Source organism: Mustela nivalis (assembly GCF_964662115.1).
Source record: "Mustela nivalis genome assembly, chromosome: 6".
Taxonomy (NCBI): Eukaryota; Metazoa; Chordata; class Mammalia; order Carnivora; family Mustelidae; genus Mustela; species Mustela nivalis.
The window spans coordinates 76,678,033-76,822,211 of NC_139025.1; the positions used below are offsets into that span (position 1 = coordinate 76,678,033).

The following is a 144,179-nucleotide window of genomic DNA, read 5'->3' on the forward strand; positions in this document are numbered from 1 at the left end:
GATTATCAAGTGTCATCAACCAGCTGAAAAGCTTACAAATTTCAGACACTTTATGTAACAATCTAGTGAACCAAAAAAAGAATCACATTATTGGTTTATCCTAAGGACTCTACCCACATCACTCTGTGGCCCTGAAAGCCTGTTTTGGCTGGGGAAAATAAACACACACACACACACACACACACACACACACACACAAATATATGTCAGAGACCCACAGATGCTTTCTAAAACAGGACTCTGTAGATGTGCATTTGTGCTCGGAACTCTACAAAATTTTCAATAATGAGCACCCACAAAAGCAAAGTTAGAATATCTGCATTCAGGTGGCACCAAAAAGAACACAGATTTCAAGAGAAGCATCGGGACAAAATCATGGCACTGAGCAGGCCATGTGCCTTTCAGAGAGCCATGCGGGGCTCAGCAGGCAAGGGCGCAGACAGCACGCAGCCTTTAAGAGTGGGGGTGGCAGGATCAGTCTGCCTCTGTCCTCGGGGAACATCCCTAGGTCTTCAGCCATCTGTGAGCACCCAGGTCTGTCCCCTGGAAGGACCACGGACTTGGGCTGAAATATCCCCCGGTCCCCCCAGCCCTGGTTGTGTGCCCTTCCTCTGGCATCTGAGCCCCGCAGAAACACATTTCCTGCCGACTGTGCCTGCCGTGTGTCTGTGTCGCCCTTCCTCCCTGGGTTTGCATCTGTTGAGTCTTGACACCCTCAGCAACTCCAGGTCTCTGCTCAGTGACAAATCAAAATGAAAAGACTTCTCCATCTGTGCTTCTCCTCCAAACTCCCATCTCCCCCATCTGTACATTCTTCAGAAGCAAATCAGCACATTCACTGGCAACTCAATGAACTTCTTACATCCATTTATACTTTGAAAAAAAGAGCTCAGGGCGTGTGGGTGGCTCAGTCAGTTGAGTGTCTGCCTTTGGCTCGGGTCATGATCTCGGGGTCCTGGGATGGAGCCCTCTGTTGTGCTTCCTGCTCAGTGGGGACTTTGCTTCTCCCGCTGTCCTCCCTCTACCCCTGCTTGAGTTCTCTCTCTCTCAAATAAATAAAATCTAAAAAAAAAAAAAAAAAAAATGAGGCCTGCATGCCCTCTGCCCCATTATCTTTGGGGGTTGTTTTGTTTTGTAATTCAACACGGTCTCAGGTATCAAGAGCAAAACCAGTCAGTGAAAATTCTAGGTCAGCTAACTTGGGCTGTGAGGACACTGGATTAGCAGGGGCTGTCCAATAACGAACAGGGACATTGACAACAGAGGCATGAATCAGATAGCCTTGAAAGAGGGGGTACCCCAAGGCCCTCCCAACTCCGAATTGTGTGGGGCCACAGACCAGACCCACCTCCTGCTCTTTCCTTAGAGGGAAATTTTTTGTTGTGAGAGGGAAGACTCTCCTACAATACATTCCTCAAAATAGCATCTCAGAGTTCCCGAGAATTCTGGTAGGGGCGCAGGGGGAAAGAAGGCGTGGTAGCAGGGGAGAGGGAAGAGGCCATGAGTTCTAAAGGGAATTTGAGATTTTTGTTTCATTCTGGCAACTTTTTTTTTTTTTCCAATAACATCAATGTAAGTACCTTCTGAATCTTGTGGGGAGGAGACTTCATAGCTGTAGGATGCCATCAAGCCTCAGGGTCTGAGGCCAACCCATCCTGGCCATCCTAAAGAAACTCAGAGGTACAAGAGAAGCCATCACTAGTGATCACAAGCACTGTTCCCTCCAAGGAAGGGAACAGAGGAAAAACCTTACAGAGAGAAGTTGCCTGTACCCACTCACACTCTGTCTCAATGCCAGCTTTACTAGAGTGCAGAATCCCAGGCGTGAAGACTGTGTGTGGTTCTGGGATCCCAGGAGCTAATTCTTTGGCTGAATTTAAGAAGGCACCTTGGGACCCAGGCTCTGGTGTCATCAGATTCCTCTGCACCCAGAAGAAGAAAGAACCAGCCAGAGTAAGCCATCTCTCATTCCCCATCCCCAACAGCCCCTCAGTGTGCTACTAACCTGTTATTTCCCTTCCTTGTCCTTCTTTTGCAGTGCGAGGCAGGGCTCTGCAGAGTAGGGGTCTCAGCCACCCACCCAGGCAGCCAGAGCTTGGGCAGCCGGGCCCCCCAGGCCGTGGTATAAAGTTCCTCCTTGCCGACTGCCAAAGCCCTTCTGGACCAGTTCCTAGGACAAGAGAGTCTGGGGTTTGGCTCCCAAGGAGGGGCTGGATGGAAGCCAGAGCTTGGCACAGAGCGAAGGCTGGAGGCTAGCCGGGGAGCAGCAATTCGTTATATTGTGGAAGGAGAAAAGCACTCTTCCAGGCTCTGTCACTTGGGAAGGAAGAGCCCATGGGCTGGTTCCCTCTGTGTGACTGGGCTCCTTCCACCTCCCAGAGCTGCGTTTCCCTAGGGGTCTTACTCCTTCAATGGTAGGATGGGGCAGCCCCTGCTTTGTAGTACAATAACAGTGACAACTTGATTTTAGAACTGGATGGTGGGTTTGGTTTGGGGGAGACAGGTATTTGGAGGTTTAGTTTTTTGTGGCTTTCATATGCAATGCAAAACGTAGGACATGGGACAAGCCATGAGCCAGAAGGTTTAGTCTCAGCTCACCTGCTACCTGGTGACCTTGCACTTCACCTCCCTCAGGCCGTGAAAACAGAGCTGCCCTAGATCACTAAGAACCCTTCTCCTTCCGTAGTTCTGTGTTCTGAGCATCGTGGGAGAGAAGTTCTGGGCATTTTTTTTTTCCCTGTGTGGTTCTTAAAAGGGAAACTATTCATTCGTTAAATGAAGCAATAGTTTCCAAATAGACTGAGAAATGACTCCTTGATGATCCCCTTCAGGACTTTTGATACAAGTTTATGATTTTAGAGGGGAAAAAGCTTTAAGCTAGGAAATGCAAGGTAAAATTAGGACTCGAGGGGCACCTGGGTGGCATGGTCAGTTAGGTGTCTGACTCTTGGTTTTGGCTCAGGTCTTGATCTCAGGGTCCTGGATCCGGCCCATGCCAGGTTCTGCATTCAGCATGGAGTCCGCTTGAGGTTCTCTCTCTTCCTCTCCCTCTGCTCCTCCCGCTTGTACTCTCTCTCTCATAAATAAATAAAATCTTTTTTTTTTTTTTTTTTTTTTTTTTAATTAGGACTCCATAAGGACCAGAGAAGGGAACAATGTGAGCCAAGGTAGAAAGCCAGTCAGTCCACTGCTTAGCTGGGGCCGCCTGGGATTCAATGTCAGGACCAACCATCTACTGAGACATACATTTCAAACTGAGAAGTGTCAGCCTCAGTAATGTATCTCTGTAGAGATAACAGCATAAACAGCACAGTTGTAAATAAGTCATTACTGATGTGAGTCAAATATCATGGGAAATGATCAGAATTATTTTTAAGTGTATTAATAGACCATTCCCCCAACAAACAAGATTTTTATGGAGTTCTCGGATCTTTTTTTTCCCTTGAATGGTAAAACTCTGATTTCCCTCTATGGGGTAAACATATTACGTCACTGAACTAACTATTTGTACATACAAATGGCATGCTTTGAAACACCCTCAACATGTGTCTGTAGAGAGTGTACTTCATGCACCCTGGTGTAATGAACTTTTCTTTAGATACCTTTATTGAGATATAATTCGTAAAACACACTATTCACCCATTTAAAGTGCACAATTCAGTGCACAGATGTGTGCAACCACAAGTACACAATTTCAGAACACTTTCACCCCCTCAGCAGGACGCCTGGTCCTCTAGCTACTGCCTTCCTCCCCCACTCGGGCCTCACCAGCAATACAGAAGTTGCTCTTCCCCTGCCCAATAGCACAATAATAAACTTCTCAATATCAGAAGTCTAAGTTGAGCCTCAAGCAGCATCTGTGCTGTTCCGTGAGAACAACCTCATGGCATCCTGATGGGCAGCCTCTGTGGGGAGCTGGATCCAGCTAAGTGTGAGGATGGCAGGCTGACCAGACACCTGCAGTTGGCAGCTCCCTCATCCTTTTGTTGCTCCAGCACTGGACCCCAAGTCGATGGCCATGCTGGGGGTGCCAGAGAAGGAGCTCGGGTCTCATGTGGGGCAGGGGGCCTCAATGTGTGGACCGTGAACCACCTGCATCAAGATTCCCAAGGACAGGAAATGGTTCCTTTGAAAATGCACAGTCCACTCCCAAACTACCTGAGCCAAATCTCTGCATTATGTACAAACTCCATGGTAATATTTAGACAGAGTTTGCAGAGGCCAGTAGAGATGGCTTGACTTGCCATCCATTGCATCTCTATGCTTAGTTTTTCCCTCCAGCCTCTTCCAGCTTTGAGTCTGAGTCCCTCACATTCTCCCATTGTGTCCACGAGGCCCCCCTAGACTCTCGCTGTTCTCTTGTACGCTGTCAGCTGGGGCTATCAGAAGTCCTGTCATCACAGACTGCAAGGGCCTGAAGGACAGCTGTCTTCACCGCGTTGGACACCACCCACTCTCTCCAATGCTGAGAGTTGCGGAACTGTGGGGAAGGTGGCAGGAGGCCCCCCATGCTATCCTGCCCATGCTGTGAGTTTCACATTTGCCATATTTTTTTTTCCTATTTCTTGTCTCTCAATTAATGAATTGCCTTCTAAAGTGGCTCTCTGAAAATTTTTTTCTAAGGAAAATGACCTGGGATGGTGATCTGGAAATGTAATTTGGTCCAGTTGCTCCAAGAATAAAAGTCCTTCGGGGGCACATTAAAGATGGCATCCTCTGCTAGGCCCTTCTCAGGCCCTTTTCTTTCCAAGGCTCCCCCTGGAAACGCCAGTGAGGGGCAGGATTCTTTGGAACCTGGAGGGCTAGGAAGCAGAAAGACCTGCCTTTCTGATCTTAAAGTCCACGTGGGCTCAGACCAGCCATCCCCAGGACTCCCAAACAAAAAGGAAGAAGGGAGCTAGGGCACACACAGACACAGAAAGAGGCTCCCAGGAACACAGAGGTTTGGTCCCACATGATTGCAAATTGAACAGGGCTACTAAATCCTTTTGGTGGTCCCTATCCAAGTTCTCCTACAGCAAAGGGGAGCTGGCTTTCTGCCAGAGGAAGAAAGCTGGAGTCTGCCTTTCAGAAAGATACCTTAATAGCCAATGGAGCAAAAAAGGAATGAGGGAGCTCCAGCCATGTCAGGGGTGAGTGCTCACAAGCCTCCCCAAAGATCCAAGTACCCCTCACTCTGGGTCCACTAGCACAGGACAGGACTAAGGTGCTGGTGTACCACCCCACCAGGCCAGGGTGGAGTAAGGCCCTACAGAAGTGAGGGCTTGACCCAGACCCCTTGCCTCTGACGTGACAATGGCAACTCATTTCTGGAGAGACCAACCAAGTGATGGTTCAGATTATGAAGCCATACCCTGATGATTCCCCAAATTCAATCAATGAAACTGATTTCATTGAAATCAATGAGCTGCTTCCCTCCATTCTACATAGATGGAGGCCCCTTTGCTCATCATTTGTCTGGGGCAGGGAATTTTGAGTTTCCATCTTGCTTCTCCACACAGTGGCAGCCATATTCACTCTGTTCTCCCATTTTTTTTTACTGTAGTAAAATATACAGAACATGAAATTTTCCATCTTTACCAGTTTTGAGTGTACAGCTCAGTGGTATTCAGTCTGTTCACATTGTTGCAGAACCATCACCACCATCCATCTCCAGAACACTTTTCATCTTGTAAAACTGAAACTCTGTACCCATTAAATAATAGCTCCCCATTCCCCCTCCCCCTGGCCCTTGCAAACCACCATTCTTTCTGTCTCTATGATGTTGACTACTCTGAGTACTTCCTATAAGTGGAATCATACAGTACTTGACTATTTGTGGCTTCTTTCACTTAGCATAGTGTTCTCAAGATTCACCCCTGTTGTAGCATGTATAAGAATGTTCTTCCCTTTTAATGCTGAAGAAGATTCCATTGTGTTTGTACCACATCATCCTTATCTAGTCATCCATCCATGTGCACTTGGGTGGTTTCTACAAGTCTGCTAATGTGAATAATGCTGCTATGGACATGGGTATACAAGTGCCTCTTTGAGACGTGCTTTCAATGATTCCCAATGTGGAATTGCTGGATCATATGGCAATTCTGTTTTTAATGTTTTCCATAGCAGCTGTACCTTTTACATTCCCACCAACAGCGCACAAGTGTTCCAATTTCTTCACATCCTTACCCACATTTGTTATTTTCTGGGTTGGTTTATTCTGGGGGGGGGGCAGTTATTTTTATAGTAGCCATTTGAATGGGCGTGAGATGGTATCTCATGGTGGTTTTGACTTGCATTTCCTTACTGATTAGTAAAGTTGAGTATCTTTCATGTTCTTATTGGCCATTTTGTATATCTTTGAAGAAATGTCTGTTCAAGTCCTTTGCCCATTTTTGAATTAGGTTTATTTTGTTTTTAGAAATTCTCTATATATTCTGGATATTAATTTCTTACCAGATATATGATTTTCAAATATTTTCTTCCATTCTGTAGGTTGCCTTTTTACCCTGCTGATAGTGTCTTCTGATAGACAATTTTTTTTGTAATTTTCATGAAGTCCAATTGTTTATATCTTCTTTTGTTACCTGTGCCTTTGGTGTCATACACAAGATATCATTGCCAGATCCAATATCATGAAGTTTTTGCCCCATGTTTCTTCAAAGAATTTTATAGTTTCAGGTCTTACATTTAGGTCTTTGAGCCATTTGGAAATAATTTTATTAGCACTTTATTGTAGTTTTCATTGTATGGTCTTTCACTTCCTTGTTAATTCCTATGTTTGATGCTACTGTAAATGGAATTTTTTTCATAATTTCCTTTCCAGATTGTTCATTGATGGCATATAGAAATGCAACTGACTTTTGTCTGTTGACTTTGTATCCTGCTTCTTTGCTGAATTCATATATAAGTTCTAAGAGGGTTCTTTTTGGTGTGTGTGTGGAATTTTTAGGGTAGCTGCTATTGTACTAAGAGCTGAAATTGACCAACATTAACCAAACCTTCCTCTGGAAGTTACAAGATGGTCTTATGCAATAGATTCCAGGGTTCTAAAATAGTTAGATCAGATAGATTATTCCACTACAATTGTTGTATAGCAGGTGAGATCAAAATTCCAAGAAAAGGAGGTCTCATGCTCTATGTATATGTATACCCATGTGTGGGACACAAGCACCTACTTTTTAAATTCCCAAAACCACAGAAAAAAATTTTCTCTTTCATTTTTTAAAGTCAAATCCAGTTGACAAATTTCCCCAAACCTTCTAAGTTAACCACAAACAACAGGAATGCTTGAAAGATTCTTGGTAGATGTTAAGCTTTCCAAGAACGTGAACAAGAAAAACCAGTCCATGAGCATGCATGTGTGATGCCTCCAAGCCTACCGCAGGTCCTCTGATCACCACTAGTGGAAGGAAGAAGTGGCGGCATTTCACTTCCCACCTCAGCTCTCACTGCCTCTCACCCTGAGTGATAGTGATCTCATCTGCAGACTAATTCATGCCAGGATGATGTGAGGGTTGACTGCAGCCCCTTTACCCAGGACAGAACTGCAGCTTGACTGGGCTGCTGAAACAAGGCCTTTGTAGGAATTGGGTTCCTCCTGACTCTCCTCCCTTACATTGTAAATGCCAGGAAGAAAGGACCCACAGGGGAGTGGGTGACCCTTACAGTTGTGGCTGGCCAATTCCTCACTTGCCTGAGAGTTCCCAGAGGAAATGCAAACAAATCAGACCACACTTGGCTGCTGGCCAATGAATCTTTGAACTTCTTCAATAAAAAGTCTTTAAAACTTTGGTTCTGACCCAAATCTTTTGCTGCAGGATAAAAACCACTAGGTCTCAAGTCTCTGTGTTTAGGGAAAGTGTGTCTGTGGCATTTGAATAAGGGTGTTTATCTCAGAGATGGTTCCTTGAGTTCCACCAAGTTCTATAAAAAGCTCACTGTGCCTCACTTGCAGTGTTCAAATTTTCCTGAATATTTGGTGTTTCCCTCCACCCCTCACCTGTTGGCTGTATCATCTTGTGACTGTCCCTAACTCTGTCCTCCTCCTTGTAAGCCCCCTGTTGTGCTTTATAAAAAGCCCCAGAGGTTGCTGACTTTCCACTGAAACCAAGGCAAGAGAAAAACTCTCCAGCAGGAGGTGTTTGAAAGATATTTGTTGGGGCACCTTGGTGGTTCAGTTGGTTATGTGTCGGACTCTTGGTTTCGGTTCATGTCATGATCTCAGGGTTGTGAGATCGAACCCCACATCGGGCTCTGTGCTCAGCAGGGAGTCTGCTTGAGATTCTCTTTCTCCCTCAGTCCCTCCCTCCACTCATACACACACACACTGTCTAAAATAAATAAATAAATAAATCTTTAAAAAATAAATAGATGCATCACCACTTCCTCATATCAGGGAGATCATATATGTTTATAAAAAATAAAAAGTATTAAAAAAAAAATAAAATAAAATAAATAAATAAATAGATGCTTCTGTCACTGGTATTCACTATCCGAAGTGGTCCTAGAACCTCCAGTGTCACAAAAAAATAAATAAACTTAAAGACTTGGTGAGCTACAAGATGCCGTGTGTTTCTTTTAGGCTAAATTGAACATCAGATTTTTTTTTTTTCCATTCCCTCTTTTTGCTGCTTACTTCCACAGCAGGTAATACAGCAGGTACCTGCCCTCCAAGGCCAAATCTCCTGCCCTTATAAACACAAATCTCAGGAGGAGAGAGGACCAAGTTTTCCAGGTCTAGGCATTCCTTAGTCCTGTGTGTCCTCCAAATCAATACCTTTACTGCCTCCACTTCCATACCTACCTGGAAATAATACTGAGTCCACTTGGAGCCTCTGAGAGGAAGTCTGGAGGAAGTGAGCTGCCAGCAAACCACCAGGCAGAGGTTTCTTACCCTATTCTAGCACCAATCCTCCCCACAACATGGATAGTCAAACAGCAGCCACACCCTCCCCGTGTGTCCCGAGTATGATGCTTGAAACTCAATCTGAAACCTGCCTGCGCCAAACCCACAGCACATCTGGGAATCGAAGGCATCAATAAAGTTTCCCAGAGAATCCGAAGTAGGTGGAAAAGAACAGGAGAGGATTCCAGACTCAAGGAAAGAAAGATCACAGATCATACCCTAGGCATATTTTTTAAGAAAACTGGAGTGAGCAATAATTGTTACCCATTTCCATAACTGTGCCTTTAATTAACACCTTTACAGAGTCAGGCCCAAACTGTTCACTTTTACCTGAATGACTTTTAGTGACAATCGATGGGAACCAACTCCATTTCAGAATTAATTTTCTTTTATGGCACATTTCCAGATGTGTCACAGGACATGAAGTGTTATAAAATAGTATTCTCTATTATCCTTAGAGTATCAGTATAAATTTATATGTACACAAATGTACTGGGTCAAGTACTTTAGGACAGCACCAAATCAATTTATAATGATGTACCTCACTAACTACAGAAAAAGAGGTTCGAGGTAGGCCTGCTGCTTGCTTCCCTATTAGGCATCCTTTCTTTTTGCATTGGCGGCAACACATGTCATCTCCTCCCCCACCGAACAGATTTATTTTAGCCACCCATAGAACAATTTCATACTCTACCATAATATTTATGGATTAAATGTGATACTTGACCTCATTTTGCTCAATTTTCATGTTTTTCTTGCCATTACATTTATATATTTACATGAAAATTTCTAAAATTGGCCAGAACTCTGATGGAGCAGGCAAATTATGAGAGCAGATGAAATAACATATTCATAGATTATTTATGATGTTGTAACTTTCTAAAGTGCTGTGAAGTCACCTCCTTCTAAAGTGTTGTGAAGATAATATTGCTAGTGCTGGTATTTATGGAAAGTTATAAATGAACATGTTGGATGCCTGTTTTGGTAATGGCAGTTTTCAGGGCTTTGGAAGAGTCCTTCACTGTAGTCACTTTGTTTGACATCATTCTTTCCTCTAGGGAATTTCTTCATAGCTGTTTAAGAGGAGGCTGACCCTGAAGGGGGGTTGCCAGGGCTGCTTATAAGTGGGTGCAGTCACTGTCCCTTGCCTGGGTAAAGAGTGGTTTCTTAGAGTGTTGTGTATCCCATCTTGGGCTGCCTTGACTCTCACACATGCTGATGGGAATGTAAAATAGTGTGACCACTGTGGGAAACAGTGTGGTAGTTCCCTTTAAACTCCAACATGGATACCATATGACCCAGCAATTCCATTCTTTGATATACACCCAGGAGAACTGAAAACATATACTCATAAAAGTCTGCACACTGATGTTCATAGTAGCATAACAGCCAAAGTGTGGGGCACCTAGTGGCTCAGTCAGTTAAGCCTCCAACTCCTGATTTTGGCTCAAGTCATGATCTCAGGGTCATGAGATTGAGCCCTGAGATAGGCTCTGTGTTGGGCATGGAGCCTACTTAAGATTCTCTCTCACCTTCTCCCTCTGCCCATCACCATCCCCTACTCATGCCCGCTCTCTCAAAAAAAATCAAAATCAAAATCAAATGAAACATAATTGCCAAAAAGTGGAAACAATCCAAATGTCCACCAACTGAAGAGGATAAACAAAATGTGGCACACCCATACAAAGGAATACTATCTGGCCAGGAAAAGAACTAAGTATTGTTAAATGCTATGAACAAACCTTGAATACATTATGCTAAGTGAAAGAAGCCAGAGACACAAAGGCCACGTATAGTATGATGCCATTTTTAAAAAATGTCCAGAAGTGGTAAATCCATAGACGGAGAAAGAACATTAGTGGATTCCAGAAGCTGGGGAGAGGGGAAATTGGGGTTAACTCCTAATAGACACAGGGTTTCCTTTTGGGTTGATGGAAATTATATAGTGATAATAACTGTACAATATAGTTAATATACAAAAAAATACTGACTTGTACACTTTAAAATGAAGGGTTTTATGTTATGTGAATTATATCTCAATTTAAAAAGGCCAACATCAAAGGAATATATTACAGTCTTCACAGAATAATATCAACAATGTCAAACTTAGTAACTGCAAAATGCAACTCTGAAGAGGACTGCAGAAAATTTTAAGAAAATTAGTCAGATATATCTTCTAATGCATTCTTCAGAAAAACACCTCTGTTTTTTGGACAGAATAGATGCTGAGGTTTTGAGGACAAAAATAGCTAAGAAATGTGACTATGTTACAAGTAAAATAACTCTATCTTTTAAATGATTATATATAAAGACATTAATTTTTGTTTTAATGCAAATAGTTATGCTTTCCAAAAATTTGTTAGAAACAGCTTTTTATTTATCTATTTTATTAATCACTAATAAGCCAATTTGTTGATCAATGAAGATTTCAAAAATTTTTGTAATTTTAAATTCTATATAAAGCTCTCATTCACTTTCAAAAATAACTTAGTTTCCACTATAAATTCCATAGTGGAATTTATAGAAAGAAATAATCAAAAGTAATAAGTAAGGGGCGCCTGGGTGGCTCAGTGGGCTAAAGCCTCTGCCTTTGGCCCAGGTCATGATCCCAGGGTCCTGGGATCGAGCCCCGCATCAGGCTCTCTGCTCAGCAGGGAGCCTGCTTCCTCCTCTCTCTCATTGCCTCTCTGCCTACTTGTAATCTCTGTCTGTCAAATAAATAAAATCTTAAAAAAAAAAAAAAGAGAGAGTAATAAGTAATAGTTCCTTTGTAGCCTGAGGAACCAAGACACTTCACACCCTTACTGGGGAGAAGGTCCCTTCCAAACAGCTTGTGGGGCTCCTGCAGACATCTGTGTCTCCACGCTTGCCGCACTCTGCCATCCAGATAGTTCCTCCAAATGAAGAACTCCCGAAGGGCAAGAACCCAATCTCATTCCCCAGGACTTAGCATCATGACTGACCTTTGAAAGGTGCTCAACTGATGAAAGAAAAGAAATCAGGGAAAGAGGAAAAATGATCACTTTTTGTCAGTTCTGTGCTCTGTTCCTGCACCCAGTCCCCTCTGTGTTCTAGCATGGGGTCTGGGGAAAACTGGGGGAAGCCTGGCATCAGGACTGGGCTTGCCCCATCTCCTCTCTGGGCTTCTGGGACTGGCAGCCACACTTTTCTGGACTTTTCCATAACGCCTCAAACTGAGCTTCAGTCAGCTGGCTCATCCTCATGCCCCAGACTCACACCCCCTGAGCTCTGGCCCTGCAGACGTGGGCTTGCTCCCAGCACTGTAGTCAGGAACGGGAGGTCTGATGATTCTCCACTACATCCTGCTGGGAGTGACCCAGGCACACTTGCTGAGAAACTATGCTCAGAGGTACCACCTCAAAAGTTGATGTGCTGGGGGGTACCTGGTGCTTCAGTTGGACTGTTGATTTGAGCTCAAGTCATAATTTCAGGGTCATGAGATCAAACCCCAAGTGGGGCTCCGGATTGGGCATGGAGCCTACTTACAATTCTCTCTCTCCCTCTGCTCCTCCTCACTGCTGGGAAGCACATGCCCTTTCTCTCTAACAACAACAACAAAAAATTTGATGTGGCTGAAATAATTCATTAATTTAAAAAAGATCTTTAACATATATAGATAAAATGGTCAAGAATTTCAAACATGGGCGCCTGGGTGGCTCAGTGGGTTAAGCCGCTGCCTCCGGCTCAGGTCATGATCTCAGGGTCCTGGGATCGAGGCCCGCATCGGGCTCTCTGCTCAGCAGGGAGCCTGCTTCCTCCTCTCTCTCTCCGCCTGCCTCTCTGCCTACTTGTAATCTCTGTCTGTCAAATAAAAAAATAATAATAATAATAATTTCAAACATGTTTATTTCACTAAATAATTATACATATACCTCCGCGTGTATCTGTATATGCATGCTGGATTAATTTGCTTATCGCTCATCTTTGGTGATGATTGTTTTCCAGTACAAAACAATAAAAATGGTGAATCATCGATCATCAATGGTTAACTTGTTGAAAATAGTTTCCCCCGGCTTTATAATTACCTGCTTCAATTAAATAATCATACATTATTTAAATATTTAAATAATCACAGCATTATTTAATTTCCTGACCCAACTGTCAAACTAAAATAAAAACAAATTACTGTAATTTCTCTGTTTTCTTTAGACTAGCTGGACTTTCAGCATTCACAGTGGCTTCAAATCTTTAAATAACCACGAAAAGAAAAAATATGTCTCTCTCTAGTCAGAAAAGAAAATCCCCCATCAGTTTGCTCACAGAAGTTATGGCACCCTCTAATTGGCAGAACTCCCAAAGGGCCAGCTGCCTCTCACCAAAGCCACAAGGTGGGGAAGAAGAAAAGAAAAAAAAAAAAGAAAGAAGAAAATGGGCAGAGGACTTCAAGGACGAATATAAAATCCGTATAGTCCTAATTCTTCTGCTAGGTGTCTGTGTGACCTCGGGCAAATCACTTTAGCTCCCTGAGCTTCAGTTTCTTCACCAACAGGAAAATACAGCAGTTGGGCAGATTAAGCACATAACAGTGTTTGGAACAGTTTCTGACCCAGTGGCACTCAATAAATGTTACCTTGTTGTGACGGCAAATTACTTTTCCTTGGAGGCCTTTTAGATTTGATTAGGAGTAGAGAGTCACTGTGGACAGGAGGTATTATGTCAGATGAAGCTGGAAGGCGGAGAGCTCCTTGCAGTCTACTAGTTGGGAAGCCCCTAATTAGAAAGAGGTTGCTATAAACTAATTACATACTACTTAAGACAGGACAAATAAGCTTCATTTTGAGTTGCAACTTAGATTACCAACTACTTAAGAGGTGGATGACTGAAGGGCTATGGTAGGAAGGATTCTGAAGCTGAGGCTTGAGTCCAGAAGCAGGGGGGATGTGATAGATGGCAGCGTCTGTCCTGAGCTTAGACATGTGATAGCAGGTGCCACTCTTGATCTTCTGTGCACAAAGGACCCACCTGCAATGACTTTGACAAAAGAACTTCAATAGAAACTCAGACAAAGAATAGTACTTCTTTTTTTTTTTAAGATTTTATTTATTTGACAGAGAGAGATCACAAGTAGATGGAGAGGCAGGCAGAGAGAGAGAGAGAGAGAGAGAGAAAAGCAGGCTCCCCGCTGAGCAGAGAGCCCGATGCGGGACCACGACCAGAGCCGAAGGCAGTGGCTTAACCCACTGAGCCACCCAGGCGCCCCAAATAATAGTACTTCTTAAACCAAGAAATAATTTAGTAGAGAATCACTTCATTAAAAATACACACACACACACACACACACACACACACACACACACACCTAACAAAGAAAAATGCCAGTACTAAGAAGATACATGGCATTACAGGGACAGCTCCTGAGAGATACCCTGCTTTACTGACTTAGGCCCTTGAAATCCAAGGAAGAGGCTGGGAAAGGTAACTCTGTTGGAGAGCCCACGAGCTGACATTTTCATTAATAAGTTCAATGTTCATGGAAGGAAACTTTAAGAAACAACAAACCTCAAAAAAAAAAAAAAAAAAGAAAGAAAAGAAACAACAACCCTCTTCCCCTGCCCTCCCTCCCCAAAATACCCTTCTATTATGCACAGAGAAATTAGCAGTTCAGAGTCCACAGTATTCTCCCACAAAGAACACTCCCAATAACCACTCCCAGTGCTGGGGAGAGCTGGGTTCAGGCTGTCCTACCACAGCACTCTTAGCCTGGGGCTGCTCCAGGCAGAGGCTAAGGCTTGTGCCCTTCTGGCCTGTCTGGCATTGTCGGTGGACACAAGTCTTCAGAGGCTTCACACTGATGGGAAGATTTCAGGAGTCCTCTTCTACTCCATTCTGCTTTCTTAACCAATGCTTAACTGCCATAATAAGGGAGCTCTTCCTTTCAATGCTAATTGCATCCCCCAATTGTAGGTACAATATCTTTTTTTAAAAAAAGATTTTATTTAGGGGCACCTGGGTGGTGCAATCATTAAGCATCTGCCTTCGGCTCAGGTCATGATCCCAGGGTCCTGGGATGGAGCCCTGCATCAGGCTCCCTGCTCGGTGGGAAGCTTCCCTCTCCCACTGCTTATGCTCCCTCTCCCAGTGTCTCTGTCAAATAAAGAAATAAAATCTTAAAAAAAAAAAAAGAACTTCTTTATTTATTTGGGGGTGGTGTGGCAGACGGGAAGAGAGGAACAAACAGACTGCACTGAGTATGGAGCCCGACACAGGGCTCTCTCTTATGACCCTGAGATCATAGCCTGAGCCAAAACCAAGAGTCAGGCGCTCAATTGACTGAGCCACCCAAGCACCCCAGTACATTATTTTTAATAACCTGGCCAAATCTAAAACATACAGAGTGTTCCAGTTCTATGTCCACACAGAGTAAAATATGCCTCTTCCTTTCAAATTCTATACTGAATTTGATCAAGTGACTCAGGAATGCCCAATATAGGAATGTGTCCTTCATGAAATTAAAACCTAATTAGGGAACTACCTCTTCCGACCATGAGTAAAAAGGACTAGATTTACCCTCCTGCCTTCAACAACTGGGAAACTGTAGAGATTACATGAAACCCTGATCTTCAGACACTGGAAAACACCCAGTGCATCACTCTTGATTTCTCTGAAAGAAGGGAAACAAAACCAAAAATGATTATCCCAGCTAACTGCCTGGAAGCAGCTTCAGGATCAGGGCACAGGATTGGGAAGGAAAAGTCCAAAGAGATCAGGGAGGCCAGGATGGCTAGAATTTGGGATGTAATAGTTTTGTTTCCACCAGCCAAAGTGCCCCCATGAGATAGAGGTAGTATCTTCAGAAAGGTGTTATCTTAATAGTGTTAACCCTAAAGACTGCTCTGGACTCAGCCTAAGAAAACTTAAAGGCAGGTGCTGGAAGGATCAAATTGATTCCAAGCAACTTAACTGCACCAGAACAAAACTTCAATTCTCTCTGAATTGCCTTTAAAGTTTAAGAATGGATTTAATATCAAGATTAGAGCAAGGAAGGGAAAAAATAATCACTGATTGTTTTTTTCTAGATTTGACCTCTATAGGGCTGTAAATCAGAATCTTGGTTGAAACTTAGATCCAAGATGGCACTAATAGAAATACAATGCAATCACTTACGGAGTTTAAGCTTTCTACTACCACATTAAAAATAAAAAGAAACCTGTGAAATTAATTTTGATAACATACTTTTAGTCTAATATATTTAAAATACTATTTCAATATCCTTAATATAAAAATTATTTTACTTTTGCACTACATCTTTGAAATCCAATGTTTATACTTCAAACACATCTCAATTCTGACTGGCCACATTTCAAGAACTGCCAGATGATGACGTACAAAGGGCAAGGCCTGAAAAGGGTACTGAGCACGGGAACTTTTGCCCCTGTGAAACCCTCTAATCACTTAGGTCTTTCTGATAACCAATGCCATCCAGTGGCTCTGTCAAAGCCACTCTAAGTCAGTCCATTAGCATAAAATCAGGTCTGCTCAAAAAAGGCTCCTTGTGAAGCCTGTGTAGATGAAGATTGGCCCAATATTTGGGTCCAAATCATTTCATTTTCCCATAGCTCATAATAACTCTTCTACTTAACTCGAGCCACTATTAGTCAACTAAAATGAAAAAATAAATTCTTAACCTTGATCTATCAGGTCTTATACCTTGGTTATCAGTGCAGACCAGCTTGCCCCACTCATTGGTTTTGCCCTCATTAAATTATATAGTAGCAATTCAGACCAACCCCCTCCCCCTAAGAATATATCACACCTCGCCTCTGTTCCTTTCTGCTTTTCACACGATGTAAGGGATGGAGACGTGCAATCAAACAGATTTCCAAGTACTTTTCCTTCACTGAAATACCAAAAAATCTCTGGGCTCTAGTCTGCCCATTTGGCACATGTCCTGCCAGACTGCATCAGGGAAGAACTTCTTAAGGTCAGCTGTTTAGTGGCCTCAACATTATGTTCTGAAGAATGAAAAGTACTCATCCACTTAGGAAAACAGTTTAAAATAACTAAAGAAAATTGATTCCTTTCTTGGAAAGAAGCCCACAATCTAGCTGCAAAAGAACTCACTATATTTTGAGCATTACCGATGCTCCAGGAAATTCATGGCTATTTGACATCATTCATATTTTCCCCCTGCCCAGGTCTGTCTTCCCTGAATCCAGGCCACGATCTTTAAGTTCTCAGGGTTCTCTAGAACCATCTTTTGGGTACCTTCCTATCTTGGATCCAGGCATCCACCATAAAGTTTCCCAGGTGATGCATAGGATAACACATTTCCTTTTAAGTAATTCTGTTTCCTGTTTCCTGCTGCTTATTCAGAAGACCTGTACTTCCTAACTTTCCTGATGCTGTTGGCCTTGTTAATGTATGGTTGCCCCCCCCACACCATTATCACAGTGGTCACTCTTCTAAAAAACAGGCAATGCTAACTTAGCTGGTAAATCTCCCTTATCATATTCATTAGCTACCTATCTTAAGCTTCACTCATCAAATGCCTACTGTTTTCTGTCCTAGAACAAGTTCTTTTAGATCAGTACAGCTTCATGGACATCTGCTATAACGCAGAAACGTCCTCCTCCAAGTCATAGTATCTGTAATCACACTGTATTTGCAGAGAGATTTCTTAAATGGCATGGCGCCTTCTCATAGGACTTAGCTTTCAGGTCGGTAAAGGTCCCATGAAGCACTCATGCTTCCTCTCTCCCACCTGGTAGAAATTGGCACAAGCTAGTTTCACCAGACCCCTTTCTGCTGACCTGTATCTATAAACTAGGTCAGATCACTTTGCTTTATTTTTCGGAGAGCCATGGGATTGCTAAAATCAATCCCTGGATATTACCTGGTCTCAGATTACTTATTTTGAGGGGACAAGTCATTCATTTAGTAAGCTGAGCCCCTAACACTGAGTGCCTATTATGTATCAGGCAAAAGGAACATAAAACATTTACATGGTCCTTAATCATAAAAAGTTCATAGTCTCATTATGCACACAAATAAACAAGTAGCTTTCATACAATCATGAATCCTGGCCCATTTGGCAACAGCCCGCCCTCCCTTCACGAGGCCCTTCAACTACTACAGCAGGTGTGGTGCATTTTACCTTCTGTGCCCCAAAGATGGGGCTGCAAATCTCAGAATTTGTCTGCTATCCATTATAGCCAATGGTAGGCACAAACCGGTGAGATTTAATGCCATTTTTTATCTAGCTTTGTGTTTTAGGATACACATGCAGAAATGGCCAGGAGACTCAGAGTCTTCGGTCACTAAGTCACCAACTGAATTACTGTGTTTCTTGCATCTTCTGGTGGCTTTAGGGAGAAGGAATAATAGAACACTGCTTTGAATGCTCTGGTCAGGCTACAGAGGATATGGACATGCACCTGAGGATCAATCCACACTCTAACCTGTCTGAAGCCCACAAAGTTCTCTTTGAACACCACACAGAAACAGCAGTATCTTTACTTTTAACCACTTAGACCACATTCTTCGAGACCATTATGAGTAAATTACTCTTTTCATCCTATTCCAGTTGTGCCTGTTCTGTTTCACCAACCCCATCAAATCACTGAGTAGGATTTACTGGTTACTCAGCTGTTTAGACAATAAAAAACACACAGACCAAAGAACAGTATAGATTATTTTGTATTTATTACACGTTTAACTGAATTTTTTTGCAATTACAGAATTCAACTCCAAAACAAGGTAATTAATGCCTGCTAGGCTGTCATTCTCACTTGCATTTTTCCTCTCCTAAAATTTTACACAGCAAAACACCTTAAAGACATGTGAATAGGTTCAGTGCACTTTCAGTGGCTTACAATTATGAGACAAAGAACACATTTATCCATAAAAAAGACAAAGAGCTCAATATTGTACAATATTACGGACATGAAATAAAAGAGAAGAAAAAATACAATACTGCATTTTCAGCACAACTGTTTTGGTAGAGGCTAGCCGGTCACTGCCTAAAACGCTGCAGCTCCGCAGGGCACATGCTGCGCTCGGCAAGCTTGGCACATGAGCGCGTGAGGACTGCGCTGCTTCCATCTGTGGTATCTTCAGAAGGACCCTCACTCGGGGCCCACGTTCCCCTGAGCCTAATCTGCTCACCCCCACAGGGACTACTCTGGTGGGAGCCTGTCTGCCCTGCATTCACCTCCAGGTTCATGCTTGCCATCACCGGCCTTCTCACACAGCTGACAGTCCCCACCAGAGCTCTTACTCCAAATGTTGCCCCCTCACATGACTAAACTGCGACTGTACGGTAAAGAGATTGTCTACCCACAAAACTCATTCTCCCTACTTTAGAGTCACAGCTCCTGCAATGCAAAAAAGGTTGGTGATGCCTGATTTAGAATTTAAAACATTGAATTAATCTAGGCAAAATATATACTGCTCTGAAGTTCTTTACAATTTACTCTTTTGTTGTTGTTGTTGTTGCTGTTTTTAAAACCATAAAAATATAAACATTGTAAACATTCTACTAATCACTTCAGCGGAAACTCTGACACCCTATTTTCCATTTAGTGAGTTCAGAAAGAACAAAAGTGGCACGAAGTTCCCCGTGGCAGGTCCAAACAACGTCCCCACCCTAACCTACATGTGTCCCACCATTAGACAGCTCTGCTGGCCAAGCCATGTCTTTCACAACTGCCGCTGCCATCCCTGAACAATCTTGCAGCCAAACAGCACTATAGTTCATTGTAATCTCTCCCAGGTGGTTGTCCATCTGCTTGCTGGACACCTTACACCCACTGCTCCATACTCAACCCAGCCTTCATGATCACACAAACACACAGAAGTAAGGACACAAAAAAATTAGAGCACCTCCTTTGCCATACACTACTCTCCTCTACAAAGTGAGAGGATACATCTTATTTCTTTGTCAGAGTAAGAGCAGAATTAGGGGGGTGTTGGTGACAGAGGTAGAAATAAAGAAGCTGTAAGTTTAGCCCCCAGTGTCCACTACACCCAGAGAGAGCTCATACCCTTCACTACAACACTGCTGGGAACCTGAAGATGAATCTGATATTCTACTCAGAAGGAGAAACCTAGACAGGAAATTCCAGTCATTTATCATTGCTCTTGCAGCAAGGTGTTCACTACATGTTTTTAAAAGCATAAAATCAACAAAGTGCTACCTTTTTTAAAACAAATAACTTTAACATTAATTTTTTAAAATAGCACTTGAGTTTGTAGGGAGGAAAACACTAGACATAAAAAACTATTGAAATCTATCAGCTCTGGGGAATCCCCTTAGTATCTGTATCAGTTATGATTACTGAGATAATTTAAACCGAACTCCACACCTGTGTGACAAACAATACCAACTAACTAGAGAATTAACTGCAAGGACTTAAAATTATATTACCAGAATAGTGTCCATGGTGAAGTGTCAGAAAAAGTGAAATAATAAATATTTTCCACAGCACCATAAGATTTTATAAAATACTTACTATTTCAGTTTTTAACTTTAATGTACAATCTCAAGATTGTGGTCCATCATTCATAGTAGGCTTAACCTCTTTTACTGATAAGAGTTCTGAGAGATGCCATAAAGGCACAACTAACAACAAAAAAATGATATATTTTACTGAAGAACCTGTCTGGTATACTTAAGCAGTCACTGCTTTAGGTTCTATCCACTGAGTACTAGTAAAGCCAGTAAAGATGACTTTCCCATTTGTACTCACAAAATTCAGCTTGTCAAAAGGACCTAAATGGACCTAAATGGACACTAAGATATTCACCATTACTAAAATGTCCTTTTATATCTGTTTGTTTTAGTACTGTGTGCTCTTATAGGTTGTGCTTCCACATGACAATATTTTGTAAATGGCTATGGGTTTTTAAAATAAGAATACAGTGATTCACTTTGAATTTTAAAAATAAATGCAAGTGGGAAAATAAACAAATTTTGTAGCCAAATTAGCTGCAAGTATGTGTAATGAGTTATCTACAATAAAAACTGTATCACAGATTGAATCCCCCCAATATCCAGCATGCTCATGGATCTCCTGAACTGTCAGTGTGTGCTGTGCCAACTTAGTTCAGTACTGATTTAAGCAAAACATAATTGAAAGTAATGACCTGCCTATCAAAAAGCTTACTGCATTCCAAAGCCAAATATGAATTAGGTTTGGGATTATCAATGCCATGTCTGTCTCCCCTCCATTAGTGCAGAAAACTGAGACTTGGCTTTACTACAAATCAGCTAGCACTAGAGGAAATTTGCTATAAAATTATTTATAACAAAATAAATATTTTCATCCCTCTACACTAAGTGACATATAAATCATTAGCAATTTATAACATTAGTTTAGGTCACTTTTTTGGGACCCAAACGTACTGTACAATCCTGAGTAAAAGGTTAAGGATACAGTTCCTTGGGGATCTTTCTTGATCAGGATTCATTAGCGTATAATAAGCCCCATTTTCATTAGAAGTACCAAGAGTTCTTCTTACTTTGGTAAGTACGTTTATCTGTGTAAACCATTTATTCTGATGGAGTAAAATAGAAGCAGAGCTTCTGCTAGGATCCCTCCATCACCTTCTGACACTGATACAGTAAATAGTCAGGAAGAGGAGAGCAGGAGGATCTAAACCACAGGGCTAATACGTCACCATGAACTCGAAAATGCAGCAAGCAGGGGATGGATGGGAGCAGCTGACAGGCCAAAAGCCCTTCATTGCCTACAACAAAACAAAAATTAAAAATTCTTTAAGACAAAGGGACTTAAGTAGACATTTCTCCAAAGAAGGTATATAAATGGCCTACAGGCATGTGAAAAGACATTCAACATCACTGAACAGTACAGAAATGCATTCCTACTCATATATATGTATGAATATATATATATATATATATATATATATATATATATATATCATACACACACAAACTCATATGTATGTATAACAACGGCTGGTGAGGATGTGGAGAAATTGGAACCTCTATGTACTGCTGATGGTAATGTAAATGGTACAGATGCTGTGGAAAATGATATGGCAGTTTCTTTAAAAACTAAATATAAAATTATATAACCAAAAGAACTGAAAGCAGAGACTTGAACACAGATTATCTGCACACTCACATTCACAGCAGCATTATATCTAATAGCCAAAAGGGGGAAGCAACCCAAGTGTCCATCAACAGATGAAGGGATAAACAAAATGTGGTACATTCATATGTGAATAGTAAATAGTGTTCAGGCTTAAAAAGGAAAGAAGTTTTGACACATGCTACATGAATGAACCTTGAAGACAGGTTAATGAAATAAGCCAGTCACAAAAGGACAAATATTGCATGATTCTGCTTATATGAGATACCTTGAATAGTTGAATTCATAGAGACAGAAATAAGAATGGTGGTTGCCAGGAGGTAGAGAGGGTGGGGAATGAGTTAGTGTTTAAAAGGCACAGAGTTTTAGCTAAAAGAGGAAGAAGTTCTGGAAGTGATGGTGGCCATGGTTGTACAACAACATGAATGTACTTAATGCCAAAGAACTGTACACTTAAAATTGATTAAAATGGAAACTTTCATCATGTGTAATTTACCACACACAAAAAATTACTTAATAATGTCTGAACAACACACTCATTTGAAAGGTACTCATAACAGGAAATACAGCTCTAGAAAATCGGATACTCATAGAAGCTGATTTGTGTTCTGACTGTGAGCAAGCCCCTATAAACGTAAGATTGCCTTTTTGTAACTCTACGAACCTATAATCTCAACAACATGAAGTCTTAGTTTCTGTTGCAGGGTCTTTAGGGCAGAAGGCAGAGCAGCTTGAGATTCTGTCACTTTAACATTTTGCTTCACATCATTTGCGAAGGATAACCAGAGTTTGCCGAAGTTTTCAGTTGAAATTTTCAATGGCCTGAAAATAATTTTTAAAATTAGATTTATGTCCAGAAGAATGAAATAATTCTAAACAAACAAATACATATCAAATAACTCATGGGAATAGAACACAATCTTTATAAACCGGGGTCCTGCAAAATTTATGTTTTAAATTAACTAGGACTAGAATGTTTATCATCCTCCAAACTGATGAAAATACTGAAAAAAGATGTTATTAAATGTAGATGTCTTTTCAATAAATCACTCAGCTCTAAGTATGAGTAATTTCAGTAAAATTTTACCAAGTAATTTCATGAATCATTTAAACATAAAACTTTCATGTATACTTTGGATTTGGGGATAGTAAGACACTATCAACGTCGTGTACAAGAGGATGAATACAAGGATCTGGCACCTTATGTAAATTAGACCAAGGAAAGAATTTTAATAAATGTATTTTTGGAAATGGTTCATGAGGGGCGCATCGGTGGCTCAGTGGTTCAAGCCTCTGCCTTAGGCTCAGGTCACCATCCCAGAGTCCTGGGATCAAGCCTGCATCAGGCTCTCTGCTCAGCAGGGAGCCTGCTTCCTCCTCTCTCTCTGCCTGCTTCTCTGCCTACCTGTGATCTCTGTCTGTCAAATAAATAAATAAAATCTTTAAAAAAAAAAAAAAACAATTCATGAGACTGAAGATCAAATAGTGAACACTGGGTCACTGGGGGTAGAATTTTAAGGAACTTTCAAATTCTACTTATATTTTTCTATAGCATTTCAATTTTTATAATAATCGCACACTTATTTTATAATTAGGAAAAATATTTTTTAAAGATACATAGGATTTTATTAATACACACTGAAGAACTGTTTATTGTATATATTATACTTTTTCAGGTCACTAATGCTCACCATGGGATACACCTTTAGTCAGAGAATGTAAGTTTTTAGAAGGCTGGATTCTATCTTATACAGCACCATAAGCAGAAATATATCCTTTGAAAGAGTGACAGACATGTTTTTACTAAAGATTTTAAAGGGGGGACGCCTGGGTGGCTAGTTGGTTAAGCAGCTGTCTTCAGCTCAGGTCATGATCCCAGCGTCCTGGGATCGAGTCCCACATTGAGCTCCTTGCTCCGCAGGGAGCCTGCTTCTCCCTCTGACTCTGCCTTCCACTCTGTCTGCCTGTGCTCGCTCTCGCTCACTCTCTCTCTGACAAATAAATAAATAAAATCTTTAAGAAAAAGAAAAAAAGATTTTAAAGGGTAGGTAAAAATTATAGCAGTGTAACACAAATGAATGGGTAAAGGTTAAAAAAATTTTATAGATAATCATTGGCATTCTGCAATCTTGGTTCAGGCAACTTCAATTTAAAAAATGCTTGAATACAGTAAAATATAGGGACTGGGTGGCTCAGTTGGTTATGCAGCTGCCTTTGGCTCAGGTCATAATCCTGGGGTCCTGGAATCGAGTCCCACATCAGGCTCCTTCCTTGGTGAAGAGCCTGCTTCTCCCTCCCTCTGCCTATTGCTCCCTCTACTTGTGTGCTTTCTCTCTCTCTCTCTCTCTCTCTGACAAATAAATAAAAATCTTTAAGGAAAAAAAAAACAGTAAAATATATCCATAAAACCAAATGAAAGCAGAAGAATGAAGAAGTTATCTTCAATTATTCTGGTAATACTGCATAGTGTCTAGTATAATGCTAAATAATGACAGTATCTCTAACCTTGAGTAATTTTCTTATAGATCTCTAAAGCTTAGTAAACAGATTTTATGAAATAATTATTCAAATCAATGAAATATAAATGAGAGAAACTTTAAAAGCTTTTTTTTAAAAAAAGCAAGGCAGAATCTCTGAAGTTATTTCAGCTTAAACATTACTTTAATGTTACTTTCTCTCAGAGGTTTTCCAAGATTACTAATCAACCCCAGCCTAAATCAGGTCCCATATTATAATTGTTCTTCGTACCATTTACTTTCTCTTCACAGCACATTTCAAAAGTAGATATGCATTCATGTGATTGTTTAATGTCTCTTCCCCAGACTGAACACTCCCTAAAGGTAGGGACTGTATATTTATTATACTCCCTAGCACCTAGTACAGTGTTTCTGCCCAGAGAGAAGGCCTAATAAATATTTGCTGAATGAATGAATAACTTGAATTAACTTTCCAGAAGATATTTACCTAATGAAATCTAATAGTGATAAGTTTACAGAAAATTCAAGCTGAACAGACGGGGTATCCATCATCTGATAGTTTATAAAACCAGAAAGATTCCCTTCTGTAAAAGGTTCCTCCATCTGCACGCTATATTGAAAGGTTTTGATGCTTCCTGCTTCTGTTGGGGGCAAGCAACATCCAGGTTGCTCGGTGATCTGTAAATAAAAATAATAAAAGTACTGAAGAAGGGATCAATACAAACTATTATATGAATACCAATTTTCTACTTTACTGAAGTGATACAAAAACATACTACTGTAAGATGCTGAAAATAAACCACATCATGAAAATGACTGACTTCACTTTGAGAAAAATTCATTAGCACAGATAATTAAGAAATAGTATATAGGTAAAAGATATGTAACAAATTGCAGTGAAAATCTCCGTAAAATATAGCAACAACAATATAAAAATTATTAAACTTGTCTCTTTCGGTTCTCAATCCTGGCTAGCACTAGATGTTTAAAGCTAGGAGAGTTGGCACACCTGGAAGGTTCCGTCAATTAAGTGTCTGCCTTCAGCTTGGGTCATGATCCCAGGGTCGGGCTCCCTGCTCAGCAAGGAGTCTACTTCTTTCTCTCTCTCTCTCTCTGCCCATCCCCCTGCTCCTGCTCCCTTTCTCTCTCTCCTCTCAGATAAATAAAATCTTTAAAAAATTAAATTTATTTTTTAAAATCCCAGGGGAGTTAAAAATGTGTATACACACACACACACACACACACACACAGGTGTCTTATCTTCTCAATCTACACACTTACTCAAGCTATGGGGATAGAACTCAAGCAACTGGATTGGATTTTGTTTTGTTTTGTTTTAATTTCCTTAATTTTTTATTCATGGTACCATTATCACAATTTACAGGGCAATATACCTGATATAATGAAAAGAGTAAGACAAAGACAAAGCTGCAACAGATCAAAGACCTTAGGAATGTACATCTAATTGATACCACATTGCATTAACTGCATTAATTGCACTTTTTGCAAACTGTGGCTATGATAGTCCTGAACAAGATTTTCCTATTTAAGTTTAGTGACTTTTCTGACTTTAGATCATCATTCCTTCTGTGGCAAATTTTTACAGTTCTTCTAATGCTTTTGGGACAACAGTCCCAAAGTAACCTGTAGCTTTCCTGACAACTCCTTGCTCCTCTCCTGGCTAAGAACTATAGCCCTTTTCTTCTTCTGTTTTTTTAGAACCTTTTGCTACCAAATCCACCACTTCTGCCACCAGATCCATAACCATCACCACAGGAGTCCCCAAGCTTCTTCCAACAAAATGCCCTCCTTCATGGGTCCATAATTTGATTGCTGTTGTCCACTATAACTTCCAAAATCATTATAGTTTCCACCACCACCATAGTTACCACCTCCAAAATTTCCTCCTTCATTGTGACCATCATATCCTCCATCATCATGACCATTTCTGCCTCTTTGGTGTCCACATCCTGGTCCACCAACACCTTAGCCTCCTCTACTACTATAACCAGGACAACCACCACAGTTGCCACCATCACCTCCTCTATAACTGCCTCTGCTGCCACCACCTCAATCACCATAACCTCCTCTTCCACCAAAGTTTCTACCATGGCCAAAGTTAGCACCACCTTCAAAGTTTCCTCCATGACCCATGAAGTTGTCAGATCCACCTCCATGACGTCTTTGTGATCCAAATGACTGCACTTCTTGTTTAGAAAGGGCCTTTTTCACTTCACAATTATGCCCATTATGGTGTGATATTTCTGAACAATTTTATCAACTGTATCATGATCATCAAAAGTTAAAAAAGCAAATCCTCTTTTTTCTCCTCTGTCTTCCATAACTTCTATGATTTCAATCTTGCCATACTTTTCAAAGTACTCTCCCAAATTATATTCTTCTGTATCTTCTTTAATACCACCAACAAAAATTTTCTTCACTATTAGATGGGTACCAGGCTTTACAGAATCCTCTCTAGAAAAAGCTCTCTTGGTTCTACTACACACCCATCGACCTTATGTAGTCAGGAACACATTGCTGCATCTACCTCTTCAACATGAGATTAAGTCACAAAACCAAAACCCCTAGAAAGTTTTTGTTTGGGGGGGGTCTCTCATCACCACACAATCTGTATGTCCCATTTTTCAAAATGTTCTGTTAAATTAACATTAGTTAGTTTCTAAGCTCAAACCACCAAAAAACAGTTTTCTCAACTGCTCTGGTTCCTTTGGATCATGGCCCCCTCTTCCCAGTGGCAGCAGCAACAGCCGGACTGGGGCTTGGGGATGACTGGGCAACAATTTTACCTCCATTTTGAGGCTGGATTCTCTCTCATTTTTTTTTTTAAGTTCCACTGGTGAACTTAGTGCCCATCTAGAGTCAGGAACTTCTGCCCTTGTCAGTGGTTCAGGCAATAACCCATTCAACACATTTTAGCCCACAGAAGAAACGGAGTGCAACTTGTGGAGTAACTAACTCATCTACTGGTCAAATCTCATTATAACTCCACCAAGGACACCCATACAATAACATAATTAAACATATTTCCAGAAATCACAATGCCAATCTCTTAAAGCTTGGGAAGAAATGCAATTGGTGCCCAAGCACTCAGTATAGAATAATAAATCAATGAAAGAAAAAGGTAGCAGACAATATACATATTTATCCGTCAATAGTCTTACTCTTTGATGTTCTGCTTTGTTAATCTAAGAACTTTGTCTCACTATTTATAACAAGAATGAATGAGACATTTAAAGAGTGTAAAAAAATTGGGACGCCTGGGTAGCTCAGTTGGTTAAGCAGCTGCCTTCGGCTCAGGTCATGATCCCAGCGTCCTGGGATCGAGTCCCACATCGGGCTCCTTGCTCAGCAGGAAGCCTGCTTCTCCCTCTGCCTCTGCCTGCCACTCTGTCTGCCTGTGCTCACTCTCTCTCCCTCTGATAAATAAATAAAATCTTTGAAAAAAATAAAAAATAAAAAAATAAAGAGTGTAAAAAATCACAAAATACACACTGAAAATAATAACACAGTAACACATACCATGTGTCAGTTACCACTATAAGCATTTTACAGATATTAATTCATTTTCTCCTCTCAGTAACAGGCAGACACTATTAATATCTTCATTTTAAATGTGAGGAAACTCAAAGTTACATAACCTGACCATGTAACACAACTAATAAGTAGCAGAAGCAAGATTCAGAGCTAAGCATTTTGAGTCAATAGCCTACCTTTTTAACTACTGTGCTCTATTGATACTTGCTTATCTTTATGGCCTTCCCCAATACAGGCGGAAAATCTTTATGTTTCCTTGTGTCTTTTGAATAATTTATCCCTACTCAAAATAATAAAGAAAAAAACCTGTCACACCTTTGGGGTTTTATACTAAAGAGAAAAGGATATGGAAGAAATTTATAAACCATCAGAAGATTAAACATTAGAAACACTAAGTAAGCATTGTCCATTTAAGGCAGAAATAAGGAACCATTCATTGTCTTACCTTGAAATTTTCTGCTGGAGCAATTTCTAAGTTAGCACTTTTCAATTCCAAACCACTCTTATTAGAAACTGACCAGACCATGATTAAACAATCATCTTTCCAAATTTTGTAAGAAGACACTGATATGGTTTCATTATGACAGACCTCCACAAGATCTGAATGCACGTGTTCAGAAGTTTCTTCCAGCAAAGAAGCAGCTAAAGAGGTTTCATTAGCAACTGAGGGTGCAGTGGACTGAGAAGGGTGAAAACTTTCCATATTATTATCAGTGAACAAAGAGGGTGAAGAAGAGAGCTTGCAATTGGAGAGTTTCTCAACTGAGGGCAGTTCTGTGAGTGACTCAGAATCCAAAAGCTCAGAGTTGAGAGAAAATTTACTTAATTCTTTGTCTCCTCTATCCTGCAAAGTATCCAAATAATAATCATCTTCGTAAGTTGCTTCTGACGAAGAACCAAAGTAAGAACAGGTCATATGAGCACTGGTTGTTTCTCCACTTTTGGATTCCTTGACTTTTGATTTCCTTCTGAATTTGTGAGATATGGTATCTGCTTTTCCTAGCTGTAAAAATAAAACATAATAATTCCACCAGTGATGAATTTTAAACATTCTTCTGTAATTTCAAATGAGCATCACTTTACTAACTTAAGATTCTATCTGTAACGCATAGATTAACAAAAGAATCAGAGATGAATAAAATGTTAAGCCCTAAAATTCTGACAGCTACCTCATTTTGAACTATTAGCTAAGTCTTATTTCTCATAAAAACATAAAATTAAAAAAAGAAAGTCAAAAAGTCATTTGTGAACAATTCTGAAAATTTGCTCAGTTTTGGAATGCTAGAGTAGAGAACTGCAAAAATTAAAAACAGTGAGGGGCACCTGGGTGGCTCAGTTCGTTGGGCATCTGACTCTTGATTTTGGCTCAGGTCATAATCTCAGGGTCATGGGATTGAGCACCACATTCACTTTGTGCTGAGCACAGAGTCTGCTTGAGATTCTCTCCCACTCTCAGTATCCCTCAACTACTTGCATGCACTCTCTCTAAAAAAATAAAAATAGGGCACCTGGGTGGCTCGGTCAATTAAGGCTTCAGGTCATGATCCCAGGGTCCTGAGATCAAGCCCCACATCAGTCTCCCTGCTTAGTGGGGAGCCTGTTTCTCCCTCTCCCTTACCTACCACTACCCCACTTGTGCTCTCTCTGTCAAATAAATAAATATAATCTTTTAAAAAGATAAGAAAAGTAAAAATAAAAAGCAATAACATTTAAAAAAATAAAATAAAAACAGTGAGATACCTAGCCATTTTTTGGGTTTCCAGAGTTGTTCTGTAGAAGAGAAGATACCTTAAAATATAGGAATGACTCAAACTCTGGTTTGGCAGTCTATAATAACCATGATTTCATGGCCCCACAAGTCAATAAACAGAAAAGAAAAACTGATTTTATCTTAAGAACTAACTGGCAGTAGCTGACACACACAGCAGGCAAGAACTCTATCAGTGACTAGTGATGCTTCTCCAGACTCAGAAAATGGGAATGGCAAATCTGCCTTCCTTGAACCAAGACTCCTGGGAAATGGTCTGCAAATCTACATTAAGAGTGGAGTGATGGGGGTGCCTTGGTGGCTCAGTGGGTTGAAGCGTCCGCCTTCGGCTCAGGTCATGTTCCCAGGGTCCTGGGATTGAGCCCTGCCACGGGCTCTCTGCTCAGCAGGTAGCCTGCCTCCCCGCCTCTCTCCGCCTGTCTCTATGCCTACTTGTGACCTCTGCCTGTCAAATAAATAAATAAAATCTTAAAAAAAAAAAAAAAAAAAGAGTGGAGTGATGGCTCACAGTTCACTCTTACCCTCCAAAGTCCTATCTAGAATCAGTGTAGCAGACTGGCACTACTCTAAATCCACATCTCCAGCCTTCTTGTGGCCGTGGGGCCATCATTCACAAGATTCTAGTTAACCAGAATTCTAGTTCCTCTTCCATACCCTCTCACCCACTCAAGTCCCAATACTTCTTCCAACTCTCAGCAGATAAGTTTGTCTCTTATCTTTTGATTCGGAAGTCATCAAACAAGAACTAAAATTTTATTCACACAAAAATGAAAAGGAGTGGGTGGGTAAAGGACTTCCACTTTCAAGTAGCTGTGGGACTTGAATTAGAATGTTCAGTGTTGCTCCTCAAGTCACTAATGCTCTGAGTGTTTTCATTTGTTTTTTGTTTTCTCTTTTCCATGTTTCATTTCAGGTAGTTTCAAATACTTTGTCTTCAAGATTTTCTTCTTCTGTACTGTCTGATCTGCTGCTATCAGAAGCTCCAAAAGCCATAAGACACTAGAGTGACATATTTGTTAAAATGTTTAAAGAAAAGGAACAGTCAACCTCGACTTCAGAGAAAATAACTTTCAAAAATGAAGGTAAAAAAGAACAGAAAACCAAGAAACAGACTCTTAACTATTGAGAACAATCTGAGGGTTACCAGAAGGAAGGGGCATGGGGGGTTGAGTTAAATAGATAATGGGGATTAAGGAGGGCACTTGTAGTCATGAGCACCAAATGTTCTATTAAATCACTAAATTCTACACCTGAAACTAATATTACACTGCAGGTCAACTTACTAGAATTTAAATAAAAACTTAAAAAACTAAAAATGAAAATAAAGTGAAGGCAAAGATGGCGGGGGGCGGGAGTCTTGATCCTTACAGAGAACAGAGAATTACATAAAAAATTAACCCAAAAAGGATCTAGTATACCTTAAATGAAAAAACATCCTAATTATATTTCTAATATTGAGCTCACACCAAAAAAAAAAAAAAAAAAAGGCTGGATCATTTGTCACACTGAATGTTCTCTTGAGAAAGACTTTAACTGAAAGCTTTGCACTTTGTTGAGAGCTTCAACAGTAGCCATGGGATTCACAGATGAGGGCTCCATAAGCCTAGGTGCACTGTGACCACTGAGAACCTCCCCAATGGTGCCAGGGGATGCACAGGTACCCTTACCACAGTCAGCGAGAACACCGTAAAGACCCAAAATAAGTCACCTTGTGGCTGAAATCCAAATGCTGAGACAGCATTCAATACATTACTTATTAATACATCTAGATTGAATTTTTTTTTCCTTAGTAGGGAATATCAAGTCTATAGTTGATCAAGTCTATCAACTAGAAAAGAAAGAGAAAACAGGCAAAGAGTATAGGGATAGATGGAAAATTCCACCAAGAGAGAAGGAAGATGAAAGAACTGGAATGATGTAAAACTCAAGAAAATGTGGCTCTAACCACAATTCTGTACCAGGTAGGTCCATCAGTCCACCAAACGGAAAATTACATGGAATTCTGAGATGCTCAAAAATAGCACCTGCCCTTCACTCTGATATTTCATTCTTTTACTATGATAATAATATATCAGCATAAAAAGTTTTTTGATCATAATGCCTGAGTATAATTTTCATTTTGTGTAATTCCTTTCAGTCTCAATACACTTTTATCTTCTTAGCAGTTATAAACAAAGTATAAATAAAACTTTATATTCTGCCTTTTTGCTTAATATATTACATGTACTTGTTATTTTACAATACAGTATTTATCATTTTTAATGGCTAAGTAATATTCTGAGCTATTATAATTTATGAATCCATTCTCCTACTATTAGACATCTAAGCTGATTTCTATTTTTTGCTATTAAAAATGCCATTTTGAGAAGTACTTTTTCCACAGACATATCAATATTATTGAACTACTGTTATTGCCAATACTTTCATCAAGCCCCCTTCCCACTGAGAACTGTGAAGTTCCCACTGAGAACTCCCACAGGAGTAATACCTGTGGTCATATGGGTAACTTTGTTTGGACCCCGACCCTTGCCCCAGCTGACTGGACTACAGAAAATACCTGACTCAAGCTAAACTAATTAGAATTTCTCTTTCAGGAATATAAAAAGTATGTCATTGGTGGCTCTGGAGCTGGGAAAGCCATTTCCCACCATGTGTATGAGAGCCAAGAGCTTTTGCTGAGCCAGTTGTTTTGTATAAAACAAAAAGTTTAGTTTCAGATTCCCAGAGGAATATAATGGACTACTTACCAAATTGATTGTACTTTCTGATCCTAGCCCAACAAATAATGAAGATGCCAGCAGCTGCTTTTCTTTCTCCTCCTTAGATTGGGTATGGACTTGACACTGATCCTTTTTTGTTATATTTTGGTCTACATTCTCCATTATTATACTCTCTTGAGGAACAGGCGGAGCTTCAGTTTCATCCTCAGTTTTGCCTTCCTTCTTGGGAAGATAACCCTCTTTACCCCACAATTTCTTTATACCTTCCAGCTTCAAGCTATTTGTCCTAAGAAGAGTAAGAATGAAATCAAAACAACTTAAATAACTTTGAAGAGTTACTTTCTCAAGGCATTTTTTAAAACACATCATTGCCATGGTCTTTTAAAAACAGCTTTCACAGGTCCCCGGGGTGGCTCAGTCGGTTAGGCAACGACTCTTGATTTCAGCTCAAGTCATAGTCTGGGGGTTGTGAGATTAAGCCTTGCATCAAGCTCTGCATTGGGGATGGAGCCTGCTTGGGATTCTCTCCCTCTGCCTCTGCCCCCACCCCCTGCTCACACTCTCTCTCTCACTCCTCTCTCTCTGTCAAATAAATAAATACATAAATAGATAAACACATACATACATACATAATACATACAGCTTTCATATTCTATATGTCAGGAAGTAAAATCTAGATTTTATTTTAGTTTCAGCCAATGTCCCCTCACCCCCCAGCTAAAAGATTGAAGGCAAAAGAACTCTAGACTTAGTTAAAAATTTTAGATCACTTAATTTTCAATTTACAGCTTGAATAAGTTATCCAAAAACAGAACTACTATAAATTAGTTCCTTTCTTCCACTGACTTTTCAAAAATACCTCTAATGCTGATGAGTTAAAGATCAGAAATGACTTTTAAGTTTCTTAGCTATAATCACCCAATGAAGGAATAGACATTATATAATAAAATCCTGTTGCAAGCAAAATTAAAAAATCATTCAAACCCATTCTTAACCCATCCAACAAGTTTTCTTAATGTGAACACTAGCTACATTTTTAACTATTATAAATGTACTTTTATTAAAATAAAATGAGATCTGAGCTATAAAAGAAAAAATTAAGAGTTTTGGCATGAAATTTATGTTTCTTTATGCTTGAGTTGAAGAATTATAAGTAGTGATTAGAATTTGGACTCACCTACTGTTGTGTCAAAAGTTACAGCTGTGAATAATCCCAAGTGCAGACTGAAACAGCCAAAGATTACCTTTATTGTTTACATATAAGAACTATGTGTTCATTGCACTTGGCTCATTTAAGCATCCCTGTCACAGTCCAAAACAGCATTGTAAAATTTGTACCACAAGATAGATCATAAAATGAGTCTAACAGAAAAACTCAGAAATATCTGTACTGGTTATTAGTCCTTTCCAGTTTGTTGGAATCATGATCAATTTGGTTTTCTATACTATGCCAGAAACAAAGACAGGTGGTTATACCTCATACTGAGTCAAGAACTAATGCTATTAAATAAAAATTAGCTGAAAGACAATCTGAATGTTAATAAAGAATGCCTAGAGGGAATCTGTCTAATCCTCCTCATTGGATTTTACTGCTGGAATGTTCCTTTAAAAAATATCTTGATTTCTCCTTTTCTTTCACGTACCAAAAGAGCCTTCTAAAAAAGTTTTTATTAGAAAAAGCAAAACTATTAGTACCCATCAGACCTGTGAGAAGAAAAGCAGTTTTCTTGCATGAGCAGATCAAAAGTGGTTACAGGAACCACTAAGATGACCCCCAGCATCTCTAGGATGCTCAACAGCAGAAACTCAAAGGGATTCATAAATGCCCACAGTGTTTCTATAACCCTATATATTTACACATTATATATATTCTATATATTTATAAAGCATATATATTTTTATATATAATATATATTATATATAAATACAAATATAATATATATATATTATATATATTTATAAAAACATATCCTTTAATTAAGAAGAAAAAGGGGAAACTCCCCAAGTTTTACTAGTAAATTATTTAAATATCAGTTAACAAAAAAAGTTAAGTGTGGTGGACCCTGGGATGCTCCATTCAGATGACCCTTCAATAAAGGACTTGTTGCCCCAGTCGCTGGGAGTACAGCATGCTTTGGCATTGCCTCGGCTGCAGAGTGACACATTGCCTGAGACCATATGCCCACACCCAGTGACTGAGGAACAGAAGTGTGGAGTCTGGCCACCCATGTGGACCCAACTCAGGACAACTCTGAAGGGTCACTCTAACTTCTGAGCTCCCCACAGGGTCAGAGACTGCTGTTAGACTGCATTGCATCTTAACTCCTTCCTCTGCCCAAACCTGCTTCTTTTTCCTTCTTTCCACAGGTGGTGATCACAAGGGCACTCCTTTACATTCTGCATGCTAAATCCATCACGAAATGCACTTCCCAGGGAATCCAATCCACAACAACAGGCAAAATAGGAAAGGAGAGGAAAAATAAGCCTAAAAGGAGCTTCAAGATACTTTAAAGATTTTTCTAGCATATTTCAACTGCATACATGCCTATTATCAATATAAATTCTCCATCATGGATTATGTATTGGCAGCCTAAAAAGCAGGAAAAGTAAGTAAGAACACAAAATATGTTTCTTTACAATATGAGACACACTGTAAAAGAATTTTTTTAAACATGAGTCATCTTTGCTTGGGTTTTGATAAATTTGTGAGTTTACATGGTGTACTTTCGTATTGTTTTTAATCGCATCAATCAAACACAGATGTAAATTCTGGCCAAACTAACTTCAAAAGGTTAGGGATACACTTTAATTCAGCTCTAGGAATTCCCTTTTCAGATAGCCCCCAAAGACGGCCTAAGGTAAGAAATTCTAAATTGGGCTTGCTACTACTTTATTCTCAGCTTGCTAGAGATTGCAAAAGAGTGGTTGTCTGCTCTCTAAAGCTGATTTGCCTTGTCAATTACCACATAGGTTCCCAATTCTGAAATCATGTGTAAGCTGTGGTCCTCTTTGGAAATAAATTTTAAATTCATGCCTCATGTTCCATCTCATGGTAACATAGCATGTGTGTCAGCAGGTCTGCCAAATGTCATTTCTCTCAGAATAGTACATGTTTATGTATAGGATTTACAAGGATCAAGTAAATCAAATCCCCCAGATCTTAGTTCAGTACTAAACAAATAGATGCTGTCACCTGTTGTGCAGGTGAAAGAGACTAAGTTTCCTCCTTGGGTTTAGAGGGTTCCTGTCCTCTCCTTCCCTTGTCCCGGTGTTCTGTCTGGGGCATTTAATTGCTATCACCACTACATTCAAATGCTCACAAATTGTATGTGTTCCCCATACTTGGAATACTGAAATTAAATGTCTAGGAAAGAAAAGGGTGTCAACAGAGCAGTAAAAAAGCCTAAGAAAGAGAATTTCATTCAGCATATCATTTTATATTCCTCATAATCTACATAGATTAGAGTCAGTCTTCTGGTAAATAGTTCTTCCAACCATCATGCTAGAAGACTAACAAATGCAAAGATAAACATAAAATAAAGTGATTGACTCCATTATGAACATATGAGGACTCAATATTCAAATGTATCTTTCAAAGTTGCCACCTTTGAGATTTTATTACATTTATTCCAACAAAGCTGCCATTACTCAAAACATTTTTTAATAAGCACTGAATAATATATGGAATTGTTGAATCACTATACTGTATACCAGAAACTAGTGTAACACTGCATGTTAACCACACTGGAATTAAACTAAAATTGTTAAAAAGTTTTAACTCTTTTAAGAAGCTTCTTCACAAACAAGGAAGCCATTTTCATTACTTTATGTCACATCAATAACCAAAGTTATCCAGAGTGGTCACTAATTTCATTTGATTAACTCAGCTTTTGGAAAACTGATAATGATGGCAATGACAATTAGTATTCATAGTAGCAGCTTCCATGTATCAACCACTTCCTATGCACTGGATTTTATTTGTATATATTACCTCACTTTTTTAACTTAAAAAAAATTTACTTATATTTCCTAAAATTTACTTATATTTCCAAAATCAAAATCTACCTAAAAAGATTGAAGATTTAGCTCCACATAAGACATTTAGACAAATATATCACCAATGTTCACAGTGGCAGGAAAGAAGCTCTGGAAGCATTTTGAGCGAAGTATGCAGCTGACTTAAATGAGGTCAGTCATCTTATTTTAGGTTCATCTTCCAATGAAATGGCTCTAAGATTTTGAGAAATGGAGAATGACATGCTGAATAATCACCTACGTATTCTTTAAAATAATCAACTAGGTATTCTTTAAAAAACCTACATGTGTACATGTGTGTGTATATATATAAATGTGTGTATAACACACATACAGAAACATACATACACATGCATACATACACACGATATGTAGTAATAACACACATATCATTATCATGTGTAAACTCTATGTACATTATGCTGTCTTGGAAGGAAGCAAGCTCTCTTACAAGTTCTCTTGTCCAACATCAACACCCTGAAAACAATAAATAGGAACCACTGAAACAAGAGCTGAAAGACTTAAGCTTTCAGGGACGCTTCTACTTTAAAGAAATTTAAATATCTTATGTTCTCGATTTTAGTAAGAAAGGAACTTACTCCTTCAGCCCGGTCTCTGCACTATTCCCAGATATATCTGAACCAAGAGAAATGCCAGCAGGAGACTGTCGTCCAGTGAAGCCAGATGAAGAAAAGGAGAGTCCATATGGTTCAAAATTGAGAACTAGAATTTTAAAACAATAATTTTAAAACAAAAACAAGTTCATATTTAAAACAAAGCAAAAGTTAGAGGGGAAAGAAGAAATTAACAAAGTTACTATTCACTACTGAAATAAAATAACTTAAGGTTAGAATCCAATGACAATTTTTATTTATTTTATTTTTCTTTTTGTAAGTAACCTCTATACCTAACATGAGCTCAAACCAGAACCCGGAGATAAAGAGTTGCCGGCTCCACCAACTGAGCCAGCCAGATACTCCTCCAATTACAATTTTTAAACTGGAAGGGACTCTGGAGATGACCTAATCAAATAATTATAGTAATAATAAAAAAGTTATCATTCATTGGAAGTATTACAGTCTGTAAGCCATTATCTGATCAAACACAAAGGGTACTTCACTTTTATCTTTTCATCTCCCTTAGGAGCTAAAGAAAGATGCAATTAGGAAAGATACCTGATAAACCAGGTCACTGAAAAGTTGCTGCGCCCAGACAAAAATGTTTAATGAGCTATGAATAAAGAGATAACCAAGATTTTGCTTAGCAAAATGATCTTAGGCACATTCCCATACTGAATGGACTAATGGAGCCCTCAGTGTGAAATTTCCCTTACTGAAAAGAATAAGGTTTACTCAGGTTCAGATTCCTGTGAATCTGTATACCCAAATGAATTCAATCAAGAACCATAAAAATTCATATTGTTATTGTGGTAGAGCAAAAGCCAATATCCATTCTCCTCTTTTAAGTAATAGAAACCTCACTTCTTAGCTAGGTACATGGCCCCCAGAAAAGAAATGACATTTCCAGACTCCTCTGCCATGAGCTCCAGCCAATGAAATTATGTACACATTCTGTGCACAAGTTCTGGAAGGAATCTTCCTGGATGAAAAAAAAAAAAATGCCTTTCTTCTCTCCCTTCCTCCTTTACATCCAATGAAGCCATCATCAATCCTAGGCTGCCCACTTCTGGAATTTCTTTAACAGGAAAAAGTAGTTATCTCTGTCTTGTAAAAGGCCACATTTTGTTAATTTGTTTTCTAATATGCTATGTAGCTATACCTAAACCTAACTGGCATATTTTTATCTTTTTGAACTACCTGGATTATAATACAAAGGACCTTCTTAAATCATAAAAAGTGCTTTATAAAATATAAACGTGAACTTCCTGTTATCTTCATTTTACAAAGGAGAAACTGCAGCAGGATTTACCATGAACTTACCAAAGATTACAAAAATAGGAAAAATGATAGAGCCAGATAAGAAATCAGATACCCTGGTTCTAGAGCTCCACTTTCATGTATTCTATTATACTGTCTCTTCCAAAGGAAACAACACCTAATCTAAAGAGAACTAAATAAACTAGTTTAGGATAGAAAAAATAAATTCTATATCTAAAAGAATGATACAGAAGAGAAATCAATGTGTAGTAGAAAAAAAAATGATAGGCTAATTAATAACCAGAAGAACAGAGTTCTTGATGTACATCAGGTATTAACTGGGTACATGAACTAGACCTTAACTTCTCTGTCTGTAAAGTGAAGGATTTGGGCTAAATCAGCAGTTTCCAAATGCTGATTTGATAACCAAGATCAAGCTGACTTTGTAGAATCTCCCACATACAGCCAAGCTTTCCAAGGTTCAGAAACAAAAGATACAAGAGTAAGGCTCAAAAATCTGTATCATTTTTTAAAAACTCCGTGATTCTGATTCATAATCATATTTCAAAATCACTTCTCTAAATAGACAATTATCATATCATTTCACTCATATGTGAAATATAAGGAATAGTGCAGAGGACCACAGGGGAAGGGAAGGAAAACTGAATGGGAAGGAGTCAGAAAGGGAAACAAACCACAAGACTCGGGGCTCCAGGAACCATCCTGAGGGATACAGAAGGGAGCAGGGGGTGGGGTGATGAGTACTAAGGAGGGTACGTGTGCTGATGAGCACTGGGTGTTATACACAACTAATGAATCACTGAATACTACATCAAACACTACTGATGTACTCTATGTTGGCTAACTGAACATAATTTTTTAAAAAAGAAATCAACTCTCTAAATCCTTACAAGGTCCTTTTCAACTAGAAAATCCTCCCATTTTAAGCTTTTCAATCATGTAGTTTAACTTCTTATCCCATTTTGACCTCTTTTTAATAGCATCCGTAACTATTATCAAGCCTCTGCATTAACAAAATAGCAGTGAAGAGCTCAAGAAATGTTTCCTACGCATGAGTAAAAACAATTTAAGCCAAAGCTCAAGTAAAGATTGAGCAAAAAGAATTCAAAATCAGAGGTAGAGTTTAAGAGTGGGGAAGAAAAAACAAAACTAGACACAGAAGGGGACAACATCTGGAGATAGTCAGGTAAAATTCCTAACCTGAGACAACAGAATTAAGCACTGTCATTTACGGAAAGCCTGGAAAGGCTGGAGGCTGAGAATGAACTTCAAGCCCCATTATTTTCATTCTTCAGTAAAAACTTACCAAGATCATTACAGAGGTGAATGACTAGAAGAGCATAAGATTTTTTTTTTTAAGATTTTATTTATTTATTTGACAGAGAGAGATCACAAGTAGGCATAGAGGCAGGCAGAGAGAGAGAGAGGGGGAAGCAGGCTCCCTGCTGAGCAGAGAGCCCGATGCGGGACTCGATCCCAAGACCCTGAGATCATGACCTGAGCCGAAGGCAGCGGCTTAACCCACTGAGCCACCCAGGCACCCAAGCATAAGATTTTTTTAAAAGTTAACTAGACATGTAAGAGTTCATGTGCATGTGGGGAGCAAGAAGAAAATAACAGTATGCAGAAAGAGTCAGAAGAAGGAAGTAGATGGCTGAATTGCAACTTATACTTTTTTGATGTCATTTTAAGATCAACCAGTTAGTTGTACTCATATGCCTACCACAGAGCCTGGAAAGTACTCAACAAAATCATTAGATGATGAAAGTGGAGATGAAGAGCTTTCAGCACTCACCTTCTCACTATTACCATTCTGAACTCCTACAAAGATAATATTCAGCAATCTCTCTTTATTAATATGCATACTTCCCATCCACCATCCAAACATCTGAATAATCTCCTTTTTACCAAAATCATGACAGACATCTTTGCCTGACAGGCTACATTTCTGAAATGTAAAGTTATTCTTTCTTTTCTTAGCTGTTTCTAACTTCACTGATCAGACATTTTGTTCGAGGAAGCATTCTTAAACAGTTTATATAAGCTCCTCAGAACGAAAATGAAACTCACTAGTCCATGGTAACCAGATTTGTTTTTTCAAACTTTTCTATAGGTATGCTCACATAAATAACTATGAGCCCTCCCTTTAGCACAGTGACCCAACATGATAATTCCACCTTTGAGTTCTTTCAAAATTCCGGAATGGCTTCCTTAGGCACTTATGTATATGGAGCCTATGACTTTGGGACTATCTCTGGGCTAACTGCTTTTTTCTGGGTATCCAAATACCTAATCAGGGTAAACAAGTCACAAGCAGATTTAAAGAGAGATGATAAAAACATTCTCAGTTATTTACATTACAAGGCTATAATGTCAATTGCATTAAAAAAAATCATGTCCTTGTGGCACCTGGATGGCTCAGTAAGTTAAGCCTCTCTGCCTTCAGCTCAGGTCATGATCTCAGGGTCCTGAAATCAAACCCCACATGGGGTTCTCTGTCTGGCGGGGAGCCTGCTTCCCCCTCTCTCTCTGCCTGCCTCTCTGCCTACTTGTGATCTCTCTCTCTCTCTCTCTGTGTCAAATAAATAAATAAAATCTTTAAAAAAAAAAAAAATGATGTCCCTGCAATTAAGCTTGTTACAGACCCATGAAAACTTACCTTTTTCCTGAGAAAACTTTTCCTCCTGCCGTTGGTGGTGAGGTTTGTAAGGTGCTGCCCCCTGACTAAGTTCTTCAGCCACAAAACCATCCAGAAAAGATAAAGAAGCATCTACCTGTATTAGCATGAAGCAAAAATTTAAAAATTAAAATTATATACCCTAAACAGTAGACTGTACCCTCACATAATTTTAATCCATGTGTCTTAAAAATAATTTTTAAATGTAAAACTGAACTTCAATTCTGAAAGTGCCACCAAGCTCTCTAGCTTTCTAAAACATCTATATTCAAATCAGTTAGCTAAGAATGTTAACAATGTAAGTCTTCTGCAATTGTGATCAATTTCAGTGCCCTGCAGAATGAACGCAACCAATATGTTACAGCATCATATGACTGAGACAAAGACAGTTCCCACCCTCAGGAGAATTGTAACCTACTAGAGAAGACACCTACACCCAGGAGCTACAGGGTCTGTATTAGTTTGTGCTGGGGGCAGAAAAATAAGGTGTGGGCCAGGCTAGCTCCTTTTGAAGACTCCAAGGAAGAGTAAGTTCCTTATCCCTTTGAGTTTCTGAAGGCACCAATATTCCTTGGCTTGCGGCCATATCACTCTGATCTCTGCTTCTATTGTTAGTTGGCTCTCTCCTCTCTGACTCTTTCCTCACCTTTATGTCTTGTGATCATGCCTTCTGGACAACTCAAGATAATCTCCTCATCACAAAATCCTTAACTTAATCACATCTACAAAGTTCTTGTTACCATGTAAAGTTCCAGGGATTAAGGTGTGTACACTGTGGGGAGGCCACTATTCAGACTCCCAGACTTGGGAGTCTGAATTTAACCATCCTATTCTCTTCTTTCTGAAAATGTTTTTTCACAAATCTATGGAAAATTACTTAATTTCAGCAGGAATAGAAAGGTATGAGAGAATGATTAAGTGAAAAGAAATGAGATAAGGAAGAGTAAGGGGAAAAGAAGAAAAGAAAAAGTGAGTGAAGAGTGAAATCTACACAAAAGGCTATGACAGTGGAGGCTTCAGAAGCCACAGGTTTGCTTCTGGTTTAGCCAGGTGTACACTAATAGCTCAGGTAATTAGAAGAGCAGGGGAATCTCAAACAGTTAAGTGGCACATCAAACTCTGAATCTGGAAAGGTTTAGTTTCTTTCTTTTTTTTTTTTTTAAGATTTAATTTATTTGACAGAGAGAGACAGCAAGAGCAGGAACACAAGGAAGGGGAGTGGGAGAGGGAGAAGCAGGCTTCCCGTTGAGCAGGGAGCCCAATGTGGGGCTCCATCCCAAGACCCATGAGGGCCTGAGCCGAAGGCAGATGCTTAACGACTGAGCCATCCAGGCACCCCAAGAAAGGTTTAGTTTCAATAAGATTCTTACAAAATGAAGCTATGTCATCATCGTTACCTTCTACTGGAGGGAAAGAGGAAATAGGTTCCTAGTTTACTACTGTACATAGCATATTTATTCACCATTTCAATGAATGTCTCTGGAATGCCTACCAAACATGAAAGCAAGGCCTCTGCTTTTAGGAGCTATTTGAAAGAACCAATGGACAAAGCTTCAAAACGAATACAAGTCATGAAAATCTGAGTCAGAATTAGTGGGAAGGCTACCTCTCCTATCCTCTTTCTCAACTATATTTGACAAATAAAAATTTGTACAAATCTGATTTCCTTTTGGAAATTTCCTAATTTATGCCAGTCTGGGGGAGAGACCGGTATGCACTCAGGGTGAGTAATAACTGAGCTCATTAGGTTAAAAATGGTGCTGGCTGAAAGGTGAGAAAAGGAAAGGTGGGTAATCAGGTTCTAAAGTGGGAAAGAAGTTAAGACACCAGGAGGACAAAATGCAATAGAGAACTATTTTTTACTTTCTCAAAGAAAACAAAGTAATAATTAAATGACATATTAGAAAAATTAAAGAGAGACTAAAAATTTTTAATTCTTGAATTACCATATGTTAAAAGAGATGGTCACAGGATATAAATGCCTTCATTGCAGTTCTCCAGAAGAGATACTCCTCTATTCCTGACTATTCGGGATCACTACTGACCTGCAGCTCTCAAATTCTCTCTCATACTAACGTGAGAAAAACTCCGACCTTCATCGTCAATGTTACAGAAACTATATTCTGATAGATCCCAGATATATCACAAATGGAAGAATTAACCTGTTATAGACAACGTGATTTTTACAAAACTAAAATACAGATGACTTACCACCATGTCTTCACAGCTCTTATCAACTGGAAGCAAGGTCTTCATAAGCTCCACATTCTCACGTAAATGTTTTAATTCGAATGCATGCTGTCTCATACAAGTATCCAGAGATACGGTGAATTCCTGGATTAATCTCTCAACTATGTTAGAAGAGTGTGCTTGGGATGTCAACTTGGTAACAGCAGCGATTAACCAGGCTTTTGTTTCTGAAGAAACTGAGTCACTTATAAGTAACTTGTAGAGTTTGGTTAGAACTTCCTCTGGTGTGTCCTTATCTAAGAGGTAGTAATACTCCCCTAAGACCTATGAGTAAAACAAACAGATGTTTATATAGAAGTATCAAGTTATGCAGCAAATTGTACTCAGAAATCCAAACAAAGTAGCTACTGCTGGAGTCAATTTACTCTAGATTAAACATACTGTCATAGCAAATTATTGAAAAAAGATAAAACTATACATTTTAGGTTCAAAATTATATAAGAATTGGAACTCCACACAAAAAGGTTTTCCACATCTTTATCATTAACAATACATAAAGCAGCCCACCTTTATAAGTTCACTTTCTTCTGATTTTCAGGTTTGGTTATTGCTTTTTATATGCCTGTCCACACTCTGTTACTTATTTTGCAATAAGCATTTAGTCCAGGGGTTCTCACATGCTAATATGCATGAGAGTCACCTGAGGTGTTTCATAAACATACAGATTTCTAGGTTATACCCCCAGATATTCTGAGTTAATATGTCTGTTTTGGGGATCTACAATACACATGTTGAACCAGCATCAGCTGATTCTGATGCAGATGATCCAAAGAAGAAACTCTGAGGAACACTGATCTATGTTACATATGTTTTTTCTTACATCTAATTTATTTAAGTGATACATAATCCTACTGACCTAAGAATCATTAATAACTGATAATTCAGGGCACCTGGGTGGCTCAGTGGGTTAAGCCTCTGCCATGACTCAGGTCATGGTCTCAGGGTCCTAGGACTGAGCCCCACATCAGCCTCTCTGCTCAGCAGGGAGCCTGCTTACCACTCTCTCTCTGCCTGCCTCTCTGCCTACTTGTGACCTCTTTCTCTGTCAAATAAATAAAATCTTAAAAAAAAAAAAAAAAAAAAAAAAAACCTGCTAATTCATGGAGTGTGAAATCTTTCCTAAGTGCTACTTATGGAGTATTTTCATGTCTTTGAGTAACACTGGCATTAGCAGGTAAAAAAAAAAAAAAAAAGCAAAACAAAACAGTGAGGTGAGGTGACAGGCAAGGAAAAATTTATAGCTAGTAAAATGAACAGGAGGAAAAATAAATAGAACTAAGTAAGTTCAATATTTAAAGTAGCAAGATAATTTTTACGTGGTTTAATAAGATGGAAGATAGCTCTAGAAAAGCTAGTAATCTAAATTCCAGTTCAAAAATTAATGGGAAGATGGAGTAGGTGCATTTTTCCCTATTCTTCCCAATAAGTATACCTAAAAACCCTTGATGTTATGTATAAAGCACACATAAAAAGACACCAATAGGTGGAGAAAAGAAGGCTGACTGCTAAGGATGCTGGGACAGTACAGTGGGTTATCTGCTGCTTCATACACCCCAGACTGGGTACTATTAAGCCAGCAACCTGGAAACACCAATAGGTGCAGACAAACTGGCCCAAAGTAAAGCCTGCCCTCTAGTGAAAGAGCCAGGAGGCCAGAAAACTTTAAGACAATAACCCTTCTACTCCAGCCAAGCACTACACAGAAAAGAACCACAGACCCACCCACACCAGCACAGGCAGAGTAGAGAGCCAAGACTTCCACCCTACTAAGCTGTAAGAGGCACCCCCATTCCCATACAAGGGTAGTGACTGAGAAGTCCCAGTGGAGAACCAGGACTTTCATCCCCACCAACGGTAGAGAGGCCCACTCCTCCACAGTGTCCATGAAGACCACATATGAAGCCACTTCACCTCTACCCAAGTATAAGAGGGACCCCACCCTACATCTGCCAGGGTAGGGTCAGGAGAAGCCTAGAGGAGAGTCAGGACTTCCACCATGCTCAGCCATAGCTAGACAACCCCTTCACAATGTCAGTGGAGGCCACACAGTAGAGATCTCAACACCTGTGTCACAATACCATCACCAAAAAAATCTAATCAACATTTATTGGACATGCCATCCAACAATGGCAGAATACCCATTCTTTTCAAGCACCCACAGAACATATAGTAAGATATATCTTGGGCCATAAAACAAACCTCAACAAACTTAACACAACCGAATTCACCAAGTATTTTCTCTGAAAACAATGGCATCAAACTAGAAATCAATAACAGGAACTTTTCCAAAAACTTAAAATTAAACAACACTCTTCTATACAATTTTTCCAGAACATGGAAGAGAAAAGAACATTCCTTCCTTCAGACCAAAACTGTAACAACAGAGTAGAAAAGAAAAAAATCTCATGAACAGAGATGTAAGAATTTTTTTTTTTGAAGATTTTATTTATTTATTTGACAGACAGAGATCACAAGTAGGCAGAGAGGCAGGCAGAGAGAGAGGAGGAAGCAGGCTCCCCACCAAGCAGAGAGCCCGATGCAGAGCTTGATCCCAGGACCCCAGGACCATGATCCGAGCTGAAGGCAGAGGCTTAACCCACTGCGCCACTCAGGTGCCCCGAGATGTAAGAATTCTTAACATGGAATCTACAAGAAATCTATACACACACACACACACACACACACACCCTAGATTAGTGAGTTCAGCAAGGCTGCAAAGATTGCAAAGCAAGATCAAAATACAAAAATCTACTGTACTTGAATAAACTAGCAACAGACATGTGGGAACCAAAATTAAAAATACAACTTATTTACTACTGCTCTAAAGAAAGTGAAAGTATAAATCCAACCAAATTTGTACAGAATCTGTACGTTATAGAAAGAAATAAAAGTGACATGGAGGAAAAAAAAGAAATAGCTGCCAATATAATAACCATTTAGGCAAGGATTACCAATACTAAAACCACTGGTGAAAGGCAGTTGAGGAAAAGATGCTCATGAATAGCCACATAGAATCACCTACAGATTAATTACAAATTACCAAGAGAAAGGGCATCTTTAAAATGGAGAGATCTAAAAAAAGGTCATCATTTTAACCACACAATGAAACTTAAAATCACTAATGACTAGAGGAATTGATACCAAATGCATCCTGATGATGCAGTGGAAAGTACAAAATATTGTTATTGTAGTATTCTTGCTAAAAATGTTTAACCAAACCAGAAATAATGAGCCAAATTCAGAATGCTGGGTAGTCTATAAGTCAACAGCATTCATCCAAAAAAAACAGTATCATGAAAACAAAAGGAAACTGAGGATCAATATAAAATAAAAGAGGCTAAAAAGACAACCAAAGGCAATTTGTGAACCCTGACTGGATCCAGGATTGGGAGTAGTAGAAAAACAATCATAACAGACCTTTTTTGGACAAATGGATAAATGTGAAAATGGACTACACAGTAAGTGATATTAATGGATTAATGTTATATTTCTTATTACCAATGTAATAATTGTTCTATGACAGGACAATGTCATTCTTTTTTTTTTCTTTAATTTTATTTATTTATTTGACAGAGAGAAATCACAAGTAGATGGAGAGGCAGGCAGAGAGAGAGGGAAGCAGGCTCCCCGCCGAGCAGAGAGCCCAATGCGGGACTTGATCCCAGGACCCTGAGATCATGACCCGAGCCGAACGCAGCGGCTTAACCCACTGAGCCACCCAGGCGCCCCAGGACAATGTCATTCTTAAAGACTTACAGTGAATTTTTTAAGTCATGATATCTGCAACTCTATTGTAAATGGCTCAGCAAAACAAACTGTATATAGGTAGAGCTACATATAGATATAGATACAGTAAAGCAAAGGTGGTTAAAAAATATTAACTGGGAATACAGATGAAAAGTATAGAGGTACTTATTATAGTAGTCTTTCAATGTTCCTGCAGTTGAGAAAAAAAATTCTTAAATAAAGGTCTAGGTAAAGTTTAAGTTAACAAGCTAATATTTGTTCAAAGTATAAAATATTAAAATATGTACAGCCTATGATCTAGTAGTTGTACTTCACCAAATCTCGAAACTCACCCATATACACACAAAAAAAACACAGAGGTGATGGTAACCTATGATTATATTATATACATGTGACCTTCATCCTACAAAGAGATGATCTCCTTTGCTGGCTTTGATGAAACCAGGAATCATGTCAGGAGGTCCACATGCAAGAACATAAACGCAGTTCTGGGAGCTAAGAGTAGCCTACAGTCAACAATCTGAACCTCTAACAGTCCTACAGCTGCAAGAATCTGATTTCTTCCAACAACCACATGAGCTTGGGAGGGGATCCCTCACCAGTCAAGATTCAGATGAGACAGTAGCCCCAGCCAACACCCTAACTGCAACCCTGAGAGTCTTTAAGCAGAACACCCAGCTGTTTTAAGCAGTAAGTTTGTGGGAACACACAGCAACAGAAAACTAATATAACAGACACACAGTGTTCATATATTCTAACACAGATTTGCACAGAAAACACAACAAATGTATTGTAGACACAGATGTATAACCAAATACCTATCCTTAAAAGATCAGACATGAGAGATGGCAGGGAGAATGAACAGACAGACTTTCTGGTTAAGTGACAGAAACTAGCCATTGGGAAAGAAAATTGACAGCTAGAGTCAGCAGAGTAGAACTGAATGACTTCTGAAGGAAATAAACTGTTAGTATTTGGTATTATAAAAAATGTTATAAATACTTATGATCTAATGTACTTTGCTCACCCAACTCATAACTTGAAGAAATTTCTGTGGATAAAACACATTTTCCACATCTAGTAAAGTGAGATAAGACTGAACTGCATAAAGCCTTAATTGTTGATCTTCTGTTTCATCATCAAAACCTACAAAGAAATTGATACATCATTTTAAATTCCACTAAATTCTCTAAGGACTCCATAACAAAACATTTAATTTTTGGATCTCTATTTTACAGAATGCAGTAATTTACTAACCTTCTGCAAGCAGTCTCATAAAGTTATTGGGAATATCAGGATGCATGACATCTCCTCCCACTGAAAACACAGCATTCATTGTCTGAATAAACCATGCATTATCAGGAGCATATGTGTCCACAGTGTTAAGAACAAGTACACTTCCAAGTGCCAAGTATTAAAATTATCTTTGCACCAACCTTTTAAAGAATAATCCCCAACCCATCCTACCTTGTCATTTTTGCTCCTAACCTCTGCCAATAAATTGTTCTATACTCCAGTTTAATGTAAAATAGATGCTTAGTAAAAACTTATTTAATAAGCTTAATAAACTAAGTTCATGTTGCTTCATCTAGCACTGTTCCTTGTACGTAACTAAATATCCAATGAATAAGTGTGAAATAATTTAAAGAAATGTTCCAGCTGACTAAGGACAAATAATGGAAAACGATACACACTTCAAAGAGGCTAAATGTGGTGTGTCTACCAGAACAAGCTGTTTAACATCTTCTCTAATCTGTTCTGCTTCAGTTCTAAAATTCTATCATTCTGCTGGCCAAAGCTACAGCACTGGCTAGGAAAAAACTATACTTAAGCAATTTCCAAGACATCTGGATTAACACTGCACATTTACTCCTTCTTAGATTTAAAAAGCAGACATCTTAAAAAGAATGGAATCTCCTTGTGACCTACAAAGTTACACTGACTTTTAAAAACAAAATATGGAGAAGAGTGACATGTGGAGTTCCCAACCACCTTATCACAACAATTTCCAGTATAAACAACAGTGGAAAGGATAAATTTTAGACGCTGAGCCTTACTCTCAAGGCCCCTCTGTAAAATAAGAACTTTTACCAGAAAAGAAACTAAGTATGAAGTAAAGTCAAAGATAAGGAGGCACTGGGACTCCTGAGTGGCTTAGTTAGTTAAGCATCTGGCTTCGGCTCAAGTCATGATCCCAGGGTCCTGGGACTGGGTCCCACAACACGCTCCCTGCTCAGCAGAGAGTCTGCTTCTCCCTTTCTAAAGGTATCCATGACTCATGGTCCAAACAAAGGATATTTCTCAGCAAGCTCAGCTATTTTGCCAACCAAATTGACAATTATATATTCTTCTTTGCTCTGATGTAAATATTCAAGCATTTTCTGGACAATCACTATTATATTCTGTGCATTAGTAATTCTGTAAAGAAGCTCCAAAGTCTATTTAAGAAAGAGAAATAAAAACAGTATTACAAAACTATGCATGATAACTCCAATAAATACAGCACTATATAGGTTTATAATACAGTTGATTTTCCCACTTTTGCACAGGTCAGCTGGGCAGTCGGTTAGTAAGTGCTGAAGAAATGCACATTTTAACTGAAACAGAACTTAAAGATAGAACAAAAAAATTGTCATTTTTTTGTGTCAAAAAAATTAATCATAATCAATTGCAAAGTCTAAAAGGCTTCTACTAATCTCAATAGGTATAATCTGACTACTACTACATAAGAGGCTACTACTACTACATAACTTTTTAAAAAATTTAAAGGCTTACTTCTTAAACCTGTATTACTTATGCCTGTATGTGCATGCATATATACACACATAAAACAAATTAAAAAATTCAGTCTTGCAAACTATTTTCCACACTATTCAACTGAAAACAGCCCTTGAGCAGGTTTGTCAGCTGAGGGCAAATGGCCTCTAATGGACAAGGGTTGGTGGCTCAAGTGCTTCAAACCCTCAGCAAGGCCTATGTTCAGAATCTCAGGCAGCAAGGAAAAACTGTGTTATAGCCACCATTTCAGTGCTCAGGAATATACCTCTTGCTTCTTCAAGCAAGATGATGGAAGACCAGTACCACAGTAAGCTCCCATTTGGCTGGGCTTTCTAAGGCCCTACATTAAAGTTCTAAAAATCCTGTAATTCCCAGAAATCAATGAGACCAAGGGCAGTCCTGGTCTCAGAAAGTATTATTTACTGGTATTTTAGGATCAACAACATTAGCTGCAAGGGAACGTCTACATATCTCACTTGTCAGACTTGTTCATTAGGGCTCTTTTCAATTTTTCAATCTTTATAGCCAGGATTTCAAGTACAAAAGATAACTGTTTCAGTTAGTATTTGACTCCATTTAAAATCTACAAAAACACAGGTCCCCCTATCGTTAGTTTTCAATTTATCTAGCTGTCTCAGACATGCTCCCTATAGATTCTAAACTATGTATTATATATTTTTAGATAATTTACACCCCATTTATTTCCTACTCTAAGACCATGCAATTTAGCATTTCCAAGACTGCATGAGTATGATATTTTTATTCTACCTCCTTCTTTCTCCCTGTAAGACAGATAAGTAATAAAACCAAGTAAAAGGGAATCCCAGTCCAAAGCAACAGGTCCCTCCATACCCAGGGACCAACGTTCCTGGTATGCAATTACTTATAGAGGTTAAATGTGACAGTGGCATTCAAAGACAGTACTGCAATACCATCTTGGGACACCACTGATACTTAGTATCTTCCCCAAAGGATTCAAACTACTTTTCTCACTACAGGTAATAGAAAAACAGATTAGACTTGACCATTTTAAACAGATCAGACATGATCATTCTATTTTCCCTTGGACTCTCATTTTTAAATAAGAGCCTCCAAATTAAATATAGCAATAAGAAAACTGTATCTAAGTCAATTCTGCTCAATTTAGTAGCCAATCACACAAAGAAAATGCATGCCCTATACCTGTTCAAAGTGGAAGAACCATATAATTATTAGTTACTGTCCTTTGGTGCCTTATCACTTTTCTATGATGCCTACACATAGAAATTAGTATATCTGTAAACTTCCCAGATTCATTTGAGGTAGATAACAATTTTCAGATTATTAAAAACATGAATTCAAAAAGAAAAAATATGGAGCACCTGGGTGGCTCAGTCATTTAAGCATCCAGCTCAGGATTTCAGCTCAGGTAATGATCTCAGGGTCATGAGATCAAGCCTCACCTCAGACTCCATGCTAAGATTGGAACCTTAAGAGTTTCTCCCTCTCCCTCTGTCCCTCCCTCTCAAAACAAATATATATATGTATATATATATGTGACAATTTCTCAGAAATATTTTTTTTCAGAAACAGCATCTTTCAAAATTCAGAATGTATAATCTTATCTTTTAAAATTGCAATTGCTTAATGAAATAGTGTTCTTTCAATAAACTTTTTTAACTCACTTAAGTAATTTAGATGTTCAATAAATTATTTTTAAAATCAAAAATAAAAATAAACACTCATAGGTCCCACATAACCATTTTAAATGAAGGTACAAACTGATTTCTTTGATGAATATTAACAGAAATACTTATACAGACACTTAAGTGGACAATGAAGCTAGCTTACAAAAGGAAAAAGCTGAAACAAATTAAGTAAATTATACACCTTTCCTTCCAAGCAGTTCAAATAATTTTGGGGTATCTTTATTAATTTTCTCAATAGTCCTACATATTTAATAGAGAATTCATTAGCCCATTTTACAGATATTAAGGAGAATATGAAAAAATATTAATAGCCATAAATTACACCTTAAATTGTATTGACAGAAAGACCTGGAAATAGAATTTAGTTTTGGACCAAAAAGATATTAATGAAGCCATACAGGTAACTGGACCTAATTCCTCCAGCTCATAGTTTAAATCCATTTGTGAGGCTACTGACAAAAGGACTTTTTAGAAAAGGTCCTTAAATTTTAGAATAAAATATACTCAAAAGTTAAAATACACCACACACACACACACACACACACACACACACACTGCCCACTATTTTATTCTCTCCATAATACCAAAAAAAAGTTTTAAAGTTCTAACACTTTGCATACACTATTCAAAATACCAGTTTACCTCTCTTTTAATAATGGGATCTGGATGGTCTAAGCACTCAATTATTGTCATCTGGTGCTGAAGAGCCAGAGTGGGATCCTGTTGGATAACATAGGTAAGAGCCTTCAGTCCTAGAAACAAAGATTATGTTATACAATTGACTGGAAACAAATACCCAGCAAATTTCAAGAGCCCTCTTTGTAATTTCTGTCAAAATTATTTAATCATCTTGGAGCACCTGGATGCTTCAGTCATGATCTCAGGGTCATGAGATTGAGCCCTGTGTCAGGCTCTACCCTCAGCAGGGAGTCTGCTTGAGATTCTCTCTCCCTCTGCTCTCCACCTCCCCTTTGATGCATGCGTGTGTGCGTGCGTGTTCTCTCTCTCTAATAAATAAGTAAAATATTTTTTATAAAAAATTATCTAATCATCTTACCTAAATATTTGAGATTTATTTTAGGTGACAGAACAAATTTTCCAATGCACTTGGCAGCCTTCTCAAGTAATTCTGATTTAGGATAAATAGAATAAACTGTATGTACACATTCAAACAGAATAGCTAGAGAAAGAAAATATAAAATATCAGGGATCATGTTAAGGCATAGTAAAAGAACATACTTGTACAGAACTCACAGCAAAACAAATGAATTAAAAGGTCAGTTTTAGTAAAAAATCTTACTTATAAAAAATTTTCAAAGATAGGAACTTTGTTTTAAGGCTTACACAGTTATTAGGATTATGCTACCACAGCACACTCTAAAGAGAATTACCTATTAATAGATAAAAATGATGAATTCACTCATGCAACAAGTATTTACTGAACACCTCCTATGTGCCAGGCATTGTTGTAATAGGATGGACACAGCCATGGAAAAAAGACAAACACCCCTGCCCTTAAGGAGCTCACATTCTAATGGACACATAGGTAATATATTCATTGTTTCTATATAAACATATATTTCCAACACTCCTTCAATGTTTTAAAATAATTTGTTCTCAGGCAATTCCTACCACTCACACAAAGAAACAATATATGTAGTTTATTTTAATATAATTATTTTGGAATGTTCTAGCATTTGCTTCAAAGTAGGACCACTTCATAAAAATCCTCAAGTCAATTTTTTAAAGGCAACCTCAAAGAATCTCGAACCATCAACTGAACATCTTGGTAGTGTTCAAATTTGATTTTCTAACGTAGTTAAACATCTGATAAATATGACAGATGATCAAAGTAGACACTAAAATGTTTTTCAAGCTCTTTTGAAGAGCCTAAGTCAAGGAGCTGGAGGTTCGCCACAGTAGAGAACCAGTGATGTATCATTACATCCTGCATGTGCTGTGGAATCACAGTAATGAGAAGTGACACACAGACTCAGCAAACTCAACAGTTCTACTACAAGCTGAAGCATATCCAAGTGTCCTTGATAGCATCATTTCTTCTCTAGTTCCAAAAGCCTAAAACAAAACAATCGGATACTTTTTGTGTGTACAAGACAGATCTTGAATATTCAACTAGCTATGTTTTATACTGCTAAGTTGCCCATCAATTGATTCAAATCTAAATTTTGCATAAAAAGCTTTATATGAACCCCTTCTACAGAGAAAGAAAGAGAGAAAAGAAACCAGAAGTATAAAGTTCTCTTTAAGAAGGGGAAAAAAAAAAAAAAAAAAAAGAAGGGAAAGGACTTTAAAGGAAAACCTACAAAGTAAGTTAATTTAACCTAAAAAGAGGGGTGCCTGGGTGGCTCAGTCAGTTAAGCGGCTGCCTTCGGCTTAGGTCTTGTCCCAGGTCCTGGGACTGAGGCCCCTCATCAGGCTCGCTGCTCAGCGGGGAGCCTGCTTCTCCCTCTCCCTCAGCCTGCCACTCTGTCTACTTGTGCTCTCTCAAAATAAATAAAATCTTTTTAAAAAATAAAAAAAAAATTTTTTTTAATCAACCAAATAGATACTCTGTATATTCAGATGTTGTGCTGTGAAATGTCCTCACTCTGTGCTATGGAAAGAGTAGACGTTATGACTTAGTGAACTAAACAAAGAGAGGCTTGGTCAAGTGACTAACCAACTAAGGCAGGAGTGGATAAACCAATACTAAATCCAGCCGTTGGCCTACTTTTGCAAGCCTGTAGACTGATTTTCACATTTTTTTTAACTGAGATAAAATCAACATATAACTTATATTAGTTTCAGGTATACAGCTACATTTTTTAAACATTGTGGAAAAGGGGCACCTATGTGACTTAGTCAGTTGGGCATCTGACTCTTTGTTTTGGCTCAGGTCATGATCTCAGGGTCTTGAGACTGAGCCCCATGCTGAGCTCCCCACTAAGTGGAGAGTTGACTTGAGATTCTTTCTCCCTCCCTTTCCTCCCACTCTGCTCCTCACTCCTCCCTCCTGCTCGTATTCTCTTTCTCTAAAACAAAAATCTATAAAAAAAAATAAAAATAGGGCACGTGGGTGGCTCAATGGGTTCACCAACTGCCTTCAGCTCAGGTCATGATCTCAGGGTTCCGGGATCGAGTCCCGCATCGGGCTCCCTGCTCAGCGGGGAGCCTGCTTCCCTCTCTCTCTCTCTGCCTGCCTCTCTGCCTACTTGTGATCTCTGTCAAATAAATAAAATCTTCTTAATAAATAAATAAATAAGTAAAAATAAATGTTAAAAATTAAAGCTGTGAAAAAAGCAAAAAAAAGGAGAATTTATGACAGAAACCTATGTTACATACAAAGCCTAAAATATTTATTATCTGACCCTTTTTAGAAAAAGTTTACCAAACCCTGAACTAACCAGCCAGTCCTAAGTAAGATTAAAAAAAATGCTTTGCGGGGGTGCTTAGATGACTCAGTGTGTTGAGCCTCTGCCTCTGGCTTGGGTCAAGATCTCAGGGTCCTGGGATTCAGCCCCACATCAGGCTCTCTGCTCAGTAGGGAGCCTGCCTCCCCTCTCTCTGCCTGCCTCTCTGCCTTTGTGATCTCTCTCTCTCTCTGTCAAATAAATAAATAAAATCTTTTTTAAAAATAATGCTTCGCAAAAATAATAATAATAATAATAATGCTTCGCTGGTGCACCTGGGTGGCTTAGTCGGTTAAGCATCTGCCTTCAGGTCGGGTCATGATCCCTCGGTCCTGGGAGTTAGTCCCGCATCAGGCTCCCTGCTCAGCAGAAAGCCTATTTTCTCCACTCATGCACTCTCGCTCTTTCTCAAATAAGTAAATAAAAATCTTTGAAAAAAAATAATGATGCTCCATTTTCTATTGTAACTGACATGGCTTCCTTTACAGATTCCTGCCATTCAAAACTCTGCTGCTAGAAGATTGTGTTACTACAAAAACTTCTCATTACTTACCTAAAATCTAAACTTATTTAGATGATTATAAAACTTCTGGAAAGCTGGTACAGGTAAAATTAATAGTTAGAAAATTCCATTTATTAGTCAACTTAGGCATAAATGAGCTGAAAAAGAATTTAACAGGCCTTTAGATTATTTTTCCACTGGAGCTAAATTCCTCTATTCCACAACTCCACAAAAACCTGAGTATAAGTCCGTAAAATGAAATAGCAGCCACCCTCCTGGTTCCCCTCTACAGTGGTTTCAAAAAAGTGCTTCTGAGCATTTCTAAACATAAAAACACAATGCAAAGTTTTGTTTTCTCTTCCAGAGCAACCTAGATCCAAACCAAATATCAAGTAAAGATTACCAAGTTAAAAATTAATAACATTCTAACATTTATGATACTCTAATTTTATCATAGGTATTTTGGGCTGGATTACGCAAAAAATTCAAAGTTCCACTGATACCATATCCTTCAGACTAGACTCTACTTTCATACGAAGTAAGTCTCTATCTACTGACCCCACTCTGGCAGGGAGATGTGGGTACCACCAATGGGATGGAAGCCCAGGTTCTCCACTCTGCCTCCTTTGACACTTGGAAAAGCAAGGGTTCCTTGTTCTGGACAAGGTGATGGGGGACAGGAACATCTGCTGATACTATCTTGCCTGGGAAAGGAAGGAGCATTACTTCCTAAGTACATGGCCACCACCGACAGTGGCCTGAGCATGCCTGACCAGTGATGAAGGCTCCAACTCTCCACCAGACTTCTTCTAACACCACCCCAGCAAAGAGAGGACAGGTACTTCGTTAACCCCCTATTTCTAACTATGCTAAATCCAGGCTCCCCACATCATCTCCGCTGACAATGCAAGGGAGGGTTGCACCTGGCAACACCTGGCACAGATGAAATTCTGGCTCTTCTCTCAGGCTTCTCCACAAGTTCAGGGGAGGATTGGGAAGCTGGTTACACCTGATGTGGTGGAATTCCTGGCTTCCCACTTAGTTTTTTCTGCCATAACACAATTTGTTCTTTGTGATCTTGGCTGGAATGCAAGGCCACTGTCTAAAAGTTTTCTATCTTGCTATTTTGCCTTTTTCTTATCTTTCCTTTGGCTAGACAGCAGGCTTTTTTCTTGGGGCATTTTTGTCTGTGCCTGTCAGAATTTCCAGGATGCTGGCTCTCCAGTACCCAGTCTTGGGACTATGAGGCAAAAAGAAAATCCAGGGTACTCACTATGGTACTGTTTCTTGTATCCCAAGGTCTCTAACCAGTCCACCTTCATTTCTCCATCTTTCAGAGTCATATGTTAAATTTACAAATATTACACACTAACTGGGAAAAACAGGGAAATGCACGTCTATCTACTTTTGAGGGTCTGTTCCTTGTACTCCATTTTATAGAATTCTCCCAATTTACTAAATAGCTTACTAAAAATGTTACTCTCATCAGTACCTTGCCTACCAAACTCCCGTATCTCTGGATGTATACAGTAGAAAGTCCAAACTCATCTGGTTCCCCTGAGAGGACCTCTGCAATATGGCCTTTCCACTGCTCCCACTATGAACTGTCCATGTAGGCTGCTGGTAAGTCAATATTCTCTGAAACAGTTTTACACATCCCCACTTCTGCACCCTCTCTCATGTTCCCTCTGCCTAGACCCCCTAAATCTCCCTTCTGGCTATCTGAATCCTACCTACCTTTCAGGGCCCCATTACATCAATAAACCCTTATGTGTGTTCTCAGGCCCACAGTGATCTCTACCACCTCTGGTTATTCCCTGCACCACCCCCCACCACATAGCATTCTACCTTATTCTGGTATTAGGCTTTCATAAATAAGCTATTTCTTCCATTATATTGTAAATTCCTTGAAGGCAAAGATTGTATTTTACACTTCCTCATATGCTCTATATCACTTTGTACAATGCCTGGTACATAACAGTAGTCAATAAATGTCTTTGATGTGACTTATATCTTAATTTAACAGTAAGGTAAGTTATAATAACGGAACTGTCATAAAAATATGGTTTAGAAAGTATAAAGACTAAAATTCAATCAGATAACTGATAAAAAGTAATCTTCTTTTCCTTTAATCCAATAAAATATATTACTCATTGATTAATCTAGTACCAGATCCTGGGATAGACACAGTTTCTTCTCTTATGAAGTTCATAATTTAAAATTCACATCCGTAAGTTAAAAAAATGTTTATGTTAGCACTACTAAAGAACAGTCTACCATTGATAAAATCACTGTAAGTTATAAACCATATCAATACAAAAAGGGAGGGAGATTAACAATGGAAAGATTAATAAAGGAAATAAATAAAAGAAACCATAAGGTTTCCATGGTAAGGTGAACACTGGACTGACAGCCTACAAAGAAACAAACTATTGGTTTTGGTCCCAGAAACTTAATAAAGGAAAGGTGCCCTAGTGGAGAACATTAAAAAATATTCCCTCAGGTATACAGCATTCTCCAAACCAAAGGAACGGGTAACAATGGCTAGATCCAAAAAGGGGAATTGGGTGGTGAGTGGTAAGGGTCAAAAGAACACTTACTGTTCACTGTATACCTTTGTGTACCTTTTGAATTTTGAACCATGTGCATATATTACCTATTTAAGAAAATAAAATTAAAGCTGAAATGTCAATTACCAAGGGGGAAAAAAAAAAAGCCTTCTGTAAGAAAAAAAAAAGTAGATCCTTTTAAACTCTTACCCTACATGCTAATTATATCTCAAGCAAAACATTTTAACTTGGCTGCCTACAAAGACTGGCACTTCTCTAGAGCTTCTGACAGTTCCTAGCCAAACCACCTGTGCCAGCAAGGTTCATCCTTACCTCTGGCCTGACTGTTCTCATTATATAGCAGGATCCTAGATAATACCAACTGATCATTATGCTATACACTCCTAAGAGTAGGGACTGTATCTATCTCCTTTTCCTTTAATCTCCCAGACTCAGCATGGAGAAATAAATCAACTCTTTCCTCAATCTGTACCTGGTTTACGGATCAAGTTTTTGTTCTGTAAGCCTTCCAATAAATGCTGGTTGAAAAAATGAATAAACCACTTTTATTGCCTTAATTACCATTTATATGTGCAAAACATAAATCTATCCTTCAAAATTTACCATCTCAATTCCTTATGTGCATTATCATCCCTGTACTAGTCTTATACTGCAATCCTTTCTCCTTATTCCTACTCTATCCTTGTCAAGCACTTTTCTTACAGTTAAACTAATGCAATTTCTGCCCCCTAGTCAATCCTACGTTTCTACAATCATTGTCTTTAAAGATCCACAGTTTACCACTGTCTTGAAGAACAAGTAATGGTCTTCCGCCCCTACTTCACAGTATTTTACTAGATTTTACTAGATTAAGAAATGACTTCTCATTTGAGTTACTCTCTCAATGTCTCTTTACTGGTCTTCTCCAGAGCATGCAAAATTCAAACTGTTTTATTTTGCTTCTGAATACTTCCAAATACCCCAATTTCTTTACTGAGCTTTTTCAAAGTAATCAATAAAGAACTAAAGTTCCTCCCTCTGGCTATTAAGAGTGGAAGTTTTTTGGTTACGTTCCTAAGTTCTCCACCCCCAAATTGCTCATCTCGTATTATTAGATTACTTTATAAAACTGTATACAACACATATATAAATATTATTATATACGTATATATGTTATACGTCTTTGTCTATACCCTTCTCTTCCTTCAGTTGACTTCTTAAATATCATTTTTCCAGAAAAATCTTCCTATTCCTCCTCTCACTTATAGCTGGCTGCTACAGCACCCTATAATTCTCCTTTGTAACATTTATATCACCTGTCCTTTTCCATCTGGTCTGTGAGGTCAATGATAATACTATTTTATTCACAACTGTATTCTAAGCACTTTGCACAGGGCCTGACAAAAAACAGAAACTTAAGCAATATTTGATGACCAGTTGACTGATTTATTTGAGAACTGTCTTCCTAAGTATGGAACAGACCTACTGGGTTATGCTTATAGTGAATTAGATGTTTAGTGAATACTTTCAATATAAAAACAATTTCTCTTAAAAAATGAAATAATTAGAAAAGAGAGAGATAACTTTAATAATGAATTTAGGTCAACATTTTAAATAATGCCATAATTTCAAATTATTTGTTAGTTATCTAATGCTTGCACTGAAAAATAATAACCCAAAGAATCATTTTAAAAATTAACATATACAATTCTTTTGGAATTTATAGTATCCTAACACACATTTTGTTACACTCCTGGAAAACACTGTTAATCATTAGAGTAGCATTTACATATGTTACCTACCATATGTGACATTGTGATTTAACTCGGCTCTTCGTAAGGATTCATCAAGAACATCATACATTAATTCACTTGTCCTGTTTAAAAGATATTTTATTTGCAGTAGAATTATAGTATTATAACTCAATAAAACAGTTTTTCAAACTTCTCTCTCTTTAAAACTGAGGATCTACAGAAAAGAAGTGAAAGAAATTCATTTTATGAACTTAATAGAACTTCACTTCTTTAAGATTCCATTTGTTCTTTTTCATGAGTTTAATTCCCTGCTTTATCAAAGCTAACTAGTCAATGGAGAGATATCTAAAGTCAATCAACTCTTTCCTCTACCTGTACCTAGTCTATAAATCAGGCTTCTGTTTGAATATCTTTATAATTTTATTTATAGTAAAATATGCTACCTGTTTCAAATTACTACTGTAAAATGTCACACATCCAGATTATTCCAGATGGTAACCACATAGTCTTTAAAAAATATTCAAACAGTAGTCTTTCTTTGAATAGCACCAGGTTCTCTGGAAAAAAAATTTCAACTTTCATTTACATTAAATATGAAAAGATCACATCTTATGAAAAGGGTTTCTATCATTCCTGTATCTTTGTGGTTACTGATTACAGTTACAGTAACTGGGCTGAGGTAGATACTATAAGAAAATGCAGTGCTTTGTAGAGCACTCTGCCTCCCAACCTAGAAAAGTCTTCTGCAAGAGGTCAGTGTGAAACTATGGCTTCTCAACTGGCATTTCTGTTTCAGATTCAAAAAGCAATAACAGAAAAAAAACTACATCACATACAATACACAGAGTAGTCTTGCAGAGAAACTACACTGTAAAACAAAGAGATCAAAATAATGTGAGGCGACACAAATAACTTGTGATGTATGTTACACCTTTTTCAGAAAATTTCTTTTTTCCAAATATACAGTTATAAAATTTAATCTGAAGTGCATGTGCTTTTATTCTGTCTTGACTAAAGGGTAACTACCCAGTGGGAATCCAGAACCATATTCTAAAATCCCTCATTTTATTGTGTAAGCACTTTTTCTAGACAGTAACCACAAAGCAGACATTACAACCCTCCCCCTCACCCCAAATTTGGTAATTCTACACCTAGATTACAGTATAGTCTTCTATATTTTAAAAGCCAATGTCTGGCATAAGAGTCATAATTAACCACATGAAAATGTGGAAACATCTGCAGACATGATCAAGCAACATTAATACCCTAAGACAAAGAATGCTATAAAATACAAGAAAATATTCAAACAGACAAAAGAATATAAATATAAAAAGACTTTTCCAGTAAATTAGCTCTTTCAATTAAATACACTGAAATCCTGTTATAAAATAACATTTTTACTTGCCACACTGAGCTAAGCATGGTTTAAGAAATACAAGATTTGTGTTAACAGAAAATGTCAGAGTTGGGACAAAAAAGGAGAAAATATTCTAATGTTCCACAACATCATAAGAGTTCCCCTCTTTATTCATTTCACTGAGCCTAATTCTATTCAACTGAGCTCTCTGGAGGTAAGCACTCTCTTTGTACATAAGCTTTGTAACTTTGTACATAATCCCTAAATTCATCCATAAAGGAAGTAAGAAAAATAATGAGTTAATGAATTTAGTAAATTCACTAAATGCCTCCAAAGTCACTGGATCTTTTTAGACCAGTAAGGTCTAGTTGCATTACCATGAAATTCATGATTTTAAAACAGAATTCCAGTGAACTCCAACTAGAGCCACACAACAGGAGATGCTGGATTATATAAAATAAAATTAGGACAAACATTGTAATGTGCATATCTACTCCCATCACCTCCAGTTTTTTCACTTAGGTTTCATCAGGAATTGAGATTCAGAAACACAGAAAAAGTAACATAGCAATACCAGGAGTGATACAGTCCAATTGGCTCTCATTAGGAGCTCCAGGGAAATGCAAACTGACATGACACTGACAAGGCACTAGGAGGAGCAAGAGCCTAGAAGACAATCCCTTCCTAAAGACAGGCTAAAGAATTAGAAGGTACCCAAATGCACAGAGGAGAACCATCTCTCATAAAGTCAAAACACCGATTAGCAAAATTATTTTTGCAAATATTTTCTTAAGAGAGAAACACATTAAGGACTCAAGCCATGGTCCTTGCTCTCAAGGGAACTAAAATTTAGTTGGGCTTGCTCTTGAACAGTTCAGGAAAAAAATTTTAAAATATGTGGCACACACACAAATATATAGAGAGTGAGAAAGAATAATAACACAAATGCAAATAATTGATGTCTCTAGGAAAAGGGTTTAAGGAAGCTTCTTGTACTGTTCTTGGAACTTTTCTGTAAGTTTGAAAACTATGGCAAAATATATATCATTGAAAAGACACCCATAAAAATTATATTAAAAAAAAAAGAGTAACTTAGACAAATGACTTAAAATGAAGCACTCACATCCAACCAGAGCAAGAGTCAGCAAACTAAAGTCTGCAGGCCTATCCTGGCTGGATGTTTGTTTTTGTACAGTTTTCACATTTTTAGATGATTGGGGGAAAAAGATCAAAAGAATATTTCACAATACATAAAGATTATATGAAATTCAGGTTTAACATCCATAAATTTTTTTGGAACACAGCAATGTTCATTCATTTATGGATTGTCCTTTTGAGTTATACAATAGCAGGCTTGAATGGCTGCAAGAGACAACATACACCCACAAAGCTTAAAATATTTATTGTCTGGCCCTATTGTCTGAAACTTTCTGGCCCAGAAAGTTTCCCAATCCCTAAACTAGAATGATTAAGAAGCTTCATGAAAGATATGGAGCCTCAGAGGTCCCTTTCTCTATGAGCAGGATTTAGATAAGCAGAGAGCCAGGATTATCCTATCCTAGCAACCTGTTATGTCCTTCCTACGGTGGTTTATTTAACATTGGGAGAATCTGATTTATGAAACTTCTAGATGAAGGCTATCAAGGTATCAAGTTTACTTAGAACAGTTTACCTTTGATCATCTTTTCCTAGAAGTCCTAGTATTCGCAAAAGCTGGATTTGTAACCATGGTGCTGGCACACTGTGGTAATTGAAATCTACTGGGAGCTTTCCTCCAACTACTTGCTTCAGTATTGTTACAAAACTCCCCGTCAAGTCTTTATATCCAGATGAATTCTCCTATATCCAAAAAACAAAACAAAAAATCTTCTGTTAATGTCTTAACAAATATAAAATAGACCTGGTTGAAATGCCATACAGAATCTAACTTAGATTATATCTGTATGTTCACTTAGAAATTTCAGGTGCACATTTAATGAAACAGTACTCCAATCTAATTAGATTTCCTCCTTGATGAAACTGCTCTAGCTACCTGATCCAAAGCTGAATCATTCCCCAAAAAACTTCCACCAATAGCTACCTGTACCCACACAGAGTCTTAATCACATTTCATAATTTCTTATAATTATATCTTATATAGAGATTTTACTAACCAATATCAGCAATTAAATCAAAAAGGGGAATGAAAGGCACACTGATAAGGGGTATTATTTCTACTTTTGATGAAGATCAAGGCCTGTTTGCAGTCTCTGAACTTTGTTTGCAAAAGACTTCTCATGTAAACGATCTGTGTTCTGGGTGGAAGAGCTCATAGCAGTCAAGTCTACTCAAACATTCAAACCTCTCAGAATCAGTGCATCTGCCTTTTAAAAATTAATTAATCCTACAGTATTTAAACATACCTGAATGAGTGTGCTTTGATTATCTATCTGACTAATCTCTTGAACTGGGGAAATTACATACACATTCCTCAAAGTAAACATCAGATTCTTCATTGTAGTTTTTAATTTCATTATCAAGGACACCTTTTTGGAAGGGAAATAATAGCTCTTTCAAAGTTTAGTAAACATTAGAGGAAAATAAGATTTAACATCAAATATCTATTTTATACCAATATATTTTGGAGCACAATGCATAAAAATGAACACAATCTTCAATTCTGTCATTGTAAACTGAATTCAATAAATATGCCATTTTGTTTTATAATAGTCATCAAGTCTCTCACATATACATAAAACATACAAAGGTTTTCAGGCAATAGACTGGGGCTGAATTAGTATAAATCTATATCACCATTTAGAAAAGTTTACCATACCATTCAACATTCCTTTAACATCTGACACAGTATCAATGTAAGGAGTCAACACTGTAGTCTATATACCTTGCACTGGCTCTCCTTATTTCTAGAAGCTCATTAGACTTCTCATGAAGTTGTATGAAAGAAAGTCACTGCTTCGGGCACCTGGGTGGCTCAGTTGGTTAAATGTCTGACTTCAGTTCAGGTCACAATCTAGGAGTCCAAGAATCTGGCCTCACACACCAGGCCCCAAGTAGGGCTCCACGCCCAGCGAGGAGTCTACTTCTCCTTCTCCCTCTGGCCCTCCCCCTGCTCGTGCTCTCTCTCTCTCTGATATATAAGTTATTTAATTTAAAAGAAAGTCACTGCTTGAAAAACAACAAATATGGATATTTCAATCACCTCCTATAGCTACCATTTTTCCATGTGTCTTTAGTAACTTAAAAAACTTAGTCATTTAAAAAAGAGACTAACTTTGTAATGTGCCTACAACTCATGCTATCAAACAACTTGCAAAAATTACTATTAAAGAGTCAGTAATAAAAACCTGCAATGTTAATTCAGCATTTTACTGAAAAATCTGAGTTTCCATTTAATTCCATAATTAACATTTTTTTTATAACTACCTTTTTCTAATAGCAACTGCTCAGTATCTCCTGAAATTTCCAACTTACCTTAATCATCCTAAAGTATATGTGCAAAGAAGCAGCCATGACCCCAACATCTCTGTCACAAAGTGCTTTCCGAAACTTAATGTGAATATGCTGTACTTGATTAGGAGCAATGAGATAGAATTTATATAATGCCAGAACAGCTTTTCTTCGTATAATCTCCCTAAAGATAAAAAATAAAATCTAAACAAACCATCTGACTTGTCAGGCATTTAGTTGGAAAAGATTGTAGATGAAATGATTCTAGGATAGCAGTTATTACCTTAATCTAAAAAGAAAGAATTACTCATTTTTGTTCATTTCTTTATTCTAATCCACTAAACTATAAAAAGTGGTTATCTCCAGGAGGTAAAAGCTCAAGAGACTAAACACCCATGTTATACATTTCTGTAGTTACATAATTTTTGGTAACAAGCATGCATTTATTATTTTTGAAACCAGAACAAACAAGGAAAATAAACAAACTTTTTTTCATTAACATATAATGTATTATTTGCCCCAAAGGTACAGGTCTGTGAATCATCAGGCTTACACATTTCACAGCACTCACCATATCTCATATCCTCCCCAATATGAATAAACTCTTTAATTCCCTAATTCCATTTTTTGAAAGCCCTCTCTCTAGAAATTAGGAAAGAATCAACAATTCTAACTTATAAAGGTAGTTCTGTCTACTAATAAACAGTCTCTTTATTAATATTGGAAATCTCATTAATATTTTACCTTCTATTATTTCTTTTTTTGTACCATGGGCAAGCGTATTCCAAATACTTTAGGGAGGCAGGGCAATAGAAAGGGAGACTCACATTAAAAGATGTTACTCTTCCCCTTGCCCAACTCATGTTTCAAAAATGTCATTACAATGAAGAGGAAAGTAGGAACACCTGGGTGTCTCAGTGGGTTGAGTGTCTGCCTTCAGCTTAGGTCATGATCTTGGGGTCCTGGAATGAAGCCCCACATTGGGCTCCCTGCTCAGTGAGAGCCTATCCCTCCCACCCTCTTCCTGCTCTTCCTTACACTCTCTTTCTCAAGTAAAACCTTAAAAAAAAATGAAAAGGAAAGCACACACTAATCCTACACTTAATTTTTAACAGATAATGTCTAGCACACAAGAAGCAAAATGAGAAGTTGCTATCCTATGTTCTATTGTAATTTCCAAGGAAGTATATCCCTTGTTATTCTCACTCATGCCTCCTTCTAAATATAGCATATTTGTGGGGCACCTGGGTGGCTCAGTGGGTTAAGCCTCCGCCTTCAGCTCAGGTCATGATCTCAGGGTCCTGGGATCGAGTCCCGTATCCGGGTCTCTGCTCAGCGGGGAGCCTGCTTCCCTCTCTCTCTCTCTCTGCCTGCCTCTCTGTCTACTGTGATTTCTCTCTGTCAAATAAATAAATAAATAAAATCTTAAAAAAATATATATATATAGCATATTTGCAGGCTATGCTGGCAGTGCTCATAACAGCAGCAAGTGTCACAAAAGTGAAGTATTTACTTTTAGGGTTCCTTAATTAAAGTATTTCTATTACCTAAAATCATAGAATCTCAAAATTGAGATTATTCAATGCAATCCAATATGTTCCACTCAAAAATACCTTTTAGAATATTCCTAACAAATGTCAAATTTAGCTTCTTTTAATTTCCATTAACAAGCAACTCACTACCTTCCTAGGCAAACTATGCCAGGGCGGAAAAAAAAAGCAGATTAACAACAGATTTGCCCTCAATATTATTAATACTATGGTGCCTATAAACTACATCTCAGTATATGTATTGCTATTAAGGGTTAACAAATATCAGTTCTGAGAAAGAATAGGTAAACGAGACGATGAAATGTAAACACTCAACAGGCTCAGGAATCTGCAGGCCTGGCCCTTTGTGGTGGTACCAACAAAAGACATCAGGAGACCTGGATTGAGGCCATAGGTCTGGCATGGTGAAATTCAAAAGTCAAGGCCAACCATCATCTTTGTGACATCCACTGGCCTACCTATAGCTCTGACCCATGTTCTTCTGCATGGAGTTAGGTATGGCCATAATGGCAGAAGCAGAGTTTCAAAAAGTCTAACTGGTGAAAAACAGGAGAGGCCAGGATTTGAAATTAGAGTACATGAGGAGCAATAAGGAAAAATTCAGTTCTCAGAAGGATTTCACACAAAGGCTAAGTATTTAATTATCACAAAACAGTGGGGATAAGAGAAATTTACATTTCTCTGCTATGATCAGATCAACCAGTAATTATCTAAGAAAAACTGTATTTTATTTCCAGTAATTAATTGTCTATAGCCATCATTTGTTCTGAACACACATCTGACATAAATAAAACATTAACAAAAAATATTAAGAATGTACGTATAACTAAAATATTGTAATCACCAAAAAAAAAAAAAAAAAGGAAAAAGTGATTGCAAACTATTTCCTAGCTCTAAAGGTTATAAAGTTACGGAACTTCGTCAAGAACAGAACAAAAATGAAATAAAACAAAAAGGGGCGCCTGGGTGGCTCAGTCAGTTAAGCATCTGCCTGCAGCTCAGGTCATGATCCTGGAGTCCCAGGATCGAGTCCCACATCAGGCTCCCTGCTCATCAGACAGCCTGCTTTTCCCTCTCCCTGCTTGTGCTCTCTTGCTCTCACTCTCACTCTCTCTTAGATAAATAAATAAAATCTTTAAAAAAAATAATAACTTGTGAAAAAGTAAGTCAAACTGATAAGGAGAGTTAAGGAATCTTATAAGATAGGATTAGCAAAATACTGTAAGTTAAGGTTTATCTGGATACATTCTGCTATAAAATAGAATTTGAACACTACAATTTTGCTATGAAAGCAACCTCAACACACTGAAGGTCTGCATTCATAGCTCTTGAACCACTACCAGATTTTTTCCATTATGTCACTTTATCCTCAAAACAACTCTGTGAAAACTAACATGCTTCAACCAACCCCATATAGCCAAAGGAAAAAGAGGACCACTGCTGGTTAGTGGTAGAACTGGGAGAAAAGCCATGGATTCCTGACACTAAACCTCACTGCCTCTCAGTTTAAATTTAGAAAGCTACCTGGCATTTTCTCGAACCCACAAAAAATGAAGGACAATGCTATTAGGGATTTTTGCATTATATCTGGCAATCAAAGGATATCTTCCACCCTAACAGCATTAAGTTATAATAAAATTTTTAGTATAAATTTTTGTTTTGAAATATATAGTATAGAGAGGTACCCCAAAATAATTTACTTACTTAGAATGCTGAAGTTTATCTTCAATTAATGGAAGAACAGCTGGAATCATTTCTCGAGGGAAAATCTGGCTGACGATAGTAAGAGCCATACATACTTCTACCAGGTTAGTGCTCTGCAAGTCCTGATGTAATGATTAAGCAAACAAAACATTCAGTGCAAATCTTGAAATTTAGGGTTAGTGAGTTCAACATTGCAATGGTCCTACATGTATATAGTTTTCTACTAACTTTATAATTAATTTGTACATTCAGAACAGATCCTAGAGAAAAAGACAACAGCCAGAAATGTGCATCTGACTAAAAGTCTAGAGATTTGTGGGGCGCCTAGGTGGCTCAGTGGGTTAAGCCTCTGCCTTCGGCTCAGATCATGATATCAGGGTCCTGGGATCGAGCCCTGCATTGGGCTCTCTGCTCAGCCAGGAGCCTGCTTCCTCCACTCTCTCTCTCTGCCTGCCTGTCTGCCTACTTGTGATCTCTGTCTAATAAATAAGTAAAGTCTTTTAAAAAATAAAAATAAAAACAATAAAAGTCTAGAGATTTGCTTTCAAATGAAACCATAACAGCAGTAGGAGAATGTTTCACTTAACCCCTACAACTGGGTTAAGGTCTATTATTAGCCTCATTTTACAAACTCAGAAACTGATCTAAAAGATCTTTCTAGGGGTGCCTAGGTGGCTCAGTGGGTTAAAGCGCCTGCCTTGGACTCAGGTTATGATCTCAGGGTCCTGGGATTGAGCCCTGCATCAGGCTCTCTGCTCAGCAGGAAGCCTGCTTCCCCCTCTCTCTCTGCCTTCCTCTCTGCCTACTTGGGAACTCTGTCTGTCAAATAAATAAATAAAATCTTTTAAAAATAAATTAATAATTAATTTTTAAAAATAAAGATCTTTCTAAGCCCATTCTGTAAGCCTGGCTTCTTCTAAAAATATCTAATTCAGTATGATTGAGGTAAAATGTCAGATACCTGGAAGACTAATTTCAGACTTCATATTTACCAACATATAATATAGTACCTTTACAACTGTATTCACAAGGAGAAGCAGCAGTTCATGATTTTCATGTAGGAATAAAGAAACAGCCAAATAACCTATAAAATTTGAGGGGGAAAGTCTCATTATTACCTAATAAAAATGAACTTTTCTCAAGAAATTAAACAAAGCAATAATATATTTAAAAATTTAAGTGTCAAAGATAACAGCTTCAGGTTAACTATAAAGACAGATTGCAAAATATGAGGTTCAAAAACTTCAGGAAGATTTCAGATGTTCTTCATCCTGAAATCTTTCATAATTAAGTATCACAGGATATACCTGAAACAGAAAAGAGGTTCTCTGTACTAACTTGAAGTCCTATAAATGACATAAGAAATACATCTTCTATCTTCTGTGCATATCTCTACACAATCAGTCAATCTATCTTGTAATCAAACATACAACTGTTGAAAAACTAAAAGCTACTGTAGTTACTAGGGAGTTACTGGCAATTTGTTATTATTGAATGAGCCACCCCCTACCATTGCATACGATATAAATCATATATTAAGCCATAAACAATACCTTATTTTCTCAATATGAAGATACACTATTGAAGGAATAACAGTTGTAGAGGAAACACTGTCTAGCACATTAAATGGAATCATTGATTTAAGTAAGCATTTTTATTTCAATATTAAAAAGGACATCTTACGATTGAGGACATAAATTAATACTATGACAGATGCATGTACATGGACTCTAGATACTCCATGTCACTTTCTTGTCACCCTTCATACTGATAAATATTTGTTAGACAGTTACTATGGATCAGTACATTACAAGCCTCACCTCATTCAATCCTTACCACTCTATGAAGTCTTATTATCCCCCAAAAGAATATGAGGCCCATAAAGGGTAACTGCACAAAGTCTATGGCTAGTACATGGTGGAGCCAGCACTCAAACCCAGTCAGTAGGAGTTAACTTATGTTTTAATCCCTATGCTGTCCTGTCTCTCCACACAGTTTACACTGAGGTCCTATTCCCTGACTTCCATCCTCACTGTTTTCCATTCTTCTCAATTCTTTCAGTCCTCTCATTAGGGAGTCTAACTGTCCTCACCATTATCCACACACTGTGTGTGTGTCTGCTGGGAATCATGGGAAAGCTGTTAGAAACCACCTATTCTCACAACCAAGAAGTAGCACCATGACAAAGAAAAAAGACTATAACCAGGGGCAAAAAAGAGATGAGAAAAACATTAGGGAGCATTTAAAGAGATTAGGTCTTACAGAATGCTGAGAACTCATGTGATCAGCCAAGATATCACCCACACCCAAGTCACCAATATCAGGGTATGAGAAGATGAACAAATTCAAAGACCATCTCAAGAAAACCTTAATTTTATCTGTTACAAAGAATATCCTTAACTATTTTGACTCTCAGGAAATAGGGGAGAGAATATTTGGTGACTCAAAAGATGAAAAGTTTCCAGAAGAAAAGAATAATGACTATGATTAAGGAATATGTTTGATATAAAAGTGTAACATAGAATAAGAATATAAGCTTTGACTCATACATACTTGGGTTTACATTCAGGATCCACCCTTTATTAGCTGTATGACCTTAGACAAGTGACTTAACCTTTCTAAGCCTCAGTTTTGTCCTATCTCCCAAGATAAAGCACCTAACATCATGTCTGATTTAATGTACCAAAATGTATTTTATTCAATTATATTTCTAAAAAAAAATAAGAAGGTGTCTCCATCAGAGAAAGCAACAAAATTAGTCTTATACATCTCAGGAAAGCTGAGAGGCAATAGCACCAAAGTGAAGATATATAAAAGGTTTAAATGCTATCTTAGGGGTGTCTGGGTGGCTCAGTTGGTTAAGCAATGCCTTCAGCTTAGGTCATGATCCGGGAGTTCCAGGATCGAGACTCACATTGTGTTCCCAGCTCCACAGGGAGTCTGCTTCTCCCTCTGACATTCTCCCTCTCATGCTCGCTCTCACTGTCTCTCTCAAATAAATAAAAACTTTTAAATAAATAAATAAAGTTATCTTAAAAAAAATTTCTACTCATTAGCACACATAAAAAAGTCAATACCTATAGATAAATGTTTTTCCACATGGCAATAAAATATTTCCCTAAGACCATAAACCTCAATAAAAATGACTCTGAGGTCTCTGTCAAAATAAGTTTTCATAATTATGCATAACACCTGTACAAGCTTATTCACTGCAACATTATTTACAAGAGCAAAAAATAAAAAATAACCCATATGTCTACCAACAGAGACCTGATGGAAAAAACTATAGCCTATCCATCCATCCAATGAAAATGATGCAACTGTATAGAAGTATGAAGATTTCAAAACAAGGTGTAGAATAATCTAGATAGCCATATTATCTTTTGCATAAGAGAGAGTGTTTGAGTATACTGGTGCATTTGCTTGTTTTACAAAAAGAAACAATGGAAAGATTAATCAGAAACTAATGAAAATGTTACCTAAAGGAGTTAAGGAACAAACTGGGTAAGAGAGGTCAGAGATAAAAGTCAGACTTCTTTGATTATACCTTTTTATAAGGTCCTAACTTTTGAACAATTTTTAAAATAAAATTAAGTAGAAAATGAAAAAAATTTTATGACCGTCTAAGAAGCACAACATAGCAACAGCTATACAAAATCACAGCACCAACCATTTCATATTGACTGCCTATTGTTTTCAAATTTTCCCTGCCTTTAGGGATCTTAGAATTAGTTAGAGAGCTAAAAACATTAATAAAACATTAATATATGAAAAGGCAACATCATAAGATAACAGATGGTAAAAGCCACCCAGGTGATCACGAAAGAGTAAAACTTGATTTGGAGTACAATGAGGGACAGACAGCATGCCAGAAGACATTCCCCTTGGAGGGAAGAATACAACAAATCTCAAAGAGTGGAGTGAGTTTCAATAAATAGAATACTGGGTGCACCTGGTCTTAGAATCTTCCCCAAAATATCTCTCTCCTCCACCCCATCATCTGACAGAGGTGAATATAATTTGTGAAGAATGCTGGTCCTTGAAAACATGACATTATCAACTGTTTTGAATAAAGAACATGTTGTACTCCTATAATACTCTCACGTGTTTCCTTCTTGGATTCTGATACACAGCTGAACCTACATGAGCAAAAGATTTAAGCCCTTATTTAAAAGGATATTTCCTAATAGCCCTAATATTAAGAAGACAAAACTTTTTAAGAGATACCTCTAATCCTCACAGCTAACATTTATGAAACTAAGAAGAGTATATTTTAAATTATTCAAGTAAATTTCAGTTTTTATTCTATAAGGAAACTTTTCTGATCATTGAATTGATGAGGTCAGGCAGAATTTAAAATCAGCTTTGCTGAGATATAATTTAAACACAAGAAAATGCACTCATTTTTAAGTGTATGCCTTAATGAGTTTTGACAAATACAGACAGTCAACCAACAATCACAAAAATGGGTAATTTTTAATCTCCATAACCCCATAATGCTATGGATCAGTAAGAGTAATTTCACTTACAGATTTGAGTTTTTGAAGTGTTCTCTTTTAAAGCTTTGGAAATTACAAGGCAGTTTTCTAAAAACACCCTATATACTCACCATCATTGATTTTACCTAGTTCCTGGCACTTTAAGTGCAACATTAAGTACAAAAACCTTACACACATACATACCTACTCTTTTTTCTAAAAGGTTTCCTTGTTGTGCCAACTTGATTGCATGTATGTAGCCAAAGGAAGCATCATATCCAAGCATTTCACAATATATAAGTCTCACCATACATTCCTTCATCATTTTCTGCAAAACAAAATATCCAGTAACTGAATAAATAAATAGAATACTTTGATTTTAAGTCTTAAATTATGTTGCATTTCACAGGGAGATCTCTTAATCCTGGCACTGAAGAAATAAAAGATATACATATTATAAATTCATAATCTGAAGTCAAACTTTATAAATAGAGGTTGCTCCAAAACTTAGCTTACTAACAGTTTAAGTAAAATTATTTTAACATTTTGTTAGTGGCAACATTATAAAATGAATCAACCATAGCTATTTCTTTTTTTATTTTTAAGACTTCTTTATTTTTTTGACAGAACACACATGTGCACAAGCAGGATGAGTGGCAGAGGGAGAAGGAGCAAGAGACTCTTTTTTTTTAAATAATTTTTTAAGCATTATTTATTTATTTATTTATTTGAGAGAGATCACAAGCAGGCAGAGAAGCAGGCAGAGAGAGATGGGGAGCAGGCTCCCTGCTGAGCAGAGCCCGATGCAGGGCTCAATCCCAGGACCCTGAGATCATGACCTGAGCCAAAGGCAGACACTTAACCGCTGAGCCACCTAGGCACCCTGCGAGCAAGAAACTCTTAAGCAGGCTCTACACTCAGCACGGAGCCCGACACCAGGCTTGATCTCACAACCCCCAGATCATGACTGAACCAAAAACAAAAGTTGGACACTCAACTGATTGAGCCATCCAGGCACCCGAACTATAGCTCTTCCTAATTCTAGGTGTCCCTGTGGTTATAATATGAGACACATGATCTTCAGGCAAAATTTCACCCATGGTATTATGACTTGGCTTCTAGATTGGAGCACATAATTTTAATATTCTTTGCTAAATGAAAACATCCATAAAATTCCCATAAGTTAGTAATAATTTGTAATGAAAATGTTTACATTTAAAAACCAAACTGCACCCAGACTTTCTTCAGAATTATTTTACTGTAAAGAAAATGTTTACATTTAAAAACCAAACTGCACCCAGACTTTCTTCAGAATTATTTTACTGTACATAATATGCAATAGTTTGTTTTACTGGCATTCTTTTTAAATAACTCTCAGTAATTAGGAACAGAAGGCATGATATCATTAATGCTATAGCTATTCCAACATTTAATTTTTTAACTGGGTCTTTCAGTATTTCTAACAGAAGCTAATAAGTTGTTTTAGGAGATTCTATAATTTGTTTTATTAGTATAATAATATTTGCATTTTCAACATTTATAGCAAATTTTAATCATAAATTTAAAATATAAATAAAATGTGCTTTAATATAAGTCCACAGCCCATTTTAATATCTAAAAATTAACTAGGTCATGGGGCGCCTGGGTGGCTCAGTGTGTTAAAGCCTCTGCCTTTGGCTCAGGTCATGATCCCAGGGCCCTGGGATCGAGCCCTGCATCATGCTCTCTGCTCTGCAGGGAGCCTGCTTCCTCCTCTCTCTCTCTGCCAGACTCTCTGCCTACTTCTGATCTCTGTCAAATAAATAAATAAAATCTTAAAAAAATAAATAAAAATAAAAGAATAAAAAAATAAAAATTAACTAGGTTAGTGTATTATACAAAATACTTAGAAAATAATAAGTATTTTAAGTAAGGATAATAATATATACTAATTCATATTTATAAATGTATGTATTTATATATATATATATATATATATATATACACACATATCATATTTATATACATAAACGTGAAGAGTTTTAAAAGAAACCATAGGAAAATCCTTGGAAAATAAGATTTAATTCAGGTCACTTATGTTTAAAGTAGTAACAATTAATTCATTAGTATATTAAGACTACTAAACACTGAAAAAAACAAGCTTAAAAGATACTGGAAGTTCCTCTTAAAAGGCTTCCACATCAATTAGGAGTGAAAGTATTCATCTAATCCATTAAATTTCATCCCTGGTTTTGTAACTTTCTATAGCATACATTTTTATTCTCCTAGTTTATGAGAAGAAAGTCCATTCCCTACTGCAGAATTATTTTTTTTTTTTACAATTTCTCTAACAAACTCTCATGGAACCTTTACCCAACCACCTCAGAGACAGACTACAAAGCATGCCCAGAGGCACCTGGGTGGCTCAGTTGGTTAAGCATCTGACTTACAATTTTGGCTCAGGTCATGACCTCAGGGTCATGGAAGGAGCCTGCATGGGACTCCATGCTGAGGGTGGAGCATGCTTGGGATTCCCTCTCTCCTCTCTCTACCCCTCCCACATCATGCTTGCTCTCTCTCTAATTTAAAAAAAAAAAAAAAAAAAGCATGCCTGGAGCTGGATAGCCATAATTATTATAAAATCTACCATCCAAAATCTGGCTCCCTAAGTTCTACCTATTTATCTTATTTCTCCAGGTGTGTCAATAAAAATGGAAATCAAACAAAGTAAAAGGAAAGAAACCATTTCTGCTTAACATTTCTATCAAGTATCATGAATAAATACACAATGATTTCATACATATACACACATATACCTATCTATACACATACATATACATATATACACACACATAAATATATCAGATTAACTATGCTTTGAGGTTCATTTTTCCAAATATTACTATGATCATAAAAGGAAATATATACATTCTCTTAAGCTATAAAAATGTTATTCATGTACATGATCGTGTGTTCATGCAAAATATTCACCCTAATATTCTTATTAGAAGAGGGAGAATACTCACTAAGTATTTGCTGAATAATGTTGCTTGGCAAAATCTCATTATATGAAACCACATGAAAATTGAAAGGAAAAAAAAAACTTAGATCTTAATGAAACTATGTAGGGACAGTGGCCTGCACAGAGGCTACTCATTAAATAGCTGGTAAAAAGGCTTTTTGAGAAATCAAGTTATATGGCTCAAGTTCTAAAATAACTGGAACTTGATTTCACTGTTGTGCAATACAGTGTTTTACAGCAAGAAAACCATTTTCTACCTCATTCACCTATACTCTAAGATGTAGAAGAGCAAAATGAGAGATCTGTAATATACCAATTCAGGACTGAAAATATTACTTTAAATAAATGATATAGCATAACATTTTCCCACTACACAACATTAAAACAATAAGATCAGCACTGGGGTCCCATGAGTATTGCCACATTTATGTAATTATCATCATGCTGGCACTGAATTGGCATCAGTCAAGCAAGCCTTACTCTAGTGCAGCCAGTAAATAATAAAAAGCTAACTAACAATGCTAAAATAAACAACTGTATGCCTGTAAACAAAACAAAACAAAACAAAAAAGCTTAAGCTTGTGTCTGACCTGCTACCATCCATAACTAATTGTGACTATGATAAATTAGATTTTAGCAACTGATCAATTAGATGCCACTACAGACTCCATAGTGGACCTGATTTCAAATATTAAATGTGCTGGCACTGACTATGCAAACTCACCAGTGTTGTTGTAGGAGCAGAAACAGTTGCTTTCAGACTACTCAGTTCCTGCTGGATTAGTTTCTCTTCCTCCTAAAAAAATGAAAGTAATTAAATGCACGAATAATGGTCTTTTCAAACTGCAGCAGTAGTTCTTAGAAGGAAAAATAAATTTATAATGCTTTCAACAAAAAGTAAACGTTATTTTAAAGGACAGTTATAAAAATTACATGCTTAAGATTACCCTAAACGCATTTCTCCAAACCCTCCCAATCATTCCTGTAAAGGATAATCCACCGTTCCTTTTTCCTTCACTTAACTACTGTCCTCTCAAGGACAGATTAGCAGAAAATGTTTTGTTTTGTTTTCCTTTGTTTTGAATTCAAGGTGGAGAGAAAGAAGAAATTTTTCATGTACTCATCCAGGATAAGGGTCTCACACCTTCCCTTTAAGAATAAAAAGTCCTGGGGTGCCTCGGCTGGCTCAGTCAGTGGAGCATCCAACTCTTCATCTTGGGGTTCTGAGTTTGAGCCCCACAATAGGTATAGAGATAACTTAAGAATAAAAAAAATCTTAATAAGTAAAGTAAAAAGTCTTCATAGAATAGAGAAATAGGATATGAGGGAATAAACAGAAATAGGTCTTTTCCCCCTTAAGCTATACTCTTCCCTCTTCTTTTCTCACTATTCCTCACATCCTTTCCTTCAACTCCCATCTCTCTCTCTCTCTCATATCCACAAGTACATCAATGTGATCACTTCTGCTACCTCCATTGTATCTCATCTCCTTAGCACACTTGAATATTGGCCCCATTTTAAATTACACATTAAATTACACACTTAAATTATCTTTAAATTATACATTCAATCAGCAGATGTCCAGTAGGTAGCTTACTCAAGTACTACTCCTGAGGTACTGCCACATTTAGATACCCTATGTACAGTTCCAAACTACAATTTAAGACCAAAAATATTTTTTTAATTTCACTCAGAATCTCACAGAAATGAGTAAAGGACAAAATATTAAGACAAACAATATTATGTCCATAAATAACGATTTCTGACTGTGAAGGAGAAATACAGCATCCAGTAGAGCATCATCTTATTTCAACTTAAAAAGAATGTTCTAGGGGCGCCTGGGTGGCTCAGTGAGTTAAAGCCTCTGCCTTCAGCTCGGGTCATGATCCCAGGGTCCTGGGATTGAGTCCCCTGGGATTGAGTCTGCTTAGCAGGGAGTCTGCTTCCACTTCTCTCTATCTCCCTGCCTCTCTGCCTACTTGTGATCTCTCTCTGTCAAATAAATAAATAAAATCTTTTAATTAAACTCCAAGGGCACTTTGAAGAAAATCCTCCTCTCTGGGGACTTACAAGTCATTGTATATTGCTTATACCTGTCTTAAGTCCAAGATGAAGGACCAATTCCTTGGGGAAAAGAAAATTTGTTTTACTCTTTTTCCTCCATGCCTAACGCATAATAACCTCCTTCATAAATTAACTTTTGAACAAATTATGACATAACAAAATAATCTTATAGGTTGTTGAATCTTGGTTCAACTACCAAAGTTTGTGGAAACTTAATACCTTCTATTCTAACTAGTCATTTTCAAAGCCCAAACTTTTTATCTGGGGAGAATTAACTCTTTTTCTTTGTTGCCCCCGCCCAAGGTTGTTACAACCTAAGAACCTCAAGCTCCCCAAAGACGTTGAACAACAGGTTCAGACGGCAGGCTCTGTTCCGGTGTGTGAAAGAACTGGTGAGAGAGAACCTGTACAGAAACTTTGTAGAAGGTGAGCGATGCTGGCACTTCCACGGCACTAGGTATTTTCACTCGCTCGATGGCTCCTCTAATCCTCGAAAACAACCTATGGAGTACGTTTTGGTCCTTTTCCACTTCAACGTCCAGAAATACACAGAGACTCAAAGATTAGACAGACCAGCCGCAGACGATAATGACTCAGTGTCCACGGCCAACTGTGGAAATTCGGCCTCCAAGCTGTCAGTCCGGGAAGGAAAGTGACGCTTCCAGACAGACGCGGGGACGCACAGACACACACGGAGTCCCTGAACCCCGCGGGAGGGCCCACCCCGAGGCTCGCCGCCGGACTCGGGCCTCCCAGCGCGGGGGCCTTTTCGCCGGCGCCCCTGACCTCCCGGTCCGGCGAGCACTTACGTGCTTGGAAGTTAGCGCGGTGATGCCGCGGACGAGGCCGCCCAGCCGCGAAGAGAAAGACGCCTTGACGCCCGCCGGCCCGCCAACCGACTGGTTCTGCAAAAAGAGTCCCGGCAGCGCCGTCAGCGTCTTCTCCACTATGTCGCTCATCGCCGCCGCCGCCGCCACCGCCCGCGATCCGGTCGCCGCCCGGCTTCATGCCCGGCCCCTGCCTAGCCGCCCGCCGGGCCTCCGTAGACACTTCCTGTTTGTTTGAAGAAGAAATCTTTATTCGCGTCCGGCGTGGACAAGGACAGTGTCGTTCTCAAGAGAGGCCGCCGGAGGGCGCGAGAGGCCGCGCAGGGAAGAGGCTAGCTCAGCTGGCGCGCGGAGGTTGACTTCCTAGGGAGGAATTGAGGGACCTGATGGTCCGGTTTCGATGGCAACTCCGGGGTTTCCCTTTCCTTTTAGCCGCCTCCGCGCCGCGCGAGACCCTATCTGGAGGCGCATGTTCCTGGCCCCATTAGGCCTCGTTCCCAGGCTGCGGGACTGCGGGCCCTCCGCCCACCTTCCTCCCCCACAGCCCGAGGGCGGCCCTCGGCGCCACACATGGCCCCGGCCCTGAGGGAGCTGGGGACGCTGCCGAAGGAGAGCGCGCAGTCCGGCGGCTTCCTCACGCAGGGGTGTCGCAACCACTGCCGCTTCCTAACCGCCCCTGTTCTCCGGGAATTGGGGACGCAGTCAGGAAAGGGTGGGAAGTGGTCGCGAAGCCCTCCCCACCCCCACACCCCGGCCGACTCCTGCTCTGCGGCGGCGGTGTCGAGGTCACGCTCCCGAAGCAGCCCACCCGGCCCGGCAGACGAGGGTGGGTGTTGTGCCCTACCCGCTCCCAGAGCTCTGTTCTTTCTCCCTTAAGAGCAGATCGCGGTGACCCCTGCGTAAATACCTCATCTCCCTGCGGAGGGGATAGTTTACCTGTTGCTGTTACCCCAGCTTCCACCTAGAACAGAATCTGGTTCAGTGGTTCTCAGAATGCGGTCTGGTGACTTCTGAGGGTCTCTGAGACCCTTCCAGCGGATCCACGAAGTCCAAACTCGATGCCCAAAACTAAAATGTTTGCTGTTTTCACTCTCATCCTTTTGGGAGTATACAGAGAAGTTTTCAAGAGGATAGTTGACTTAAGAGCTTTGTTAGTGGTGGAATGTGTGCTTGAGTACCCCTCTGTTTTCTAGAATGTTCCAAGGGTTAGGGTATAAACGTGCGCTTTCAGAGATTAACTTAGTTTTTCCTTACTACTACTAGTGTGTTCTCACAAGCTATCCTCCCTTATACCTGGTCCCTGGAACCCCATCACTACCCCAATAAATGGGTTTTTTGAAATCCCTAAACTGTTCTTGCACCCATGAAGAAACACAAGAAAAAAAGTTCATTTTGTGGACTTGCTTTGCAAGAATAGTTTTTAACTTATTGAAAAAGTATCTAAATGTTTAAATATTATTTTAAATTGTTATTCTTATAGAATTTAATATTTTATTCAAAGTAAAATTTTGTTTCTACCCTTTTTTAACTGTAGGTTCTTTCATTGGCTTACGAAAGGGAGATTAGAAGACTTGCTTTCTCAATCTTCCAACAGCTAAAGATGCTGAAAAATATGACATTGACCTTAGTATCAGAGGATTCTCTGACTCAAGTAAAGGGGAGAGTCTGGGTGAAACCGTACATAAGAAAGGAAAGGGAATTGAATATTTTAAACATGGTAGGGCCTTTAAAAGTCAGAGCATTTTTGTTACCACTCTTTGAACTAGAAGTGAAAAACCCACTGAAGCATCTTACAGGTGAAATTATTGTGTTGCACTGGCTGCAAAAGGGCAAATGATAACTGAGAGGCTAATAAAGCTTGTGTGTTTCTCAGGAAATGCCTGCTGGATTAAAAAAAAAAATCAAAGAAATCATCTTTGGAAAGAAAGTAGCCAAGGTACTTTCCAAGGATGCAGTAGCTCACCAAATTAGAAATTTAGTTGCAATTGTAAAGACTGAGATAACATCTGATCTGCAGAATTATATTGCCTTGAAGATGGACTGAAAAATTATATAAACATAGATGTAAGCTAGGCTTGTTGTTTTGCTTGTATCGATCCAGTGTCAGTACTAATACTTGAAGATCTCTTATATAAATGCTTGGCAATAAACACAGGTAGTGCTGAAATAGAGCAATGACCAATTTTGGGGGGGTGGGACTAAGAGCAATATTTATTGAGCACTTTATATATGCCAGTCATTGTTATAAGCACTTTCAGTGTATTAACTCATTTGATCCTTACCATACTCTATCAGGTAGGAGATCTTATTTGCACTTTATGAATGAGGAAATGGAGGTATAGGGTGAAGTAACTTGACCCAAAGTCATACAGCTACCCAGTATAGAGCCGCAATTCAAACCTGGTTATCTGGCTTCAGAACTCATGCTGTCAGGCATCCTATATTTCCTCTCTCTCAACCAGACAGTTCTCCTGAATATATAAGTTAAATAATGAAAAGAGTGTTGACATTATCCTGAGTGATGATGACCTATTGACTCCTTCCACCCACACACTCTAAAGGAGTCAGTGTTTGCTTGCTTCGGTGAATGACAGGTAGTGTCAGGCCAGACAGACAGAAAGAGGTGGGAGATGGAAGGCAGAAGAAGTGACCAATTTTTTAAAGTAAGTTTATCCTGGAACAATTGTGCTGATATTTGCACTAATGGAATAAAAGCAATACTGGGCAAAAGTGCTGGCACCTTGGCACAAATCAAGGCAGAGGCTGCAAATTGTATTCTTCACTACCATACACTTGCACTGGGGGAGGAGAAAAGCCAGTTTACCTTAGAATATCTTTGATAAAGCAGTAAGAATTCTTAATTTTATTAAATCTCGACCTTTCAGTATATGCCTTTTAAGCGCTGGGTGTGGCAAAATGGGAAGTACACATCAAGCAGTTGTGATGCACAGCCAGGGTTCTTCAAGGAAAATGGCTTGAGGACTTGTTTGACTTGAAAGCTGAACCAGCCACTTTTCTTCATTTATTAACAAACAGAGCCTTTCTTGAAAGTGAACAGCAAGTCTGTCACTTTAAGGAAAATAATTGAATTTGTTGTCACTGATAAAATTTAAGCTTTTGTGTGTAAATTACAATTTTGAAGAATGTGTTTCTACCACCAGGAGTTTGATAATTTCCCAATATGTAGGAACTGTTTTGATAAGATTGGATGTGATATTAATAGAATGTTATTTTTTGATCATATATAATTACATGTGTCAACATTAGGAAGACCTAAATAACTCAGTGAACCAAAATCTTCCAAATGATCAATGCATGATTTTATAAAATTAGGGAGTGGATGAACGATCCATTTAAAGTGCTTTCTAGCCCAATGATTTTAATGTAACCCAGTGAGAAAAGTTCACAGATATGTTTTCCAATTCCACGTTTTAACAAACCTTTAAGAAACTACTTCTTGTTGAGTATTGGTGTTGTACTAAAGAAGAACATCCACAATTATTTGAAAAGTCTGTAAAACTACTCACTTTTCTCCCAAACTGCATATCTGTGTGAGACTAGATTTTCTTCATAAACATCAAACAAAATAACCTGTTGTCAGCTGATAATGGCTCCCAAGGATATATCCGCACTGTAAACCTTGAAACCTGTGAATACTGAAACTTGTGCTGATGGGATTGAGTTCATGATCTTGAGGTAAAGAGATTATCCTGTATTATCCCAGTGAGGCCATCAAAATGTCAAACCATCAAAAATGTCCTTATAAAAAAAGAAGCAGGGGTGCCTGGGTGGCTCAGTGGGTTAAAGCCTCTGCCTCCGGCTCAGGTCATAATCTCAGGGTAGAGGGATCAAGCCCCGCATTGGGCTGTCTGCTCAGCAGGGAGCCTGCTTCCCTCTCTCTCTCTGCCTGCCTCTCTGCCAACTTGTGATGTCTCTGTCAAATGAATAAATAAAATCTTTTTAAAAATAAATAAATAAATAAAAATAAAAAATAAAAAAAGAAGCACCAGGAAATTAGCCAACACACACATACAAGAATAGTTGATGCAGAGATAGGAAGAGATGGGAAGGAGGTAGCCGCAAATGAAGGAATGTTAGCAGTCACCAGAATCGGGTAGGGTCAAGGAGAGAAGTGTCTCCTGGCGCCTCCAGAGGGAGCACTTCCCTGCCCACACCTTGATTTTGGCCCAGTGAAACTTGATGTTGAACTTCTGGCCCCAGAACCACAAAAGAACACATTTCTGTCATTTTGAGCAGCCAAGTTTTGGTAATTTGTTATAGCACACCAGGAAGCTAATACAATCCCCAAGACAACAGATAAAATAAAGAAACCAGGCATGAGAATCCAGATGTTTTATGTTAAGGCTGACAGTAAAGAGATTTGCAAAATTGTGAAACAGTGCCATTCCTCTCACTAATTTTTTTTGTTCTGAATATATAACTGTTTTTCATCTTTTTAATGTTATTAACATATGGTGGGTCTGTTTTTTGCTATTTTAAAAATTAGTTAATACCTTAAATTTTCTCAGTTTTACTTTTTAATTTAGTAAATATATAAACAAAAGGTTTTGGAGGTCCCTGATAACTTTCAAACATGCTGAGGGGGTCCTAAGGCCGAAAAGTTTGAAAACTATCTAGTACATAGTAGGTACTCAGTTATTTATTGAAATAAGTATATGCATTATTCAGTCACATCAATTGATACATGAGTATAGGCCAATGAACAGCAAAAGACTTTAGGGGTAAAATGAAAGGTTGCAAGAGAAGAATACAGAAGAGTTCTTAGAAAAGAGAGAAAACTGGGGAAAGACAAAACTATCTCCAACTGACCCGACTGTGAAGAAGTTGGTGGAACAACTTCCAGAGCTTTCCTACCCAGTGTGTGACCCAGGCACAAAGATTGTTGAAGCCCCACCAATTTCTACCATTTCTCCTCTAGGTTCCATCTTGCAAAGCTAGAAGTTGATAACAGAGGTAAGAAACAAATGTCAAAAGCCCAGAAGTAAAATGCCTGGTAGGAAAAACTACAGAATTACATAGCAAGACTTGCTAAGATTTAGAATTATAGGATGTGGAAATTGGAAGAAATTTGGATGTTATTGACATATCCAATCACCTAATGTTGCAGAAAAGGATACTGATACGTAGGCTGTAGAAGCCAGTTGGCCAAGGTCACACAACTTTAGAGGTAGAACTGAAATTGCAGCCCTAAATCTAGACTTTGAGTTTGGAGCATTTTCCCCATACTTTCATGGATGGACAATGAAGAGGTTGCCTGTGGCTTCTTATTCTGAGACTCTGGCTCCAAGTCCTGCCATGAAATGAAAGGGATATAGATGTTTTCTTTGAAGCTTGTAATTTTAGACTGTCCATTTTTTCTGTAAATATGGGCTCTCCTTTCTCCTTTTCCCATCTCCACCTTTATCCCAGGTAATTTCACTTAGAATGACAGGGATTGAACCTATTAAATTAAACCCTCTAGAAGTGGATTTCCTCTCTTCTTCTAGTCAGGGAAGAAGGTGGCTCTCATTGAGCTGAAAATAGGACAGAGAAATGACTCAGCACATTTTAAGAAAGTATGGTGGTCCTAAGACTACAGTGGGGCCAACTATCTTATTCCTCATGAGAATATCAGCAGCCCCACCACTTTCCAAGCAGGAGTGTCTCCTTGGAAATATATACAGATGTGTGAAAGGGTAATGTTTTTCTTCTGCACTTCCTCAGCTTCCTTTTTAAAAACTTTTATTTTGAATAGATGTCAAATTCTCTTCATTCAAATCTCAAAATGTACAAAAGATGATGCTGAGAAAAATCTTCCTCTCTTCCACAGGAAGCTGTCCACCTCCCTTCCCTAGAAACTGCTACAATCTATTTCTTCAGAAATATATAATACATAAATGTTAGCTTTCACTCCAAAAGTCTTACATTCAGCCTACTTCTTTCCAAGATCTATCTCTAGGGAATCATTCCTTCATAGAACATTTTCCCCAAAATTTTTGCCTTCATTCGATGGGACTCTTAAAGACAGAAAACAGTTGCTCATGCTCACTTACTGCAAGGTTGTCATGCTGTCCCAGGAATGTGTCTGGCAGCCACATGAAGGGGGAGTTCCAAGGACATATAAATATCCATGACCCCAGATCTCACCTGTGTCCTCAGCCAAACTCTCCCCTAGGGTTCAAGGGAGCTGATGCTATTCCTATTCCTAAGTCCCTCAACTTCTAAACTCCAGTTAGCTTTCATCATCCCTTTGCTCTTGAGTTTACCATTTGGCCATGTTTTCCCTGAAAAGCTCTTGTCAGCTCTCACCAGTAATTCTGACTCCCACTCCAGCTAATTTACTTCCCTTTACCCCCTAACAACATGATGGTTAACATACCTCCAATTGCCTTGTTTCACCTGCCACCATCTCTGTGCTGGATTATTACAAAAATCTTCTAATTAGTCACCCACTATCACCAGTTTCTTTTTTCAGTCAGCCCTTCAAAGAGCATTTTCTATCTCAGAAATCTGATCATGTTATTCTCAGTTCAAAATAGTCTGGTAGATAAATGCGAACTCCTTACCAGGGAAACATAGGCCTTGGTAACTTTCCCATTGCCTGCCTCTCTAGAATTCTCTTCTACTAAGCTTAGGTTAGGATTTTTTGTTTTAGCAATATCAAGCTGCCAACAGTTCTCTAAGTATGCCTGTGCCATGCTTTTAACTCTCATGTTTTTGCACATGCTGACTGTCTGGCATATTCTTCCATTCTTAACTAAAAAATTTCTATTTATCCTTTAAACAGAAATCAAGCAGTCACTTCCCCATGAAACCTTCCCTGCCCCATGTTTGTACCTTATACAACCCCTATGAAAACTGGATTGAAATGATGTATTTATATGTCTCTCTCCCCTATTAAAACCAAACCCTCAGGGGTAGGAGCATGTTTTTCTTATTCTCAATTCTAGCACAGAATCTATATTTATTGTCATGGGAAAATATTCATGATAAATTGATGTAAGTGAAGAAAACAGGTTATATAACATATGTATGAATGGACGTGCCTGGGTAGCTCAGTTGTTTCAACATCTGACTCTTGATTTCAGCTCAGGTCATGATCTCAGGATTGTGAGATCCAGTTATGCGTGGAGCCTGCTTGGGATTCTCTCTCTCCCTCTCCTTCGGTACCTCCCCCATCTCTTAAAAACAAACAAACAAACAAACAAACAAACGTATGTATGGTTTGAGTCTGTCTTTGCCAAAATACTTGTCAATCTCACACCTACCACAATTTTTAAGTATAAAATTATTTGCTGGATTTTTTTAATGTCTTTCTCCCTCACTAGACTAAATTGTAACTTGAAGACAAGGATCAAGTGTTTAACACCATTTGCCTAGCACCTGGCACAATTCCTGACACTTAATAAGCACTCATTTTACATTCCTTAAAGGGTGTACATAGAAAAATATTTGGACACATAGATACCCAAATGCTAAAGGTCGTTGCCTAGGACGGTGGAATTATGTTTACTCTGTATGCTTTTTTTATAATTTTTGATATTTATTGAATTTTTTAAATGATAATATATTAATTTTATAATCATAAGGAAAATTAAAACCATTTTAGGAAGGAAGCAAGGAACTAGGAACTCAGAGGTCCATCCAGGTCTCAACTCTACCTTCTCTGTCAAGGTAGATTAAGTGGGTTTGCCTCAGAAATGGGACTTCTGGAAGCTGAGAATGTCAGGGATTAAAGCAGAATCAGAGAAAGAATTACAAGAAAAAAGACACACTAGGAGAACATCTGGTTATTTGTTCCCCACTACTGGCAATAATCTGTGGGAATATAAAGAAGTACCCATTGATGACCATCTCCACTATAACTAATCCCTAAATTTGTCCTAAAGTCTAAGCAATTCATTTGTCCTAGCATTTACCAGTGCTTCTTAACTTGTAAACAGATATTTATTGTAAAAGGTATTCTGTGGCTAAATTAATTAGAAAATGCTGCATACTTCTTTCTACTCACAGCCCTGCTCTAAGAGATGTAACATGTATCTTAGCCTATTCATGACCCTGTGAAGTCCTGTGATAAAGAACCCTATTTAATTTTGTTTAACCCAATATGTCCCAAATGTTTATAACATATGAAAGTTTTTTTTTTACCAACAACAAGCTAATATCTCATAAATAACTGCTTGATAAATAAAATGTTAACGCAAAAATGGATTTCAGAGCAAGACTTCTCACATTGATGAAGAAAGGAAATAAGCAAATCCTTTCTATGGGAAACAAGTATAAAGCAAAATTATAAAATATATCCATTGCAGTGCTCTAGAAATCAATCAAATGCACACAACAAATTGAGAAGTGTCAGTTCATTAAAAATTACCACACATCAGGTAAAAATCAAATCTATGTCATTTTTCCCAGAGGCTTCTCCTCCATGCCCAACTGCCCTATAAATTTGATTGGTGGTGTAATCTATCAAAGTGGAGCAAGTCATGAAAATCTTGTTTAATATGGAGACAAATGTGAAAAATCCAGTTATGTTGTCTGGCTGGGGTTGCAGTCCTGACGGGGGTAAACAATGGATTAGCCAGTAATATAAAAGAGATCAGGAAATAGGCATAGATAGTAGCTCTCCATCCATCCCTGGCCAACCAGAGGCTGCATGCACACAGAGGAGACACGCAGATCCTGTTAGAAAGCAAAAGTTAGGCACATGAGAAAACTGCCTAAATTGTGAAAGTTCTCTCCAAACCACACATATATCTAATAGCAGAAAATGGAAGTCCTCCTGGCTCTGGGTGTTTGAGCACAACCTCTGATGAATCCTGGGCTAACCACTAAGCTATGCAGGTACAGGATGACCCTGAAAAGACCAGAGACGTCAGTAAGCACACGGTGTGAGGGAGACAGTGACAGGTTGAGTCTAGGCAAATTTAAAAAGACAAGCAAAGGGGAAAACAGCAACAACTCTCACTGGGGCTAGAAATCAGAAACCAGATTTGCTACAGAATTCTATCTAAAATGTCCAGCTTTCCCACAGGCATTATGATTTTGGACTTCAAATTATAAAGCAGTAGTGATCAAAAAAGTTTGGTACTGGCACAAAAATAGGCATATTGATCAATGGAACAGAATAGAAAACCTAGAGGTGAACCTACAAGTACATGGTTAGTTAATCTTTAACAAAATAAAAAAGAATATGCAATGGGAGAAAGTCTTAACAAATAGTGTTAGGAAAACTGGACAGCAACATGCAAAATAATCAAATTGGACCACTTTCTTACACCTTACACAAAAATAAATTCAAAATGGATTAAATCAAGACCTAAATTTGAGACACGAAACCATTAAAATCCTAGTGAGATACAGGTAATAACCTCTTTGATATCTGCCATAGCAACTTCTTATGAGATATCTGTCCTGAGGCAAGGGAAACGAAAGCAAAAACAAACTATTGGGACTTCATCAAAATAAAAAGCTTCTGCACAATGAAGGAAATAATAAAACTAAAAGACAGTCTTTGGAATAGAAGGTATTTGCAAGTGACATATGTGATAAAGAGTTAATATCTAAAATATATAAAGAACTTATAAAACTGAACATCCAAAAAATGAATAATCCCATTAAAAAATGGACTGAAGACATGATTAGACATTTTTCCAAAGAAGGCATACAGATATACAACAGACACAGGAAAATATGCTCAATATTACTAATCAACAGGGAAATAACAAATCCATACTACAATGAGATACCACCTCACACCTGTCAGAATGCCTAAAATCAACAACACAAAAAAAAACAACAGGCCTCTTTTCCTGCTGGGACCATGGAGTGTGCAGAAGAGAAGGAAAAGAAGGTTCCTATTTGCCAGAAACCCTTGAGAAAGAAGTTTGCCCAAAAGAAATGCAAGGAGGAAGCTTATCTTTGAAAAAGCTAAGAATTACCACAAGGAATACAGGCAAATAGGTAGATGTTCTACAGAACAGAGATTTAAATGGCCAGGATGGTGCTAAAAAAAAAAAAGAAACAAACAAACAAACAAACAAACAAAAGCTGGTAACTTCTAACATACCTGCAGAAACCAAATTGTCATTTGTCATCAGTATCATAGGTATCAGTGGTGTAAGCCCAAAGATTTGAAAGGTGTTGCAGCTTCTTCACCTTTGCCAGATCTTCAATGGCACCTTTGTTAAGCTCAACAAGGCTTCCATTAACATGCTAAGGATTGTGGAACCATATATAGCATGACCTGAAGTCTGTAAATGAATTGATTTACAAACGTGATGATGGCAAAAACGACAATAAGTGAATTGCCCTGACAGATAAACACATTAACTGGCAAATATGGCATCATCTGTGTGGAGGATCTGATTCACGAAATCTATACTGTTGGAGCATGTTTCAAAGAATCAAACAACTTTTTTGGCTCTTCAAATTATCTTCTCCTTGAGGGGGAATGAAGAAAAGGACCACCCATTTTGTAGAAGATGGAGATGCTGGTGACAGGGAAGACCAGATCAATAGCCTTATTAGAAGGATGAACTAAGGTATCTACCATGATTATTTTTTTTACTGTGGTCAGATAATAAATGACTACTCTCAAATAGAAAAAAAAAAGGAATGAAAGAAAAACAAATAAACAACAGGTGTTGGCAAGGATGTGAAGAAAGGGGAACTCTCCTACACTGTTAATGAGAATACAGACTGGTGCAGCCACTCTGGAAAACAGTATGGAGTTTCCTCACAAAGTTAAAAGTAGAACTACCCTGTGACCCAGCAATTGCACCACTAGGTATTTAGTGAAAGAAAACAAAAATACTAATACAAAGGGATACATTCACCCCTATGTTTATAGCAGCACATCTATAAGAGCCCAAATATGGAAACAGCCTAAATGTCCACCAACTGATGAGTGGACAAAGAAGATGTGGTATTTACATACAATGGAATATTACTCAGCCATAAAAAAGTATGAAATCTTGCCATTTGCAATGACATGGATGGAGCTAGTGAGTTTAATGCTAAGTGAAATAAATCAGAAAAAGACAAATACTTGTGATTTCACTCATATGAGGAATTTAAGAAACAAAACAAATCACCATGGGGGGGGTGGGGGAAGAGCAAGAGAAAGTGAGAGGCAAACCAAGAAACAGACTCTAAACTATAAAGAACAAACTGACAGTTACCAGAGGAGAGTGGGTCGCGGGGATGGGTGACATAGGTGATGACAATTAAGGAGGGCAATTGTCGTGATGAGCACCGGGTGATGTATGGAAGTGCTGAATCAGTAAATTGTATACCTGAAACTAATACTACACTGTACGTTAACTAACTGGAATTTAAATAAAAACTTTTTAAAATTTTTAAATAGAATGTCCAGCTTTCAACAACAAAATTATGGGAGTTTCAAGGAAGCAGGAAAATATGATGTGTATACTAAGGGAAAAAAGCAGTTGATAGAAACTATTTCTGAGTGGGCCCACATATTGGATTTAGAAAAGATTTCAAAGCAGTTATTATAAATATGTTCAAAGAACTCAATGAAATCGTGTTTAAATAATTAAAAGATAATATGAGAACAACGACAACAAATAGCTAACTCAGTAAAGAGACATAATCAATTTTTAAAAAGTGAACCAGGGGTGTCTGGGTGGCTAAGTCATTAAGCGTCTGCCTTCAGCTCAGGTCATGATCCTAGGGTCCTGGGATGGAGCCCGCATCGAGCCCCGCATCGAGCCCAGCATCCAGCCCAGCATTGGATCCTTGCTTGGCGGGAGGGCTGCTTCTCCCTTTCCCACTCACCCTACTTGTGTTTTCTCTCTTGCTGTGTCTCTCTTTGTCAAATAAATAAAATCTTAAAAAAAAAAAAAGAACCAAATGAAAATTCTTAAGTTAAAAGTATAATAGTTGAAAACAACAAATTTGAGATGACAGAAGAACAATCAGTGAACTTGAAGGTAGATCAAAAGAAATTATTCAGTCTTTAAAACTGAGAGGAAAAAAAATGAAAAAGAAGCAGCCTCAGAGATCTGTGGGATTCAAGTATATCCACATAAGGGTAATGGAAATCCCAGAAAAAGAGAGAGAAAGGGAGGTAGAGTAGTAAGAATACTTAAAGAAATAACAGCTGAAATTTTCTCCCATTTGATGAAAAATACAAAGAGAAAAATGCTCAAAACAAAAAAAGAAAAAAGAAAAACAATTATCATTTAAAACGGAAAACCAATAGCTAACTTCTCATCAGAAGCAATGGCAGCCAGAACACAGGGGTAAATATTTTCAGAACTGAAAAATCAAGAATTATGTGTTTAGCAAAATGGCCCTTTAAAAATCAAACCGAGGGGGGCGCCTGGGTGGCTCCTGGGTTGAGCTGCTGCCTTCGGCTCAGGTCATGATCTCAGGGTCCTTGGATTGAGCCCTGCATCAAGCTCTCTGCTCAGCAGGGAGCCTGCTTCACCCCTCTCTCTGCCTGCCTCTCTGCCTACTTGTGATCTCTCTCTCTGTCAAATAAATAAATAAAATCTTTAAAAAAAAAATCAAACCGAGGGGTGCCTGGGTGGCTCAGTGGGTTAAAGCCTCTGCCTTCAGCTGGGGTCATGGTCTCAGGATCCTGGAATAGAACCCCACATCGGGCTCTCTACTCAGCGGGGAGCCTGCTTTCTCCTCTCTCTCTGCCTTCCTCTCTGCCTACTTGTGATCTCTGTCAAATAAATAAATAAATATAAAAAATAAAAATCAAATTGAAGGTCTTCATTTCCTTATGAAGGATCCTGTGTTATATAAAACTTGTATTAAATAGATCTTTAACTGGGAAGCAAAGACCCTTAGGAGAAACCACCATGACTTGGCTCTACCACAGAATATAGACCTTGTGTTCTAGACTTCAGTTTTTCAAGGAAAAAAAAAACTTCATTAAAAATGTTAGCTATCAATTTAAATTTTAAAAAATAGATCTTTATTTTTTCCCGTTTAAAAAAAAAAGAAAGTGAAATAAATACATTTCAAGATAATCAAAGAATTTGTTGTTAGTAGACTTGCCTTAGAAGAAATATTAAAGAAATTTCTTCAGGGGTGCCTGGCTGGCTCACTTGATAGAACATGTGACTCTAGATCTTGGGGTTGTGAGTTCAAGTCCCACATTGGGTGTAAAGTTTAAAAAAAAAACGGGGGGGGGAACTTCTTCAGACTAATAGGAGATGACACCAGACATTAATTCAAATTATATAAAGAAATGAAGAACACAGGAAATGGTAAATATAAGAGTAAATACAAAACACTATAATATTTCTCTCTTTTTTTGGTAAGAACTCCTTAAAAAGATGAAAGATTGTATAAAGTAAATCCTAACACTGGGTTGAGTTTAGAACATTGTACAGATGTAATATGTATGACAATAACACGAAGGAGCAATCGATGGAACTATATTGGCAAAATTTCTGTATTTTACAGGTTTAGTATTATTCCAATTATTATTAACCTGAAGCAGATTTTGATAAATTAAGATGCATACTACAATTCCCAGGGCACCACTTAGAAAATAACTCAAAAAAATAGTAAAAAATTAACATAGGAATTAAAATGAGATAAAAATACTTATTAAGCATAACAAAAGACAAAGAAGAGCAGAAGAACCAAAAATAAAGATATGATATATAGAGAACAAATAGCAAAGTGCCAGACATGAATCCAACTATATTCATTATTATGTTATATATCTGAATGAGTTATTGCCTTCATTCTGTTAATGTGATATGTTGCATTGATAGAGTTTTGTATGTTAAATCATCCTCACATTCCAGAAATAAATTCCACTTGGTCATGGTATATAATCCTTTTAATGTGTTATTATATTTTGTTTGTTAGTATTTTGTTGAAGATTTTTGCATCAGTGTTCATAAGGGATGTTAGTCTTCAGTTTCCATATAGTGTCTGCCTGACTTTAGTATAATGCTAGCTTCATAGAATGAATTTAGATGTGTTCCCTCTTCAGTTTTTTAGAAGACTTTGAAGAGGATTGGTGTTCATTCTTCTTTAAATGTTTGGTAGATTCACCAGTGTAGCCATATGGTGCTCAGCTTTTCTTTGTCTTAGATTACTGATTCAGCCCCCCTACTAATTATGGATCTATTGAGATTTTCTATTTCTTCATGATTCAGTTTTGGTAGGTTGTGTGTTATTAGGAATATATCCACTTCTTCTGGGGTATCCAACTCATTGGAACACAGCTGTTCACAGTATTCTTTTACACGGTAGTCCCCTCCTTATCTCAGGGGGAGACTTTCCAAAACCCCTAGTGGATCCCTCAAACCACAGATAGTACCAAACCATATATATATAATGTGTTTTCCTATACCTACGTATCTATGGCAAGCTTAATTTATAAATTAGCCACACTAAGAAATTAACTGCAATAACTAATAATAAAATAGGACGATTAAAACAACATACTGTAATATAAGTTTTATGAGTATGGTCTGTCTCCCTCTGTCTCTCAGACATTGTACTGTACTCACTCTTCTTCATCTTGTGATGATGTGAGATGATATAATGCCTACATGACGAGATGAAGTGAGGTGAATAACAGAGACACTATGGTGTACCATTAGGCTACCCTTGACCTTCTGATGATATGTCAGAAGAAGGATCATCTGTTTCTGGACGACAGTTATTCACAGGTACCTGAAACTGCAGAAAGGGAAACCACAGGTAAGAGGGAACTGCTGTAATTCCTTTTATTTCTGTGGTATCAGTTGTAATGTCCCATTTTTCATTTCTGATTTTAGTTATTTGGGTCTTCTCTCTTTTTTCCTTAATCCAGTTAAAGATTTGTCAATTTTGTTTGTTAATCTTTTTAAAGAATAAATTTTAGTTTTGTTGATTCCTCTATTCTTTTTCTTTTTTCAGTTTTTTAAAAGATTTTAATTGTTTATTTATTTATTTGACGGAGGGAGAGATCACAAGTAGGGAGAGAGACAGGCAGAGACAGAGAGGGAAGCAGGGTCCCTGCTGAGCAGAGAGCCCAATCCCAGGACCCTGAAATCATGACCTGAGCTGAAGGCAAAGGCTTAACCCTGAGCCACCCAGGCGCCCCTCTTTTTTCTTTATTTTTAAGTAATCCCTACACCCAACATGGGGCTCAAACTCACAATCCCAAACTTGCGATTTGGTTATTCAGAGTTGCATGTTCCACACCTGAGCCAGCCACATGCTCCTCCTCTATAGTTTTTTTATCCTTCATTTATCGCAAAATATTTTCTAATCTCCTTTGTGACTTCTTCTGTGACCTATCAGTTGTTTAAGAGTATTTTTTTTATTTCCTACATATTTCTGGTTTTCCTTCTGTTACTGACTTCTAGTTTCATTCCATTGTGGTCAGAACAGATACTTTGCATGTGTGTAATTTCAGCCTTTTTAAATGTATTAAGATTTGTATTGTGGCCTAATATAAATCCTGTCTTAGAGACTATTTCATCTGCACTTGAGAAGAAGGCATACTGTGCTGTTGTTGGGTAGGGTGTCCTATATATGTCTGTTAGTTCTAATTGGTGTGTGTTCAAGACCTCTATTTCATTATTCATCTTCTCTCTGATTTCTATCCATTACACAAAGTGAATATTGAAGTGTCCAACTATTATTGTGGCTCTGTATTTCTCCCTTCAATTTTGTGATCTAAGTGAATGGATTCCATATTCATGGATTAGAAAGAATCAATAGTGTTAAGACTGCAAGTCTCCTGAAACTGATATATAGATTTCATGCAAAACTACAGCAACCTTGTTGACACAAAGAACAAGCTGATCTTAAATTTTATATAGACTATCCAAAATTATTTTTAAAAAAAGAATAAGGCTGGATGAATTATAACAGCCAATTTCAAAACTTACTCTAAGCTTACAGTAATCAAGATAGTGTGATAGTGGTGTAAAGACAGACAATATATATTATGGAACATATGTACTAATGGAGCAGAATTGAGAGTCAGAAATAGATTCTTACATTTATGGTCAACTGATTTTTTTAAAGATTTATTTATTTATTTGAGAGGGAGAGACCATGGGAAAGAGGGGCAGAGGGAAAAAGAAACTTAAGCAGACTCCAAACTGAGCTCATAGCCTGGCATGGGGTTGATCTCACCACCCTGAGATCATGGCCCGAACCAAAACCAAGAGTCAGACACTTAACTGATTGTGCCACCCACGCTCCCCTATAGCCAGTTGATTTTCAGTGCAATGGAGAAAGGACAGTCTTCAACAAATGATGCTGGGACAATTTGATCTCCATATGCAAAAAAAAGTTAACTTAGACCTTTATCTCACACCTTTAACTCAAAGTGGATCTTAGATCTAAATGTAAATGTATAACTATAAAAGTTATAGGAGAAAACATAGGATAAATTCTTCATTACCTTGAGCTGGGCTCAGAGTTCTTAAATATGACATCAAAAGTGCAATCCACAAAAAAAAAGTGATAAATTATACTTCACTGAAGTAACAACTTCTGGGCTTCAAAAGTAACTCTTAATAAGTTCAAAAGATAAGGCATAGACTACAAGAAAAGATTTACAAATTATATATCTGGGAAAGGAGTTGTATTCAAAATACACAAAGAACTCTTACAACTTAGTTATGAAAAAGACTAACAGTCCAACTAAAAAATGAGGAAATGCACATTTCACCAGAGAGGATATACGAATGGCTAAAAAGCACTTGAAAAAATAGTCAACATTGCTAGTCACTAGGGGAATTCAAATTAAAGCCACAATAAGATAACATTACACACCCACTAGGGCTGTAAGCAAAAGGACAGACAATACCAAGTGTTGAAGAGCATATGGGGAAATCCTTACATATTGCTGGTAGGAATGTAAAATGAAGAAGCCACACTGTATAACAGAGTGGTAGTTTTTTTTTAAAGGTAAACAAATTTGCCATATGACCTAGAAATTCTACTACTAGGTATTTACCCAAGAGAAATGAAAACGTATGTTCACAAGAAGACCTGTATATAAACATTCACAGCAATTTGGTTATTCATAATAACCAAAAGCTGGAAACAACCCAAATGTCCATCAATTGATAAGTGGGTAAACAAGGTCATATGTCCTTGTAATGGACTATTTTCAGCTATAAAAAGGAATGAAGCAGGCACCTGGGTGGCTCAGTGGGTTAAGCTGCTGCCTTCGGCTCAGGTCATGATCTCAGGGTCCTGGGATCGAGTCCCGCATCGGGCTCTCTGCTCGGCAGGGAGCCTGCTTCCCTCTCTTTCTCTCTCTAAAAAAAAAAAAAAAGGAATGAAGCACTGATCCATACTACAACATGGATGAACCTTGAGAACAGTATGCCAAGTGAAAGAAGCTAGTTTAAAATATATATATATTATATGATTCCATGTGTATGATATGGTCAGAAAAGTTAAATCTTTAGAAACGGAAATCAGAAAATAGTTGTCTGAAACTGGAGGTGAAATTGAGGATAGACTGCAAATACTTATGAAAGGCCCTTATGGGGTTTTGGATAACAGTGGGGTAACAGTGGGTAACAGTGGTTGTACAGCACTATAAATTTACTAAAAACTATCAGCCGTATACTTACAATGGGTGGATTTTTATGGTATGTAAACTATTTCAATAACACTGTAAAATTGTTAAATGAATTTCAGAAATGCTTGTCCATTACTGATTGACAGTCTTGCTACAGGATCTTTCTGGGACTTAGTGACCAGGGAAGCATACAGAAATGGAAAGAGAAATCTATTTAGAAAAATTAATGCCTTAATGAGGCCCTATAGAAAGTGAGGAGAGAAAAAATTCAAGAGGGAAGGCTTGGGAATGCCCAGAAATTGTTGAGGAAACTCTCCAGGCTGAGGCACGGCCTAGAAAAGGAGACATACTGGGTGGAGTTCTGGGGACTGCAATGGTGAGGATTTAGTCAACTTTAAAGAACCCAGTTCCACTCTCATACTCAAGGGGTCACCAGAGGAGCGAGTCCCAGCGTGACTGCAGCCATTTCCAACCCCCCAAAGCAGGGCCTTCTGAGTTCATTGAAAACCTGACCCAGGTTCTTTAAAGACCAGGACTCTAAATGTTCTTTTATTTTCTTTCTTGGGAGGAAGAGGAAATATGCATGAAGGTGGCTTCCTTTTAAGTCTGAAAATGTGGCAGGAAGAGCCAAGAGAGGCCCTGTGACTCTCTCCCAGGGAGAGGCAGCGATTGTAGCCAAAAGAAACTGCCCTAAGAGGAGCTTTTTCAGAATGACACATGCTATTTTCTTCCTCTCCCTCCGTGACTCAGATTCATATTTCACACAGACCTTTGCCTGTATTTTCTTTCCTCTGCCTTGACCGCTAGCCAGCAGACTGTGTCTACAGTGTTTTCCCACTCCTGCTCCCCCGTCTGAGTCAGTCTGGTAAAAACATTAGCTGGAAAAGATTTGGTTTTTACCAGGTAAATTCCTCTACAAGTACCTTTGTAATGAAAACCTCTAAGAGAGTCCTCCGCAGCCCAGCTTGTATCTCACCTAATTTAAGTCATAGTCAATGAATCAAAATTCTAATCCATACCACGTATTTGGACAGTCCAGTGGCACTTGTAAAAAGATTTGACCTATAATACTTTCTTTTCCCCAAAGAACTTAAGAAATAAGTAGAGGCAAAAACAGAATTCTTTCTGTAGTTGGAGAATATTTTCCCACAGACCCTTGTTTTAAAACTCCAGTTCTCAGGAAATCTCTGTAAGGACTTTTCCCAATAGTCCACCCAATCCCAGACAAGAAAGAGAGATAGGGTCTAGATTTGATAAGCAGGAATCTTCTCAGAAGGAAACCATGGGAACTGTCTCAATATTCAAGCAGACCCTGGTCCAGAGCATTGTAGAAAATGATCAAGGGATCAGAAATTAATCTAGTTAAAGGAAACAAAAGTGGGCGCCTGGGTGGCTCAGTGGGTTAAAGCCTCTGCCTTCAGCTCAGGTCATGATCTCAGGGTCTGGGATCAAGCCCCTGCATCGGGCTCTCTGCTCAGCAGGGAGCCTGCTTCCCTTCCTCTCTCTCTCTCTGCATGTCTCTGCCTACTTGTGATCTCTCTCTGTCAAATGAATAAATAAAATCTTAAAAAAAAAAAAAAAAAAAAGGAAACAAAAGTGGCATACCAAAGAAGTGAGTGTTATGTTGAGGCCTGAAGCCATACTAATGTACTAATGAGAGTCAAGTCTTTAAAAATTCAGTACCTAGATCATATAACAGAATTAATTGCATCAGTTGTTCTTACATAGAGCTAGGGGCATCATTACTTGGAGAAGCCATTTTCTCCTTCTCCCAGCTCCATATAATAGAAACTTCCACTTCTTGAAAATTATGAAGAGCATTTGCCTTCCCACTATTAAGTAACCTTCCCTAGTTCTCCCCAAGGAAGGACTGACTTATCTGACTGTGGCATGCTCAGCTCCTTCTGCACCTTGTCCTGGGTGCAGCCTGCCTACCAGACAAGAGCATCCCCACCCTGAGTCCCAAACACACACATGAACACCCACTCCTGCCTCCCCAGAAGTCTAGGGTAGAGTATGAGAAAGTGTGGTCATAAGCCCTGGCATGTGACTCCTCCATTTTGGCCTCACTTCCATCAAAGCTAACATTTTTCTCTCAATAGGCCTAATTCGTGTGGTCTGTTTCTCAAAAGCTTCTGAACATGAAGAGGGTAAGAACTGCCATTTATTGTCTTCTTTAAAGCCTCCAAATCAAGACTTTGAGTAGCCCTGTCCCTGTAAAGCTTGAAAACCAGTGAATATCCCAAAGAAATGACTCTAGCAGGAGACTAAACTTACCATTTGCCCTTGAGCAAGGGGCGAGCTCCTCAGTCAGGAAGGGAGGCCACCTCGCCCAGAAAAGCTTGAGGGCCTTGCACGTGGGGCAGTGAAGGATGAACAGAAGCTTCCCAAGAGCCTGGAGTGGGGAGACCAGCATCTCTGCTGGATTCTCTCATGTCTGAAGTGTGATGTGGTAGCAAGAGCCCCGAATTAGGACCTGGAAAACTTGTATTGAAATCCCAGATGTTCAACCTTCACAAATTTTGAGTCTCAGTTGCTTTATTTGTAAATGAGCATCAGTATCATTCCCACCTACCCTGTGTGGTTACTGTGACAAGCATTACATCATGTATATGAATGTTATATGTATCTTGGAAAGTATGATAGAAATATAAGAGAAAAGGTATGATAGAAAATATAAGAGAAAATATAATGAGAAAATGGTGAGGATAAGGTATTTGAAGATATTTGGGGTGGAAGAGCTGGGTATTTTCCATTTACTCCTCCAGATCCACTCTCCAATCTGATGCATGTTCTGGAAGCTGAACTTTCTGAACATCAATGAGCTCCCTTGCCTGTTGGCTGCCGGTGAGTTTAATTGAAGAGGAACTACAGAGGGAATTGAAGAGAGAGTGGTTCAGGTGCCTGGATCTCTTTAGGTTGGCTGCACCTCTCTGTGGAGGGCACAGTTCAAGTCAAACTGCCTTCTCCACAGTTTTCCCCAGACCAAGCAGCATTGTCATCAAAAGGGAATGTGTGAAAAATATAGTTACTCTAGTCCTACCCCAAACCTACTGAAACAGAAGCTTTGGGGTAAGACCAAGCAATCTATGTTTTAACAAATTCTCCAGAAAATTCTGATGCATACGAAGTTTGAGAACCACTGCTGTAACTAACTACTGTATTCTTTCCTTTGCCTGAAGCTACTCACCTTGGGATACTGTCCAATCCCTTGTTGCTTCCCCCCAAACCCTGTTTACCTTTGTAAATAGTCCTTTCATTATACTCTCCTCAAGTTAGTCATTTTGAGCATGCCATTGTTTCTGTTTGGTAAACTAAGAAATGATGTAACATCCTTGTGGGACATATGACTAAAATCTGAGGTTTTTGTGTGGGCTTGAGCTCTAACATTGGTTTCTACCAAGGGCTTTAGTCTGAAGAGGGAAAATGCTAAAATAAGTTGCTACTTGCAAAAGGAAGCTGCTGGTATTTCTTTCCTTTGGTTAAGGTCAAAGCTATAGTGAGCTAAATTCATACTATTACTTTTTCATTTCACAAAAGTTGAATATTTAAGATATAACATTTGAGCAGCTGTCGAAAATAAACAAATTCAAAGGGTCAGTCCCTCCAGAGTGTGTAAATGCCTAAGACAAAGAGAGACTTTTTCTAAGTGTTTGTTTCTTCAGGTCTCTTGTCTCAGGGACTCTCCTTGTTTCCAGGGTGTAGATCTGAGGCAGAAATATTTAACAGAGGTCAGCAGGGAGCCTTGAGTAAATCTGGGAAGCACCACTCCTGCAAGTCATTTCCTTCAGGAAGAAGCCCATAGTCAGGGTAAGAAGGAGCTTTGGGAAAACTCAGCCCAAAGGGCTAACTAACCCAGGTTTTTCTTACCTTTGTAGATTGAGTACACTGCTTTTGCTTACAACTGAAGAGACTGCTTTTGCTTACAACTGCTTCAAAGTGGCGTCTCTTATTTATACCTTGTGATTTATTAATTTAACCACCAGTAAGAACTAGACACTGGAAAATGGTGAGACAGGCTAAGCTTGTCTTCACATTTTTTCTTTAGTCCACTTTTTTTTTTTTAAGATTTTATTTATGTATTTGACAGAGAGAGATCACAAGTAGGCAGAGAGGCAGGCAGAGAGAGAGAGAGGAGGAAGCAGGTTCCTTGCTAAGCAGAGAGCCCGATGCGGGGCTCGATCCCTGGACTCTGGGATCATGACCTGAGCTGAAGGCAGAGGCTTTACCCACTGAGCCACCCAGGGGCCCCTCTTTAGTCCACTTTTTAAAAACAATTCTCCATCTACCCTCCGCCATGGTATCCACAAGCTATTACCTGTCCCATTTCTAGCCTACCACTTGAACAATCTTCCCAGATTTTCCCCTCTTTGAACTTTCCCAGAACACACTCAGAATTAAAAGGGAACAGGTTCTTATCCTTCGAGGCTTCATGCTGATGTGATCATCTAATTGGCCCTGGTGGACAATGGCTTACTGCTAGTAGCCCACCTACCCAAGGTAGCCCACAAGCATAGACCCATCTCAGGAACAGCAGGCCTTCCTAAGAGCTGTGTGGCCTTGAGAAAATCACAGAGAAAGATACAAAGGATCATAGATTCTTGGTTTGAAAGGGACCAGTACTTGAATACATATTCTAATACTTTACCAAGCTATTATCTACTTTCCCTTTAATTTTCTACTGAAAATAATTCCTACCACTTATTGAGTACCTCCTATGGGCCAAGGCCTATTCTAGGTGTGTTGTATACATTATCACTAATCCTGAAAGTAATCCAGCAAGGTAGTTAACAGTAACCCCAGTTTACAGTTGTGGAAGTGAGACTCGATAGAGAAACATAGTTCTGAGAAAGTAGCAAAGCCAGGGCTCCTATCCAATTCCAGATGGCCCAGAAGTCAGTGTTGAATCTAGTTGACTCTGGGATCTTCTGAGAGATCCCATTCTAACCCTGCATTTGAAGCATCCTTTATAGTGACCTGAATTCTGTCTTCCTCTGCCTCCCACCCATCACCTGCAAGTTCTACCCCTCTGGGTATAACAAGCAAAATTAGCTTCCTCTTCCACATGCCATCTTTTCGGGTATTTGAATACTCTAAACTCTATGACCATCCTGAAAATATTCAGCCTTTCCTCCTATGAAGGAAGTCCTTTTCCTATCCTACCAATTCCTCTTCAATTTGTCTATGCCCCATAAATCAACAACAGTCACAAGTTGAGTTTTAATATACATACAGAAAACTGCACAAATTATAAGTATACAGTGCAATTAATCTTTGCAAAGTAAGCATTCCTTCCTGGATGGAGAAACAGAAGCATTACTGGATCCTTGGAAGCCCATGCTGTCCTGTTTCTACCTCCCCTAGAGGTGACCACCATCCTGACTTTTAACGTATACATTATGTAGAAAGCAGACAGTCTGCCTCCTTTTATGTCTGGCTTTCTTTGCTCAACATTGTGAGAGTTCCATGTCATAATGTGAAAATATAATTGGTTCATTCTCATTGCTTTCTGTGCAGTTTTCTTTTTTGTGTGCATTGCAACTTTTTAAATTATTTTTAATTGAAGTATAGTTGACATACACTGTTATATGAGTTTAAGTGTGCAACATAGTGATTCAGCAATTCCGTACATTACTCAAATGCTCACCATGATAAGTGTAGTTACCATCTGTCACAATACCAAGTTAGTACAATAATATTGACTTTATTCCCTATGCTGTACTTTTCATCTTCATGATTTATTTATTTTGTAACTGGAGGTTTGTACCTCTTAATCTCCTTCACCTATTTTATCCATCCCTCCACCCACCTTTGGCAGCCACCAGTTTGGTCTCTGTATTTATGAATCTGTTTCTATTGTTTGTTTGCTTGTTTTGATTCCACATATAAGTGAAATTACACGGTATTTGTTTTTCTCTGTCTGACTTATTTCATTTAGCTTTATACCCTCTAGGTCTATCCATGTTGTTGCGAATGGCAAGATTTTATTCTTTTTAATGGCTGGGTAATATTTCATTATGTATGTATATCACATCTTCTTTTTTTTAATTATTTTTATTAATGTATAATGTATTATTTGCCCCAGGGAATCATCATTGATGATGTATCAATGATACAAATGAATGTATCATTTGCCACAGGGAATCATTTGCCCCTGTGAATCATCAGGGTTACACACTTCACAGCACTCACCATAGCACATACCCTCCCCAGTGTCTGTAACCCAACAACCTTCTCCCTGCCCTCCCACTCCCCAGCAACCTCAGTTTGCTTTGTGAGATTAAGAGTCTCTTATGGTTTGTCTCCCTCCCGATCCCATCTTGTCTCATTTTTTCTTTCCCTACCCCCCAAACTCCTCACCCTGCCTCTCAAATTCTTCGTATTAGAAAGATCATATGTAATTATCTTTCTCTGATTGACTTATTTCGCTCAGCATAATACCCTCTAGTTCCATCCACATCGTTGCAAATGGCAGGATTTCATTTCTTTTGATGGCTGCATAGTATTCCATTGTGTGTGTGTGTGTGTGTGTGTGTGTGTATGTATACACATTACATCTTCTTTATCCATTCATGTGCCAGTGGACACTTAGGTTGTTTCCATATCATGGCTATTGTAAATACTGCTGCAATAAACATAGGGGTGCATATATCTTTTCAAATTAGTGTTTTCATTTTCTTTGGGTAAATACTCAGAAGTGGAATTACCAGCTCATATGGTATTTCTATTTGTAATTTTTTAAAGAACCTCCACACTGTTTTCCATAGTGGCTGCTCTAATTTACTTCTCCCCCAGTAGTGCATGAGAGTCTTATTTTCTCCATAAGCTTGCCAACACTTGCTTTTTCTTGTCTTCTTGATGCTAGCCATTCTGAATTGTGGAAGCTAATGCTTCCTGTGTAATTTTTTTAGTGTGGTAAAAAGCATATATAACATAAAATTTATCATCTTAGCCAGTTTCAAGTGTACAGTCCAGTGGTATTAAGTACATTCACAGCATTGTGCAACCATCATCACCATCTATCTCCAGAACTTTTTCATCTTTCCAAACCGAAACTCAGCTCCCATCAAACAATAACTCACCATCTACCCCTCCCTCAGCCCTTGGCAACCACCATTCTACTTTCCGTGAATTCTACTCTCTGTGAATCTGACTAGATACCTAAAAAAGGGGGAGTCATCCACTATTTGTCCCTTTGTGAGTGGTGTATTTCACTTAACATAATGTCCTCAAATTTTATCTATGTTGTAGCATAAGGAATTTCCTTCCTTCTTAAAGATAAACATTCCTTTGTATGGACATACCACATTTTGTTTTTTCTGTGTGTTTTTTAAAAAGATTTATTTATTTATTTTAGAGAGAAAGCCCACAGTGTGGGTGGGAGGGGCGGAGGGAGAGGGAGAGAAAATCTTAAGCACACTCCACGCTGAGCACCAATCTCAGGACCCAGAGATCATGAGCCCCTATTCTGTGTGCACTTTAAAGCACATTGTCTGATATGTCTCTGATGAGTCTAGCACAAGCAGGTCCTTTACACAACTCCATCACTTCATTCCTACACTCATTTTCCCTTGCTTCCAATTCTGGCTCTCCTCTGGACATACTGCCCTTTGTGCTGTATCCATCTTTGCTTCTCCAGCACTCAGCTTTGAGGAGAAATCAGTGAACAATATCTGTTAATAAATAAATGAATGCAAATAGAACAGACACATGAAGTCCCTCCTTTTTACCTTCCTGAGCCTCAGTTTCTTCATTCTTAAAATGAAGGGTTTGAACCACAGATTTTGCAAGTCTTGCCTACTTTAACACCTCCGATTCTATGACAGACTCGCACATAACAAAACTCTTCAGTGATCCATTCCAGTGGTTTAGCTAACAAAAACAATAACAGTAACTTTTAAAACTACATTTATGTGTTCTACTTATGTAATTTCAGTTTATCCCCCTTGGTAATCCTGTTAAGTTATGTGAAAATTTAAGGCTCCGTGAAAGAGGATTCTGGACAAGGAGACAGACTTGCAAAGCTGGTTGTTAAAGTGGTCCTCATTTAGGGCGAAGTTGCCAACCCAGTTTCTTTCATTCCACATCGGAACTAACAAGCTTCCTGGAGGAGGGAGGGAAGGCCACTGTAGGGAAGCTGCAATTCCTAGCCCAGTCACTAGGTGGCCCCTTAACTGCACCCAGAGGGAACAGATGAGGAAAACAACTCCAGCTGGTGTGAGCCGGGATGGTCCCAAAGGATCAGTAAACCGAATTGGGCTTTTTCTTGGAACCTTTCCAGATATAAAATGGTTAGGAGGCCCTGAGTATTCTGAAATACACTGTGACAGGCATTAGACTTAAAATGCTACTCACTCTGTTGCTGGATAAGTTAAAAATCTGACCATAATACATTATCCTCCATTTTGTGACTTCTGATATTATTTTCTCCTCTCCTCCTTCTCCCTCATCCGTTAGATTTTTATGAGAGACACAAATCCAAATTTTGATGGGCTTGTGGTTGAAAAACACTGACTTAAAATATCTCAAGAGACAGTAAGTTTACAGGTGGATCAGCAGCAGCTCTCCACCTTGAATTTTTAAAGAACACTAAGCTTACTGTCTAATGAAAGTGAACACTCTTACATGTATTTCAAGAACATTTTAAAACTTCTTTGTCAAATTAGATCAAATCCATACTAATAAATAGTCTCTCCCTGGCAATTGCTGCAAATGAAGTGATGTCTATGTATCCAGGTATTTTTTTTTTCCAAAGTACATAGTAGCGTATGTTTCTTCTTTTTTTTAAATTAAGATTTTATTTATTTGATAGAGAAAGAATGCAAACGGGTGGAGCAGCAGAGGGAGAAGCGGGCTCCCTGCTGAGCAGCGAGCCCTATGTGGGGCTCAATCCCAGGACCCTGGAATCATTACCTGAGCCAAAGGCAAATGCTTAACCTACTGAGCCACCCAGGTGCCCCTGTAGTAAAAAGGAAAATGGGTTTTCCTCAGGTAAGTGTTGGTTTCCTTGGTTAAGAGTCTGACGATTTTTGGCTCAGGTCCAAATCTTGGGATCTCAGGGTCATGAGACGGGGCCTCGATCCAAGCCAAGTGGAGAGCCTGCTTGGTATTCTCTCCCTCCCTCTCTTTGCCCCTCTGCCACGCACTCATTCTCTCTCTCTAAAAAGAAAAAAAGGAAAACTAACACTTTCAAATAACCTTTACAAATTTATTATAGGGTCCACCTGGGTGACTCAGTTAAGCAACTGCCTTCGGCTTAGATCATGATCCCAGAGTCCCAGGATCGAGTCCCACCTCAGTCTCCCAGCTCCATGGGTAGTCTGCTTCTCCCTCTGACCTTCTCCCCTCTTATTCTCTCTCTTAAAAAAAAAAAAATGTATTATAAAAAGGACCATTGATTAAACCATAACACCCATTAATCTTACTCTATGTTCTCTTCTCTTACATTGAAATCCATGGGTTTTGATAAAGTTGTGTTCAATTATTTCCTATTTTATGTTTTAAAAACAATTAGTATTAATTTATTCTGTTCTCCTCAGAATCCTTAAGAGTTTTGGTATTTCTGCTACAAAGGCATTTTTGCCAATTCCTACTGATTTTTTGCTATTGTTTCAAATTTGCAAATTTATTTAATGAAAATAGGTCATATTTTTTAGCCTGATTTACAACTTTTGAAAAATAGTGCTCTATTATATTATTGTTGCTTCCTTGCTTCCAAGCATTACTAACTTCAGTGGGATTCGCACACTCTACTGTTCATTCTATTATCTTCATGGAAGTTCTATGACCTCTATTGTATACATTCTTTAACGTAAGTAATGTCCCAGTGGCTTAAAAGCAGTAAAAATAAATAAATAAATAAATAATCAGAGACTGTATAAATAAATAGCTGTCTTAGAGACCACAGAGAACAACTTCATCCTATACTTTAGCGTTGTTTAAGGGTAAAATGAAATGGCCAATGTGAAAGCCCTTTGAAAAATACAAATGTATGCCTTGCAAATGTAATATATGATTTGGCTTTAAGTGGAAACCAAGAGCTGCTGAAATAATGGCTTCTTAGGATTTACCAAATGCCTGGGATCATATACCTGAGGAAGGAGCTGGGAGACACATAACCAGCATCATTTCTTAAACTAGTTGAATATTCTACATTGTTTAACCACAAATGTTCTGGCTACTATTGTGACTTAACACATTTTAGTAACAGGGTAATGGGAGAATGCATTTTTTTAAAGTAGTCTTGAGATTCCAACAACTATCAAGGGACATAAATCAGCACCAGGTGTTCAAATGGCTGGTCTAGCAAGACACAGCCAGTGTAATGTGGCTTTTCTATTAGCTTAGCTATAAAGTTGGCTATTAACTTCGCACTTAATTGGATCCTCCTACAGTGGAATCATAAGAGCATTCAGTCCTGCAGGCTAGAGAACATGTTGTACCTGTTGAATACTATTTAAGGTCCTTTAAAAGTCTGGTTATAATTGAGTAATGACTAAACACGGCTTTATTATATCGGACTTTTAGAGGTGATAGGCATGGCTGTCTGCCTACACAGAATTGTGTCCAAAGGGCTGTGTCTGAATCCTAGCTCTACCATTTATAAACTCTGTAACTTTGGTCATATATTTTAGCCTTTGTGAGCTTCAGTTTTTTCATTTGTATAATACAGGTAACAGTATGTACCCTTCTTACTTCATGGAATTTAAGAATTAAGTTAAACCATTCACATAGAAGAGCTTTGGAGACTTAAGCATACTACACCCATTAGTTACACTTACCAAGTGTAACTTGGTATTTTACCAACGAGGAAGCTGAGGCTCAGAGAAGCTGACTGATTTGACTAAGGACTGATCTACCATGGCAGAGTTAGATTTAGAACACAGATCTCCAGACCTCTTTTCTTCACAGTGTATCAATCAGTGCTGTTTTGTGACATATTATATAAACTAAGTTCTCCATTCATGACTCATTTACATACAGTTTATTAGCCAGCTATAAAAGGTTATTAAAATTTAACTTCAAGTTTGTTAGAATCTAGTTTTAATTACTGTGTATGTGTAGATGCATTACTGAACTTCCAGCTAAAACTATAGCTAGGTTAGACCCTGAAGGGAAAAGTTTTTTGTTTTTATTTTGCATGCCTGTGCTTGGCTAAAACTTCTGTTTTTGTAAGAGAGTCACATGAGATAATCTAAACTCAAAATCTAATTATGAGGAAGAATCTACAAAACAAACTCAAGCCTTGTGTGAAAGCCAAAACTTCTGTTGTACTTTCATAGTGTTTGTAAAATAGCTTTTTCACCTTCAACCTAGTATACATTTCAAACCGGTAATTTTAACATAAAGGTGACCAGTTGTGGCCTGAGATATCTTGTTCTTTTTTTTTTTTTTAGTTCTTTTTTTTTAAGCTTTTATTTATTTATTTGAGAAAGAAAAAGAGCATGAGCGGGGTGGAGAGGGGCAGAGGGAAAGGGAGGAGCAGACTCCCCAGCTGAGCAGGGAGCCAATGCAGGCTCAATCCCAGGACCCTGAAGCCCAAGGCAGATGCTTAAGCAACTGAGCCACTCAGGCGCCCCCCCCCCCCAAGATATCTTACTCCAATATTATTTTTGTCTCAATAGATTCATTCATCAATAATGTGTGTGTGAAAATAGCATTATATCTAAAGGCACTTCTTTTTTAAAATAAGGCTGTTCTGAGTTTTTTCTTATCCTTAAACTGTATGAAGGATTTGGACTAAATAATGTTTAAAATGTTCTTATGACTCTAAGCTTCCAAGATCTAGAATTCAGAATTATAAGAACAAACTAGGTCAAGGTTTATTTTTCTAGCTACAATTGTATGGAGATTTGGGGCTAGTTTCTTTTCCACAGAAAAAAATACATACAGATGTGTTGAACCTTAGGGCCTTGTTAAGGAATGTCTCTCAATTCTTTGTGAGTTTTTAGTAGCTTAATTTTTCAGTGTTCTATGATGGAGAGTGTCCAGAATTTATATCTTAAGATTTGGGCCCATGTCCTGGCTGATTTTGAGTAAGGTATGAAGCCTTTCTGAATCTCAGTCTTCTAATCTTTAAATGTGGTTATTTCAACAGGATGTTCAGATCTTGTAAGATTTTTAAAAGATTAGGGGAAGGATTGGCAGGCAACTAAAGAATCTCAGAAATCTATTGTTTCAAAACTAGAGAGCTTTTTATTCTCGAAAATGGTAAAACTTGTCTATTCATTGTTGTCACCTTTGTTCTAGTGAAATGACCTAACTGTACTCTTTACAAAAAGTAAAATTTGTAGCCTCCCTGGGTCATGGAGAGCACTTTGAGGAAACCTAAAACCAGATGTTCTCAGAGAAGAACTTAGCTAGGTATTCTTATTGGTAACACAATCGTTAGCTTCTAAGCCAGGACTTATCTCTGCCTGCTTTGTCACTTTTGAGGTAGAGACAATGTCTCCTTTCTTTGCCTCCAAATCTACATGGATGAGGGCAGCCCTGTGCCTTGTGCCCCGGGGAAATGTGTATCCTTTGCCAGAGAAGGTGCTATCCACAAACCTGAAGCTGAGGCCCTTGAGATGGCAGGGTGTTCACATTTAGAAAGTGAGGACATTGAAACTGACCTTGGAATGTGGCTGTGGGAATTAAGTGAGCTCATGCATGTAAGCCTTTTGGCACATGAGGTATTTGTTAATGAATATGAGTTATGAAATATTTAAATTATGAATATGCCCAATATTGTTTTCCTAAGTCCTACTATGTCTTCTTCTGGCAGACAGAAGTGGGAGGTGAGGAGAGGAGGTGGCAGGAAGCAAAGCAGCGCTCCATGGGCAGCCCTAAGCAGGTGCTGGCCCATATGGTACAACCCTACCCCTAGAACATGCATCTGCAAACCTTGGGCAGGGCTCTGGGTGGCAGCTGGATGAGATTAACAGCAGTGAGAACCAAAAGCAGATTGTATACCTCACATCGTCCCAGAGCTGGCCCAGGGAGACATGGGACTTTCATGTTGTTCAGCAGAAATGTAGGCAGGGACCAAACATTTGGCCCCTAGTTTACACAGACTTGAATTCACCAAATGAAACTTCAGATAGGAGAGACACAGCAACATAAGACAAAGGGACAGTGCTGCCAGAGAGCATGCACAGGACGGTGTTACTGTGATGCTCTCTGATTGTTTTAACTTCCAGGAAATATTCAGCCCTTTAAGTAAATGACAACTAGAGCAGGAATGTGAGGATACTTCTGAGTGCCACCAGATTTAACACATCTGAGGCTTGGAGATTTGGAGTAATGGGCACATGGATGTTTCTTCTGATTATTTATATAAAGAGATAGTAAGCAAGATGACCTGCAGAGTAAAAATGGGCAGTAAGTGTGAAGTAGCTGTCTAGGGGAGCAGGTGATACAGTAGAATAGCCAGGGAACATGGAGGGCTGCAGATCGTCCATAATTTCAGATTTAAACTGAGTCCAGGCAGTGTGCTTGTGAGTTTCTCTCCAGCGCTTTGAGGTGTAAAGTCAGTAGAACTTACTGTCATTAGTTAGGGTTTTGTCAGATCAATAATATGAAAGGCAAGAGAAGCAAAGAAATTAAGGGCGTATGCAAGGTTCGTGAATGGAAGCTGGGGAAGGAGGGAAGTAAGGACGAGTGGAGGTGAAGGGTGATGAGAGATGTCAGAGTCGATGGATTCTAGGTCCTCGTGGGGTTGAGGACTTTCTTTAATAAAATTTGGGGACTACAAATCTTTTTATTTTTTTTCCAGGTGTTTAAGAGTAAAACATTTCCTTGTCATCTTCTCACATTACCATCTTTATTCCCACTTTTTTTCTTCTTTTCACAGTTTTCTTCTTTCCAAGTTCATGAGGGATTGCTACTTGCTTTGCTGAGAAGAGTGCAGATTCTTGTACTCCTGGCAAAGAAGAAGTTAAATGGTGTTATTTGGAAGTCCTTTTACATTATCCAGATGTGGTTTAGAGATAGGATTATGCTGATGTCCTTTATTTTTCTCCTTAATTTACAAAGAGCTCTCATATCTCAAACATTCTGGTGGTTTTTTGGAATTTTCTAAATAATACAACCTACTACAAAGCAATTTTGGGGGAGAACTGCAATATGACCATAAAACTGGGGCAGAATTCTAGCAAAATAGAGGCCTCCTGGCCAGAGCCTCTGCTCAGATTCCTAACAGGAATACACTTCTCATCAGAATGGCTGTGAGAGATCAGATGGCAAAGGCAGTTCTGTCAGTTTGTTGTGCTGGTCTTTCGTTTACCTGAAAACTATCTTAAAATGATTGCTTTCCAAATGCAGTGACACAGCAGTCTGTTTTCCAGAGACCTTCCATTCAATAAACACCTTGCTCTTCCTCTGAATCCTGGAGGTCCTTTAAAGCAGAATGAGCAGTTCACAAAGGCATAGAAAGGACAAAGGATAATAGAATCTGTAAGATTTGAGGATCACAAAAAGTGAAAATGACCCACTGATATGTTTATCTCACCTGCCTTGCTGGAAGGGACCTCAAATGGTCTCCACATTCATCTTCCTGCCTCCACACAGGGCGGCAGCAAAGCTTTGTGCCCACTTGGAGAATAGATCTAATGCTATCTATGTTTCAGGAATTTTTAAAAGTTGCTCTTATATTTATCTTTAAGCAGATTTACTCTTCCACACTTTTACTTGTTCTTCTATTGAATATTAAGTTTGACTATTAAGGGATATTCCTAATTTGGAAAGTAATTCACTCATTGCTGTTACAAACATGCCTAATTTTTTGGATTATCCAGTTACCTCAGGAAAGTTAATTATGATAATCTAGAACTTCAGTTTTGACTTTTTGGTTTTTTGAATTTATGAAAAGCACAGTTTATTGTAAGGTGACTTGAAGTCTCCCTAAATTCAACCCCTTGCCTTTCCTGACACTGTGGAATGGTGGACAGAGAAACAGAGCTGAAGTCAGAAGCCTCAAATCCCAACTCCACAATTACAAGCTGCATTATCACCATTTATGTTACTCTTATTTAATAGCTCCAATTTTCTTATCTGCAAAATGTAAAAAAAACATACCTGTGTCCCTGTTAAGTCAGGTAACAAATGTAAAAAGCATTTTTAAAGTGCTAAAATAGGAGCTCCTTGGGGAGTGTAGTCTGCTGAGATTCTGGCTCTTGATTTTGGTTCAGGTCATGATCTTAGGGTCCTGAGATGGAGCCTGGTGGTGGGATCCACCCTCAGATGGGAGTTTGCTTGACACTCCCTCTCCTTCTGCCCCCACTGCTCCTGGTCTCTTGTTCTCTCTCTCAAATAAATAAATAAATAAATAAATCTTTTTTAAAATGCTAAAATATTGTAAAAGTGTGTCTATTTTTCGATTTTTACTCCTGATTGCACCATGTTAACTTATTTGGTGTCTCCTTGGGCCCCTCTCCTTCTCTGCTCTTCTTATTTATTTATTTATTTATTTATTGAGAGAGAGCACAAGCAAGCAGAGCAGCAGGCAGAGGGAAAGGGAAAAGCAGGCTCTCCACTGAGCGGGGAGCCCAATGTGGGGCTCGATCCCAGAACCCTGGGATCATGACGTGAGCCGAAGACAGCCTTTTAACCAGCTGAGCCACCCAGCCACCCCTGCTCTTCCTATTTTTGCCCAGCTTTCCTTTTCCTTTCCTAGTGTCCAGCTGTCTGTTCTCCATGGAATGTTGTTGTAGCAGAAATCTCAGACTACACAAAAGCTAAAAATACAGCCAAGACAGAAATTAGTACCAGTGTACAGAGACCTTCTTCCTGCTAAACCCATTTCTTAGAGGTTGCTATGAGACTGAGCAAAGGAGAGGAGAGAGAGCAAAAAGCAGACAAGAATGCCAGTGACGAGAGCAGGAAAGCAGAGAGGGAAGAACAAAGGAGCTGGGAAAGAATCCAGTGGAAAGGAGGAGACAGAACTCACATAACTCCCCAGCTTTGAAAAGAGGGGAAAGGGACAGTATAATTCCAATAAAACATGAAAGTATATGAAAGGGAGTTCATACAGAAAAGAGCAAAGAGGGCACCTGGGTGGCTCAGTTGATTAAGCAACTGCCTTTGGCTCAGGTCATGATCCTGGAGTCCCGTGATGGAGTCCTGTGTCGGGCTCCCAGCTCCACGGGGAGTCTGGTTCTCCCTCTAACCTTCGCCCCTCTCGTGCTCTCTCTCTCTCTCACTATCTCTCTCTCAGATAGATAAATACAATCTTAAAAAAAAAAAAGAAAGAAAGAAAAGAAAAGAGCAAAGAAAGCACAAGAATAAAATTCTTTTCAGGAAGGGGAGTATTGGGTTGCATTGCAGGCAGGCACTGTGATAAAGTTATGATATAGTGAGAATAGTTTAGTGAGAATATTTGATTCCTACAGCCAATTGCTGGGAGGAACATGTAAATCACTGTTATATTTATACTGCAGATAGAATTATCCTATAGCCAATGAAAGAGAGAAAAGGAATTTGCTGCAAATGTGGCTGGGACTCCTGCTATTACACTCAATCCAAGAGACAGAACATGGGAGATGAACTTAGAGGAATGCATGTTCCCACCTGCATGCTTTCCTTCCCCAAGAAATCTAGTGGCACTCTGCAGTAACTCAGAAGTAGGAGTTTTAGATGGACACTTGGTATGGGAATTGGAAGAATGAAGGAATTGGAGGAGAAATCACCACTAAGGCATAAGCTGGGATTCACTAGGGGCGTAGGGTGGCCTACATGGAGCAGCAATCCTATTAGGGACTAGATTGCTTCTGGTGGAGTTTCTTGAGCAGGGAAACTTCTAGTACTTCTAATATTTAGGCTATCTGTAATTAAAGGAAGCTAAACAAGCCCATTTGCAGACCTAGTTTCCCATGGAAATATCACTACCCAACCTTGAATCTCTTTTGATACATGGTATGTAAGATGAGCCTGGGTAAAGACAGTGACCTTTCTCTGAGCCTGGGTAAAGACACTGGCACACCATATTATGTCCTGGGAGTCCCACCCCCACAGGACTATTTTAGAAACTAATATTAGAGGTCACAACCAGGATAGTGAGCTAAGGTTGGGAGAATTATATCCTGTATCGCTAAACTCTCCAGGGAACAAAACCACAGAGGTAAACTATCTCTGTTTCACATTGCAAAAGTACCTCATGACTCAACCTGTTGTTGTTTTTCTTAATTTTTCTTTCTTTTTCTGATCACATCCATCTCATCTCAGGTAATCTTTGTTACCCACTGAAAGCACAAGGATCAGTTTCCTGCTTAATGTTGTTTTGAGATTCACCAAGTTAATTTCATTCCTACTTTGTCTTCCCTGAAATCAGCCACTTTATGCAAAATTGAATGTAGATGCCTTATGTACAGATTGATCAAGTTGCCAGTGAAGAGAGAGGGTCTCTTTTGTTGGCTGGGGAGACTAGACTTTCTTTCCCATGTAGTTCAAGTTCAAGTTCATCTCCCAGATGCCAGACCTCTAGGTAGTTTTCACAGTCATAGACTCTCTCCTTATGCCCTGTGGCCAACAAAAAGAGAAAACAAAAACTCTAGGCCATTGGCCTCAAAACCAGGATGTTGATTTCTGAGGTCTAGCTTCACTTGTAGGTTTAAAATCCTAAATCTGTGGCTTCTGCCTTCACATCCATCCAAACAAGATAAGCAAAATTCATGACTCCATTTTACTAGGGCATTATGTAAGGAAAAGCACAGAGGAAAAACTAAAATCTTTTGCCTTGAGAGCAAAATGCTCACCTTCCACTTCAAATAGGGCCAGTGAGACTGAGCAGAAAACATCTCCCATAGCTACCTGCCAGGTGTTATAACAAATGAAGGCAGGAATAGATCCTTTGTATAAATCAGGAATGTTCTCATTCTTGGAATGGGACATAAGCGTAGGAGAGCCAGTCTTGGACATAGAAATACTCAAATATCAGAAAAACAAGTAAGTAGTTCTCCACCGTGTTATGGGGCTTAGAGAGGTTTTATCTTTTTGTTTGTATGGAAAAATTAGAAGAATACCAATATTTTGTGTACATATCAATTACCAAATAATATGCCCTAAATACAGTCCATCATATTTCCTTTGATCTTTGAAATAGGCAAGTAGGTTTCATTTTCAGGAGCTCCCTTAGCAAAAATGTGCTCCCAGCATTATATCCACCCGTCATTACCCGACTCTTACCTTTTTGCTCTTAACTTAAGAGGTTTATAATTCAACTCTTCCTGTTTCTTTTATTATAAAAGAAATTTGGAAGAACCAAAGGTATATAAAAGAAATGCATTGTTTTAAAGTAACAATAAAGGTCATAACTTGCAGTCAATAAAAATGCTTTTCTTCCTATTCCAAACCTATAGAGATAAAGCACAACAATAACAAAACAATTAAATACATAGGTAAGTTCAAAAGTAAGAGAAAGGTGTCTCTAGATTCCAGAACTGAAGCAGAAGTTAAAAGCCAAGGGGAAAAAATGAAACGAGATGGTATCGGGAGGGAGACAAACCATAAAAGACTTAATCTCATGAAACAAACTGAGGGTTACTGGGGGGTGAGGGGAAGGGATAGGGTGGTTGGGTTATGGACATTGGGGAGCGTATGTGCTATGGTGAGTGCTGTGAAATGTGTAAGCCTGATGATTCATAGACCTATACCCCTGGGGCAATTAATATATTATATGTTAATTTAAAATATTTTTTTAAGAAGAAAAGAAACTAAAAGCCATAACAGTGATGAAGTTCTAGAACCTAGGTGAGGTTTGGTGGGCTGAGGTCCGGAGCCGATGACCAAGAAAGAATTCTTGAGACATCTTTGGTGCAAAATGGTGGTTTATTAAAGCACGGGGACAGGACCCGTGGGCAGGAAGAGCTGCTGCCCCGGGTTGTGAGGGATGGCAGGTTATGTACCCTGCTGTTGGGGGAAGGTGAGGGGAAGGGAGGTTTCAGTGGAGTTTTCATATGCTAAAAAGAGGGCCTACAAGGTGCCAGGATGTTCCAGGCCTGCCAGAGGCCTTGCCCTTGCTGCTGGATCATTGTTGTCTTTAGACCAGCCATTAACATTAAGATCTTTGGGAGACTTTTTGGTGGGGTGTCACAATCCTGCTATCAATCGTCTTTGTTAGTGAGATTTAGAACATTTGTAAGCCAAGAGAGACTCCGGTCTAGCAGGATTGTGAGCTCTGCAAGTTAACTATTTGCTTATTGTTCATGGCAGTCAGGGCTGCCTGAGGGATGCTACACATATGGAGGGGAGCGGATGAAGGGGGGAGTGCAAGGCAAGGCGCCAGCTTTTGCTTTGTCCTCAGCCAGCCTCCTGCTCCCTCATCAACAGGAAGCAAGACAGCAGCAAGGAAGCCAAACTGTCAGGTGCCTTTGCATAAATCAGAACATAGACCACACTCTGAGTAGATTCACCCTTAAGGTGCAGAACTTGCTGAATTCTGAGCTCTTACTGAGTCCCACCCCCTTGTCCAAATGCCCTTGATTAGGACATAACCTGCCCAACTGTACCCAGTGGCCCTGATAAGTGGGAAGAAGCTACAACACTCAGAGAGGTTTTGAAATTGGAAATAGGTCTTAGGAGCTGAGGAATAGAGTTGGGTTTTTTTTTTTTTTTCAAATACATTTAATTTATTTGAGAGAGAGAGTGCACGCACACGAGAGTGGGAAACACAGATGGAGAAGGAAAGAAGCAGCCTCTGCACTGAGCCAAAAGCCCAAGGCAGCTGGATCCCATGATCCGAGATTGTAACCTGAGCCAAAGTCAAGAGTCAGATGCTCAACCACCTTAGCCAACCAGGTGCCCCAAGGATAGAGTTTAAATGCATATATGAGGAAAGGACGCTAAGTCTTAAGTCCACAAAAGACAGGAGGCTGATTGTACACCCTTGCTCATAGCAACATTATTCTCAATAGCCAAAAGGAGGAAGCACCCAAGTGTCCGTGGAGAGATGAATGAACAAACAAAATGTAGTATATACATACAATAGACTGTTATTTAGCCTTAAAAAGGAAGAGAGTTCTGACACATGGACAAATCTTGACGACATTATACTAAGTGAAATTAGCCAGTCACAGAAAGACAATACTTGTTGATTCCACTTATATGAGATACTTAAAATAATCAAATTTATAGAGATAAACAGTAAAAAGATAGTTTCCAGGGACTGGGGCATGGAGGAAGAATGAGGAGTTATTGTTTAATGGGAATGAAATTTCACTTTGGGAAGATAAAAAAGTTTTGGAGATGAATGGTGGTGATGGTAGCACAAAATGTGAACATACTTAATGCCACCGAATTGTACACTTAAAAATAGTAAAGATGGGGGACAACTTGGTTTCAGCTCAGGTTATGATCTTGGGTCCTGAGATCCAACACTGAGTCAGACTCCACACTCAGTGTGGAGTCACCTTGGGATTCTTTCTCCCTCTCCCTTTGTCCTTTCCACTCATACTCGCTCTCTCTCAGTCTCTCTCTCTCTCTTTCTAAAATAATTAAATAAATCTTTTAAACAATTAAGATGGTAAAATTTTATAGTACATGTATTTTATAATATTTTTAAAAATTAAAAAATTGTAAATAAATATAGACCTTAAAAATAAGACCATAATGTGAAAAAAAAGACAGGGAGCTAAAACCAAAATCTCCTACATAATGCCAGGAGCCACAAAGGACTACCCTTGAAGTAAACAACTAGATACTGTGAAATTTATCAGAAGTATCAGTGAATCCTGCTGTCAGCTAGGCCATGAATCAAAAGAAATAGAACCCAGACCTGTGCCACTCATGGATCTAAAGCCTAAATTCACATTACTTGAAATTATAAGAACTCTAAGTAGAAACATACATTAAAAGAGATTCATGGGGAGGCGGAGTCAAGATGGCGGAGAAGTAGCAGGCTGAGACTACTTCAGCTAGCCGGAGATCAGCTAGATAGCTTATCTAAAGATTGCAAACACCTGAAAATCCATCAGCAGATCGAAGAGAAGAACAGCAATTCTGGAAACAGAAAAACAACCACTTTCTGAAAGGTAGGACCGGCGGAGAAGTGAATCCAAAGCGACGGGAAGATAGACGGGGGGGGGGGGGGGGGGGGGGGGGGGGGGGGGCTCCCGGCAAGCGGCGGAGCAACGGAGCACAAAATCAGGACTTTTAAAAGTCTGTTCCACTGAGGGACATCGCTCCAGAGGCTAAACCAGGGCGAAGCCCACGCAGGGTCAGCGTGGCCTCAGGTCCCGCAGGGTCACAGAAGGATCGGGGGTGTCTGAGTGTCACAGAGCTTGCGGGTATTGGAACGGGAAAGCCGGCTACAGAGACAGAGCCGACAGTAAGCTCGCAGCTCGGGGTGACCTTGAACCGGTCGCAGGCTCAGTGAGCTCGGAGCGCGGCCGGAGGTCAGGCAGACGGGAGTAACTGGGCGCTGTTCACTGAGGGCGCACTGAGGAGTGCGGCCCTGGGCTCTCGGCTCCTCCCGGCCGGAGACCAGGAGGCCGCCATTTGTATTCCCGTCCTCCGGAACGCTAAGGAAAGCACTCAGGGAACAAAAGCTCCTGAAAGCAAACCCAAGCGGATTACTCACCCCGGCCACTGTTAAGGGCGGTGCAATTCCACCTGGGGCAAAGACACTTGAGAATCACTACAAGAGGCCCCTCCCCCAGAAGATCAACAAGAAATCCAGCCGAGACCAAGTTCACCTACCAAGGAGTGTGGTTTCAATACCAAGGAGAGCAGCAGAATTCCAGAGGAGGAGAAAGCAAAGCACGGAACTCATGGCTTTTTCCCTGTGACTTTTTTTAGTCTTGCAGTTAATTTGATTTTTTTCTTTTTCATTTTTTGCTTTTTTTTTCTCACCTTCTGGTAAATTTTTTTTTAACTTTTACCATTTTCTTTTTTAACGTTTTTTAACTAGTTCATCCAATATATATATTTTTTCTTTTTTATATTTTTCTTATTTGTTTTTTTTTAATTCTTTTCTTTTTTCTTTTTTCTTTTTTTTCTTTCTTCCTTTTTGAACCTCTTTTTATCCCCTTTCTACCCCCTCACGATTTGGGATCTCTTCTAATTTGGTTAAAGCATATTTTCCTGGGGTTGTTGCCACACTTTTAGTATTTTACTTGCTCCTTCATATACTCTTATCTGGACAAAATGACAAGACGGAAAAATTCAACATAAAAAAAAGAACAAGAGGCAGTACCGAAGGCTAGGGACCTAATCAATACAGACATTGGTAATATGTCAGATCTAGAGTTCAGAATGACAATTCTCAAGGTTCTAGCCGGGCTCGAAAAAGGCATGGAAGGTATTAGAGAAACCCTCTCGAGAGATATAAAAGCCTTTTCTGGAGAAATAAAAGAACTAAAATCTAACCAAGTTGAAATCAAAAAAGCTATTAATGAGGTGCAATCAAAAATGGAGGCTCTCACTGCTAGGATAAATGAGGCAGAAGAAATAATTAGTGATATAGAAGACCAAATGACAGAGAATAAAGAAGCTGAGCAAAAGAGAGACAAACAGCTACTGGACCACGAGGGGAGAATTCGAGAGATAAGTGACACCATAAGACGAAACAACATTAGAATAATTGGGATTCCAGAAGAAGAAGAAAGAGAGAGGGGAGCAGAAGGTATACTGGAGAGAATTATTGGGGAGAATTTCCCCAATATGGCAAAGGGAACAAGCATCAAAATTCAGGAGGTTCAGAGAACGCCCCTCAAAATCAATAAGAATAGGCCCACACCCCGTCACCTAATAGTAAAATTTACAAGTCTCAGTGACAAAGAGAAAATCCTGAAAGCAGCCCGGGAAAAGAAGTCTGTAACATACAATGGTAAAAATATTAGATTGGCAGCTGACTTATCCACAGAGACCTGGCAGGCCAGAAAGAGCTGGCATGATATTTTCAGAGCACTAAATGAGAAAAACATGCAGCCAAGAATACTATATCCAGCTAGGCTATCATTGAAAATAGAAGGAGAGATTAAAAGCTTCCAGGACAAACAACAACTGAAAGAATTTGCAAACACCAAACCAGCTCTACAGGAAATCTTGAAAGGGGTCCTCTAAGCAAAGAGAGAGCCTACAAGTGGTAGATCAGAAAGGAACAGAGACCATATACAGTAACAGTCACCTTACAGGCAATATAATGGCACTAAATTCATATCTCTCAATAGTTACCCTGAATGTGAATGGGCTAAATGCCCCTGTCAAAAGACACAGGGTATCAGAATGGATAAAAAAAAACAAACCCCATCTATATGTTGCCTCCAAGAAACTCATTTTAAGCCCGAAGACACCTCCAGATTTAAAGTGAGGGGGTGGAAAAGAATTTACCATGCTAATGGACATCAGAAGAAAGCAGGAGTGGCAATCCTTATATCAGATCAATTAGATTTTTAAGCCAAAGACTATAATAAGAGATGAGGAAGGACACTATATCATACTCAAAGGGTCAGTCCAACAAGAAGATTGAACAATTTTAAATATCTATGCCCCCAACGTGGGAGCAGCCAACTATATAAACCAATTAATTAGAAAATCAAAGAAACACATCAACAATAATACAATAATAGTAGGGGATTTTAACACTCCTCTCACTGAAATAGACAGATCATCCAAGCAAAAGATCAGCAAGGAAATAAAGGCCTTAAACGACACACTGGACCAGATGGACATCACAGATAAATTCAGAACATTCCATCCCAAAGCAACAGAATATGCATTCTTCTCTAGTGCACATGGAACATTCTCCAGAATAGATCACATCCTCGGTCCTAAATCAGGACTCAACCGGTATCAAAAGATTGGGATCATTCCCTGCATATTTTCAGACCACAATGCTCTAAAGCTAGAACTCAACCACAAAAGGAAGTTTGGAAAGAACCCAAATACATGGAGACTAAACAGCATCCTTCTAAAGAATGAATAGGTCAACCGGGAAATTAAAGAAGAATTGAAAAAAATCATGGAAACAAATGATAATGAAAATACAACGGTTCAAAATCTGTGGGACACAACAAAGGCAGTCCTTTGCTGTACAAGCCTTTCTCAAGAAACAAGAAAGGTCTCAGGTACATAACGTAACCCTACACCTAAAGGAGCTGGAGAAAGAACAAGAAAGAAACCCTAAGCCAAACAGGAGAAGAGAAATCATAAAGATCAGAGCAGAAATCAATGAAATAGAAACCAAAAAGACAATAGAGCAAATCAACGAAACTAGGAGCTGGTTCTTTGAAAGAATTAATAAAATTGATAAACCCCTGGCCAGACTTATCAAAAAGAAAAGAGAAAGGACCCAAATAAATAAAATCATGAATGAAAGAGGAGAGATCACAACTAACACCAAAGAAATACAAACTATTATAAGAACATACTATGAGCAACTCTATGCCATCAAATTTGACAATCTGGAAGAAATGGATGCATTCCTAGAAACATATAAACTACCACAACTGAACCAGGAAGAAGTAGAAAGCCTGAACAGACCCATAACCAGTAAAGAGATTGAAACAGTCATTAAAAATCTCCAAACAAACAAAAGCCCAGGGCCAGACGGCTTCCCGGGGGAATTCTACCAAACATTTAAAGAAGAACTAATTCCTATTCTCCTGAAACTGTTCCAAAAAATAGAAATGGAAGGAAAACTTCCAAACTCATTTTATGAGGCCAGCATCACCTTGATCCCAAAACCAGACAAGGATCCCACCAAAAAAGAGAGCTATAGACCAATATCCTTGATGAACACAGATGCGAAAATACTCAACAAAATACTAGCCAATAGGATTCAACAGTACATCAAAAGGATTATTCACCACAACCAAGTGGGATTTATTCCAGGGCTGCAAGGTTGGTTCAACATCCACAAATCAATGAATGTGATACAACACATCAATAAAAGAAAGAACAAGAACCATATGATACTCTCAATAGATGCTGAAAAAGCATTTGACAAAGTACAGCATCCCTTCCTGATCAAAACTCTTCAAAGTGTAGCGATAGAGGGCACATACCTCAATATCATCAAAGCCATCTCTGAAAAACCCACCACAAATATCATTCTCAATGGAGAAAAACTGAAAGCTTTTCCGCTAAGGTCAGGAACACGGCAGGGATGTCCATTATCACCACTGCTATTCAACATAGTACTAGAGGTCCTAGCCTCAGCAATCAGACAACAAAAGGAAATTAAAGGCATCCAAATCGGCAAAGAAGAAGTCAAATTATCACTCTTGGCAGATGATATGATACTATATGTGGAAAACCCAAAAGACTCCACTCCAAAACTGCTAGAACTTATACAGGAATTCAGTAAAGTGTCAGGATATAAAATCAATGCACAGAAATCAGTTGCATTTCTCTACACCAACAGCAAGACAGAAGAAAGAGAAATTAAGGAGTCAATCCCATTTACAATTGCACCCAAAACCATAAGATACCTAGGAATAAACCTAACCAAAGAGGCATAGAATCTATACTCAGAAAACTATAAAGTACTCATGAAAGAAATTGAGGAAGACACAAAGAAATGGAAAAATGTTCCATGCTCCTGGATTGGAAGAATAAATATTGTGAAAATGTCTATGCTACCTAAAGCAATCTACACATTTAATGCAATTCCTATCAAAGTACCATCCATCTTTTTCAAAGAAATGGAACAAATAATTCTAAAATTTATATGGAACCAGAAAAGACCTTGAATAGCCAAAGGGATATTGAAAAAGAAAGCCAAAGTTTGTGGCATCACAATTCCGGACTTCAAGCTCTATTACAAAGCTGTCATCATCAAGACAGCATGGTACTGGCACAAAAACAGACACATAGATCAATGGAACAGAATAGAGAGCCCAGAAATAGACCCTCAACTCTACAGTCAACTAATCTTCGACAAAGCAGGAAAGAATATCCAATGGAAAAAAGACAGCCTCTTCAATAAATGGTGCTGGGAAAATTGGACAGCCACATGCAGAAAAATGAAATTGGACCATTTCCTTACACCACACACAAAAATAGACTCAAAATCGATGAAGGACCTCAATGTGCGAAAGGAATCCATCAAAATCCTTGAGGAGAACACAGGCAGCAACCTCTTCGACCTCTGCCGCAGCAACATCTTCCTAGGAACAACGCCAAAGGCAAGGGAAGCAAAGGCAAAAATGAACTATTGGGATTTCATCAAGATCAAAAGCTTTTGCACAGCAAAGGAAACAGTTAACAAAATCAAAAGACAACTGACAGAATGGGAGAAGATATTTGCAAACGACATATCAGATAAAGGACTAGTGTCCAGAATCTATAAAGAACTTAGCAAACTCAACACCCAAAGAACAAATAATCCAATCAAGAAATGGGCAGAGGACATGAACAGACATTTCTGCAAAGAAGACATCCAGATGGCCAACAGACACATGAAAAAGTGCTCCATATCACTCGGCATCAGGGAAATACAAATCAAAACCACAATGAGATATCACCTCACACCAGTCAGAATGGCTAAAATCAACAAGTCAGGAAATGACAGATGCTGGCGAGGATGTGGAGAAAGGGGAACCCTCCTACACTGTTGGTGGGAATGCAAGCTGGTGCAGCCACTCTGGAAAACAGCATGGAGGTTCCTCAAAATGTTGAAAATAGAACTGCCCTATGACCTAGCAATTGCACTATTGGGTATTTACCTAGTGATCCAAAGGGGCACATGCACCCGAATGTTTATAGCAGCAATGTCTACAATAGCCAAACTATGGAAAGAACCTAGATGTCCATCAACAGATGAATGGATCAAGAAGATGTGGTATATATACACAATGGAATACTATGCAGCCATCAAAAGAAATGAAATCTTGCCATTTGCGACAACATGTGTATCATGCTTAGTGAAATAAGTCAAGCAGAGAAAGACAACTATCATATGATCTCCCTGATATGAGGAAGTGGTGATGCAACATGGGGGCTTAAGTGGGTAGGAGAAGAATCAATGAAACAAGATGGGATTGGGAGGGAGACAAACCATAAATGACTCTTAATCTTACAAAGAAACTGAGGGTTGCTTGGGGGAGGGGGTTTGGGAGAAGGGGGTGGGATTATGGACATTGGGGAGGGTATGTGTTTTGGTGAGTGCTGTGAAGTCTGTAAACCTGGTGATCCACAGACCTGTACCCCTGGGGATAAAAATATATGTTTATAAACAACAACAACAAAAAGAGAGATTCATGGGAGGGAAGGACAAAGAGGTGGAGCTCTATGACAATGACATGTTTTTTAAAGATATTATTTATTTATTTGACAGACAGAAATCACAAGTAGGCAGAGAGGCAGGCAGAGAGAGAGGGGGAAGCAGGCTCCTCGCCGAGCAGGGAGCCCGATGTGGGGCTTGATCCCAGGACCCTGGGATCATGACCAGAGCCGAAGGCAGAAGCTTTAAACCACTAAGTCCCTCAGGTGCCCCCGGCAATGACATTTTAGATGCAACACCCAAGGAATGATCTAGGAAAGAAACTCTGAATAACCTGAGCTTCATTAAATTTAAAAACTTCTGCTCTTGGGGCGCCTGCGTGGCTCAATCATTAAGCGTCTGCCTTTGGCTCAGGTCATGATCCCAGGGTCCTGGGATTGAGCCCCAGAACCCCAACGTAGGGCTTCCTATTTGGCTGGAAGCCTGCTTCTCCCTCTCTCACTCCCCCTGCTTGTGTTGCTGCTCTTGCTATCTCTATCTCTCTCTCTATCAAATAAATAAAGAAGACCTTTTAAAAAAAATTAAAATAAAAAAAAGAACTTCTACTCTGTGAAGGACAATATCACTTTCTTAGGAGATAGCTGCACCCCATGTTTATTGCAGCATTAGTCACATAAACCAAAACATGGAAACAACTTAAGTGTCCATCAACAGATGAATAGGTAAAGAAAATATTACACACACACACACACACAGAGGAATATTATTCAACCATAAAAAGAAGGAAATCTTGTCATTTGAGACAACATGAATGGACACTGGGGGCATTATGCTAAGTAAAATAAACCAGACATGACAAGACAAATACTGTATATGATCTCACTTATATGTGGAATCTTTGAAAAAAAAAAAAAAAAGACAACCTCATAGAAACAGAGTACAATGGTGGTTGTCAGGGGATGGGAACAGGGGAAATGGGGAGATATTAATCAAGGAGTGTAAACTTCCAGTTATAAAATGAATAAGTTCTGGGGAATCTAATATTCAGCATGGCAACTTCAGTTAACAATACTGTATTATATAATTAAAAGTTGCCAAGAGAATAATAGTAGATGTTAAATGTTCTCACTACCAAAAATATGTAAATAATTATGTGAGGTGATGGATGTGTTACCTAACCTTACTATAATAATTTCATAATATATACATGTATCAAATCATCATGTTATATATCTTAAACTTATACAGTGTTATTTATAAATTATATCTCAATAAATCTAGAAAAAATATAAACACTATGAGGTTGGCATTCAGTTTAAAAAAAAAAAGTAGGGGTGCCTGGGTGGCTCAGTGGGTTAAGCCCCTGCCTTCAGCTCAGGTCATGATCTCAGGGCCCTGGGATCGAGCCCCACATTGGGCTCTCTGCTCACAAGGAGGCTGCTTCCTCCTCCCTCTCTGCCTAATTGTGATCTCTCTCTCTCTCTGCCAAATAATAAATAAATAAAATCTTTTAAAAAAGAAAAAAAAAAGGAAAGACAATGTCAAGAGTATGAGAAAACAAGCCATAGACCAGAAGACAATATTTGTAAAAGACACATCTGATAAAGGGATCTATCCCAAAATATGCAAAGAACACGAAAGACTCAACAGTAAGAAAGTGCGGGGCGCCTGTGTGGGTCAGTGGGTTAAGCCTCTGCCTTCGGCTCAGGTCATGATCTCAGGGTTCTGGGATTGAGCCCTGCATCGGGCGCTCTGCTCAGCGGGGAGTCTGCCCCACCGACCCTCACCTGCCTCTCTGCCAACTTGTGATCTGTCTGTAAAATTAAAAAATAAATGAATAAATAAATAAAAACAGTAAGAAAGTAAACAATCTGAATAAAACATAGACAAAAGATTTAACAAATAACTCACCAAAGAAGAAATACAGATGGCAAGTAAGTATATGAAAACATGCTGTCATGTTTCATAATGTCATTAATTAAACATAATTAATATACATAATGTCATTAATTAATTGCAAAGTAATACAACAATCAGATAGTACTACACACCAATTAAAAAGAAATGAGCTATCACGCCACAAAAAGACATGGAGAATGTTGAATGATATTACAAAGTGAATGAAGCCAATCTAAAAAGGCTACATACAATATAATCCAACTATATAACATTATAGAAAAGGGAAAACTATGGAGACAGTAAAAAGATCAAGGTTGCCAGGGGTTAGGCAAGAGGAAGAGATGAATGGCAGAGCACAGAGGATTTTTAGGACAGTGAAACTATTCAGTTTGATATAGCAGTGGTGGACACATGTCATTATACATTTGCCAAAACTCATAGAATGTACAATACCAAGAGTTAACCCTAATGTAAACTATGGTCCTTGGGTGATAACAGCGTTCTTAGATGATAACAAATATACCACTATGGTGTGGGATGTCAGTAGTAGAAGAAATTGTGGGTGTGGGGACAGGGAACACATGGGAACTCTCTGCACTTCCCACTGTAAATTGAAAATGGTCTAAACTTTTTTTTATTCATTCAGTATGGTCACAGAATATAAAACCAATATATTGAAATCTGTTGCATTTCTATACACTAATAATGACGTAGCAGAAAGAGAAATTAATAGTCCCATTTACAATTTTACCAAAAATAATAAAATAAATAGGGACATTTGGGTGGGTCAGTCAGTTAAGTATCCAACTCTTTTTTTTTTTTAAGATTTATTTATTTATTTGACAGAGAGCACAAGTAAGCAGAGCAGCAGGCAGAAAGAGAGGGGGAAGAAGGCTCCCTACTGAGCAGAGAGCCTGATGTGAGGCTCGATCCCAAGACCTGAGTAGAAGGCAGAGGTTTAAACCTCTGAGCCACCCAGGCACCCTTAGCATCCAACCCTTGATTTCAGCTTTGGCCATGATCTCAGAGCCCTAGGATGGAGCCTCACATTGAGCTCCCCACTCAGTAGGGAGTCTGCTTGTTTCCCTCTCCCCTGCCCCTCCTTCTGTTTGCACGCTCTCTCTCTCTCTCAATCTCTCAAATAAATAAATAAATCCTTTAAAAAAATAATAAACTTAACCAAGAAGGTGAAAGACTTGTACTCTGAAACTATAAAACATTGATGAAAGGAATTGAAGACAACACAACAAGGAAGATACTTTATGCTCATGGATTGGAAGAACAAATATTGTTAAAATGTTCTACTCAAAGCAATCCACAGATTTAAAGCAATCCCTTACAAAATACCAACAGCATTTTTCACATAATTAGAACAAATAATCCTAAAATTTGTATAGAATCACAAAAGACCCTGAGTAGTCAAAGCAATCTTGAAAAAGAAAAGTAGACTGAAGGTATCACAGTCTGAGATTTCAAGATACACTACAAAACTGTAGTAATCAAAATAGTTACATATCAGCACAAAAATAGGCACATAGATCAATGGAACAGAATAGAGAGCCCCAAAATAAACCCACAATTATGTGGTCGATTAATCTTCAACAAAGGAGGCAAGAATATTCAATGAGAAAAAGAGAAGTCTCTTCAAAAAATGGTGTTGGGAAAACTGGACAGCTACATTCAAAAGTATGAAACCTGACCACTTTCTCACACCCTACACAAAAATAAACTCAAAATGGTTAAAGACCTGAATATGAGACCTGAAATCCTAAAACTTCTAGAAGAGAGCACAGGGAGTAATTGCTCTGACGTTGGCCATGACAACATTTTTCTAGATTATATTTCTTGAGGCAAGGGGGGAAAAAAGGAAAAATAAACCATTGGAACTATATCAAAACACAAAGTTTCTGCAGAGTGAAGGAAGCAATCAACAAAACTAAAAGACAACCTAGTGAATGAGAGGAGATATTTGCAAATGACATATCTGATAATGGGTTTGTATCCAAAATATATAAAGAACTTCTACAACTCACTATCCAAAAAACAAATAATCCAATTAAAAAATGGGCAGAAGACATAAAGAGACATTTGTTGCAAAGAAAACATACAGATGTCCAATAAAAAAAATTCGACATCATCATCATCATCAGAGAAATGCAAATCAAAACCACAATGAGATATTACCTCATACCTGTCAGAATAGCTAAAATCAAGAACACAAGAAACAAGTGTTGATAAAGATGTGGCGAAAAAGGAACTCTTGTGCACTGTTGGTGGAAGTGCAAACAGTACAGATACTATAGAAAATAGTACAGAGTTCTCAAAAACTTAAAAATAATTTTACCATATGATCCAGTAATTCCACTACTGGTACTTATCCAAAGCATATGAAAACACTAATTCAAAAAGATATATGCACCCATATGTTTTTGCAGCATTATTTACAATAGCCAAATTATGGAAGCAGCCCAATTGTCCATCAATAGGATAAATGCATAAAGAAATGTGGTATATATACACAATGGAATATTGCAAATCCTGCATGATCTCACAAATGTGTAGAATTTAAGAAACAAAGCAAGCAAGGGAAAAAAAGAGAGACAAAACAAAAAACAGACTCTTAACCATAGAGAACAAACTGATGGTTAGCAGAGGAGAGAGGTAGGTGGGGGGATGGGTGAAATACGTGAAGGGATTTAAGAGTACATTTATCTTGAAGAGCGCTGAGTTCCATAGAATAGAATGTTGAATCACTATTTGTTTGTACACACTAATATAACACTGTATGTTAACTATACTGGAATTAAAATTTAAATAAATAAGTTTCACTGAAGAAAAAAAGGATACAAAAACACTAATTCAAAAAGATATATGCACTCTTATATTTATTGCAGTATTATTTACAATAACCAGATTATGGAAGCAGCCCAATCTCGTTGATAAATTAATGTATAAAGGTGTAGCATAGGGGCACCTGGGTGGCTCAGTGGGTTAAAGCCTCTGCCTTTGGCTCAGGTCATGATCTCAGGGTCCTGGAATCAAGTCCCGAATCGGGCTCTCTGCTCAGCGGGGAGCCTGCTTCCCTCTCTCTCGCTGCCTGCCTCTCTGTCTACTTGTGATCTCTCTCTGTCAAACAAGTAAATAAAATCTTTTTTTTTTTAAAGTGTAGCATACAGTGGAATATTATTCATTTAAAAAGAATGAAATCTTGACATTTGCAACAACACAGATGGACCTAGAGTGTATAATACTAAGCCAAATAAGTTAGAGAAAGACACGTACTGTATGATTTCACTCAAATGTGGGATTTAAGAAACGAAACAAATGAGCAAAAGGGGGGAAAAAAAAGAAGAAGAAAGGCAAACCAAGAAACAGACTCTTAACTATAGAGAACAATCTGACAGTAACCAAAGTGGGGGAATGGGTAGGGGAATGGGTGAAATGGATGATGGGAATTAAGGAGGGCACTGTGTTGAGCACAGAGTATTGTATGGAAATGTTGAATCACTATATTGTACACTTGAAACTAATATAACACTATGGGATGGCTGGGTGGCTCAGTAAGTTGGGCATCTACCTGTGCCTCAGGTCATGATCCCAGGGTCCTGGGATTGAGTCCTACATCCTGTTCCTTGCTCAGCAGGGAATCTGCTTCTCCCTCTGCCTGCTGCTCCCCCTGCTTGTGCTTGCTTGCTCTCTCTCTCTCATAAATAAATCTTTAAAAAATATATATATATAATATATGTATATATATTATATATATATATATATAAAACTCTGTGTGTTAACTAACTAGAATTTAAATAAAAACTTTAAAAATTTTTAAAATTATAAAACAGAATTGGAAAATCTCTAATATTCAGTTTAAGGAAATAGTTGATACGGGTAGAGCTCATCAAAGTATGTAACCACTAAATATATGGTTATTGGGTTGGAGAACTTTAAAATGGAAAGCTCAGACTGTCACCAACTGAACCTACTGATTAATCTTAGCATCACTAGTAATGACACAATCAGACATGCAAGACTCCTGATTTGATACAATATGACACCAACTCTGAAGTATTTTTGTCAAAAATATTGAGACTGAGACTGACTTTGCCTCTTAACCTGGTTTTCAATGACAAGAAAAAGGGATAGAGGAATAAGTTAGATGATCCCATAAGGAGATAGGCACATTCAGAATGTGGGACATTCCACAAGACAATTTATCTAATTTATTCTGTAAGTCAATGTCACATTAAAAAAAAAAAAGAAAGAAAGAAAAGAAAGCGGTGGGGGGCTGGGTGGTTCAGTTGGTTAAGTGTCTGACTCCTGATTTTGGCTTAGATCATGATCTCAGTGTTGTGAGATCAAGCCCCAAAACTGACCTGCATCAGATTGGCGCTGGGCATGGAACCTACCTAAGATTCCCTCTCTCTCCCTCTCCTTCTCCCTCTCCCACCTCTATAAAATGAAAAAATAATAATAATAAATAAATTTTAAAAGGAGGACTCAACTAGATCAGTATTCTCACCAGAGATGATTTTGTCCTGGGAGAAACATTTAACAATTTCTGGAGACATTTTGAATTGTCTTAATGTGAGTAGTGCTACTGGAATCTAGGAAATAGAAGCCAAAATGCTGCTAAACATCCTGCAATGCATAGGAAACACCACATACCAAGAATGATCTATTCCAAAATGTCAAAATGTCCCGTGGTGTCAATTTCCTGTGCTAAAGGTAAATGAAAAGATGTAATAATCTGATTTAGTCTGTGGATCTTATTTGGATCCTGATTTGAAGAAACCAAACCACAAGAAGACATTTTTGAGACAATCAGGAAAATTTGAGTATAAGTTGGGTATTCAAGGATACTGAAGAGTGATTGCTGAGTATGATACTGGCATTGTGTGTGGTATGTGAGAAAATGTGCCTGATTTTCAGAAATGCAGACTGATATATGTAAGGATAAAATGGCATGATGTTTAGGGCTTTCTTTAAAAGATTTCAGCCAAAAAAAAAAAAAAAAAAAAAACAACATAATACTCTTGACAAACTATTGTTAAGTCTAGAATCTTGGTGATAGTTTTGTGAGAGTTCCCTACATATGTGTGTATATTTGATAAAATGTTTCATTCAAACACAATTCTTCAGAAAGAAGGATTTAGGAGCCCCTGGGTGGCTCAGTCATTAAGTATCTGCCTTCAGCTCAGGTCATGATCCCAGGGTCCTGGGATCAAGCCCCACACCGGGCTCCCTGCTCCACGGCGAACCTGCTGCTTCCTCTCCCACTCCCCCTGCTTGTGTTCCCTCTCTTGTTGTGTCTTTCTCTGTCAAAAAAATAAAATATTTTTAAAAAGAAAAGAAAGAAGGATTTAACCCAATAGGAAAAAAGAATAGGCAATAAACGATGAATGTTATTCATGGAGGAATCCTGTTGGACTGTGAGGATCCTTGTTCAGAGTAGAAAGCACATGGTAAAGAAGCTGGTGCCTATACAGATCCTGAGATGAGTTGCATGGTGGCCAGGCACTTTCAGTCACAGCTCAGTGAGAAGAAATAAGGTCTCCTTGCTCAATGAAAGATAACATCTGAAAAAAGTATTTTAGTGGGTTCAGTCTAGTTCAGAAGCTATGGTTACACATATTTGCTGAAGGACAAGATTTTTCTCACTTTATTTTCGTAGTAGAGGCTTTTGAAAAATTGGAATACTCCAAGAATTTTTAGTATCAGGAAAACCACTGAGCTAACAAAGAGGGAATCTTCTAGTGTGCCTCTTGTTTCTCCATATCTTCAAAGAGACTATCTTTTTTTTTTTTTTTTTTTTACATATCAGTTAATTTGATGACTGACTTCTCAGAATATTAGGGACAAGATGAGTTTTCTATTTGTGAGTTTCTTTAGCTTGTTATTATTGCAAAGTCCAGACACCTCATATGACCTCATTAGTGTGGGTGCAGTGATGGGTGTGTACCTCATGATTGGTAGTGACATTGGTGGAAAGTCAAAGCCATACTTGCACTGGCCAAATAGAATTCTACTGTCTGCTGGAAAGTAACTATGGAAAAAATCACTCACTTGTATTGCAAAGGTAGGGACCACAATATGAGTGATTTTCACTGGGTATAATGGGTTGGATGATGTACCCTCCAACGAAATATCCAAGTTTTAATCCATGGTACCTGTGAATGTAACCTTTTTTGAAACAGGGTCTTTGCAGATATAATTAAGAATCTTGGGGTAAGATCACCCTAGATTTAGGATGGACCCTAAATCCAATGGCTATGTTCTTATAAGATAAAAGAGAAGAAGAGTATAAACCCAAGAGGGACACAGGGGGAAAACTGTGTGAAAATGGAAGCAGATATTGGAGTTATGCAGCTACGCCAAAAGATGGCAAGGATTGCTAGCTGCCACCAGAAGATAAGAGCAAGGCATGGAATGAATTCTCTTTCAGAGCCTCCAAGAGGACCCAACCCTCTCAACACTTTGATTTTGGACTGCTGGCCCAAGACTGTGAGTGAATAAATTTCTGTTGTTTTAAGTCACTGCATTTGTGGTAATTTCTTATGAAGATCTGGGAAACTAATATAATTGATGGGGTAGATTCTCACAGAAATAACCTGATGAACTCAAAGAAATGATTCAAGTTCTCAGAGGGCAGAAGCACCTGGGTGGCTTGGTGGGTTAATCCTCTGCCTTCAGCTCAGGTTATGATCTCAGGGTTCTGGGATCGAGTCCTGGATCAGGCTCTCTGCTCAGCGCCTGCTTCCCCCTCTCTCTCTGCCAACCTCTCTTCCTACTTGTGATATTTCTTTCTGTTAAGTAAATAAATGAAAATTTTTTAAAAATTCTCAGATGGCCTTAATTTGATTATTCATTCATTCATTTTTCTCATTCATTCATCAAATATCCATTATTGACATATTTGGCCCCAAAATATAAACTGGGACTTTTTAAAATTTTTGACACATTCTTGCCCAAGTAAATTTGGTTACTGCTAACTTCTTAGGTGGGGGAATTTTTATTGTACATATTTTGCACTCTACTTCAAAAGGGCTGTTATTTCTGGATTCCTGTAAGTTACCTTTGCATTCTGCCTAACAGTTGGCCAACAAATGGCAATAACAAAAAGTAAAGTGAGACTTTTCTGTTTTCTCAGAATTTCATCTAAGGCCACAAAGTTGAAGATGCATGGCAATAAATACTTCCACACTGGGAGGATAAGGACTAGATTCATCTTTGCAGGATCAACAAAAAGATAAAATCCTTATCACACATAATCTACATATAAGAAAATAATTTGTCTTAAAAAAAAGATCTTTGAAAGGGATTCAGAGAAGCAAAGGATACTGGGATTTTTTTTTTCCTCTTACACTCTTTACAGCTGTGCTACATGTATGTTGCACAACTACAGGGGGCACCATTCACTCTACAGTCATGAGATTTATATAGTGTAATAACAATTTTCCAGCAGATGGCGGTAAAGTATCTGGAGGAGTAAGGTCCTTTCCTAACTCATACAAAGTCATATAGGCTAGTAAAAGCTCTGCTCTTTTTCCTTTTCCTCCACACTCCCTCAAGTACACAGAATTCCAGGACAATCTTCACAGATGTTGGAATTGCCTGAAACAGGTGAGACTACCATCTCATTCCTTGGTTGAAAGCTGGCTGAGTTACAGAAACTCTTGGGCCTGCCCCAGGGTACTTACTACCAGAGCAGAGCAGGGAGGCCTGAGAGAGCTTGACAAGGATCCCAGAAGTCTTAGACTTAATGCCTGTTCTTATCTGGAGAAGTTTGAAAGCAGGAGACTGACTAGAACTACTATGACATCAAGACAAGGAGAGGGGAGTTAGAGTTAGTTGCACTGCACTACAACCACTTGGCATGTCAAAAGTGCATGAATTCCTTGAGCCAAATGGACACCCTGGCTATAGGTAGCCACCCTGGCTATAGGAACTCTCTGAAAGAACCTCGTCTGAGGAAACTACCTCTGACTGACAGCCGCCACACCCTCTCACCCCCTTATTCCCCCACCTCCACCATCCCAAAAAAAGAGGTACAACTAGAGGACAGAAAAGGTGAGGGGAGATCACCAAAGGTTACCCAGAGGAAAGATTACCTTTGGCATAAAAAGATATGTGGAAGTCCACCACAGTTTTGCCAAAGAACCCATAAAAGTTTTCCACAAAGGAGAGACATTTCCACAAATGTAAGAAAACTATAAATCATACCAGCCTTTGCCCATTTACCTGTTATCCATTCATCCCTCCCAAACCCAGAAGAGGGAAAAGCTGGAAAAAAAAAAAAAAAAGCAGGCAGAGAAGGAAAAGTAAAAATGAAAAAACATGTTCTACCTCCCTTTCCTCAATGTGGGTTCCCAATTTACCAATCTTCCTGTCAAAATCCAAGCTGGCTTTTTTGTAGAAATTGACAAGTTGATCCTAAATTTCATATAGAAATGTAAGGAACCCAGAATCACCAAAACAAGCTTAAAGGAGAATAAAGTTGGAGGACTCACTCTGATTTCAAAATGTACTACAAAGCTACAGAAACCAAGACAGTGTGGTGCTAATATAAGAAGAGGCATATTGATCAGTGAGGTAGAACTGAAAGCCCAGCAATAAAACGCTCACATTCACAGTCAATTGATTTCCTCCAGGATGCCGAAACAATCCAATCTATTCTTGGAAAAGAATAATCTCTTCAACAAACCGTGTTGGGATAACTGGATATTCTCATGCAAAGAAGTAAATTGGATCCCTTCCTCACACCATACACAAAAGTTAGTTTAAGATAGATCAGAGACACAATTACAAGAGCTAAAATTATAAATTTCTTAGAATAAAACATAGAGGGGCACCTGGATGGCTCTGTCAGTTAGGCATCCTTGATTTCAGCTCAGGTCTTGATTTCAGTGTCATAAGATTGAGCCCTATGTTGGGTTCCACACTGGCTGTGGAGCCTGCTTAAGAATCTCTCTCTCCCTCTGTGTCTGCCCCTCCGACCCCTCTCTCCCTCCCTCTAAAAAAAATGACAACGTGGGGTAAATCTCCATGACCTCAGATTTGGCAATGATTTCCTAGATATGATACCAAAACACACATGACAAAAAAGAAAAATAAATAAATTGTGCTTCATCAAGATTATAAACTTTTGTGCCTCAAAGGATATCATCAAGAAACTGAAAAGACAACCCACAAAATGGGGGAAAGTATTAGCAAATTCTGTATTTGATAAGGAACTTGTGTCAAATATATAAAGAACTCTTCAACAACTTAATAAGAAGAAAACCTAATTTTAAAATGGACGAATAATAAGCTTTGTGCAGTGGCAGTATCGTAGCCAATGAGGTTTATCCGAGGCGTGATTATTGCTAATTAAAATGGATAAATAATATTAATAAACATTTCTCTAAAGAAGACAAAATGATCCATAAACACATGAAAAGATGTGTTTATAGCTTTGTGTTTATAGCTTTGTGGAATTGCAATTTGCATATGGAAATCCAAATCAAAACCACAGTGAAACACCACTTCAAAATATTAGCCATTAGGGAGGCACCTGGGTGGCTTAGTTAAGCGTCTGCCTTTGGCTCTGATGGTAATCTTGGGGTCCTGGGGATTGAGTCCCACATTGGGCTCCCTGCTTGGCCAGAAATCTGTTTGTCCCCCTGCTCCTCCCTCTGGCTTGTTCTCTCAAATAACATGGAGGACATAGGGAGATGGAGAGGAGAATGGAGTTGAGGGAAATTGGAAAGGGACTTGAACCATGAGAGACTATGGACTCTGAAAAACAATCTGAGGGTTTTGAGGAGTGGGGGCGGTGGTGGGAGGTTGGGGGAGCCAGGTGGTGGGTATTAAGTAGGGCATGTATTGCATGGAGCACTGGGTGTGGTGCAAAAACAATGAATTCTGTTACGCTGAAAAGAAATAAAAATAAATAAATTTTTAAAATAAATAAATAAATAAAATCTTTTTTTTATAGCCATTAGGGGGCGCCTGGGTGCCTTGGTTGGCCATCAGACTCTCTTGGCTCAGGTCATGATCTCCCGCTTGGGGGATCCAGACCCAACCAAGACGCTGTGCTTAGCCAGAGTCTTTTTGGGTTTCTCTCTCCCTCTGCCCCTCCCCACTTAAATGGATGGATAAATCTTAAAAAGAGAAAAATAGTCAGTAGGATGACTGTCGGGGCATCTGCATGGCTCAGCCAGTTAATTGTCTGCCTTCCGTTAAGGTCATGATCAGGCATCCTGGGATCGAGTTCTGTGTTGGGCTCCCTGCTCAGCAAGTAGTCTGCTTCTCCTCTTCCTCTGCCCCTCTTCCCCGCTCATTCTCTTTTTCTCTCTCAAATAAATGAATAAAAATCTTTTTTTTTAAAGGATGATTACAATGACTATAATTTTAGAAAGACATGATAAATGAGGATGCAGAGAAATTGCAAACTTCATTCATTATGCATGAGAACATAAAATGGTGCAGACACTTCAGAAAACAGACAGTTCTTCTAAAGATCAAGCACAGAATTGTCACATGACCCACCAATCCTATTGCTGTGTATACACTAAAAAAAAATGAAAAATATATCCACAGGAAACTCATACATAAATGCTTGTAGCAGCATTATATATAATAAGCAAAAAGCAGATGAAACCAAAATGTCCATTAACTGATGAATAGATAAATAAGCTGCTGCCTTTGGCTCAGGTCCTAATCCCAGAGTCCTGGGATCAAGTCCCGCATCGGGCTCCTTGCTCGGCAGGGAGCCTGCTTCTCTCGCTGCCTCTGCCTGCAACTCTGCCAGCTTGTGTGTACTCTCTCTCTCTCTCTGACAAATAAATAAATGAAATCTTTAAAAAAATATATCCAGAATAAGAAAATCTATAGAGATGGAAAATAGATTAGTAGTTGCCTAGGATGGAGGTCCCTAGGGGGAAATGACAATAGGGTTTTTAGCAGTAATAAAAATGCTCTAAAACTGATCTTGGTGATGGTTACACTTAGTTGCACTACTAAGAACCACTTTATTCTTCATTTTATTTTATTGTTTAAAGATTTTGTTTATTAGAGAGAGAGAGAATGAGCAAGAGAGAGAGAGAAGGGGGGCAGACGGAGTGGGAGAAACAGACTCCCCTTGGGACTTTGATCCCAAGACTCTGGGATCATGAACTGAGCCAAAGGGAGATGCTTAACCGACTAAGCCACCAAGGTACCCCAACTATTTACTTTAAATAGGAGAATTATATGTTAATTACTTCTCCATAAAGCTGTTTCATATATATTTTATTTTGAGGTCCATCCCTAGAGATTACCATTTAATTGTATTGGAACATCAGGATTTTTAAAAATTTCTCAGGTGACCCAAATGTGCAGCAAAGCTTGAGAACCACGGATGTGAACTAATCATGGTTAGTAACTTACTGAGATTGGTTTAGGTTTGGGCATATATACAACTCTTGACAATGAGATATAAGAAGTTGGGTTGGATTTCTTGGAAAGCTATCTATGAGAGTTAAAGGAGAAGAAACCTCCTTTTTTGAATATTATGTCTGGAACTGCAGCAGCTGTCTTGTAACCATGAAAGGAGTTAATTGAAGGACAAATCTGACATACTAAGGATGGCAGAGAAGAAATATGTAAAAGTAACTGGGACCTGATTACAAAATTCAGCTCCTGAATTATATTGTTTCTATGTCATTTATTTCTGCTCTAATATTTATTATTTCCTTCCTTCTGCTGGATTTTTTTTAAGATTTTATTTATTTATTTGACAGAGAGAGATCACAGGTAGGCAGAGAGGCAAGCAGAGAGAGAGGAGGAAGCAGGCTCCCTACTGAGCAGGGAGCCTGATGGGGGACTCGATCCCAGGACCCTGGGATCATGACCTGAGCCGAAGGCAGAGGCATTAACCCACAGAGCCACCCAGGCACCCCTGGATTTTGGCTTTGCTTGCTCTTCTTTTTCTCGCTCCTTTAGGTGAAAAGTTAGATTGTTTATTTGAGATTTCTCCTGCTTCTTCAGATAGGCCTGTATTGCTATAAACTTCCCTCTTAGAACAGCTTTTGCTGCATCCCAAAGGTTTTGGACCATTGTATTTTCATTTTCATTTGTTTCCCTGTAATTTTTTATTTCTACTTTGATTCCTTGGTTGACCAATTCACTGTTTAGTAACATGTTATTTAACCATCATGTATTTGTGGTCTTTCCAGATTTTGTGTGTATGTGTGTGTGGTTGATTTCCAGTTTCATAGCATTGTGGTCAGAAAAAATGCATGGTATGACTTCAGTCTTTTTTAATTTACTGATACTTGTTTTGTGGCCTAATATGTGATCTTTTCTGGAGAATGTTCCATGTGCACTTGAAAAGAATGTGTTTTCTGATTTAGGGGAATGTTCTGAATATATCTGCTAAATCAATTTGGTTAAGTGCATCCATCAAAGCTACTGTTTGCTTATTGATTTCCTATTTGGATGATCTGTCCTTTGATGTAAGTGGGGTGTTACAGTCCCCTCTATTATTGTATTACTATCAATTAGTTCCTTTGTTTGTTATTAACTATTTTATGTATTTGGGTGCTCCCATGTTGTTTGTTTAAATATGTATAATTGTTATGTGCTCTTGTTGGATTGTCCCCTTTATTATTATATAGGATCCTTCTTTGTCTCTTGTTATAGTCTTTGTTTTAAAGTCTATTTTGTCTGCTGTAAATATTGCTATTCTGGCTTTATTTTGACATCAATTTGCTTGATAAATGTTTCTCCAACCCCTCACTTTTAATCTACAGGAGTCTTTAGGTCTGAAATGAGTCTCTTGGTAGGTAGCATATAGCTGCATCTTTTTTTAATCCACTCTATCACCCTATGACTTTTGATTGGAGTGTTTAGTCCATTACATTCAAAGTCGTTACTGACAGATAATGTGTTCATTGTCATTTCATTACTGTGAAACAGTATGAAATGCAACCACTTCATAGTGTGTGGTTGATGTTGTTTTTAAGATTTTATTTATTTATTTGACAGAGAGAGCACAAGCAGGGAGAGCAGCAGGCAGGGGGAGAGGGAGAAGCAGACTCCTTCCAGAGCAGGGAACCCAGTATGGGGCTGGATCCCCGGACCCTGAGATCACAGCATGAACCAAAGGCAGATACTTAACTGACTGAGCCTCCCCTGTTATTTACTCCTCTCCCCTTCCACCATGTTTTAGGTATATGGTGTTATATTTTAACATTCAATGGACAGTTGGGCTCTTTCCACAGTTTGGCTATTGTGGACATTTCTGCTATGAACACTGGGGAAAGAATCCCTTTTAATATTTCTTGTAGTGGGGCGCCTGGGTGGCTCAGTGGGTTAAGCCGCTGCCTTCGGCTCAGGTCATGATCTCAGGGTCCTGGGATCGAGTCCCGCATCGGGCTCTCTGCTCAGCAGGGAGCCTGCTTCCCTCTCTCTCTCTCTCTCTCTCTGCCTGCCTTTCCATCTACTTGTGATTTCTGTCAAATAAATAAATAAAATCTTAAAAAAAAAAATTTCTTGTAGGGTTAGGTTAGTGCTCATGAACTCCTTTAATTTTTGTTGGTATGAGACACTCCTATTCTGAATGATAACCTTGCTGGGTATTCTTGGCTGCAGATTTTTCCTTTCAGCACATGCCACTCCTGTCTGGCCTACAAAGCTTCTGATGCAAAAATATGCTTATGTCCTTATGGGATTTCCTTTGTTTATAACTGTCTTCTCTTGCTGCTTTAAAATTTTTTTCTTTATTACTACTTTTTGCCATTTTAAACTCTTTATGTGTCTTGGTGTGGACCTTCTAGGGGTGAATTTGGGGGAGGAATCTCTGTGCATTCTGGATCTTGTTATCTGTTTCCTTCCCCAAATTAGGAAGTTTTCAGCTATTATTTCTTCAAATAAACTTTCTGTCCCCCTTTCTCTCTCTCCTTTTGGGATCACTATAATGTGAATAACTTTCCACTTCATGGAATCACTGAAAAGACTATTTTCAATTCACATAATTTTTTTTTCCCTTTCATTTGCACAGTTTGGTTCTTTCCATTACTCTGTCTCCAGGTCATTAATTCATTCCTCTGCTTCCTCTAGCCTGTTATTTTGTTCCATCAAATGTACTTTCAATTTTATTTATTTTGTTCTTGATGTCTGATTGGTTCTTTCTTCTCTTTTTGTTAAGTCTCATAGATGTTCTCCACTCATTTCTCACGTCCAGTGAGTATCTTTATGATCATTACTTTAAAGATTTTTTTTTAAAGATTTTATTTATTTATTTGAGAGAGAGAGAGGAGGGGCAGAAGGAGAGAAGGAGTCTCAAGCAGACTTTGTGCTGAGCACGAACACAACACGGGGCTCAACTTCACAACCCCGAGATCATAACCTGCACCAAAACCAAGAGTAGGATGGTTAACTGACTGAGCCACCCAGGTGTCCTTTCATGATCCTTACTTCAAATTCTCTGTCAGGCACATTATATTCGTTTTTGCTTAAGTCTTTTGTTGTGGTTTGGTCCTGACCTTTCATTTGGGACATATTTATCTGTCTCTTCATTTTTTCTAACCCTCTGTGTCTATTTTTGTGTGTTAGAAAGTCAGTTACATCTCTTGCTCTTGAGAGTAACGGGCTTATGAAGATAAGGTCCTATAGTGCCTTGCAGTGCAGTGGCACCTGTTTCCCTGGGCCTGGTGCTTCAGAGAATATCTCCTATGTGTGTGTTGTATATACTCTGCTTTTAAGTCTTATTCTCCTCCTTTCCAGTTGTTTGCAAGAGTTCTCTTTGCTTGTTGTGGGGAATGTTTTGTCCCTAGAAGGAGTAGGGCACTTTTTAACAAAATGTGTGCTGGTCTGCCTGTGAAATGAGACATGCCACTGCATCCTTAACTGAGGTCCCACAAAACACATGGGTTTGGAGTCAAGGTGTTATTTATTCACATGCTAGTTTGTAAAAATTCCTGAATACAATAATTATTTCTCCTTTATTAAGCTACCTGTTTATTTTTTCTTTTTTCTCCCTAGCTTGATTTTATCTTGGGGGCTATTGGTTTCTGTCAGTTTTTTTTTTTTTCCTATTTGTATTCATTGCCTTTGTTTCTTGCTATTTTGTGCCTATATGCTTCAGAGGTATTTTCTTTCCAGTGTGGGAAGAAGTCATACACAGTACCTATCTGGAGATAGTAATATTTTAAGATGTTCCTTTAAATCTATAATGTTTATGGAAGTAAAATCCAGGGTATTTTCTTGTCCTTGGTATCTGTGAATGACCATTCATCCAGGGTAATCAAAGGTCTGAAAGTTTCTCAATTCTTTTTGGTGTTGTTAATGAGATAACAAACTTGCTTGAAGGGTTACTCTAAGTATAGACTGACTTCAACCCACTCAACATGTACCCTCCAAGGTGTTGGCTCCTAGTTAAAAAAAATATCCTCGAAATGGAGACCATGCTTGCTAAGGGCTATTCTGAAATTCATAGTATGGATTTGAGCCCAAAGTCTAAAACCTCAGAACTATAAGCAGGAACCAAACTGGGATGAGTTACTGTATTAACCCTGAAGGTGAACATGGAGTAAAACAGGACTTGTGGAGGCTCTGGAAATGACACGTGCCCCCTTCTCTAGGAAGATTGCACAGCAACCTCCCTGAGTCTTCCTGACACTAATGGCTATTGTCTACTCAAAAGATCAAATCAAATAGAATTTCCCTTAGGAAGAAAATATTGATTTTACACTATGTGATACTTCCTTTTTATTTTTTCCCTCCATCCCCAAAATAGAGGCTTTTTTTGTAGTTGTTTCCTATCTCTGTTGGTTGACTCCTAAACCTTCTCGTACCTGTCAGGCTAGCTGATCAACAAACATCTATGTATGTGGTCCTATGCTGGGAGGAATGCCAAGAATTCAAGGAGTTGGAAACCCTTCTGATGGGGGGTGGGGGCAAACTTGCAGGGAAAGGGGGAAATGGTTCTTCCCAGAAACCTAGCAAAGCTTAATTACAATGTCACAATTCAGGTTGCCCTCCCATTCCATGGTTCTTAACCCTGATTGCATATTAGAATCATCTGAGAAGCTTCCCACTTCCAGAAAATTGAGTCAGACTCTTTGGAGTTTGAAGTCCCCAGGATGGTTATTTTATTAAAGTTCTCCAAGTGATTCCAGTGTGCAGACAGAGTTAAGAATCCCAGCCTTACATTTAAGAATGTAAGTTCATATGCATGCTATGACTGTGTCTACTGCCTAAATAGAAATCATTGATCAGCCTAAGAAGCTCATGGAGAGATTTTCATTCTCTTTGTTTCTCACCATATAAAAATACTACCCAAACCAACACTGCTCAGCACGACACCACTGGCTGATGCAGCACATTCCTGACAACCATTACCCCGAGGTCCCTGTGAATCACTACACAGGTTTTTTTTAGTTAGCCCTATTCTCCTCCCACATGGGAGTAGGAAGTAGCTGTCTCCATTGCAATAAGCAGCAGACTAGGTAGGACACAGAAGACTTGGATTCTAAACTCATTTTTCCCCTAACTAGTTGTAAGGCACAAGGCAGATCATTTTAATATCTCTGAGAGCTTAAAAAATGGGATGACTTCACTGTCTGGTCTATTTCACAGACTTTCATGAATATCAAATAAAATGTGAAAACAATCATAAACGATAAATTGCCATGTCACGATAACAACATGACTATGCTTAAGATCCCCTGGGACAAAGCAGAGTTCCTTCTTCCCTTATTTTCTCTAGGTAGTTCACAATGCAGTGTCGCCTTTACTTTTAAGGGAGAGCATGTAGAAAAAGAGGTGGAGAAAGAGGGCCACATGTATAAAAAGGCATTTTTGCATAGTTTAGGAAAGAATACCATGTACCCATTGAGAAAATGAGATTGTTCTTTATGACACACACAGAGTGATGTTAATGATACATTGTTAGGTAAAAAAACTAAGTTGCAATACAGTACTAGGGTATGCAAAATTTATATAAGAATATGTTTGTTAGTGCATGAACCATGTCTAGAAGTATACATTCCAATCTGTCAACACCAGGATCTTTTGAGAGGGAGACTTTTATTTTTTCTTTGTTTATTTCTGTTATATTTGAAGAGTTTGGTGATGAGTGTATTTCAATTTCATAATCTTCAAATACATACTGAAATGCAAATCAAGGGGAAAGAGAGGTGGTGAGGGTTTTACAGCCTAAGGTTAGTAAAGAGTCAGAGAAAATGTAATTGCCTTAAAGTTGTGCTCATGCTTGTATCCAGACAAAGCATGTTCCAAAATTGTCCAATTCTCACAGTCCTTTTAACCAACAACTTTAAGAATTCGCAGAGAAGATAAGTGGTGGCAGAGGCTGAAAATGGTCAAGAGTTTTGCTTTTCAAGGAGGAAAGTATACATTCTGGAAATCACAAACTACAAAGCTTGAGACTGATCAGGAAAAATCTAGAATGGATTATTAAACAATTGGTGAACATTTAAAAGGGCATATGATGATCATCAGCTGACATGGATTCACTAGGAACAAACCAAGACAAAATAACGCATTTCTTTTTGGTAGATTAAAGAGATTATCATAGTAGCTCAGCGGAATATCGCAGACTTAGTATATCTTGATTTCAGCAAAGCTTTTCACAAAATATCTTACATCATTTTGGAAAATATGTGAAATGCAAATTATTAAGTAATTCATAGCTAGTTAAATATCATATCCATATATTGGGGCATATGTATCCAAGAGGGTGCTGGTCTTTGGTCCCATTTTCTTTTGCATTTTTATCAACAAAATAGATATTGATGACACAAAGATGGGAGAACTAGTTCACTAGTTAAACCTATATTCAAGATATTCTTAGTTTATTTGAATGTCAAGCTGAGACATTTATTTGAATGTCAAGCTGTTATAGGATGAGAAATCTCCATTCCATGTAAGTAAGACTTCTTAACTACTTAACTTCTTAATTTCTTAACTACGGTGGTCCAACAATGGATTAGGCATGGGTTTTCAGTTAAAAAAAATCAGGAGGGTGAGGGAGATGGGCCTATCAAATGTTCTGCAAATGCAAAATTGTGTGATTCCAACTAGAAAATTAATAACAGACACTAAGTACCAACAGACTGCAAAGATAATGAAAGACAATATAGGGCATAATGTTTGTTTTCATTGACAAAATAAATCTTGAATGGAACCCTGAGGAATCAGTAAATGGGTATTGATACATGGAACAGGGTATGTCATTCCAGGATGTCATAAAGCATAGAAGCAAGACTAACATGGCATTTTCCAGAATTGTGAAATGACTGACCTGGCTGTGGCTTTGATGAATAAGAGAAAATAAGGCTGGGACTAGATAGAGAAGATCTGAAACCAGGCAAGAAGTTTATTCTTTGTACAATGGAGAAGGGATCAGTCAGGCTCTGCTTTCAAGCATCAGAAACCAAATCAGACAAACTTCAAAGAGGAGTTTACTGGAAAAATATCAAGAGCTCACAGAATCAATGGGAAGGTTTGGAAACATTAGAAAGCAAAGTAACCTCCGAGGGCTAAAAAGCAGGAACCAGAGGAGTGGCCTTGAGACAGGCCATGTTAGAGTAAATGAATACGTAATAATGTTCGATCTCTTTATCACACTATTAAGGATTCAAATAGATGGATGGAGGGCTCCTGGGTGGCTCAGTCACTTAAATGGCTGCCTTTGGCTCAGGTTATGATCCCAGGGTCCTGGGTTCGAACCCTGCATCAGGCTCCTGGCTTGGCAGGGAGCCTACTTCTTCCTCTCCCTCTGCCCTTCCTGCTTGGTCTCTCTCTAATAAATAAACAAAAAGCTTTAAAAAAAGAAACCAAATAGATGGATAGAAAGTTTCAAAGTCCTAGCTTGGGTTACATGCACTTCTCATTGCTGAGGAAGGTGAGTACTGAATTAAGACAATAAATACAATAAAATCTCACTACTGGCACCATTGGCAGCTTTGAGCAAAGTAGGAATGCGTTGAAAATAGTGCTATTGGGAGATTTGGCAATTTGCAAATGGACTAGAGGAATGGAAACCAAAAAATGAGGGGTGGAGGCTAAATAGGTGGAGCACAGAGGATTTTTAAAGCAGTGAAACTGCTCCACATGATACTATAATGATGAATACATGTCATTGTACGTTCATCCAAACCTCTGGAATATACACCATCAAGAGTGAACTCTAATGTGAACTATGAACCTTGAGGGGTTATGATGTGTTGGTGTAGGTTCATCAGTTTTTTTTTTTTTATATTTTATTTATTTATTTGTCAGAGAGAGAGGGAGAGAGAGCGAGCACAGGCAGACAGAATGGCAGACAGAGGCAGAGGGAGAAGCAGGCTCCCTGCCAAGCAAGGAGCCCGATGTGGGACTCGATCCCAGATGCTGGGATCATGACCTGAGCCGAAGGCAGCGGCTCA

General features: G+C 38.7%; 1 protein-coding gene, 1 long non-coding RNA gene and 1 pseudogene across 7 annotated transcripts; 2 read left to right on the forward strand and 1 right to left on the reverse strand.

The window, feature by feature from the left end:
- Positions 1–18,533: 18,533 nt before the first annotated feature.
- Positions 18,534–78,420, reverse strand: AP4E1 (adaptor related protein complex 4 subunit epsilon 1). 3 transcript variants are annotated; one of them, XR_014312814.1, is made up of 21 exons: positions 78,182–78,420; positions 76,033–76,104; positions 72,512–72,635; positions 68,840–68,913; positions 67,830–67,951; positions 64,600–64,759; positions 62,801–62,967; positions 59,820–59,893; positions 52,614–52,736; positions 52,199–52,308; positions 49,389–49,528; positions 48,348–48,460; positions 48,118–48,236; positions 43,305–43,607; positions 41,076–41,190; positions 37,118–37,241; positions 32,511–32,769; positions 28,172–28,998; positions 24,928–25,118; positions 22,628–22,785; positions 18,534–21,595 (listed from the first exon to the last, which is right to left on the reverse strand). XR_014312814.1 is itself a non-coding variant. In XM_082734780.1 (21 exons), the coding sequence occupies exons 1-21, from the start codon at positions 78,329–78,331 to the stop codon at positions 21,435–21,437; spliced, it is 3,417 nt and encodes a 1,138-aa protein (XP_082590906.1). In that variant the 5' UTR covers positions 78,332–78,420; the 3' UTR covers positions 18,534–21,434. The 3 variants fall into 3 exon arrangements, 2 of the variants coding, with proteins under 2 accessions (XP_082590906.1, XP_082590907.1); XM_082734780.1 differs by having other exon boundaries at positions 28,441–28,998; XM_082734781.1 differs by lacking the exon at positions 68,840–68,913 and having other exon boundaries at positions 28,441–28,998.
- Positions 78,421–78,769: 349 nt separating this feature from the next.
- Positions 78,770–87,495, forward strand: LOC309866831. Of its 3 annotated transcripts, XR_014312816.1 has the most exons (4): positions 78,770–79,025; positions 79,734–79,850; positions 83,139–83,173; positions 85,288–87,495. It is a non-coding gene; the product is annotated as an uncharacterized lncRNA (long non-coding RNA). The 3 variants fall into 3 exon arrangements; XR_014312817.1 differs by lacking the exons at positions 83,139–83,173; positions 85,288–87,495 and adding an exon at positions 81,085–81,202; XR_014312818.1 differs by lacking the exons at positions 83,139–83,173; positions 85,288–87,495 and having other exon boundaries at positions 79,734–79,985.
- A 527-nt stretch (positions 87,496–88,022) lies between these two features.
- Positions 88,023–88,830, forward strand: LOC309868094 (large ribosomal subunit protein uL30 pseudogene; annotated as a pseudogene). Its single transcript has 2 exons — positions 88,023–88,084; positions 88,221–88,830. The product of its transcript is annotated as a large ribosomal subunit protein uL30 pseudogene (transcript).
- The last annotated feature ends 55,349 nt before the right edge of the window (positions 88,831–144,179 follow it).

Bases quoted from the DNA above. Each gene is read 5' to 3' on its own strand.
- AP4E1 (XM_082734780.1), bottom strand. From the start codon at position 78,331: ATGAGCGACATAGTGGAGAAGACGCTGACGGCGCTGCCGGGACTCTTT. The intron at 72,636-76,032 runs GTGAGTTTGCAT...TTTGTTTTGCAG, and splicing joins CTGCTCCTACAACAACACTG to AAAATGATGAAGGAATGTAT. The intron at 25,119-28,440 runs GTAAGACAATGA...TTTTATTTACAG, and splicing joins CTCCAGCAGAAAATTTCAAG to ATCACCGAGCAACCTGGATG.